The following is a 144179-nucleotide window of genomic DNA, read 5'->3' on the forward strand; positions in this document are numbered from 1 at the left end:
CTGCTGCCTGTGTCTCTTCGCCAGCTTAGGACTGCAGCCATCGAATTACTAACCATCAACTGGGACTCAGAGAGGCCTAACGGCCAGAGCACTATTCTGGAGCTGCTGGCCCGATATTTAAATATTTATTGATGATAATCGGGTGACAGATAGGCATGAGCTGAGCCAGAAAGAAATTCCATCTGCCTTCGCAAGCAAGGTCACGGCAGGATCCTCCCCTCAGGCCATAGAGCCATAGGAAAAAGCCCTCTCTAGAGTGCGATGGTGAAGACGTTAAGTCATAGTTATTTTCTAGTTCGAAATATAAATCCTTCTACATCGCGTTTTATCAGACTATCAAGGAAGAGAGTTTGGAATTCAAATTTCTGCTTTCCTTCATATTCCGTACCATCCTCCTAGTTCCAAATAGTCAAGCACCACCATGCTCCAGGGGTTTGATCAGTCCATAAATCACTGAGATCTAGAATGTAAGATCTGCCACACTCACAAGACATATAGATCAATGGAATAAAGTAAAGGACTCGAAACTAAGCCTGCACAGCTATGGGCAGTTAATTTTTTGTATCAGTGTCAAAGACATACAACGAATAGAAAAGGCTCTTGGACAAATAGTGTCAGAGAGCACAGGAATCCAGATGTAGAAGAATGAAACTAGATCCATATCTCTCACCTTGCACAGAAATCAGTTCGATGGATCGAAGGCTTTAACCTAAGACTTGGAACGCTGAAACTGTTACAGGAAAATATAGGCAGCACACTTCGGCAAGGCACAGGCAAGGAATATCCAAACGGTAATCTGGTAGCACTGAAAATAGTTCCATGGTTAGTGGGAGTATATGAAATTAAAAAGCTTCAACACGGCAAAGGAAATGATTGAGTGAAGAGGTGGCCTACAGAATGCAGAAAAGTCACTGCTTGCTAACCTGCAGATAGAGGACTAATATCTTGGTTATATAAAGAGTTACAAAATGAACACTAAAATCCAAAGCTGCTCATCTCCAAACAGGCTGATGAAATGAGTAGATAGACCGCCAAAGAAGAAATACAGCAGTATTTTTTAAAGTGTTCATTGGGGAAATGCAAATTAAGATTCCTTGAGATTCCAGCTTGTTCTTGTCAAAATGGCCATCAAGAAAACAAACGTCAGCAAATATGGCAAGAAAGTTGGAAAAGAGTGACCCTCATAGGCTCTCTCGTGGTAGGAGTATAAACCGGTACAGTCACTATGGGAAGCAATATGGAGGTTTCTCAAAAACTAGAACTGCTATGGGACGCAGCTACATTACTACAGACGCATATCCCAGACTCTAAGTCCCACCAGAGTGATGTTTGCATGTCCATGACTGCTCTGGTCGCAATACCAAAGACATGGAACCAACCTAGATGTCGACAGATGAACGGATAATGAAAATGTGGTGCATAGACATAGTGGAATTTTATTTAGCCATAAAGAAACTATGATATTTGCAGGAAAATGTATTGAACTGGAAATCTTATTAAGCAAACTGAGCCAGACTCAGAAGGAAAAGTGTTTTCCCTAGTATGCAGAACCTAGATTTAAGTGTCTGTGTGTGTGTGTATGTGTGTGTGTGAGTGAGTGTATGTGTGTGTGAGTGTACATGTGTGTGAGTGTATGTATGTGTACTGTGTGTGTGTGTATGTGTGTGTGAGTGTATGTGTGTGTGAGTGTACATGTGTGTGAGTGTATGTGTGTGAGTGTATGTGTATGTGTGTGTATGTGTGTGTGTATGTATGTATGTGAGTGTGTGTGTATATGTGTGTGTGTGTGTGTATATGTGTGTGTGTGTGTGTGAATGTTGTGGTAGAGTGGGGGGAGTAATAATGAAATATATGTGACATGATAAAGAAGGGGGTTGTATGGGGGTGATGAAAGGGACCTGGAAGTGTCAGGGAGACGGGGAACGTATTAAGGGCAGGGGACAAATTTATAACAAAGTATATATGGAGAGGCCACAGTGAAGCCCATGAGTTTGTATGCTTAACATAAAGGTCATCAATAAGCAAAATACTTAAAAACTAACAAAAGCTATTCTTTCCGGTTATACTGCAGTAACAACCCCACAAACTTAATGAGTGAAACACACAAAGGCTGTGTCAGGTTCTGCAGGCCCATCTCACGCATGGTCAGTCAAAGATTCAGTCGGAGGCAAAAGCCAGTCAGCCCAGTGGGGGGTTGCGGGGGATGGGGAGTGTTGTGCAGACTGTCACATCAGCAACAAAGAGCTCAGGATGGAAACCTACAGTGTTGGTGACTGCCGCTGGGCCAGGCTGAGGAGGTCTGGCTTACAGCTCTCCAGTTCAACCATCTATCATTCCCATTACTTATATTACAAATATTATTACCAGGTTGCCCTAAAGAATAGGATAAATATGTAGATCCAAGCACATAGTAGGAGCTCAGTAAGTGATAGGACTTGGCCTTGTGCTGTGTTAAAACTTCCACAGAAGCTGGGCCTACAAACCAGCCAGGAAGCAGCACCCCTCCCATGGCCTCTGCATCAGCTCCTGCTCCTGGATTCCGGCCCTGCTTGAGTTCTTGTCCTGACTTCCTTTGGTGATGAACTGTGATGTGGAAGCGTAAGTCATGGTGTTTCATCACCGCATGGCAACTGTAGCTAAGGCAGCTGTCTAACATTATTCTACACGCTTCTGAAAGATCATCTCATCTCCTCTGAGCCTCATGTTGTAGGAGAGAGAACCAGGGCGCCACGCGCTCCTCAAGATCCTCCTTCAGATCTCCTATGCATTCAGTGACACTGAGACCAGACTGGGCAGTGCAGAGGGTCCTCCATCTTGCTTTCCAGCTGAAGCCAACCTAGGTGGAGAGCCTAACTAGAATCTTATCTCCCTGATGGAGAATCCCATGGAAAATTACCCAGCGCTATTCTAGGAACAGAAGATCAGGATGGCCTAACTAACTCAGCCTCTGTTGAAACTGTCCTGTGGAAAGCCCTCCCATCCCCCTGCTAATTGCTACCTTAGCTTCTGTCAAAACTGCTCGCTTGTACATGCTTACTTCTGTGAAAACCCCATGGGGCTGTTAAGCAAGAAGTCAGATGCTATTTCTGAATTTTAAACCCCTATGTTCTAGACACCTGGGACCCTGAACACTCGGGCGTGGCCCCACCTGACCAGAATAAAGACTTTCAGTTGGCTATACAATTGCGTCTGAGTGGTCATCGAGAGGCCAAACCTATCCCATCTTGGAACCAGCTTCCATCTTTAAAAAAAAAGAAGACCGAAAACAGCCCGCAGAAGGTCAGAGTTACTCTCTAGCTACTTCCTAGCCACAGTTAATCAAAGATTAGTCCGATCGGTTCGGTTGTGCTTTCAGACCGTTCCTGATTGTGTAAGGTCCTGCTCAGAGCACTCACCCGTGGGCTTACAATGGACAGTTAGATGCTTGCCTGTCTGGACCCCCTCACTTACTTCCTTTTCCGGTCAAGCCTTGTCCAAATGAGAGTTCGGGGCACTTCACCAAACCGTCCGGTGGGTCGGCCGAGAGTAAACCCAAACTCGAGTTTATAATAAAGAGACCCTAATGCGATTGCATCAGAAACAGCTCCTCGGTGGTCTTCTGGTGATCTCCCTGTGTCCGCAGAATCAGAATCGAAGCCAGACTGTTTTATACTAAAGCTCATGTTCTTCACCTCCTCGTTACAATTTTCACATACGTATTTTAAAATAAATCTTAGTGAATGGGAAAAGGCAAGTGGGTAAATGCAATTGGTCCACAGTTTAAGACTGTACTGGAAAGTGTGTGTTCATTTCAGACGATCCTTGCTTGTTCCCACTGGTTTATCTGATGGTGGATGTAAATGTATACACTTTATTGGGGTGAACCAGGGATTAAATACCTTTTGCAGGAAGGAACACCCAGGGAGGGAGGCTCATTGGCTGAAGGCTCAAGGCATCCAGATACCTCATTGGCATGGAGAAGAACTCCCCGAGTTCCTTTATGTGACTGACTGCCCATGGTCCTCTCAGGGGGGTGTCATGGTTACTTGTCAGGTACAGTGGCAGGGAGGGAGTGGCTCCATGCCTACCAGTCACAGATCTCTGAAATTCCCAGGGTCTGAGCTCCTTCAACCTTGATAACATGGTCCTGCATGCCCTACAGAGTCCCATCCATGATCACACTTAGCGTCTCTCTAGCAATAAACAACTGACTCCAGGATATGCGCTTGAGCAAGTAATGATAGGTCAGAAAAACGGGGCCGATTCTGAGCCATCGGCTGTGACCTGATATTTCCTGTATGGGTAAACGACAAACAATGACCTGTCAAAAGTATCCGTTAACGCCATCCCCTTCATCCTGAGCCTCCTTATCTCAACCATGTCAGCCCTTTGACACAAGATACACTCCACACTTCCCAGGTCTGGAAACTCATGGTGACGGCATCTTCTTCTGGGTCAAGGGATGGTTTGGATTAGAATGTTAGGGACACGCCCAGGTAGAAGCAAAAGGCAGGGAAGGGAGACAGCACAGATGGAGCACACACTCACACACACTCACACACACACACCACGGTTTCAGAGGGTGATAGAACTGAACACACTCAGTACCTCTTAATTTAGTAGAGACTGAAAGAAAAGATTGAATTCTTTATGTACGTACTTGTAGGTAGGGCCCAGTAGCCCACACAAACCCCAAGATGTCACAACTATATTATGTCAAACAAATCTCTTTGCAGACACACACAAAAAAAAATTTAATGTATTTCTCTGGGTGCTTTATTTGAATGACCATTGACAGTTACTCAAGGAGGAACCAATAGAAGTTGTGTTCCCCATCCTGGATTCTCAGAAATGTTTGCAATTAAGTGGGAGGGACTTTATTAGGGTAAGCCCATTTCTGACTCCGTGACGTTGGTCGTTTTGTTTTGTATTGTTTTGTTCTGTTTGTTTTTCTCTCACAGGACAACATGAGCTGCAACTTAAAATGACCGTGATCATAAAGAAAGCTCATGGGTGGGCTGGGAAGTGAATGTGATAGGGGCATATGATGTGGAATCCCAAAATAATCAGTACAAATATTATGTTGGGGGAAAATGATCACTTCTTCCGAGCAGAGGGTGTGGGGATGATGGTATCTTTCCAGGGCAGGTTAATGCGTTTGCCCCTTTGTTGTTGCTCTAAGAAACACTTGAAGCTGGAGACTTTATAGAGCAAAGGGGTTTATACAGGACATGGTTTTAAGGGTTGGCAATCCATCAGCCTGGTAAGATCCACACACTATAATGGCAGATGGCATCATGGTGAGAATGGGTATAAAATGAGAGCGACCACTGTGAGAGGAGAAGCCAGAGATCCTAGAAGGGGACCTGGGCTGCTCCTTGATAGTGGCTCAAGAGCTTGTGGGACCGGCTCAGCGCCCCGCTGACACCCCATCACCCGTTTGTCTTGCATTGAGCCCCTCCTTTTAAAGGGTCCAGCTCCTCTCACCTTGACACACTAGAGTGGAAGCTTCTTGTGCATTAGCGTCTAAGAGACAAACTGTAAGCCGTGGCTGTTAGAATTCCACACAGGCCTGTCAGTCAGCAGCTTCATGTGGCGCACCTGCTGCCTATCGCCTCAGCTATGCTTGTAAAGAAAGCAGCAACCAACCTGCTTGGTGAGCGTTGGTATCAGGATCCAGCGTTTGCCTCCAAACCCAGCGGTGATGTCACCCATAAGCGACCGAACCCGCACATCTGTTGCCATGGCAACGGTCCGTACATTCCCAGAGTCCTCCCACCTTTACCTGCAAGCAGTTACATCACAGTTCGAATAAAAAGCAGAACCCTCCCTGACCTTTGCCCCTTCCTTTTGTCCCCATCACACACACTCTCAATAAACCTCTCCCACGTGGAATTGCATCGGCTTGGTGTGGTCTGTCCGGAAGCGAGCCACGATCCTACCACAACATTGGTGCCGAAACCCGGGAACCTCTAGACCCAGCTGTGCCTGCCAGCAGCTGCTACACAACGGTTTCACAGCGGGCACCAGCAGGGACTGTGACCGACTGACCGTCGCTGCATGGCCACATGGACCGTTGCCCTCGGACTGCCTGACAGCGGCTGCCCTGCTTATGTGGGTTCTGACTGCTTCTTGCCACCACCACGCCCAGCACCGTGCTATGTGGATTTTGACCACTGCTGCCTCACCTATCGCGCCTCATCCGCCGGCCACAAGTGCAGCACCCGCCCGCCCCGCAGCCGCAGCTCCGGGCTGCTCTAGGCTGCTCTGGGCCACTCTGCTCCAGGGCTGCGAGCTGCCCTACCACCATGTGCCAGGTGAGGCCCAGTCCATGCTGCCTGATGCAGTCCACCATATGGTGCTAGCTCCTGCCAAGTGGGTCACTTAGTCACACAGGCCCACACCACCCATACAGTTGCACATTTCCTGATACCAGACTGCTAAAATTCTCACACAAACATCGGCAGATTGGTAAGTTTTTTTTCCTCCAGTGGGTGGAGAGGACGCCAACTTCCTAAATAGGGCCTAGGCAGCCTTTATGGGCTAAGGGGTTGGCAGTTCACAGCCACCAGTCCTTATGACCAGCCTCCTAGCTGACATACAGGATAAGACTTCTGCCCCTTGGGTGACTACCGCCTGGAAAGCATCTCTCACCCCTCCCCCTCCGGGCTATTGGCTGCTCAGGAAACCCCAGGTCTGGGTAGAAACTCTTTCTGGTGAGTCAGGAATTCACCTCTAAGAGAATCTAAGTGACCATTTTGTTATTGAAATTGTTCTCCGGACACAGGTATGAATAATTCAATAACTCCCCAATGGGTTGTCTTCGAACATACCTCCAGGTGCCCCACTTGGAAATTTTAAAATCTCCAAAGTTAACACCCGACTTGAGGACATCAAAACTAGTATCCCTCTCAATAAGGATTCAGTACCCATTAGACAGTGACTCCAAATGGCCGCTTAATGGCACACTAGATCCAATTATCTTACGGGATTGTCACACACACTGCCAACGGTCTGGTAAAAGGAAGGAGATTGTCCATGCCCAAGCATTTACCTATCTTCTCTCCAGACCACTCCCCTCCTCCTGTGCCAGCTACAGGTCGCTCCAATTCCCCTGCATTGATTGGCACCCACCTTTATCCCTCCGATCACCTGCTCTAAGGCCACAGCCAAACCCCCAAGTCCCCCAGAGACACCTGACCCAGCATCGTCCTTCCTTTAAGGGAGGTTGCTGGGGTAGATGGCCTTGTCAGAGCACGTGTTCCTTTCATGCCGAGTGAACTTCCTCAAGTAGAAAACAGACTGGGTCCCTATACCTCTAGCTCCTCTGCCTTTATTAAAGAGTTTCAGTCCATTACCCAATCTTATAGCTTGACTTCCCACGATGTACGTACATGTGATCCTTACTGATAATTTACTTCCTGACAAATGCAGGCAAGTCTGGGGACAAGCGAGAACACATGCAGATGAAAATCATCAAACAGATAGAACATATCCAATCGGATCTGAGGCAGGACCTGACCAAGATCCCTGATGGGATTATAATTCCATGGGTGGTATTTTAGCCAGAGATGGGTTCATAACCTGCCTCCTGGCTGGTCTCCACAGTGCAGTCTTAAACGGGGAAAGGGAATAACACTCGAAATGTATATAAGAAATACTCAAGTTAATAAAAAAAAATAAATAAAAAACCAGTAAATTTTGAAAAACTCCAAGAGGTCGTCCAGGACAAACAGGAAAACCCATCTCAAGTTTTAGAACAACACACAAAGGCTTTATTGCAATACACTAATCTGGACCCTGAAATCCCAGAAGGTAAGCAACTTCCGATGACCTATTTCTTTTCCCAGAGCTACCCCGACATAAAAGCCCAACTTAGAAACCTGGAGAAAGGGCTTCCACAGGTAGAAGTTTTGGTGCTGGCCTTCAATGTGTACCATGAGAGAGATGAGAAGTCCAACAGACAAAAATACCATCTGCTGGCAAAGGCTGTCTGGCCAGCCCCAGCCACTGTCCTTCTAAGGCTCAGAGACCACCAGGTTCCTGCTACAAATGTGGCCAATAAGGGCTTGCCCTAACTTCCACAAGCCAAAGGGGCCATGTCCTAGGTGCCATCAGGAGGGACATTGGGCTATTGATGGCCCTCATGCTGCACAGGTCAGAGAGACATCACTCCCAGGTAACCCTCCAGCCAATCTCCTAGTTTTGGCTATGAACGACTGAAAGGACCCGAGTTCCTTTGACCCAACCAACGCCATCACTATCAAGGAGCCCCCAGTAACCATCATGGTATCTGGGCAGCCCATCTCCTTCCTCTTGGACACTGGGGCCACTTACTCGATCCTGACGAGTTTTGGGAACCCACTTCTCCCTCTCACTTTCCTATTGTTGGGGTAGGAGAATCACCTTACCTTCCTCACCAGACCCCACCACTTAGCTGCATTTTTAGGGGTGTACCTCTCACCCATTCCTTTTTGGTAGAGCCAACATGTCCTGTCCCCTTATTGGGAAGGGATCTTCTAGCTAAGTTGGGAATCTCTATTTCCTTTGCTCCCCCCATCGCCTAAACCCAAGCTCGCCAGCAGCCCCTCCATCAGCTGTGCTCGCTCGACCCCACTGGATTAGACAGACATAGGCTTCTCATCCTCCCCCTGCTGTTCGTTTCCATCCAGGGTAGCCCTTACATCTGGAGATTCCAGGTTCAAGAAACCCCCACAGATAACAAACAGTCTTTCCAAATAGGGTCAGGAAACTGCTCCATGGCCGGATGCCAGGAGCCGATCCAAATCTAAATATTATGATCTCTCTACTTGCTTTCTCTTTGGCCAGACAAAAGATGACAAATACGGGGGGCTACCCCTATTGGTCTTGTCAAATATGTATGCTAGGATCAGGGACCAATCACTTCTTCTATCAACAACTCGAGACACTCTTTTTCTACATACAAGACCCATGGACTCCCAGGTGGGAGGCAGGAGTTGTTGGTAAGCTCTACCATGAAAGTCAAGCCAGGTCCCCAAAAAGTACTATCCACATCCCAAGAAAATCTGTCTCAATTGCCCAACCTCTAGATATTGGAAATGTAAGGGAAGTAACAAACACTCCTTCAAAGTCCTTACCTCTTTGATATCCCCCTCATAAACTAACTTGTCATTTTAACTTTTGCTTCAGACCTTGACCTTGGCGTACCAACTCCTTAATGTCACCAGACTTGGTCACTTTAAAGATTGCTGGCTATGTGTACCCCTTAGAACTAGCTCTCAACTGCCACTTACAGCCTCTCCGGGGATACTGCCGAATAACCTTGCCTCACCTTTGTCAGCTGTCCTGACTCGGATGTTGCCGGGACTCCATACCTTTTCTCTATCTCTCTTTTTGGCATGGCAAACTGTTTTAAGACATCCGGGACACATTCTGTAGGATCTCTAAGCTCCCTAGACTGCAATAGAACTACAACCCTTGATACCTCATCTCTGCCACAATGCCCTGCAGTCCAAAATGTGTCAATCCTCTGTGGCACTCAGGTGTATATCATCACCTACCTGCCGGGTGGTCAGGAGTCTGCACGTTGGTGCTCCTTCTCCCTGAACTAAGGGGTAATCCAGGGAAACGAGCCTCTGCCAATCCCAGCTCTAGATATGATAGCTGCCCAATGTAAGAGGGCAGCTCACATCGTGCCACTCTTGGTCACTGCATGGATAGCCATAGATGCTGCTGCTGGAATTGCAGGGATAACTACTCCCATGACCCAACATAATGAGTTCACTTCCCAGCTTCACATTGATTTTTTAAAAAATGCCTGAAACCGGGCTGGGGATTTAGCTCAGCGGTAGAGCGCTTACCTAGGAAGCGCAAGGCCCTGGGTTCGGTCCCCAGCTCCGAAAAAAAGAACAAAAAAAAAAAAAAAAAATGCCTGAAACCATGCTTACCTTCCAGAAACAGATCGATTCTTTGGTAGCTGTGGTGCTTCAGAACCGATGGGGGTTAGATGTCCTGACAGCTAAGGAAGGTGGTCAGGCAAAGAGTGCTGTTTCTACATCAGCCAATCCAGGATAGTGAGAAATCAAATCCAGGAGCTACAGTCAGACATGCAGAATTTCAAGGAACGTGAGGCCACCAATTCTTGGAGTTTTGAAAACCCTATATGCAAGTGGACACTCCCTTTCATAACGCCTTTCCTAGTCATCTTTCTGGCGTTACTATTTGCTCCCTGCCTCATTAATCTTGGTTCTACATTCCTTCAATGACAGATACAAAAAATTTCTAACCAAACTTTTAATCGGTTCCTGTTACAGGATTATCAGCCGCTGTCCACAGAGGAACCTGATACAAATGTCTACCAAGTGGACCCCGATGGTGAAAGTCAGCTATCCTCCAAAACTGACATTACCCCAAGACAGCAGGAAGCAGTCTAAGAGACCCTATTCCCCTTTCACCATCGGCTTGCCCCTCCCCCTGCCTTTTCTTCTGCTTACGATAAGAAAAAGGGAGGTGTGTTGGTATCAGGAGACAGCTTTCACCACCAAACCCATCGGTGACGTCATCCACAGACGACAGGGACCCACGCATCTGTTGCCATGGCAATGGCCATACATTCCCAGGGTCCATTCGGTTTACCTTCCACCTTTACCTTCAAGCGGTATCACAGTTTAAATAGAAGCAGACCCTTCCTGACCTTCACCCCTTCCTCTCCCTTCTTCTTTTTCTCTCTTTTCCCCTTTGTCTCCCCAATAAACCCCTCCCATGTGGAATCGCATTGGCTTAGTGTGGTCTGTCCGGAAGTGAGCCCCGATGCCATGACAACAGTGAGTGGTCTATGGACACCCTGGGACTGTAAATTGAAACCTCAGAGGTATGGAGAACTCCTGGGGGATTTCTAAACTCGGAAGCCCTAGAACAGTTACCACTTTGCTATCAACACCCTTCAAGGCATTCCCTATACCAGAGGAACAAGGAGATACCAGGGAGGTCCTATGGCTTTTAACTGTTACAGATCCTCGCTCAGAAATGATGGAAGAAACGTTTCTCTCTGAGCCCCAGCAGACTTATAGCTTCCACGAAGTCGTCTTCGTGATTCTGAGGTTCGCTGAGCCCTGCACAGAGGCTGTGGTGGCAATGGGTGCTCATTATCCTCACTGAACACATTTCTACATGCCCATTAGAAGCCTCACTTGTCGCTCTCTTCTACGGTGCAACTCTCTCTGATACCAAACAGTGTTGGCAACACCCACGAAAGACCAGAGATCACGACCTAGTCTTTAACAGCACCCTGATCTAGACAATGGCGTCCACATCGCCAGCTATTGCCATAGCTTTTCTCTGTCCTCCAGAGGGCAGGCACTGTGGTGGGGCTTGTAGAGCGCTGCCAAGAGAAGGATGAGAAGGGAAAGGTCAAAAGGATGGAGGACCGGCACCACCCCCATCATTCTAATTTCTCTGTTGACCATACAGGGCTGTGTTGTTCTGCCTGAGGAAGTCAGATTCTCACTTTATTTGTTTGGGTTTTTTTGTTTGTTTGCTTACTTGCTTTTTGAGATGGGGGTCTCTATTGTAGCCCTCACTGTCCTGGAACTCACTCTGTAGATCAGGCTATCCTTGAATTCAGAGACCCACCTCCCTCTCTGCCTCTGGGGAGTGCAGGGATCAAAGGTGTCCACCACCACCAACCAGCCTGAGGTCAGATTCTAAACTAGTTTGACGACCACTGTCCCAGGAGGTGCCTGAAAGTTGGAGGAATCTACTTGTGCTTAGTGTGCCCGAGGACAGAGAAGCAGCTCGCGGACAGAAATGTCTTGAGTGTCCTTTGTGAAGGAATTTCCCTTCTCAGCACTGACCCTTAGTACTCTGTCAGCAACTCTGCCTGGGCGCCTTGACAGAGCAACAGAACCTTTATTCATTAACCTACCTGAAAAAGAAGAGAAATGCTAGAAAGAAGCCAGGGAGTAAAGCGAACATAAAAGCTAGAAAACTATCCAAATTGGGAGACCATAAAAACGGCTGTCTTATTCCTTGCATTCTGGGACTTACCCAACCTCCTCTGAAGGGATGGCCCGGCTATTAAAAGTGCATACAGAATGGAGCAGAGCTGGAGACAGGGGCTAAGGAGATGCTGTGTCTGCATTTAGAAGGCCTGTGGGGACCATCAACCCATAGTCCTGCTGTCTACCAAGACAGAGAAACCAGACCCGGCTGAGTAATCTGTAGTTAATTCTGGACGCGGCTCCCGACAAAACAGCAGGCAGACACCCTGGCACCGAAGATATGACCAAGAAAATGTTGAAGACACGTCTCTGTTTACAACTCTGTGGTCCCCAAAGAACCCTTTAATAAAAAAGCCTTCGATTCCATTGCATCAGTGTGCTTTAACCTTGACTGTCCCTAGAAAGTAAGATGGGACTCTCTCATGTTCATCCATTATGCAAAGAAGTGGTACTCAAGTTGGAGGAAGGGGATTCTCCTTCCAAAAGAATCTAGACTCCAGGACATAAGATCCTTTTCATTCTAGAAGACCCTGTGTGGGGACCACTCTGTCCACAAGGCTCCCAAATCTATCCTCATTCCTTTAGAGACCAGACAAAGGTAGGCAGCCAACAATCCAGAGAGAGAAATTGGCGTTAGAGTTGGCAGTAGATAGAGACAGAGACCCAGAGCTTGGGCACTGGGTCCTTAGAACTCAGCCTGCTTCTGAGAAGCTCTTCCATGTAGAAACTGAGGCTTAAATCTCAGACATCCTGAGATCTCACCCCATTTACCTCCTGCTGTTCCAGTAAGCTCCCCTCAGACTGGGGCTCCTTTGGAGACCCAGCAGAGGTGTTCGCTCAAGGAGATGCTCCAAGCTCTGCTCAGAGGGCCTGGTTCCCACAGGGCTCCTCTGATCTCCAAGCTGTCTGCTTGAGATTTTTTTCAGGTGAATTGTATACTTGGGGTCACTTGCTCTGATCAAAGATCTTCATCTTTCTCTGTTCATTGACTTGTTCCAACGAAGCCTAAGGGACTAAAGTCATGGACTAATCTTCCTTCTTCCCCAAATAAAGCCACTTCCTTAACACAATTGCAAAGAGCTGGAGAGCAGAATCCACACCTTTGTTACAGAGGGCTCTTCTTCATGCTTTCACCATAGCATCTGCAGAAGAACTTAGGGGCATTTTCTAAACTCCAAAAGCACGCACGGGGTTTTCAAGATTCATGAGCTCATAAAATCTTAGGTTATGTCATTGTTGTTCACAAGCCAATTGAAAGGGATCCAAAATATATGCCTCTAGTAACCCCATGGTTTTTCACCATGAGTCTTCTCCATAGCCAGAGGCCAGTAGATGGCCAACTGACTAGCTAAGTGTCACTAGATGTCTCACTCTTGGCGGTCCCCTGAACCAGTAGGTAAGCTCGAAGTTCCAGTTTTCATTTCTGCCTGTTGACAAAAATACTCAGCTGCCTGGAAGTCATCTGTGAAGGATCTTGCAGGAACTTGGCAGTCACATCAGAGCGAAGGAACACATTCAGAGTGATTAGAACGGAAAGTTACGGCCATAACTGTCTAATACACCAATTCGCAGCAGGGATTTGAGATCCTCGGGGACTGAGTCACCGTTTTCGCCTATTAGCATGGAAAAACACAAAGCTTGCCCAAAGGGATGCGGATCCTGTTGACACAATGGCCTGTGGAGACTGAGGGCACGCCTTCCAGTGTGCAGATGAAGGAGGAAAAGGGAAGCTACCAAACCAGCACTGGGGAAGCAGTGAATGAAAGATGGTAGCCTTGTCGCCCGTGGTTTTCTGCTGCTAAGTTCTCCATCACATGCAAACTTGCTGGGAAGATACTGATGATCAAGCTCCATGCAGAGCCATGGGACTCTGCTTCTTAGTCTGATCCAGGAACGAATCATCTTGTCTTCAAGCTGAAAGGTCTTGAGAAGTCTTCAGTAAGGGTTCAGATCAAACCTTGCTCTGGATACTAAAGCCCATGCCAGTGACTCTTCCTCTGGATCCCTCCAGGAGCCAATGCTTCAGGATGTAACATACCAGAGAAAGAAAGGGAAGAGGAGGGGTGGTCGGGAAAGGTAGGGAGTGCCTCACTGTGTTGTCTATTGCCCGGAAAGTCTCAAGGAGACAGATGAAGCTATGTTCTTGGTGAGTACACCGGCTTAGTGACCCAGGTCATCTCTGGCAAGACTGTGGAGAAGAAAGGAGTATGTTTAGACTGTCCATCCAAGAGAAGACTCGAGAGAGAGAATTTATTTACCCATCTTCAGTCTTGTTGACCAATCTGAGTTGCATCAAATGTCCCACTCCCCTACAGATGTCAGGATCCCACACCCTGTAGCATGATGCTCATTCACGTCCAGAAGACGGCAGGAGCGAAGACCCAGAGAGTGAGCCTTCAGGCATCAGCTTCACCTCAGAGCCTTGCCAGAATCAATCTTCATGGCTGAGATAGTGCAAGGCTTGAATCTTGCAGACTGATGAGGGCAAGAGAATGAGAGTCCCCAAGATGTATCAGGTGACTGACAGGATCCTGAGATGTATCAGATGACTGACAGGATCCTGAGATGTATCAGATGACTGACAGGATCCTGAGATGTATCAGATGACTGACAGGATCTGGAGATGTATCAGATGACTGACAGGATCCTGAGATGTTGTATCAGATGACTGACAGGGTCCTGAGATGTTGTATCAGATGACTGACAGGATCCTGAGATGTATCAGATGACTGACAGGATCCTGAGATGTATCAGATGACTGACAGGATCCTGAGATGATGTATCAGATGACTGACAGGATTCTGAGATGATGTATCAGATGACTGACTGGATACTTGACCAAAGGGAAACCATTTCCCCTCCATCCCAGACAGCTTTTGTCCGTGTAGCTGTCTTCAGCTTTTAACCCATCACTAGGATGGACAATATCTGAAAAGTAGGAAGCAAAAGCTCTTGTACATGTGCCTCTCTTAAGTGAGTGATGGTTGCTTTCCTGTTGCGGTGATAAACACTGGCTTAGTAGATGAAGGGATTTGCTTCAGCTTCCAATTCAACCAATAGGCTATTACCGCAGGGACCCTGGACCAGGAGCTCATGGCATCAGATGATCACGGGTCAGCTCAGACTGTTGGGCACAGAGGCTGGATCATGAGGGGAGAAAAGATAAAAAAAAAAAAAAAAAGAGCCACTGTAAACCACCCTCTGTCCTTGCCCCTAACAGAAATCCTGGAGAACAGGGTGAAACTAAAGGGTGAGTCTCACAATCCTAAGAAAACAAACAATCCAATGTGAAGAGAGCCAAGTCCATTCAGATGTTGTCTCCCATGGGCAGAACAGTAATGGTGCCTGCTCATTGGTTTAGGACCCAGACACACACCCAACAAAATACAGCAGCTATTCTGGGATTCCATATTCACAGCCTGTGGTGGTTTGAATAGAAATGGTCCCCATAAACTCACATGTTTGAATGGTTGGCCATAAAGAGTGGCACTATTAGGAGGTGTGGCCTTGTTGGAGAAGTGTGTCGCTAATGGGGCAGGCTTTAGGGTCTAAGAAGCTGGAATCTGACCAGCTTGTCTCAGTCTCCTGCTGCTGCCTACAGATAACGATGTCGAATTCTCAGCTCCCTTTCCAGTACCATGTCTGGCTGCATGCCACCACACTCCTCACCATGATGACAATGGGCTAAACCTCTGAGACTGTAATCCAGACCCGGTCAAATGTTTTCACTTGTAAAGAGTTGCTGTGGTCATGGTGTCTCTCCACAGCAATGAAACCCTAACTAGTAAGAGTTGCTATGGTCATAGTGTCTCTCCACAGCAATGAAACACTAACTAGTAAGAGTTGCTATGGTCATGGTGTCTCTCCACAGCAATGAGACCCTAACTAGTAAGAGTTGCTGTGGTCATGGTGTCTCTCCACAGCAATGAGACCCTAACTAGTAAGAGTTGCTGTGGTCATGGTGTCTCTCCACAGCAATAGTAAGAGTTGCTATGGTCATGGTGTCTCTCCACAGCAGTGAAACCCTAACTAGTAAGAGTTGCTATGGTCATGGTGTCTCTCCACAGCAATGAAACACTAACTAGTAAGAGTTGCTATGGTCATGGCATCTCTCCACAGCAATGAGACCCTAACTAGTAAGAGTTGCTGTGGTCATGGTGTCTCTCCACAGCAATGAGACCCTAACTAGTAAGAGTTGCTGTGGTCATGGTGTCTCTCCACAGCAATGAGACCCTAACTAGTAAGAGTTGCTATGGTCATGGTGTCTCTCCACAGCAATGAGACCCTAACTAGTAAGAGTTGCTGTGGTCATGGTGTCTCTCCACAGCAATGAGACCCTAACTAGTAAGAGTTGCTATGGTCATGGTGTCTCTTCACAGCAATGAGACCCTAACTAAGACACAGCCTCTGGCTCGGACTGCCAAGGTGTATTGTTCGTGCTTCAGTCCTCTGAGTCTAAACCTCACTCAGATGCTCGTTAACTCAGTCTTGTTAAATGGGAGCAAATGCCGATGTACCCATGCCTTCCCCATCCTCTCCACACGCCTCTCTCAGCCTCACTCTGCCTTTCCAGGAAACAGGACCTCGGGGGTAAGATGGATCCAGACCTTCTCACGGTCCTCTGTGATTCCATTCCTTGAGGCCAGCCTGTCCTTGAGGAACTTAAAGGAGACTGTGGTCTTGGGTGTGCTACAGGGAAGGAGAATGCAGGTTCTCCCTCTTGGGGTTCACTCAGACTTACCTGTGGTTTCTATCAGTATCATCAAACCTGGAACTTAACTCTCCGACCACATGATCTTTCCTCTAAAATATCTTCGACATCAAAGCACAAGTTTGTACTCACAGGAAAGCTATGCCTTATGTAGCTGTCCATTCCTTCTGGTTCTACTAGTAATGAAGTCAGCCTTAGACTCCTTCAGGTACATCAAGGGTGGGAACCCAAAGAATAATAGTGTGCACCAAAGCAACATCGCTATCCACAGGGCATCCACAGAACCTCCCATGGAACACCCCTCCCTCGCCCTGTGCTAGATGGAGGTTTGGCAATGAGTAGAAAGCTGGGAAGAGCAAAGAAAGGAAAGTCTGTGCTTTGTAAATTAGTAAGCGTTCAGAACCCAGAGGAAGTTAAAAATGAGTCAACCCTTCCCAGCTATAACAAAGACTGTGCCTCTCCCTTCCAAGGGTAGCTCGAGGAAGCTGAGAGGCCCTGCACTTGGCCAGTCCTCTGTTGCTTTCTCTCATTGTCTTGTGTTGTTTGCTCTAACACAGACGCAAATGAGGCTGCCCATGGGTTACTACTGCTGTAATGAAACACTATGACCAAAAGCAAGTTGGGGAGGAAAGGATTTATTTGGCTTAACATGTCTCGCACCAGAGTCTGTGACTGAAGGGAGCCAAGACAGGAACTCAAGCAGGATTGAAACCGGGAGGTAGGAACTGATGCAGAGGCCACAGAGGGGTGCTGCTTACTGGCTTGCTCCCCATGGTTTGCACAGTCTTCTTTCTTATAGAACCCAGGACCTCCAGCCTAAGGATGGCACCGCCCACAGTGGACTGGGCCTTCCCAGAATCCATTACTAATTAGGATCTCGTAGAGGGTTATGTTCTCAACTGAGGTCCCCTCCTTTCATATGTAGCTGTGTCAAGCGGACTTAGAACTAGAGCTGTTCCTCTTCGGTGACTCTAGACTGAGTAAAATAGATATATAAACCTAACTAGAACAGTTGCTTGGGGAGAAGCAGGGGTTTTCAAGATAAAAATCTGGGGCCACTATGCAAGCCTACTTATGCTAGCCCTGAGGTAAGAGGGGCAACTGAGAGGAAGCTGAGCTCTACAGTTCTGGGAGGCTCAGGCAAGGCTGAGCCACTTCATAAACAAAACCAAACTTTTTAAAAAGCCACTCTTCCCTTGGGCTGAACAGCCTGTTGTGGACTAGATGTCAGTGACCCCCAAATTCTACCCGTACCCCAATGTGATGTGTTGAGAAATGTCTGCTTTGGGCTGGGTATGGTGGCCCACGCCTCTAATCCCAGGGCTTGGGAGGAGAAACGAAATAGAACTCATGAGTCTGAAGCAAACCTGATCCACACAGCAAGTTCCACGACAGCCAGGACTACATAGAAAGAACCTATGTCCAATAACAACGCAAAACAAATTAAAAGCAAAGCAAAAGAGGATGTGTGGGAGGTGGGACGTGAGTTGGTCATGGAAGTTGAACCCTGATCAGTGTGGGATTAGTAACCTGGGAAAGGGGTGAGTGTTCTCTCTTTCTACCACATGGTGAGAAATGGACTGGGAAATCCATCTTCGTGGGTACAAAAAGCAGGCCATCTACAATCCAAAAACAGGCTAGATCTAAGCAAGCCTACCCAAGTCTCAGGCTTCTCACATTTAGCACGGTAGGGAACACACTCCTGGTGCGCATGTCTGTCTACAGAATCGGGTCAACGGTGTTCAAATAGACTAGAAGAGCCACAAGGCTGTAAGTCCCACAGAGGCTGGGGTGGGAGGGGTCACTTGCTCCTGGGGGAGCAGAGCAGTCCCCACAGTGAGAGTTTACTCACAGAAGACCTTTGGCACTGGCCTCGGAAAACCCTTGAAGCGTGGAGGAAACAGACTGTGGCCAACCCCAAGAACAAGAGAGGCAAGAGCCGGCCTGGTGCTAGGAAACAAACAGTGTTTTACCTGCAGGGGGGATGGAGTACCCTGAAGCTATGATCAATCCTGACTCAGAGCTAAGTAGCCACTGACTGGGTAGTTATCACAGGCCTGGAACGCGGCCGGGCATTCTTTCCACCGTGCAGAATGGAAATGAAGACAGATGTGGAATTCTAGAATAATGGAAAGAGAAGGGGGAAGGGGGAAATCACCACGGGAAGAAAAACGGGGGTGAAATGACCTAGAAATACTCCGAGCAGTACACAAAACGTCCAAACGAGCCAAGGGGTCCAGAGGCCCCTCCCCCTTTGAGTCACCACATGGGACTTGGCAACAATGTTGCAGGCTCAGATGGGAATGGAATGGAGTAGAGAGAGCGAGGCACCCACAAGGAAAACAGAAATGGCCACAGGTAGAGTCCCATGGAGAAAGGGGAAATCACAGAATAAAGAAAAAGGCTGCTTGGTGAGCAAAAGTGACAGAGGAAGGGAGGGGTGTGTGTGTGTGTGTGTGTGTGTGTGTCCAAGCACTTGCCGGCCCTGAAAACAAGCCTCTCCTTACCTATGTTAAATTCTCAAGCATCCTTTCAAGAGAAATACAGCCTTTAAATTTGCTTATATGCATTGTCTGTTACCTCCCCCTAGTGACAGAACTGGTGAATGTGTGAGAGGAGCTGGAAGTTAAGGGACCCCAGATGGATGGCAATGGTGACCCTGCTCATGATTGTGGCGGTGGTGGGAAGACTTTCTGTGGTGGGGGGTGCCTCTGTCCATGTGCGTCTGCAGGTAACCTCGCGCATCTAGACAGCTCTGGGGAACAGCACACACTCTCCCAGCCACTCGGCTCATTCTGGTACTGCTTTAGACTCAGGCTTCTTCAGCCTTTTCACATTAAAAGTCAACATCATCTAGAAATTTATACCTGAGAACTGCGTGATCGGGTTACAAGACAAAAATCACAAGCATGGGGCTGGAGAGATAGTTCAATCATTAAGGGGACTTTCTGCTTTACAGAGGTCCCAAGTTTGGTTCCCACTACCCACATCAAATGGCTGCTCCATTTCCAAGGGATCTGCGCCCTCTTCTGGCCTCTAAGGACTATGGTATACATACATTCTCTCTCTCTCTCTCTCTCTCTCTCTCTCTCTCTCTCTCTCTCTCTCTCTCACACACACACACACACACACTCACACACACACACACACACTCATGTTTTTAGGTTACAAGCAATACTTCACAATGTTTGTTTATATATGTTCATTGTGTGGTGTGTGTACTTGCTACTTTTAGTGTGTGCAGAGGTGTGTGTGTGTGTGTGTGTGTGTGTGTGTGTGTGTGTGTTGTTATTTTATATGCATGGGTGTTTTGCCTGTATGTGTGTATCTACACCATGTGAATGCCTGGTGTCCTTGAAAGCCAGAAAAGAACACTGAGTTGCAGAATGTTGTGAGGCAAGAGTGTGGGTGATGGGACTTGAATCCAGATCATCTGGAAGAGCAGCCAGCGCTCTGAACCAGGGCCAGCTCTCCAGCTCCTTGCAATCTGAACCTGATCACTCTCCTAGGCTGGTTAGTGGCTCGAATGAGAATGGCTGCATGGGGTCATCTTTGGAAAGGAGTTCTAAAAGAAATATTTGTTATGAGATTAGGAGGTCTGGCCTTTGAGAGAGGATCTCTCTCTCTCTCTCTCTCTCTCTCTCTCTCTCTCTCTTTCTCTCTCTCTTCCCTCCCCCACCCTTTGTGCTTGTCAACTAAGATGTGAGCCCTCAGCTACTGCTCTAGTGCCATGCCTACGTGGCTGCTGCTGTGTTCTCCACCATGATGTTTATGAACCTTCTGCAATTTTGGGACCCAAATTAATTCTTTCTTTTATGTTTCTTTGGTCAAGATGTCCAATAGATAAGTAATTAAGACAGAAGTTGGTACCAGGGTAGGCTGTTGCCTTGAGAGGCCCAGAAGAAATGTGGAAGACTTAGGACAAAGAGAACAGAAGAATGCTGTAAGCTGGTTTTATGGACCACCCTAGCAGGAGCTTATAGAACAGTAGCGCTAAAAGCAATGTGGCCTAGAGAGTCCAGCTCAGGAGGATTCAGAGGGAAACAATATTAGCAGTCATGGTTGAGACCGTTCCTGTGATATTTTGGCGAAGAACCAGCTGCGGTTTTGCCCTTGTCCTAAGACTCTCCCTGAAGCTCAATTTAGAAGTTTTGGATTAATAATGCCATTGGCAGAAGAAGAGACTTCGAGGCAGCCTAATACTGACCATGTCACATGGTCATGATCGTAACAATAGCAAAGTAAAAGGTAGCTTTTACTTGAACTTCAAGGAATCACTTCCATGGAGGCCTGTCAACGGCTTCTGAGACTGCTGAGAAGCAACTCTTTGCAGCCCAGACCGAAAACCTGATCACTGGAATCCCATGTCCACCCTTGTTGTCACGCCCTTGCTCTCCAGTCACTTTGCCTCTGTAGCCTGGCTTCTGGTGGTGCATTTCTGAGGGAGAGCCTTGGCATTCCGAGAAGTTGGAAATCGACGGATGCCTCCTTCCTGCCGCTCTCCTGGGTCCTCCAAGTTCATCTGCTCATCCGGGAAGCCCAGAGAGCCAGACACAAGCAGGGAAATTTTAACTAGACTGTTTGGGGCAGCAATGCTCATTGAAATAATGGGCGGAATATGGTTTTAAGCATGATGTACTCAGGGTTCCCGGATGGCCCTGGCTCCTGAGGTGAGGTCTGCAGAGTTCTTCCGTTCCGTTCATCCTCGGGCTGGGCTCACAGGGCAGCTGAAGCACTGCTGGACCTGAGACTCAAAAGTGGGCCTAAGGAGGAAGCACTTGAAGACTTGTAAATCAGCCTTCCGATCTCTAAGCACGCTTTCGCAACACTCTTCTGCATCATGAACCAGCGCACACATGTGCACACATGCGCACAGACGGGGGATTTCGGAGCAATGGCGGGCTTGCGAGAACTGCCTGGGAATGGTGGAAAGTCCTTTCCAGAGTCAGCTTCCAAAATGTCCTGGGACTGGACAGGAGAATGAAGCACAAGCAAGCTCTTCCTGAGCAAACACCTCTGACGGAGCCAGCAGCCCCTGAAACGGGTACCGACCAGTCTCTGCTTGCCGGAGGCATCATCAGCCCTGTCTCTTTGAGGTCTCCAGAGATAACAAAAAGAGAACGCAGAAAGGGCAATGAGTAACCGGAGTCACCTCAACGACCTCGTGTCCCCTTATGGAAGAAGCCCTAGCCTTTGCTATCTTTGGGAAAGCTCGAATTCTTTCAGCAGCACACAAGAATGGTCGTTTCCATGGTTTAGTCTAAGGCGGGGCACGGTAGCCACATGTGTGCGGCTGCTGCGTGCAGCTCGGCAGGGACGTCATTATTCCCAAGAGACAAACAGCAGGCTGGATCTGGAGTCTGCTCGGTCAATCTAGACACCCAACCCTAGACTGTAATCACAAACCGAGGGTAACCCCATTGGAAGGAACCTGAGGGATTCTAGAACTTGATAGAACCAGAACCTGAGGACAATGATACCATTCCTACTAGGGGATGGAGTTGAAGACACAGGTTCTAGTGCCCTACTGCCCAGTTGGACCTTGACTGATCATGTAGTGATCTTGGGGGAAGTCATGAATCTCTCTTTTTTGAAAAAAAAAATGTATTTATTTATTATATATGAGTACACTGTAGCTGTCTTCAGACACACCAGAAGAGGGCATCAGATCTCATTACAGATGGTTGTGAGCCACCATGTGGTTGCTGGGAATTGAACTCAGGACCTCTGGAAGTACAGTCAGTGCTCTTAACCACTGAGCCATCTCCCCAGCCCATGAATCTCTCTTAAGCCTGTGGCTTTTCATTTGTACAGTGGGATAGAAAGGGAACCCACTTCATTACTGTAGTATTGGGTCAATGAAAGCTATCTGAACTGGAAACTTAAGGGTTCTTTGGAGAGTCAGTTCTGTCAAATGTTTTTTGCTGGGGCAAACACGTGAAGGACTGTTTTCTTGAAACAGACACGGGTGAAAGGATGTTTTGCTAAAGCAAGCATATAAAAGGACCTGAGAAGAATTCTCCGCTAACGACATGCATGCATTGGTCCACCTTACATTGCCATAGTTGAGCTCCGTTTGTGGTAACTCCACAGAGAGAAATGCACCCAAAACACTTCCGGTGATATGCTGGTGGCTTCTTGTTGCTTCCACCGACGTGGACTGATTGACAGAGCGATAGCAGCTGATGCAAACTCAAATAAGGTTTTGCTCAGACAGACTCACATGCTGAGGCAAGTCCCATAGAGGACATGTGCTATTTAAAGGGAGTATAAAATAGGACTCGAAGGTCTGTGAGAGGGGCTTGCTTGTAGAGAACGCTTTATAACGCTTCTTGGTCTCGAGTCTTTGCTCATCTCCAGTTCATTGAGCGAGGCACAGCAAAGAACTTCTCCTGGCGTCCCTGATGGCCCTGGTCCCTCCTGCTGACTGGGGCCGATCAGCTAGGTCATGCCATGTCTGTTGCCATCCCGACACTACTGAACTGGACTGCCGATATATCCGTGGATTGAGCTGCCACTGCCGACCTGTAAACTGAACTGCTGACTTCCTGACAGAGCAGACAGCATTTGCTCCAAAGAACGATTTCTGATCAGGTCTACTTCCCCGCGTATCCTAATAACCTGTCTTTTCCACTACCTCTGGTGGATGGTGGGCTAGAAGGAAGATTAAAACATTTAAGAACCATTATTAGAAATAGGGTTTAGAAAATGAAAGTCACAGCTACATGCTTTGTAATGGGGTTGACTCTCCTTGCTAGGAACTGAGACTAGCTTTGATGTCATCCCTTTACATCTGCGACATGCAGCTTCTGTCCTGTGTAACGAGTCTCCCCTGTTCCTCCTTCACCGGAGCTGAGAGAAGGAAAGCACCCAAACCGGCCACCAGTCACCAGTGCGACCCATGGTGCACTGCAGGGGCTCTGGTGAACATCTGGCTCTGGCGACCTTATACTCTATGTACAGGAGTGGACGCCCCTCTGTCCACCAAAGCCTGACCTCTTCGACTTGTCCTTTACTTGAATCATTGGGACCACAGTGCAAGGAATACACACTATGTGCTTCAAGGCCACGTTTCTATAAATACAGCCTTCATCTGCACTTTGAGGAGCAGAGAGCTTGCCCGCTTTACCACGGCTGCTGCTGTGCACGCAGTACTCTGCAGGATGCACTATACATTCTCCTACACATGCATGTCTGTAGGGAATGCCATTCCTAGACATATGCACATAGGACATTCATAGATATGCACATATCACACATTGGCTGGTAAGTCCTGAGTCCTGCGGGGTAAGCCAGCAAGCTGGAGACCCAGGAAGAACCAATGTTTCCACTTCAAGAAGGCAGGGACATGGTCAGTGTCCTCATTTGACGCCAGGCAGGAGGAATCCCTTCCTGCTAGAGGAAGCCATCCATTCAAGCCAAAACCCACTCTCGCTGGTGTAGAATGTTAGTGAAAACAGTTGACCAACTTGTCTTCCGTGGACACATCCCGAGCAACGCCCAGAGTAGTATGTGGGCACCAGATATTTCCGCCTCAACTGCAGCAGGCTCTCCCCCTCAGCTCAGGACAGCCATGAGGGTCTGCTCCTAATGACCAGGAAGCTGCTAGACTGAGTCTAAGCTAAGAAAGTCCTTCTGTAAGGCAGCAGCACACGCTGCCCAGATGAACATGAGTGCCATAACCTGTCCACCCCACAAAAGGGAAAGCAAGACTGAGGCAGAACACTTGAGCCTCGGAGGACCTCAGTAAAGGGGAGTTTTGTCACTGCCCCCAGTACCCCTGTAAATGGATTACTCAGGTGTCAGTATTTAAGAGTGGCCTCCTCTCTGCTGTCACCTGCCTGGCCCTGCAGAACCCTTTGCTCTCTTGTGGCTAATGGCCCTCCATCACAACTCCTGCTACCCAGCTGTTGGGCTTCATTAATTGTAGAAATGTACTCGGCACAAGCCTCTTGAGACTTCTGGGCCCCAGAGCGGTGTGCAATTCTTCATATTAAAAATGAATGAACCGGAGTCGTCTTTTCCTCCCCCAAGCCTCCTGGGGCACATTGAAGACTATAATCAAAGCAGGCTAAGCACAAGCCCTGACTAAAGGCAGGCTGCCTCCAATCCCGTTCCTCTTAAGCATATTAAGACTTCCAATCTCATTTTAAATAAAGTCTTTCCTTCCAGGTATGGAGTGGGTGTTGAATATCCTTAAATGACTCTGGCCCCTTCCGTCCAACTGGACTACCCTTCTGCGAATGTTCACCCTCTTCTCCACGCGCTCCATACCTCCTGCCCTAAGTAGGTGTGTGTGTGACGGGAGAGCTGCTAACACACGCTGAACACTTGCTGTGTTCCAGGTAGGCGTGTGATGAGCGCGCTCTCTTGCCGTTCCTCTGCAGAGGAGTCAGAGGAACTCCCACGGCTGAAGAGCCTGCCCCAGTCATAAATTAGCAGATGCCCAAACCTACCTCATTTTCAAGATCTGCCAGCTTTCTCCAGCGTCTCTCCTCCTCTGCCTCATCCACTGTTTCTCTCACCGAAGGCTGGTTCCCCAATTGCTCCAGCTCTCCTGCTGACCTCGCTGCCTGCTTCTTCTCACTCCCCCACACCACCATACTCACCGGCTAACAAAGCATTGTGGAGGTTGCTAGCATGCTTGTCATAGACTTTGGGGGTCATCAAAATGAGGAAGACGGGCCTTGAAAGGTGCTCACAGAATTAGGAAAGTCTGGTGGGCAAACAAACACCAACACTGGATGGAAAGCTGTGTAGAGTACGAGATGGATCGGGACTTTTTAGTGCGCACGCAGGACTGAATGGAGCTGGAAATCACCGTGGTGGTTTAAACTAAATCAATGGCGTTTTGATTTGTGAACCTTTTGTCTGCATCCCCTAATGTCTGCACGTGAGACATTCCTAAGATGGGACATTTTCAACAGCTGCAAAGCTTATTCTTCCTATAGACTTTGGCCCTGTCCTTCATGGACCCAGGATGGATGCTGCGACTCTAGTGGCCCTTCTTTCTTCAAAGCCCTCAGACTGGGACATTCTTCTGTCACTTTTTAAACTGTCTTTGGCCTCAACCCCTGCTTCCTGCATTTAAATCATTCTTGTGATATCATTGCTCGCCCACAGAGAATCCAGAATAGTCTGTCAGTCATTTAAATCCCGCCCACAACTCCACCTCCTCCTCGACATTTCACGGGCTTCAGAGATTAGAAGACGCACATTTCTGGGGCCGTTATTCTGTCTGCTATACTGAAAAGCAGGAAACACTCTCCTACCTCTGCGCTGGCAGGGTTAGGTGAAGAAGTTTACCAAGAGGGTCCCCACCAACCCCTGGGGTGTCTTCCTGGGAGCACCAGTGTATGCACCCCAGGAGGAAGTAGGTGGAAAACACCAGAGAAGGAGCTCCTGGGCCACATCCCTCCACACATTCAGCTGACACGGCTTAGTGTGCAGCTTTGGAGAAAGCTTTAGAAGACCCAGGTTGACTTTTCAACAGACAGCGGAAGGCATACTCAGAGCTAACATGTATAAGGCAGGTAGGACCGTGCTACCAGACAGGCATAGGGACTGGTAAGGCTGGGGGAGCTTAGATCCTGGAAATCTCAAGAAATTTGAGAATAGGTGTCGAGCCACTTCCTATCTATCTCTGTACCTGCTCTGGAACACATAACCACAACACCCAACCGAGAGGAGCACCGGACACCCGGTCACATAGCAACACCTGGAGTGCTTCCCCATGCTCATGAGGCATTTCGGCGCCCTAAGCCTTCAGCCAGTGACCTTCCCTTCCTGGGTATTCCTTCCTCACTAGGAGTCTATAATCCCTGGTTCAACCCCAAATAAAGTGTGTGCATTTACACCCACCACCAACTAAAGCATTATGAACCAGCAAGGATAGCATAGAAGAACTAAACCCTAAAACTCCCAAAGAAGGCTTTCTCTCCTCAAGCCCCTCCAGTATTCTCCCCTCGCTCCCAATCAGACCCTGCTCTATCCTGGGCTCCGCCTCTCTCTCTCCACCTGGCACCCAAACATCCTGAGGGTTCCTGACTCCTTCTTCCAGACGTACAGTGGTTGCACCCGGGTACCCCAAGAGGAGACCGGTAAGCACAGCATTTACCCCAGACCCAACTGTTTCTGGTTCTGGTCAGGTGTCTGATGCCCCAAAGGTAAACACAGGCTGTGTGGACTCTCCACTCTGGACTTTGCCTCCCTCCTCGTAGCCTAGCGGTGTACTGACAGTGGCTGGGCACCCCCTGCAGAGAGGGTGACCACAGTACAACAAACATGCAACAAAATTAGCAGGGAAGGGCCTGGTGTTCGGGGAGTAAGTAGGGACGAGGCTGCTGAGCTCACTGGTCTGAATTTTCAAAACAATTCTGGAGTAGTTACTACAGAGCTGGGGGTGCTAAGGGTGCAGCTGAACAAGCTGCCACACGCAGATGTATCATCTGGTGTTCTAACACTCCAAGCCATATCCAAAAAAGCCTGATGACTCAAAACACTCTGGAGAATGGGTTCCAGGGAGCACCTAATTCACCAAGGACGTTAAGACACTTTCCCCTGGCATTTAAGAGTCTAAAGCAGGGGTTGGGGATTTAGCTCAGTGGTAGGGTGCTTGCCTAGCAAACGCAAGGCCCTGGGTTCGGTCCCCAGCTCCGAAAAAAAACAAAAGAAAAAAAAAAGAAAGAAACCTACAACAGAGATAAAAATTTGCGGGGCCTTGCGTTTGCTAGGCAAGCACCCTACCACTGAGTCTAAACCTTCCTGACGCTGGACCCTTTGATACAGTTTCTCATGTTGTGGTGACCCCCAACCATAAAATTAATTCCATTGCTACTTCACAAGCATATTTTTGCTACTGTTACAAATCATAATGCAAATATCTGATATGCAGGGTGTCTGACGTGCAAACCGTATGGACAGGTTGCTTGAGGGGTTGCGACCCACAGGTTGAGAACCACTACTCTAAGACATCAAGTCCCACTTGATCTCATTCCCCCTAGACCCTATTCCATGCGCACCCACTCAGGCCAACCGCTACCATGCAACACAGGAAAGGAAAGGCATTCATCTTATTCTGGTACACAACTGTTTGAACTTCAAACCCCGATGCTCTCACCTTACAGGCCAGCTTAGGTTTCACTGAATGCTTTTTGGCCTTTAGTCCTTGGGCCAACTCCACAGAGATGGAAATGGCTAAACACAGTCCCTGGCAGCTGAGTTAGCCAAGTGTGTTAGCTGCAACCAAGCATCTGGCCACTGGTCGGGCTCAGAGGAACAATACTGAAAACCTGGCAGTCAGTTCTACAGTGGAGCGGGTTTCCACCATGGGGTGGGTGTTGGAATCTGAAGTAGAGAACGATCCTCGGGAAGAGGGACGAGAAATAACTGGTCATCAGTGGCATGGACTTAGAAGGCAAGAAAACATGAGGAAAGCCTAGTGGTCCAGGTGACTACTTGCCTTAAGCGACAGACACCATCTGTCCCGACAGTGCCCCAAAGGACATGGGGCTCCATTTCGTCTGAGCCACCCTCGCCAAGCAAAGCGAACAGGCCTTCAATCTGCATCTCCCCAAAAGCCTTAACTCCCTTTTCGTGGTCTAACAGAGCCTGAAGCGTTCTGAAACTGGAGGTAGTGAACAAATGCTGACTGGTTTTGGGTGTGCGCACAATAAGCAAAATGAACTTTAGCCCATGTATCATATTATACCTATGCGTAATGGGGCATGTATACGATTAAAGGCAGATGCATTGTTGGAGACGCAGTGAACCATGACTTAGGGAACCCAGGCCTGTCAACAAAATCAGAACACTACCAACATTCTTCCCAATAGATTCTACCAATCTATTCTGAGCCTACAAACAGCAGCAGTGGGCTCATGCACGTCACTGCTCTCAGAGCAAGTGCACCCAGCCTACGTCTCGCCTGCTCCTGTGCTGCTTCCCTGTGCTGCACTTCTTCCAATACGACGTTTAGAATCTGGAAACGGGTCCAGACAGACCATGAGTAACACTACTAACTTCTCTCCCGACTCAGAATCCTGCTCACCCGACCCCGTCCCCGCCCCATGGTCCCCAGCAAGATAAAGATCCTTGAGTGTATAAAGGCACCACAAGGGCACTAGAGCGTACCTGATAAGCACTGCCCTCGAGAGCATACCCTGAGCATTCATTCCATTAGACCCTAGTGCTGAGGTGCACACACTCAATCATACCTAAGTCTTGTGTATAAATGTTCTAGCTTCCTCTGTGACAACCCAGTCTGGAAGGGGAGAAGCTCGACTGAGGAGACAAGTTCATCAGACTGTCTCAGCTATGAACATGTCCACCGTGGCCGGTGCCTCCTCTGGGCAGGTGGCCCTAGCATAGACTAAAAGCCTGACCAAGTCTGTAAGGAGTGCTCATCGCGGTTCCTGCCTCTGCTCCTGTTTGAGTCCACACCCTGAACTCCCTCAGTGATAGGATGTGATGAGGATATGTAGGTGAACACACACACACACACACACACACACACACACACACACACACACACACACACACAAACCCTGGGTGGATAAGCCAATTATAATATACAGTATACACAGAAATATAAAGAACTGGCCTTATTGTTGTTTATTACTGGGCCAAAGGAGCCAGACAAAAGTAGCTGCTTTATCATTCCAATTTATATAAAACTGAGAAAGTTCAGAGTAACCTCAAGTAACACAAAGTGTATCAAGGGCTGCCTGGGAACAAGGAAGGAAAGAGACACAGAAATCTTCCGTGGTTTATGGTTTTGCTCTTTATCTCAGCTATAGTGGTTTCATAGGCACTCAGCAAAATGTATCCAACTGTATACACGTAATACAGACGACTGTTTAACAACAAACTGTAAGGTTTCTGGATGCACTCCCACTAAACTGATGAAAGCAATCCACACACAGTATGTGACGGAACAAACCCAGGGCCTGCCTGTTACTCTCTGTGGAACGTAGAATCACCAGTGCACAGACCATCTGACGGCACCTCGGGGAGCTGAGCACGCACTCTACAAACAGCAAGCTCCATTCCTAGGCGTAGAGCCACTGCCAAATAAAGCAAATGGCAAAGTAACTTACACACAGTCTGGAAGCGTACCCAACACACGGTTACGAGGATGCGCAGTTATCTGGTAACGTGACAACATGCAAGTGGCGTTCAATTTCACGCTCAGGTAGTAGCGGTGGCTGGATCTGAAAAGGGAGCTGGGGTCAGGGGAGTTCACTTTAGCCAGGCAAACATGGTAATAACTCTAATGAGGAGAAAAAGCAGTGTTGCCTCTCAGTTTCTACAGGCTTGAAATATTGTTTTAATAGACTCAAAGACAACAGATTTCTACGCGTCAAAATTTGTAACAAAGTAATCCACAGGAAAACTTAGTCTAAAATGAATTTATTAAAAACAAATTTTATACAAATGTTATCAAAGAACAAATGAAAATTATAAAAATATAAAACAAGATGCATATTTTTAAAAGTGTGGTTGGTTGCCAGATGTCATTAAAACTCCTGGAAAGAAACAGTGTACAAAAGCGGGAACTCTCTAATTTTGGTCTCAGAATTCCTTTAGATCAATATTCAATGTACTAAAATTAAAACTGAGAAAATTTTTGTTAAAACTTTTTTCATACAATATACATGATTGTTTCCCCTCCCCCAGCTCCACCCATCTCAGCACCCACTTAACTCCATGCCCTGTAAAATTAACCAACTAAGTAAACCAAGATCCATCCAAACAACGAACTACTAAACCAAGATACATTCAAACAAAGCTCAAAGCAAAGTAAGACAAATTCTGTAAAACTACCACTGGGTTCACGAAGCCTGCCCCAAAGGGTGGTTTAGATACCCAGGGAGACTCTGCTGGAGAAAGCGTTGTCCTTTGCCAGCAGGTATCAAGTGCAGGTAGCTTCTTGGTTAGGGGTAAGAGCGGGTGTCCACTTCCCCCTGGCAGCACTGCAACCCCATCTGGCTTGAACTTGTGATGCTGCCAGTCCCTGTGAGTTCCCTGTGCGTCGGCCCTGTTGTGTCTGTTACGTTTCCTTGGAGCAGCACATACGTCCACACAGTAAAAACAGCAGACGGTATCTTATGAAAGGAGTTTCGACCTTCAAGACCCCTAGAAATCAAGGGTCAGGAGGATGCCAAGTGGTCTACATGTCATACATGTCTAAACACCAGAGGTAGACAGTCCCTTAGAAATATCAAGAGAAAACGAAAGACAAAGTGGTAACCGTTACAAATACCTACCTCTCCTTTTAGAAGTCACTTTTTCTAGACAACCTTCTGTTTTTCTCTAGCTACAGCTACATACACAGAATCACGGAAACATACGTGTAGATGTGTATATGCTCGTGTCAGTCCTGAGCCAGATGGTTCAGACTCCGCAGAATACTGGCTCTCCTGAGTACCCGAGACTAGGAGACTTATTCTCTGTGCCTCAGTGTCTATATCTACAGTGAAACAGATGATAGAAGCATATTCTTTTCCTACCCCGATATACTCTAGTGAAAAATAAACTGCCCAAGAGCAGTCAATGCTTTTAATGTATTGAGCATATGATAAAGTGTACACACGAGAGTGCTATCTAATAGAACTCTACCAATGAACGTGAAATGGTCTAGTTTTCTAGGGAAACAGAGTCTACCACCAATCTGTTAACAGCCTTCTTTGCCAACACGGTATCGTTTGCTTTGTGGAGCTTCCCTCAATGCCCGCAGCTGCAGTTCAGTAGCAGACAGCACCCGGCTCGGGCCCTGGGGTACAATCAGGACTGTCTGCTCCTTTCATCCCCCACGGCCATCGCTGGGGACCCAGATAATGGGTGTCTGTGTGACTGTACTGCTACTGGCAGCCTTCTCCTGGTGGCCTCTGCTCCTCCCATATACCTTCTTCCAGTAGTGAACCTGGGCAAATCCATCAGAGAGGGACTTATGTTGCATTGTGGTTTCAGTCCATGGTTGGCTGTCTTCACTGCTGAGGCCTGACAGAGTATCATGGTAATGTGAATGTGTGGCAGTGGTTAGCGCTTTATAACACAATCATCCATCGGTAGTGTCACCCATTGGGGACCAGGTCTTCAACACAGACCTAGGGAGGTGGGGAGTTGTGTTTTATATGCATAACATACCATCCAGGAGAGGCCTCACAGTACTGGCCCTGGCTTCAATTCTGTGGGCAGCACAGCCAGCCCTCACTTGTGGACCACTCAAAGACAGCTGACACCTTGTCTTTTACAGTGTCACTAACTTCTGGGAAACTGATGACATTTGAAACAAAAGCAGCCACTTGTGTTCTGTGATTGATACTTTGTAGTCCAGGCTACCTTCTCACTCGTGGTCCTCTTGCCTCTACTTACCAACTGCACAGCTGACAGGTGTATCCCCTAGGCTGCTTCGAAATCAAACAGGTCTCAACTGAAGGGACACAGAGTGAAAGCTTCTGTGATAGAAACATGACTGCTTTGTCCGAGAAATAGCAATAGGGGCTGGCAAGATACCACAATAGTTAAAAGAACTGACTGGTTTTCCTGGAGACCTGGGTCCCAGCATCCACGTGGCAGCTCACAAGTCTGTCAACTCCTCTTCTAGGAGATTCAACACCATCTCTGCCTCTCTGGGCACTATAAGCACGTGGTGCACACACATATATGCAAGTAAATCACTCATGCACATAAAAATAAAATTTAAATTACAAAATACTAGAAGGTACCTTAAAATTCACTGGCACGAGGTACTTGTCATCTAAAGAGAAGTGTTCTCAACACCACACACACACACACACACACACACACACACACACACACACACACACCCCTGCCAACACAGAAGAGACTCTATGTAACCTGTGCTGACACGGGCTCTGAAGAGGGAAACGTAACAGTTGTTATTTGAAACAACAGTAGCAATAGCAGAAATAAAGCAGAGTTCTCCGTGGTGAACAGAACTCAATGTCTGCACCTTGCTGTCACATACACTGTGGTATCTGGCACAGTCATGACCAGTCAGAAAGCAACAGAGGCAGTAAGACTTGTCTTGTTTGGTGACTACAATTAGAAACTGCATTTTAAATGACAGCAGTCTGAAGCACTAGTGAAACCTGTCAAAACTCAATGACAATTTGAGTCGTGTTGAATAAGTGTCCCTTTATTTGCTGATTATAATAGCAACAAAAGTGTTTCCTTGAGTTGATGTCAGAGGCAGTTTCTCCCAAATGTTAAGTAAAGCAGTGTACAACATCAGTATTAAAATGTTAAATTTCACATTGTCTATACCACTTTGATCTTCTGAACAATTTAATTGAGCAAAATAAGGTAAAAGATCACATTTATTTTATCTTTAGGAATGTAAAGGTCTAATTATTCAAACAGTTTTATTATAAAACTAAACTCTGAAGGTGTCTACAGAGTTGGCTTTTTAAAGTGTTTTCTCTTTAAGTCAGTAGTCTAACAAGGATTAGAAAAGACAAAACTGTTCAGTGTCTGACAAAGTAGAAAGGGTAAAACATAAATAAGGCTTTAATTTGGCAAAATATAATACAACGCCTTCTGTTAACTGCTAACGAATAATTTCCCGATTACTTCACTCTGTAAAAGATAAGAAAGCGTCTGTTCAGAACGCAGTAAGGAAGCAACCCACGTGCTGCGTCCCAACACCACCCCACACCCAGCCTGGCACCCAGAGCCACACTGATGGCAGTCAAGTCCCGAGACTCGGGATTCAGAAGGCTTTAGGTAACGACTTTGAAAGGACAACCCTGAGAGCCATTTTTATTAGGTCTTGCTCAGTATAATGCAAACCAAGGGGCAAAGTGAACAGGCTGAAACTTACAAACCCCATCTCTAATAAGAACACACCCGGTCTAGGGGGAGGCAGTCGGCACTCAGTCTCATTACGGTATAAAGCTCTCTGTAAGTAAGCCCTTCTCACAGCACCAAGTTGGCAGACTTGGCATATTCTGTCCAAACCCTCTATGACTGTGCTACTGAATGCAAAGCAGAGCTTCAGCAAGTCATTCATGTTGTTGGCAAACGGCTTTAGCCAGACGTTATGCTACAATAGACAGAGAAACTACACAAGGGAAGAAATAAACACGATGAGAAAATAAGTGAAATAAAAATTGACAACATGAAGGGAAACCAGATTAAGGAAGGATCTGGAGTAAGAAGAGTCAGGCTGAAGCCATGGGAAGAGGAGAAGAATTTCCCTACGAAAGAGAAATCAACGTCATCTGCCAATCTGGGAAGAAAAGTGCCAGAAACATGACTGCCAGAAAACGGGAAACTGAGCTTACAACGGTACAGGCTGCGCGTAGAGCTTCTGGCCTAACAGGAAAGGAGGAAAGGAGCTTACTGCACTCGGCCTGCTGAGAGGAAGTCAGCACTGTTGAGGGCGTGGGTGTAGGTAGACTAAAGGATGGCTGTCCTGAAGAGAAAGCATTCTCAGTACGTAGCTGCCACATCACAAGGGAAGTCTCTCAACCTCTCCACATATATGCCTGACCTACCCCTGCGGCTTCTGTGTGGCTGTCAGTCAGAACTTTGGTACAGCTTCCAAATGGCAGTTTGCCTTGCCCCTTTGTGTCTACAGGGTATCACAATAATTTTGGAGCAAGGAGTCTCAGAAGAAAAACATCTGAAACATTCTTTGCACACTCAAATGTTCTCCCCTTGGCGGTATGATTCAGTCCCACAAAGCATTTTTAACTGCTGCTAAACTTGGGCTTTCCTGCAGTCGTGTAAGCAAAAGAGCTCATAACATGAGCTAGCAATGGACTTATTATTTCTCCTAAACCAAAGCCCTCACTTTGACCATGAAGAAGTAAATTTCTTAGATTATCTACAAAGGAAACTCAAAATAACTTAGGTGTGGTGGCGCCGCCGTGATTCGAGCACAGAGGCCAGGCCTCAACAGTGCCTGAGCACGTCACCTCCAAACAAAAGAAAAAGACTCAGCAAGCCAGCTCTAATCAGCAGGAATTACGGAAATCTGCTCCGGTCTGTAGGTATACAGTAAATACTGCATGTTCTTTCCATGTTACAAAGTTAGGATGGCTTCATTTTCAGTCCAACTTTGATAAAGCAGAGCCAAAAGCAACCGCAGTCATGGCGAGAAGGGAATGTCATGGACACTCACCCTGACGCAGCATCAGAGCCAACCAACAGGCAGCTGCGGGCATCACCACCACAGACCAACCCTGCCACAACCACGCTGCCTCTCCTGTAGGCACAGACCAACCCTGCCACAACCACGCTGCCTCTCCTGTAGTCACCACACTTTGGTTCTTTTCCTCTAAACCAAAAGACTTCACATGTGTGCACGAAAGGAACAAAATGAGAAAGGTCAAAGCTGCCACCCAGAAACTGAGAGGGAACCTTCTCCTGAGTGACAGGCAGATCACGGCACAGTGAGTCGGTCGGGTCTCTGTGCCTCTCCCCGCTGTGTTATTTACAAGGAAGCAGCGTGCTTGGTGTCCGTACCCCACACTGGATCACTTCTCCTTTGTGAGCTGCTGATTCACTTCCTGAAGCAGCTGCTGTAAGTGTGCCACAGTCTGAGTGAGACTCACAGACATCGTCTCTTTCTCAGGAGACCCCTGAAAAGAAGGTGGAGGGGATAACAACTTCAAACACAAAGAGCACATGCAACCAAAAAGGGGAATGACCTAAACATTTATAAAACAAAATTAGCAACAGTAAAAATCACAGACAAAGATGTTTGCTGATTAGTAGCACAAACTAGCTGGCACCAAAGGAAACTATATAGCATAAAATGCTGGCCACAAAGGAACACTCTAGCCTGTGAGCAATGTAAATAATGTGCTTTTTCTGTCAGAAAATAAAACAAATATGTTTAAAACAAAAACAAAGCAAACAACTTGTCCAGCACAGGAAAGCCTGCCTCTGACAGGCCCAGGCACAGGAGCCACACACAGTGCTTACTGGGTGCCTGAGCGTCCCTCTACTCAAGGATAGCCCTACAGGACAGGCGACACTGCCAGTACCCTTAGCTGAAGCAGAGTGACAGCCATACATGAAGTTAGTAAGCAGCAGGGCAGAGTCAAGCATCCAAACTCTAATTCCAAAGCACTAACACACTCACCTCTCCATAAAAACACTACAGTTAATATAGGATCTCACAGAGGACAGTGGGTCTACCAATGACAAGAACGCAGGGTGCTCTGGTGAGAAGGTGACTTTTGGTTAAGAAGACTCTGTATGGAACTGGGTTAGCTCAATGAGACAGCTTGTGCACAAGGCCCTGGATTCTATCCCCAAGTGTGCTCCATTCCCCCAAACATGGAAGCAGTTTGGAGCCAAAGAACATGCATGTTCTTCAAAAAGTTTATAAGGCAACTAGCCTAGAAATTTGAGGTTAAAGGAAATACCCACCATTTCTGGGGAAATATCATTATTCTCAATAACAACCGTGTCTCCAGCAGCTTTTAGTGAAATTTTGGAGTGGATAAAGTTCAGTGACTGTTGAGCCTGTAACAAAAGCATAAGGAGAAGATACATCAAGCACACCAAGGAAATAGCTTAATATGTATTCTGTACAAAGGTAAAGCTCCTCTCAGCGTACGATATAAAACTTGTCACTGAGATGGAAACAACCACATCTCCCACCAACTTATAACAACAGGTATGCACATTTTCAGCAGTTCAAACATGGGAACTGAATAAGGAAATTAAAACTAAAAATAACCACACTGATAAATTTAAGTTTTAGCCTGGACTACAAGTCTCCAAATTCAACCCACAATCTGTTTTTTTTACAGCTCACATCTAAAAATGGGTTTTAAAAGGTTTTTTGCTTTTGTTTATTTCATTTTAATTTTATGTGGATTGGTATTTTGCCTTCATATATGTCTGTGTGAGGATGTTGAATCCCCTGGAACTGGAGTTACACACAGTTGTGAGCTGCCACGTGGGTGCTAGGAATTGAACCCAGGTCCTCTAGAAGAGCATTCACTGTTCTTAGCCGCTGAGCTCTCCTCCAAAGTTCCATGTGTATAACTAATTAATTTTAATATTTTTGAGACAGCCTGGTAGCTCAGACTGGACTTGAACTCATGATGTAGATAGACAAGGCTCCTGCTGCCCAAGTACTTGGATTACACTAGCCAGCACCAATACTTGGCCTCTCATGGTTTTTATTTTTTTATTTTTTATTTTTTTGAATGAGGCATGTGAGCCTATCACATGTGGATCTCTAATCCTAAACTACTCTGGGTTTGTTGACTCCTGATCTGGAACCTTTTTTGAATATAAAGCATATTTAGAGAAAATTAGCAGAAAGCATTTTATGAATGGGTCCCAACATTATGTTTTGTTTTGAAAGGTTTAGTTATTTAGTTTTTATATATGATGAATATATAGCTGTAGCTGTCTTCAGACACACTAGAAGAGGGCATCGGATCCCATTACAGATGGTTGTGAGCCACCATGTGGTTGCTGGGAATTGAACTCAGGACCTCTGGAAGAGCAGTCAGTGCTCTTAACCGCTGAGCCATCTCTCCAGCCCCAAACTTCTGCATGTTTTACAAAGTGTCTTTTTACCTCAGTAAAACACATTTGTGCGCATTTCCAATTCCAATTTTTAGCACCCACATGTAGGTCACAATCATCTACAACTCCAATTACAGGAGACTCTAGAAGTACTCAGTACCCATATGGTACTCAGACATACATGCCAACAAACACACAACACACACATACACATACACCAAATAATTTCAAAGAACTTCCAGAAGTGAAATAAAAAGTAAAAACTTTAACTCCAAATGAGGAAACAAGTCAATGGGCTTTGTTGCCGCCGCTGCTGCTGTTTACCAAGAAAGTGATGATGCAGCCGGCAGCCTCCACATCTAAGGACCCAAAGGACAGGGGCAGCTTCACAGTGTCTACCTAAGCTGTGTGCAGGACATGGGTGGACAGTCTCAGGCCAAGCAGTGACTCACCTTGTGCAAATCATCAGCTACCTTCTTTCTCTCCGTTTGCTCATTTTGAAGTTTTGAATGGGTTTCGTTTAACTGTGTCTTGAGCTGTAGAAATAAAGGAACAGAAGGATTATTTGGTTATGAAGAAAGACTATGAAAGAATGCACTCTTAAGAGCCATGATGCACAGTGGACAGCTAACAGCTGGTCAGAGGGACAGAAAAGCTGGCAGCAGAGGTCCAGCCTGCAGAGCCAAGCCTGAGAGACGCAAGAGAATGAACTAGAACTTAGTGTAGAAAACTTTTAGCCCCAAACCAAAGTCAGACACTAAGAGCCTTTAATAGTTACTGAAACCATTCCAAATTAAAAGGAAAGTAGAAAGATCTCTAACCACCTCTAAAACACTCCCTTAACCTAGAGTTCTTTCACACGACAGTTGCGGGACACGGGTGGCTGAAGCTTAGCCTTGTGTTCTTGGAGAGGACTCTGGTTTGACACTCAGCACCCATATACAGCAGCCTTTAACTCGGGCTCCATGGGATTCAGTGACTTCTTCTGGCTTCGGTAGGTACCAAGACATGAACATGGTGCAAAGACACACACACAGACAAATCACCCATACACATAAGATAATAAATCTAAATTTTTAAAAAGTTACCGCTTTAAGCCAGTGAACAGTTTAAAAATCCAACAAAGAGGGGTTGGGGATCTAGCTCAGTAGGCCCTGGGTTCGGTCCTCAGCTCCGAAAAAAGAAAGAAAAAAAAAAAAATCCAACAAAGTAACTTTGAAAACAGCAATGTAAGGTCACTCTAGCCTAGACTGCACCAGTAGGAAATGTCAAGGGATTACACTGGCTGCTCTTCCAAAGGCTCAATTCCCAGCACCCACACAGCTCACAGCCATTCATTTATAACTCCAATCTCAGAGGATCCAATGTTCTCTTCTGGCTTTGGTGAGCACTAGATACATACATGCATACAAACATAGACATATGTTTTTAAAATATTAAGATAGAATTCTCAACAGCCAAATCGTCAAAAAACAGGCTGTATATGACCCTGGTGTCCATGCACAATACCTCTTACAAGTGTTCCAATTAAATAGAAAGAAAATTATTGACACTGTCTAAAAAGTAATGCCAGGTGTGGTAGCACACACCTTTGATCCCAGCATTTGGGAAGCAGAGGCAGGCGGATCTCGAGTTTAAGGCCAGTGTGATCTACAGAGGGCATTCCAGGACAGCCAGGGCCCCTGTCTAGAGAGAGAGAGAGAGAGAGAGAGAGAGAGAGAGAGAGAGAGAGAGAGAGAGAGAGAATATACATGTTACTGATTTTGCCTCCCAGGCATGGGCATGACTTTCAAAAAAAAAAAAAAAAACTTTTGGAATCTTAAAAAAGTACCAAGAGAATAAATACGCTGAAATCTAAAGTGGAATGAGGAATTCCCAGTTGGTCACTTATTTGGGGAAGTACATTTGCCTAAAGCTTCTGTCTTTTGTACTTAACTAAGAGTGCAGTTCTCTGGCAGAGAGGACCATCTTCTGACACAAGAACACAATTCATTTTATTTTGAAATAAAACAACTATTAAAATCACAAGACAAGAAAGGAAAACAGAAATTGCCACTTAAAACTGTCTTCTGATAGCAGAATGGTAATTAACACAAGACAGCACCAACAAAATGGAGGAGTAACCACCAGCTGACGGGTGTGGCACAAACGTGTCATCTGCTGGGTCAGCTTCTAAGCACCAAACTAAAAAGAAAACTCTCTAGGTAAAACAGAATCTGCTAGCTGCTCAGGAGTGGCACAGGTCTTTAACCCAGCACTTGGGAGGAAGAGGCAAGCTGATCCCTTTGCGTTTGAGGCCAGCCTGGTCTACAGAGGTAGTTCTAGGATAGCCAAGGTTACACAAAGAAACCCTGTCTCAAAAAAAAACAAAACAAAACAAAAAAAAAAAAAACAACAACAACAAAACAAAAACAAAAACAAAAAGAAAGGCAGGAATGGTGGCAGATCTCTCACTTCAAGGTCAGCCTGATCTACAAAGTGACTTCAGGGCAGCCAGGGCTACATAGAGAAATCATGTCTTGAAAAAAGCAAAACAAAATAAACAAAGATTCTTCTAAAACATTCTCTTGGCTTAGAACTGTGGAGTATCACAGACCTAATCAGTGTGATATTCACCAAATACGTGCAGAAAACTAGTCTGATAGTATACTGGAAACGGGTAGAACTAAAACAAAGCATTGGTAAATGCAACAAGAATTGAAAATATAAGGGTATGTATGTGCATATGTACACATACATGTATGTGCACACAATACTCTATTCCTCATATAACTCTAAAACATTCTCAATAATCACTGTCATACAGGGCACCGTGATGCACAGCTGTGCATCTCAAGGCTGTGCAAGCTAATGCAGGAAGACTGCTGCCAGTTCAAGGCTAGCCAGGATCATATGGCCAAGCTGTCTCCAAATACCCCAACCGGGAAGGAAGAGAGGCGGCCTGAGAGAACAAGGGCAGCGGGGACGGGTGTGGAGGAGGGGAAGGGTCAAGATATGTAAATGAAGAAGCTAGGATGAACTCAGTATTATATGCTAACCTAAATGCTTTAAACCGTAAAGTAATAAACATAACTGCTATAATAAGGAGTGCTCAGGAATGAGGAAAAGTAGGCTAAATACGCTCTCCTTGTGCGTGTGTGGGGCTAAGGGAACAACTCTCAGCCGGCAGGATTAGTCTGAAATCAGGAGAAGCACACTTATTCTTCCAGTGTATTTAGATACCTTTTAAAAAAGTCAATGTGATAAAGTGCTCTAAATCCAGGAAGATACAATGGTATATAAGACAGAACGAGTTAACTATCTATCCAACAGGTCCGCATGTCAGCAATCAGCACAAATCCCTAGAAACTACAAACACAGAATTCAAAGAACTTCATGTTAACAAAATTTAGCTGAAACTAAGGCCTGGGGCTATAGTCCTAGTTACTTGGGAGGCTGAGGCAGCTTGAGCTACAAAAACGCAAAGCTACCTTAGGGCAACGAGCAAGACCTTATTCCTAAAGTAAAAGCGAAGGGCTGAGGATGTAATTCAGACAGAAGGTCCCTATGAGGTCCTAGGTTTAATTCCTAGGACAATGGGAAGGAAGGGGGAGGCAGGGAGGGAGGGAGGGAGGGAGGGAGGGAAGGAAGGAGGGAGGGAGGGAGGGAGGAGGGGCAGTCAGTCACTGTGGGTCAGGGTTAGTCACTAAGTGTTAGATTACTGATAATGAACACTGGCTCCCATCTCTAATCCCAGACAAAAGACTGAGAAGAATTACTCTGAGTTTGAGACCAGCCTACCTAAGAGACCTTGTCTCAAAAGAAAATAGAACAGAAATTACTTTTAAAAGTTCTGAAATTTACTCTTAGGAAGACTAGTTAGCTTTGGTTGGGTTATTTCTTGAATGAAGAACACACATCTGTAAGCTTCAACAGCTTCCTCCAGGTTACAAAACTAGAAATCCTAATTAACTAAGAAAATTCAAGACGACAATCTTTACAACTCCTCCAATCAAATTTTGTTTCTTTTCACCAAAAAGTAACATTGTTCAAGAAATTAGGTTGTATAAAAAGCAGAAAACTTTGAAATGGAGTTGGAAGCCAAACATGCCAGCATTAGGAGCTAAGAGGAGAACCATCTTCGGAGACATCAGAAGAGGAGGAGGATTACCGCTAACCTAAGGAAAGGGCCAAGCTAAAGGTGGTTAGCCAGGAAAAGAGGTCTGGTGGAGTCTGCACGTCAGCACACGTGTCTCCAGAGCCTACTTGACACTCAGCGGAGGACAAGCTTCTTACCAAGTTAAGCTCTTCATTCTGTCTTACTGCTTCAGAATATGAATCATCAAGTTTTTTCTGCAATTCAGTCAACAGATCTTTCAGCTGCAATGAAGTTTAAAGTTTAAGGTTGATCTCCATGGATAGCCCACACTTTGCAGCTACTCGGGAGCTCGGCTACAAACAACCTAAGCGGGACGACTTTCATGCCCTGCCTCAACTGAACCGAACTGAGCGGGAAAGCAAGCCTGAAGAACGTGAAATACCTCTCTGACTTCCATCACGTAAGTCGATCGCTCCACTTCGGCCTTCTCAAGCTCTATTTCCAAATGTTCTCGTTCTCTTCTTAGCTGTCAACACAACAAAGGGAGGAAAAGTCATTAAATTTTCCTTCCATGGTTTTTTCCCCATAATAAAATGTTAGGATACTAATGAATTAAAGCTCTTATGAACTCAAACTACTCAAGATAAAAACATATGAGACATAAAAAACAAAGATTTTGAGCAACCCATAAAGCTAAAACTGAGTTCACAGGCTGCAAATCAAACACATACATTCTCCATAGCCTTGTTCTCGTGTCTTAGTCGCTCTAGCTCTTGCTCAGAGGCTGTGAAGGAGGACTGCATCTGAAAGGTGAGACAACATTAACAGAACTGCCGAGGACGCACTGCACCGAGACACGACCTGCAAAGCACGTTACACTCAAGTGAGTGCCTATCTTCTGAATTGTGACGTGGAGTGGTCTACAAATGTTCATCTCTATCCCGGGCCGTAGGTTGGGTATGGAGTTTTTTGGTTTTGCTTTTTAAATTGTTACTTATTTTGAGAGAGAGGCCACAGTGCATCTGGGGTCAGAGGACAGTTTGCAGGAGTCAGGTTGTCAGGCTGTAGCAGGTGCCTTTTGCCAGGCCCGCTTAGAGGTTTCAAGTGTAGCCCATACCAAACTGTCAATTAAAGCTCTTAAGGATGAGTCTCACACGTGACTTCACTTTAATAATGCTCAGAACCTACCCACTGGTGTTGAGCCTATATTAACAGCCAGCTAGAATCACTAAATTTTTGTTCTCCAAAGCTATTAACACAGAACAAGACCAGCAACCTACAGTCTGCCTGCACACATTGATGCAAAAGACCATGACTTTCTTCACGGTATCTGTGAAAACGGCAGGAAGATAAAGACTTCCCAGTAGCACATGGGTATCATGAACAGAAGCCTGGCTGAACTTTTTCTTCAATGCAATATAATATGGGTAGCGAGTTTCACACCCAGGGTTCTTCATCTCATTATAATATGGAGAGCTATCAGGTGCAAAGCACTCTGCCTGCTACACCACCCTCTGGTCACCCAGATGAGTGATTTTCAAATGGGTCAACATCAAAATCACCTAGGACTCCAGATCTGCTGCCCTGCAGCCCGCGTGTAGGACACAGGTGACCTAGGGTGTCGCCTGTGTTCCCAGGGGACAGTGGTGGGCACTCACATGCTCAGCACTGCTGATGTAAGCCCCCACTTAAATACCTGCTGAATAGTCCTCCGAGACTCCTCTGCTTTAACCTTCCATTTGCTTTCTTCCTGTTCCACACTTCGCTGAAGCTTTTGCAAAATCCCTTCCTGCGGACAAAGGCAGACTTGTTCTGAGAATTTTATGATTTTCAATTATTCTGGTGCCAAGATAAATCACACAGGCCAGGAAGAAATAAGTCAATAATTTAAAAATAAAGTCAAAATGTAATTCAAGCCATATCCTACTGTTTCTGCAAGGACGGATTTGTATTTTTCACATTCCAGCTGCAGCAGTGTGTGCATTTCATTAGCTTCTTTCAATCTGTGCTCCAGAACCTGCAAAGGAGGAGATAAAAAGGACAAATAAGAGGGCTGTCTGACACATTCGTTTCAATATCTGATGATGAACGGATTCGATGATATTTAACAGACTATTACATTCCTAAGCAGCACTGCCGTCTGATGGCCTTTTGGTCACATGGTGTCCATTTGTGAAGCTTTTTTTAAGTCCTCACTAAGAAACGCCATCACACGTTACCACAAGGATTTTACTTTCCACACATGGCAACGTGTAAGGCGATCCACAAGTAAACGTTACAATGCTCATGACACATGAGGAAGAAGTCTACTCTCGCCACCTCGGAGTCAAAACAATCAGGGCTCTGCACTCTCTCAGTGGCCAAGGGCCAGAAGGAAGCCAGTTTGCGAGTGCTGCCGATGCTATCTGGGTGCGTCAGCAAGCCAGTGAAACCGGCTATGTATTAAACTTGGTTCACACTGAAAACTTAAGCTAGAAGGAGAGGAAAGTAGTTAAACATTTGGTTTTAGTTCTTCTCACTACCCAACTAACAGTGCACCCTTCTCTCAGCCCAGCATTTCTGAGAACAGCTGCTGCAGTGTCCCAAACCTCAGTTTAAACACACAGTTCGTTTCCTCAACTAACCTTGACCACCTCTGTGTCTGAGGGTCCAGCCATGCATGCTTTTGCCTTCTTTTCAAAGCTACGTAACCATTCACTGTAATTCTGTAGGAGGAAAAAGGTCAAGGTTACTGGTTTCCACAAAAGTCTATTAAAAAAAAAGTCAACATTAAGAGCACCAAACCAGATAATTATAAAAGAAGCCTACATACACTGTCATCATACTTACAGTTTAATAGGCAGATGTTATTGTTACAGACAGAACATAATAGTTTAAAAAACCCACAGAAACCCAAATGATGTGACACGCCGGTGGCTCCAAAGCCGCGGAAGGTACCAGAGAGAACCCCGTTCACACCAACTCCAGTTACAGGGTGAGTTCCAGGCCATCCTGGGCTATATAGGAAGACTATCTCAGGGGGAAGAAGACCAAACAATGTTTTTGACCTAGGCCTGGAAGTGCTAGGATTAAAGACAAAAGCTACCATAGCCAGCAATACATAATTTAATGTACAAAAATTAAATACATATTAGTATCAAAATAAAATGCCTTTTATCCATACCAAAAATATTTGCAACAGAATTTTGGACTCAAAGGCAGCAAGCCAGAGCTCAGAACTCATGTTCTACACCGTGAGAAGTTTTCATGAGCAACAGACGAACACGCTCAATGTGTAAACCACTCAAGATCAAGTCTCAAAAGCTCTTCCAGGTAAAATAGTTCTGAACACAAAGCATTCAATTTAAAAATCCAAAGTCTGACTGTCTGAACATTCTGTTCAGAAGATTTTTAATTCTTTGAAGGTACTCCAAAATCCCTGAAAATACTTTATTAAAAAGTGCACTATAAGCATATTTTACATCTTACTGTGGTAAGGAGCACACATTTATTTAGCACAAAATCGGTTCCTGTTTACAGGCCGAGTGAAGACAACAGTGCATAACTGTCTAAGCCATATCTGAAACCTTACAATAAATTATTATATACTTTTGAAACTGTTAACAAGTGTTTAATATTTTTAAATCAAGTTTCTTCTTACATCTTTGGTTTGATTAATTAAAAACTAACCGTTTATTGACTCTATGGTGTAACATGTCCTGCTTCTGTATCTCAATTGATATTTTACAAGCATCGCATGAGAAGGGAGAGGGATGGAGATCACCCCACACTGCACCTCTTTCAGTGCCATGCTGTAAAGGCCCTGTTTATAGTAAACGAATGGGGCATTCTCACAATGCAAATTTAAACCAGAGCAGTGAACTCTAACTGCTTCCAATACTGGGATTCAACACAAATTAAAACCAGATGAAACCCTTCTCATCTACATCTGCTTTACACATTGGCAACAGCAAGCAATAGAAACTTACGAAAGCCCTTGTATATTTAGTAGTTATGCTAATTCATCCTAATGAGCTTAAGGGTTTTTTTCCCCCTTTTTTCTCTTGTATGTAGTCTTATTAACCTGATATATAGACCAGGATGGCCTACGTCTGCCTCCCTTGTACTTGGTGTATGCCACCATGACTGGCTATATTAAGTAATTCTTTTAAAACTCTAGAATACTAACCTCTAAGTAGCACATGAAAAGCTTAGTGTTTTAAAACACATGAATTGATTTTTAACAAGTATGTGAACAAAACACAAAGAATACTTTCCATGTCTTACATGTTTACAAATTATCACAGAGCCATGAATATTTAGTTATGGAAGGTAAGTAGTAAAGCCACTAAGAATGAATTTAACCAAGCATAGTGGCAGACACCTGTAATCAGGAATTCAAGATCAGCCTAAGCTACAAAATGGCAAGACCATACCCCCAAATAAACAAACAAGTAATAACAAAACAAACAAAACAAGGATGAATTTGTTCCATTAAAAGAAAACTAACTGCTGGTCATTCAGTGCTCTTGGTTCATGAAATATTGTCAAATAAGTCAATCAATGAATAAAACACACAGTAGAAACAAAAAGGCCACAAAAGAAAAAGACAAGAAATATATTAACAGCTCCCCCCTACATCATCTCTCTGTCTAAAACAAGACACTTCAGCCTAGGCAATCGTGGTCATCTACTGTTCAAGCCTATGTAACCTCCCACAGCTACAAGGCAAACAGAAGAGTCCTTCCTCCTTACGTGAATTAACAGTGCGGCACATGGGGCTGGAGAGATGGCTCAGCGGTTAAGAGCACCAACTGCTCTTCCAGAGGTCCTGAGTTCAAATCCCAGCAACCATGTGGTGGCTTACAACCATCTGTAATGAGATCTGGTGCCTTCTTCTGGTGTGTCATATGAGAGCTACAGTGTACTTATATATAATAAATAAATAAATAAGTAAATAAATAAATTTAAAAAAAAACAAAACAGTGGGGCACATGTACGCATAACCTAAACAAAGCAAACAGCCAACCTACTATTCATACCGCACACCAGTAGGGACTTACTCTGCCCCTGCACCCTCACCTGGAGGAAACAGAGCTCCCTGGAGAAAGGGGCAGTTCTATGCTTGACTTTAACTCCATGTAAACTTGAACACCTTGTTACAGCACAAGAGCTACTAAAGGACATCACAGCCAGCCTAAAGCGGATCACTCCACTAATCCAGGCTATACAAGTAGGCAACAGTACCCACCACACCTTCAAATACTGACCCTGGATAAGACAAACCCGAATGCCAATTTATGAGTTATACAAAGGACGGAGGAACACGCTGGCACTACCAGACACTGCAATAGGGCACTTCTAGGCTTCAAATCAGGGAGGGGAAGAGTAGCATGCTGCACACTGGCAGGGACTCAGCAGGCACCATTCACATGTTGGTCTTTGGGTTCTGATTATAAAATACTACCTTATTATTTAATTACCATGAGAACTGTATATGAAAATTAGGGGAATGATTAAATTTGTCTAATAAAGGTATATTTTTTAAATAAAAGAATTATCTTGATCTCTTCTGTTGAAATATTTACAGATAAATGCTCTGATGCTTGAGTTCCTGCAGGGCGATCTAACACAGAGGTTCTCAACCTGTGGGCTGCATTCCTTTGGCAAACGTCTATCTCCAGAAGCATTCATATTACAATTCATAAAGTAGCAAAATTACAGTTATGAAGTAGCAATGGAAACACTGTTATGGTTGGGGGTCACCAGATGAGCAACTGTATTAAAGGAAGGGTCACAGCGCTGGGAAGGCCGAGAGCCACCACTAACAGCATGGGAAGGATAAGAAGGTTGTTCACGTATTAACAAGTATGTGGGATTCACGAGGTGGGTCCTGTGACCACTATTCCAGTGCCTACGTGAGTATATATATACACACACTATTTTACTATGAGTTGAAGAAGGCCTATGCCATCACTTGAGGAATTCAGGCACATCCCTGATCTTCCTGTCCTGGAGTACTTGCTGCTGGTCGGAGCCAGTCGCTCTCCTATCCTACCATGTCCACCTCAGCCAGCTGCACTTTAGCACTTGTGGTGAAGGTTTGATGAAAATCATGATCTTAAAATGTAAAATGATTTAAAGGACAATTGCTAAAAATAAGAAGTAATCACTTAAATCAGTTATTATTGATTTTATTACCCATTCAGAAAAAATTCTTTTCCAAGCTATTCAGTGTGGAAGAAAACAACAGAAGTTTCAGGTTCGGGCAAAAAGGCTTCGAACTAAGTTACTATCAGACTACTCCAAAGCACAGGAGTTATGGAGACACTGAGAAGTTCAGCCAAAGCCAAATTCAGAAACCAAATGCTGCTACCGACAACTTCCTGCATAACTTCAGGGTAAACGATTAAAAGAAGGGCTCATCTTACCGAATGAGAAGGCACAGACACCGCTGGAAACAACCTCTTGAGAAGGTCCTTGGACTCTAACTCAACAGCTTCCACTTGCTGTCGTCTTTCCTAAAGCAAAAGACAGAGGAGATCAAACTTACAACATTAGACAATGTGCAAAGAGGAAAACTTTTTAAAAAAGAGTATGACCTTTAAAGTTCTAGTGGAAGAAAAAGTCAATGTACAAAACATATTTTAATATTGAAAAGTATCAATTTTTCTCATTTTAAGGCATTAAACATACTTCCAAAAATCTCTAGGGCATAAATAGCAAATAATACCTTAGTTAACCAAGCCAAAGCAGTGTCTTTTGCATTTTCTTTGGCACTAGAAAGAGGGATCTGTCTGCCTTTCCAGTAGCATTTCAAACACAAGCCTCCCAGAAGACCTGACTACTGACGAGGCATCTGGGCAAGCCAACTGACGCCCACTGACAGAGAAGGTTTACAGAGAAGCACAGACACCTTCCTAGTCTGCTCTTCGAGGTTAGATCAAACTACTTCTGTTAAACCAAGCAGAAAGGACCAATTGTGAGTGGAAGCAGAATGGGGAGAGAATGGCTGAGACGGGTCACTAAGCTCAATAAGATGACTTCTGACACACAGTGAGCTGGAAAGTGCAGTGATACTAATGCTCAACCTAAAATGGTGATGTTTAGCTCCAACTCTAATTGTAAGTTCAGAAGGATGTTCGTCAAAATGAAGGACACGATGTGACCACATACACACATATCCGCTCAGATCTAATGCTCAAATTATTTTTACGAGGTTTTTTTTTTTTTTTTTAAAGACACCTATAAAATTATACACCAAAACCAAGCCAACACAACCACTCCATTACTACTGGAGTCCAAGAAACAATGAGAGGTAGCAAGTCCCACCTCAGCACTTCCACATGCTCTTGGAAATCTGTGACTGAAATGTGAATTTCAGTAAACTGAAAATGTAAATTTACACAACAGAAATCAGAATTTCATATTCTATGCACACTAAAAGCTGATATATTATTAAAGATTAGTGGCAATATTTTAGAATAGCTGCTTTACTGAAGTATTTTCAATAATTTAGTAAAGTCCACAAACTTGTAGGCAAATTCCCATTGCACTCGAAGGGAAGGGCTATTTCAGAGGTAATCAAGACATCACTGTATCATTTGACTACGGAGACGCAGAGCAAGATACTGTGGGAGAGAGGTATCCTGCAAGCACAGAGGAAGACTCTCTTGTAATCAACAGCCACTCACTAAGCTATTTCATTCTATAAGAAATGTTTTAGCTATAGAATTTTCATTTGACATAATTTGGTTATAAGTAGTAATTTCTATTCAACATCTGAAAAAAGATCTAATTTTTAGAAAGTGGATTATTTCCTTAGAACTATCATTGATGGATTATTTCCTCAGTACCACCAATGATTGTAAAATATCTTTCATGTAAGTCTATCATTACAGTTTCTAACAAGCATTTAGTGTTTTAAAAGTAACTCCAGGCTAGGTAGGGTGGCTCATGCTTTTACCTAACAGTGGTAGAGGCTGGTAGACAGATGCTCTCCTGTTCTAATTAGCTAGTTCCAGGCCATCCAAGGCTACTACATAGTGAGATCCTATCTTGAAAGAAAAAAAAATAAACTAAACTTTCCAGAAGCTGGTATGGTGGAGGTACGCTTGTCATCCCTGGACTCGGGAAGCTGAAGCAAGAGGACCTCAAATGGGCTACACACCGAGACACACACACACTCACACATACACACACCGAGACACACACACACTCACACATACACACACTGAGACACACACACACTCACACATACACACACTGAGACACACATGCAGGCCCACACTCACCACACACACACTGAGACAGAGACAGAGACAGAGAGAGGAAGAGGAGGTGGAGGGGGAGGAGGAGAGGAGAAGGATCTCATTAATTAAAAACTAAACATCTAAAAACAGCACGCTGCCCGGTTTAACTATTTCTAACACCTAAAACACCAACAATGCTTTATGCGGTCACACCCCACCTTGTGGCACTTAGGAAAGCAGTATCACTTTACACCCATGCTATAACGGACTCCCAGTTCTGCTAAGAGAAACCTGGAGTCTATTCCCTGCAGATCGATCGCTAGCTTTAGAAGTCACCATGCATCAATGCCGTGTGTGGGAAAAGCATAAAGCCTTTTCACTTCAAACAGTGGAAAGCCCATACTAGAACTCCCCTTGCTGACAGAGAGGACTGTACAACAGGACCTTTCACAATTAAACAAGACCTGGGCCTCACAGTCTCCGGCATAAATGCCTCTGGCAGTAATAGCTGTCAACTGTCTCAACTTAATGCTTAATGAAATTTAAGTATGAATCTATTGCATTAAAGGAAATGTAACTATACATATAAAATTGGCAAACCATAAAATTGCATCTACTAGGAAAATGTTTCAAATATCCTTAACACTTTTATAATTAAAACATGACAGATTATCTAGGTACACCAACACTTTGAGAATGTGGAAATTAACTGGGGGCACTCACTAACCTGGCCTCATGTTGCACACACATTCAGCTGTCCTAATCTTTAAATCACTCCTCCATTATGACCCTGAAGCACTCAGATACTAGAAGAATGTCCTTGGTTGTTTAAGATAAAGGGGACATACATATCAGATGCATTTCACACAGTCTCATCATCCATTCATATTAATACTCGACATGAAACAGACACAGGAGCAACTGCTGTCCTACAACTTCAAAGTGCGAAGTGAGTCTCTGTCTCCGGGGGAATCCTCCCCACAGCATACTTTGAATGGACCCCTTCTGTACTGTTGAAGATTTTGCTATTTTCCTCCCTTGTCTGAATCTCCCGGAATGATCTGGAAACCCCACTTTACTATGCACCGCAAACACATGCTAGGTTTTTAATTTGTTCCATTGATTTACTCGGATTTCTCTGGTGTGGGAACCTCATCGCAGTTCTAACTACACCAAGAGGCACAGCATGAGACAAGGAAGGACCTGCACACACAGCATGGGGACTCCTGAGATCTTTCCCCTAAAGCTGTGCGCACCAGAGCACCAACAGTGGGGCCATCCCAGCACAGGGTGCCCCAACTCAAGTCTCAGGGAGAAGACGAAAGGCAGATGGTGAGGGCGGTAATGTGGGTGACACGGGGCTGCTGTCTTTAAATGGTTTAGACTGAAGCGACAGGGAAGGCTTCAGTGTGACGGGGCAGCTGAGCCTCTGCGAGGGGCAGTTCTGGGGTCAGTCACGACCTTGGAAGTCTTGGTCACTCTGTCCTGCAGCATTTTTTCAGTTGATGCCAATGCCTCCATCGCTTCCCAGTTTTTCTCCCGAAGGTCCTAATCATTTTTAGAAAGAACGATTTCAGTTTATCCATTATTAAAAGGTTTCTCCTTTAACTTCAATATTTTGCACTGCATTTAAATGCTAGTTATTGCAAAATTATTTCAGTGGGAAAATGTGTATTAGCAAAGAAATAATAATTATGTTTAGAAGTCTGAATGAGGAATAAGAATGTCCGCTTCTCGTGTTTTAGTATGCACACCAACACGCCAGTTCGTCAACAGCTCACTGGGCACACTCACAAAGAAAGCATTCCAGGGAACACACCAACCAGGACTACAGTTACGACTTCAAGTTCAAGCACTAGAGCTAAGGACAGAGCAAACACAGTCCTGCAAACACTTCTCATGGAATATTTAACAACGCCCAACATCAGCCTCACAGGACTTTACTAAGTAACATTTTTCCTGTAACTATTTTAGATAAGAATTAGCACATTTCTAATCTCTAGGAAGATTAGAACCTAGCCCTGTGTTCTCTGTATCTGGTACAGTCACACACCAGCAATCCAACACAAGTGAACCAGGCAGGTGTCTGCAGCAACGGAGACAGAGAAACCATAACACGTTCTCGTTAAGAAAAAACTGGGGCCATTTAAAAGTGAGCCTTGAAAAAAAGCTCCTCCTTAGCAAATACAAACGAAGACAGGATGCTGTGATTCATCTTCAGTTAAGAATCCTAACATAAACAAAAATTAAAAGCCAATGATTACCCTTTATTGCCAATTTAGATGCCAGATACTGTAGTTAACACTACACGAATACTCATTAATCCTTGCAATACTTTGTGAGATTTTTATTCCCACTTTATAGATAGGAAACCACAGCTCGAAGTTAAGAAATCTGGCCAAACGTATGCATGGGCTGAAGCTGCACCCTGCCGGCCTCCACTGTCCTGGCTCTTTACACAGACTTGAAATGAAGACCCACAGAGCTGCCGCCGCCATCGACGCCGCTGCAGACATAGCCACCACCACTGCAGCTGTGCTGAGTGACCTAAACTATATTACTGTGCCCTCCTCACCTCAGAATCTAAGCAAACAAAGTTAGTTACAATGTTAGAACTGTATTGGAAAGTTCATACCAAATTCCGTGGCTAAGTAATGCTATTAGTAATTCATACTGCACAACACACACAGAGCAGTTCACATACCAGATTTTCATAAATTCAGGGTGCAGGAAAATGCCAACATGTTAGTTAGCAATTTAACACAAACGTTAAAAGATTTAAATTACATTGAAAAATACATATCTATTTATTACCAATATTCTATCATTAAATAACATTTTGATTTGTAGACAAATCAAACAAAAGACAAGCATACTTTTGTGTGAAAACACTTCCCTCACAAGAATACTTGGACTCTTCTAGTTACTACTGTCTTTTGGTAAGAGAGATCTTCTGAGAAGCTGCATCTACTCTTTGTCTGCTTGGTGAGGATTTACAGTCATGACTGTAGATAATGGCTGACTTAAAGAGTCAGTCATTCCCAACTTAGTATAAATCTATTCCAGTTGTAAGACCACCAGCAGACTTAATTACCAATAGAAAGGGGTAGTTTATAGAAGGCTTTGCAAGCTTGGTCACAAAGACTGAAATGAATGTTTCTTTTAGTCTATCAGAAACACACACACACACACACACACACACAAATTAGCCCTGTTTAATAAAAAAGAAATGTCTTCGTTTTTAAATAGCAGTACTGACTTATTTTTCTAAACAGGTTTTAACATGAAGTCAATCGTATTTTTATTTCAGAAAACCTTTAAAAGCTCCATTCTGCTAATTTTCATTATAAGAACTATCTTTTTGCTACCAAAGCTGCGTTATAATAAAACGTTTATACTAGTACTGCCCCCAGATGCAAAGAGACCAAAAGTGCTCGCACAAAGCTCAGGAGACCTAAAGTGGACGTAGACACAAAGACGACCCTGCCCATCTTCAGCACCAACACTCTAATGGGACGTCTGGGGCTCCGCAGTGGCTTACATTGTTTTTCTTCCTTTGATGTTCAACAGCATTCTTCAAAGACTCTAACTCATTGCAGAGATCAGTTATTTCTTTGTCTTTTTCTGAAATTCTAAATCAGAATGTGAATATATTTTAGGTAAACAGCATCTAAAATAAACAGTAACATAACTTACATATTAGGTAAATAGTAATACCATTCAGATACCTACATATCATTTTTAAAACAAAATAAAAACAGCAGGTGATAGTTTAAAATGTAATTATCGATCAGCTACTGTTTGCCATAGAAGAGCCCATCCTATAAATTCTTAATTTCAAAGGCAATTTTTCAGGCTAGCTCCTGTGGGCAGGGTTTTGCCTCTATCGTGCCTAAGGTCCTGCTTTCACTTCTAAGCACATGAAGCCTACACATGGCTCCTACAATACCAGCACTTGGATAGTGAGGTTATCACTCAAGGCTATCCTCACTACAGTGACCTCAAAGCCAGCCTGGGTTACGTAACTGTCTAAAAGGGATTGGGGGTGAGTTCAATACAAAGACGGTCTTTACAAGCATTTATTTTAAGGCAATTAAATTAGTTATGACTATTTGGTTCATTAAACCATCAGCATTATATTAAAGTGACCACCTGGTATTCACTTGTTTTTATCCAATCTTAGAATTCATGGCTTTGGTTTCTCTTTGTTTTTTCCTTGTCCTATCTAATGCCTTAGTTATTTCCCAGAAATGCAGAAAGAAAAGGCAAAATTTCAAAATTCATTTGTGTTATACTTGAGTAGAATGTCCAGTCACAAACAGCGTTCTTAAGACTGTATACAAAAAACTGCCCAACAGGCAATCTGGTCCTTGAGCTTCAATGTTATCTGTCATATTTTGGAAATGAAGTGCTTCCTCACAGTGATTTGTGTGGTGGTGGTAGTGGTGCTGTCTTGAAATCGGTCGGAGAGCGCCCATATGGAAAATAACATTACTAGGGGAGGCCACTGGAGGGCTCTCATTCCCAGCCCAGATCCCCCAGGTGGCTTTCCTAACACCCTCTTCTCCCTGTTACAGTCCTGAGTTGGTAAAGCTAAGGACTGCCAAGCATCTTGTCAAGGGAATAGGTATAGTTAAGACAGTTATCCTACAGTGTGAAGATGCAAACTGGGGCTGGAGTGATAGCTCCTGGGTACGAGCGCGGGCTGCTCTAGCAGACAACACAACCTGAGTTCCCAGCACCCAGGTCAGGCCAAGTACAACCCCTTCTACTCCACTTTCAGGGAACACAATATACTCTTCTGACTCAAAGGCAGGCACTGTATGCATATGGTGCACACACAGACAAAGCAGGCAAACATACATACACATAAACAAAAATAAAATAAAACCCACGTATACACAAAACAGGGTAACAAGACAAAAGTAGGACCTCTATGGTCTCTGAAGCAACTGTCAGCTTATTATAGAAAATGTTTGCATTCTTACTTCACACAGCCAAACTCAACTCAGCTGAAACAGCAAACACCCTAGCCTACTAGATGGCCAACTTACAAACAAGCCGAGGTGCAAGAACACTTAGACTCCTGTCATCTATGATGTACTTAACACAGTCGGCATTTACTATTTTGAAACAAACTATAAGCAGAAATGATTTTTAATTTGTAGCCTCTTAGAAAAATAAGAGGCCAACAAGAAGAAAATATTTCAGTTTCTTAAAAGATTTAAAATCTCTAAAGGAGAACCACAACAGCAAGTTTTCACAAAAACGCAGCCACGGGACAGGCGAGGCTGCAGCACAGATCCTGAGAGGGAGGAGAGCAAGCACAGGGCTGGGGCTGCGCTGGCCTAAGTGAGGCCTCGGAAGTCAGCTCCACCCCTTGCCTTTCGAGGAGGAAAGCAAGCCCCAGCCGTGCAACAGGCTGCACACTGGCTGGCAGCCCAGAGCACACAGACACGCCTGCTGTGTCTGCACGAGCACGTGTGAGCACATGGCATTACTGTCTGAAGGGTAATTCAGTATTTAACTCCTTATAACAGCAAACTGGAATCAATGAATTACTTACACTGTTTGCAATTCTTCCTGAGAGGGAAAAGATGCCTATTAAAAGAGTTAAATATTAGTTCACAATAAAGGTTTCTAGAACATAAAAAAATTAAATTCTTCTTGGAATTAATCAACACCAAAGTTAAAAATATCATATACTTCATTATGTCATCACGCCTGACTTTAATAAAAATATATAATTTATAGTGTGTAATGAATAGTAAATCCAATTTTCACTGCCCCTCTATAAAGTCTTTACTTAGTAAGAACTTACAAATTGTACTGTTTAGCATCAAGATGCTTCTTATACTGACTTCTAAAACTATAAAAATAAAATCAACAAATAAATTAAGAGCTGATTTTCTCACGTCCAACCAAAACAGTGTTTTTTTTTTATAATATGCAAAAGCATACAGCTTTCATATATAGGATGTATACTATGGTGACTTAGGCGAACTCTAACTACCAGGAGCTGTTTGCCAACAGGGAGCCTTGATTGTTTCTCAAAATCCACTCTGGTCTACCCATACATGTTCACAAAAATGTCGAGCTAGGGCTTGAGACTTTGCTCAATGATAATACACTTGCCTAGAATACACAAGGTCCCTGGGTTCAATCTCCAAAATGCAAAAACGTGTATATCATATATACATGTCTTCTTAAACATGATATTAATGCTAGCACATCACTTATAGTACCTTATATTTCCTATATACTAGTTTCTTTCCAATTATTGATGTGTAAGGATAGAAGAAAGGCTGTTGACCTAGATTTAAACAGACCTCTACAAGACATTAGCTGACTTCCTAAGAAAAGCATTATGTAAGACAGGGAGAGCATATGCAAGCACACTAGCATGTGTGTGTCTAACGGAGCTGGAACACTGATCAAGGCACAGCCCACCATGTGTATAACAAAGCTGTAAAACTAATCAAAGTACCCATGCAAACATATGTCTGTTACAACAGAGCTGGAACACTGATAGAGTACATATGCACACATGTGTATATTATAATGAAGCTGGAACATCTATTGGCGTATACATGCAACCGCATGTACACTGTAACAGAGCTGAAACATTGATCAGGGCACATGTGTTCATAATGAAGCTGAAACACTGATCAGAGTACACACACTCTGTGTGTGTGTGTGTGTAAAGCAGAGCTGTAATTGATCAGAGCACACAGGCACACACACACACACACACACACACACACACACACACACACACACACACACATATAATGGAGCTGGAACTTAATCGGAAAACAAACCACACAAATGTGTATATAATAGAACCAGAACACTGATCAGAACACACATGCACACACACAATGTATAGAATAGAGCTGAAACATTAGTCAGAGCACACATACACATGTGATTATTATAGTGGAGCTGGAGAACTGACCAGAGCACACACTTGCCCATGTGCACAGAGAGTAGAACCACAACACTGATCAAAGTACACACATGTTATAAGCAAGCTGGAACACTACTTGCACTATTTTATAAATTACACATTATTCTATCTTACACATTCCATAATAAATTATTTTATAAGAAATTCGTTTAACAAAAGAACCACTGTTTTCTTTCCGGGAACATGTAAGCATGACGAGCAGATGTACAGTAAAAGGCAGACACACGGAAGAACACCTACCTGTTGGTGGTTCTGATGATTGAGCTGCTCCACTTGGGACTTGAATAATTTATTTTCATCTTGTACTTCCTATTTAAACAAAAATTAAACATGAATACTGAGACCGAGATAGGCATTTTTTTTTGCATTTTTATGCATTTTTAAATATCATTCAGTCTAGAAATATTCCACAGTAGTAACAATTTTAAAGGCTGGATTAAGCCACATTAAGCCATATATGAGAGTAGTTGTGTTCAGGTCCAGTCTTGACAGGTATGTGTTGGGAGAATGAACTGACGACACGTGTGTCTATGCAGAGTGGCATGCAGCTGGCAGGAAAGGGCTTCACACCGCAGCATCTGTGCAGCCTCCTCTCATCAGTAATGTAACAGGCTCCAGAGAGGTGCAGCCACACTGAGACGTCTGCTCCCACTAGTGACTGAACACCCTCAGGGGCAGGGCAGTGTGGCACTGACAGACAATTTAGGAACAGCTACCCTCCTTACCTAAGGTTAGGAGGCTACTCTCACAACCCTGAGGTGAATTACATATGAACTAAAACTATGTAAGAATTGTACTTAAAAAGAAAAAATTATTATGATCACAAAATAAGTATTCTTTACTCCTTGCTTATATCTGAGTAGAAAGCTGATGGGATGCAAAGGAAGTCAAACTTCACATAATTACATAAAACAGTCTTGTAAATTAGGTTTTAAAAAAGTCATCCCAGAAGAAAAACTGTAGAACAAAGTTAGAAGAGCAATTAACGTACAAATGACTTAAACACACTAAGAACCCTCCTCTTCCCTCAGCCTAAAGCAACAGAAAACAAGCCTTTTCCGAGATGACATCACGTGAGCACCTTAGCCAGTGTTGGGCGAGAAGGGGAAACAGGCCTGTGGGCAAGAATGTAAGGAAGGAAGAACACTCTCAAGGAGCAGGTCAGCATGGCCCAGCAAAGCTAACGGTAAATGTACCCCAGGGAGAAAGGGAGTGTGACACAGCCACTGCCACCCTAGAGTTTGTCGCCATGAGGCGGGAGCCAGGCTGCTTGAAGGTGCTGCATGTGGCTACAATCTGCTGCCCTTCAGGTCAACGTCCTGTGAGTGCTTTGAGTAGTAACTACATGACATGTAAGATCTGAGCTTCTCTTTGACCTGTTAATAGCTCAGAAAACAAAGCAAACTCGTATAAACCATTAACAAAAAATTTAACTTCTAGGAAAGTGTAAGACAAATAGTATTCAAAATACATATGTAAAGACAGCCACTGAGAGGATATTTCAGAACTGAAGAACTAAATACACTAGGCAACTTTACAGCTGGAATTGCTTATATAATACAACAAGGCCCACTAAAGGTAGCTGGGCACGGTGCCTCACGCCTTTAATTCCAACATTCAAGCTCAGAAGCAGTAGAACTGCAAGTCTGAGCTTAGGCTGGGTTCAAGGTCAGGCTGAGCTAACATAACTAGACACAGTCTCAAAAAACCTCAAAACCATAAGCTACTACTGTAGATAAAGGGTAGAGCACTGAGTACACGAGGCCTTGGATTCTTAGGATTTGATCAGCACAAAACAAACCTTAGAAAGTAGAGAACAGCACATTTATAACACTGGAACTTTCTGAGTGCTTTCTCAAAAGACAGAACCGGTCTACCTAGCACACACCTTTGATAACAAGTGCACGGCCCACAAAAAAGGGTCATGGTACACGGTTTCCAGGAGTTAAAACATTTCTAAAACAACCAAAGAAAATAATTCCTGCAATAATTAATTTTTAGTAGTCACTTACCTTTAACAGCTCTGCTTTCTTAGAAAGGTCACTCTTTGTGTCCTTTAATATAGCTTCTATTCTCTTAATTTCATTGTCCTTTTCTTTCAATCTAGAATTTTTACAAAGACCTTACTTTACTAAAGTACATGAAAAAGAAAAAAAAACCATACTCTGATATTATTCCTAATAAAGAGACATCACAAACAATGCCTATCAGCTATTTCTTCTTATATTCTATCAACTTATAATTGGTTTTAAAAGACAGAATTTCTCACAGGGCAGTGGTGGTGGCCTTTAATCCCAGGCCAGCCAAGGCTAGACAGTGAGACCCTGTGGTTAAAAAGAAAATGACAAGATAGGCAGCACTCTGACTGCAGGGCCACCTCTCCCCAGCCCCTAAGGGGCAGTTCTCCAAACAAAGTATCAATCAGTAACAAACATGCTGTCAAGAAAAACTTTCCCAGGGGTGGGGTGGGGGTTTATGGACGGGAAACCTGGAAAGGGGAAAACATTTGAAATGTAAATTTTAAAAATCCAATAAAAATAATGTTAAAAAAGAAAACCTTTCCTTGAGCCAGCAATGTAACTCATCAGGTGAGCAGCAGCACTCGCCACCAGGCCTGACAACCTTAATTCAATCTGTAGGCCAGCAAGGCTGGAGCAAACCGACGCCCACAAACTGTCCTGCAGCCTACACACACACACACACACACACACACACACACACACACACACACAGTGCCTCAAACACTCACACATACACAGGCAAAAAATGTGTCTCAGAAACTTGGGTTTCCCATCTTTACTTTGTGTAGTTTAAGAAAAAAAGTCAATGTTTGCTGATTGTGGTTTGGATGTGCTTGGCTGAAGAAGTGGCACTGTCAGGAGGTGTGGCCTTGTTGGAGTGTCACTGTGGGGACGAGCTCTGAGTCCCTCCTACTAGCTGCCTGAGAAACAGACAGACCTCTCCTGGAGGCTTCAGATCACCATGCAGAATTCTCATTCTCTTCTCCAGCACCATGTCTGCCTGGACGCTGCCAGGCTCCTGCTGTAAGGTCAATGAACTGACCCTCTGACCTGTCAGCCAGCCCCAAATAAATGCCTCCCCTCATAAGAGCTGCCCTTGGCCATGGTGTCTTCTCTCAGCAACAGGAACTCAGACACTGATCATGGTGGCTTATACCTGTACTCCCAGTGGTTGGGAGGAGGAGGTATAGGTTCAGGGTTAGTGTGAGGCCAGCCTGAGAGGAACCTAGTAAGTTCTTAGCCAGCCTGGGCAACAAAATGAGACTCTTTTAAAAAAAGGCTTTTGCAGAATTAAAAGCATACTGCTGTAGTGAGTGCCTGAGAAAACAGGCCTCTGTGGTGCTAACTGGTGATGTTCTTATCACTCAGCACAGAACTAACCTGATGAGATCCATGTTTTCTTTAAGCAAGTATAATTATACTATGTCCATGACTTGTTATGGCTGTGATTATCCCTGATTATATGGAAGTCAACTGATTTCCTCTTTATAGTAATTGAATAATTTGAAAAAAAGTCTGTATTTGCAGAAAAACTACTGGAGGAAATGGGCAAGTCTTTACATGTTCTAAAACATCGAAAGTGAAGGGGTCTCTGCTTTATCACACAACAAACAGAAATTTCTCTTGTTTGTCTCTCCACTATAACTAATACTTAGCCATGAAGTCAACGGCCTTTAGAGACCCATATAAGTGAATGGTCAGCACATTCTGACACACTTCATCAAAATGCTAGTAAAAATATACTTACACATTTTCGAGTTCTTCAAATCGTGGTGTCGAACACACCTAACAAACAGATTCACGTTTTTAATGTTAGCATTAAAACACATCAGGAATTATAAACACGGAGAGCCACCCAACCAGAAAATAAAAATATAGTTGGGCGGGAAATTTAAGACTAGGTTGCTTATTAAAAAAAATGAAATTCTTTCCCTTTTTGTCTTTGCCTGGTTTTTTGAAACAGGAGCTCATGATGTAGCTTAGACAGGCCTCAGGCCCACAGGGATCCTTTTACTTCAGCATCCCGAAATGAAAGCGTTTTCCTCATCGAACCTAACTATTAAAGTGTCTTTTGAAGAAGCACAGATAAACAGTTAAACAGAAGCCTGCAGTCACCTGACAGAGGAGGGAAAAGGAAGTGTGTGTGCTACTAGCCGGACAACCAGCCATTAGACACGGTTAGACAGTGATAAAGTTTACTTGAACACCATAACTACACCATGGCACAACAGAGACACAGACCTCCTTACTTCCTAGAGCACCACACAGAATGGCGACGGCTTAAAAAGCGCTCTGCCATCTGTTTACACTGGCCAACCACGCTGCGCTACCTCCTGAACCAACACAAGCCTTCAAAGACTCGATTCCTTCCTCAGTCTCCTAAGAAGAACAGGTGTAGACTGGACTCGGAGATCAGAGCTGCTTCCCCGAGTTGTGAGGTCTCACCTGTGTGCACTTCTCTCTCCCTGTCAGGTCTTCTAACGCAGCCTTCATGCTGTCCACCTGTTCCTCCTTGCCTCTTAGTCTGACAAGACAGAAACATTTCACATGATTATAAAGAGCAAAGTGCTGAAGACCTGACATATCTCAAGAGTTCTCTTACAGCCTAAGTCCACTGGACCACTGCAGAAGTAAGTACTTCTACACGTCATCTTAATAGAAAGGCAAACAAGATTTGAGACAGCGATTAAAGTCACCTATCACTGAACAGACACTGACTAAATTCCTGTAGCTCTACCCTATGCCGTCCCTTCTAGGCAGCATCAGTGACTCACAGCTCAGGGAAACGGCTTAGGTGTCAAACGCACAGCAGGTTTCACACGTCGTTAATAAGCAAGAAGCAACATGTCCAACTACAGCAGACTAAGAAATAAATCAAACAATGGTAGTTCTCACGCCCTCTCCTTCCCATGAAACAAACAAAAGTACCCTAGCAGTTGTCAAAATATAATGAGAACCAAAAGGACTTTTTAAAAACCTAAAATCTTTTGAAACAACTTGGTATTTTCCAGAGCACTGAAATTAAATATAAAAAAGCCATAATTTTCATTCAATTTAACTTGTAGGGAAGAGATATTTCTAGGAACATGAAGCAAATGTCACTCACAGGTTCTGCAGCTCCTGGACTTGAGAAGTTACGGACAACTGAAAGACAAAGTACAGAGGAAGCAGTTCACTAGCCTCCCTTAACCGCATCGAGCTTTAGAGTGTGCACGTTCCAAAACATGAAAGCCCAAGCTGAACTGTTCGTGCCAAAGTGAGATGTGTTTGCATTTCACCTCCTCTCTTTCCAGTGACAGTAAAAATAACAAGGAAGGGTCGAGGCTGGGAAGATGGTCTCCATAAGGTGGTATTTCTACAGGTGAGAACAGGAGGCTTCATTCAGTAACACCTGCACTACAGTGGTCTAATGTCTTCCTTAATTTCCTGTTTATGTATGTATCTACTTATGATGTTGTATGTCTTAAACGTGTGTGTGCACATGTGCATGCAAATGTGCAGAGGCCAGAGGTTAATATTGTGGATCTAGACTCTTCCATTGTTCCTCACCTTATGTGTGTTAGGAGACAAGGCCTCACTGAACCTGAAGCCCTCTGACCTGGCTGACCTGGCTGGCCAGTGAGGCCCTGAGCCCATCCCGTGTCTCCTCCCTCCCTGCTCAGGTTCCAGCTGCCTGCTGCCAGCTCTGCCCTTCACACAGGAACTGGGCATCTGAATCCCAGTCCTCATGCTGGCACAGTGGGCACTCGCCCTGTTGAGCCCTCGCCTCAGCGCTCAGTAAGTCAGAGGCGATCTAGCATTTGTCCCGCTCCCTCTCAGCCTTGTTTCACAGGTCAGCTCTTTGAGGAGCCTCTTCTGAGGTATCAGTCACTGAGCACACTAGCTCCAACCCACAGGGCTTTGATGAGGGCTGCAATCTTAATCCAATGGATGAACAAATCGTCTCTCCCATTTAAATGAAAACTTGTCAGACTAAATCTCATAAAACCCATCTACCGAATAAATCTGTCTACTTCTAAGATCTCCAAGGAAACTTATTTTTTCTGCAGTCAGAGAATGAATACACTCTGTAACAACACATTCTGATCCATGCAGCTTGTGTTCTGTGTTCTGCATTTTTTAAACTGACTAAAATCAACATTAATAAAGAAAACTTTTTCTAGATAGGGGCTTAGTAAAAGGTTTTAAAACAAATATAAACAAATATACTTGTAGCAAACTACTAAAGAATTATTTTCTAAATAACAAGGGAAACAAGATTTTTAAGGCGCTCACAAATAACATATACACGAACACATCTGTCATGCTGTGGCTCTGGGATTTTACCTGGTGAGCTTTTTCAAGCTGGGCATTTCCTATTTCTTCTTTTAGAATCTCTATTTCCTGTTTCAAAGCCTTGACAATGATAAAACAGACAAGATTGGACAATGGAAAACACACTGAGTCGACAAAGAATACAACATACAAACACATGAAATCAAATGGTTTAACTCAAGCTGATGAACAGAAAGGCCAGACAGTGTTCCCTCCCCTAATACCTGAACAGTCTTCTCTTTATTAGCAACTTTGAGAAGTTCGACTTCTAGGAGCTCTTCCACAGACTTGATCTGTCCATCTTTCTCATGGATCCTTAAATAAAGAAATCAAGTGTTAACCTGACAAGAAATCGCTGAGATCCACGAACTGAGCATAAAGATAGCACACATCATGGATGTAAAGTGAGACGGTGACTCAACTTCAGACAAAAGCAGAGAAATACCCAAAGCTCCTGCTCCAAGCAAATTTAATGAGCAACTACTAAGTCTATACATACGAGGAGTGCGGTGCACGTCAAAAGCACACAGCCAATCTACAATTGAACCATGAATACCAACACTAGGAGAAACTGAGTTCCATTCAATAACTGGATTACAGAATTCTAAGCTTACTATACAAGATGGTGTCAAAGCTGACGGGTACTTCAAGGGGAATACACATGCAGGAAACTGATCTCTGTGCAACATGAACTCATCTGTAATAGCTTCTACTAAACACAAAATTAACACTCTGATGTCACATAAAAATAGAATCAATTATGAAAATGGATTTTTAAAAAGATAAAGATAAAAATCTTTGAATTTGGGAAGCACAACTAATCTCCCTTAGTCCACTGATGGATGTTCAACTGACCCCAGTGTGGTACACACTAATATCTCGGCACTCAGGAAGGGGAGGACGGAGCGTCAGGACGTAAGACGCAGTCCCAGTACTCAGGAAAACCCTGGGAAGACGGCATTAGAAGGAAAGGGAGGGAGAGGAGGAGGAAGTGGGAAGAAGTAGAGAGAAATAATGTGTGTAAGTTCTAGAGAGACAGACAGACGGATGGATGGATGGGGTATAATGTATGTCAACTCTCCGAAATAAATGGTACACTCCACTAATTATACTAAGAAAACAAGCCAAAATAAAAACCTAATTTATAACAATGTTATCACTTACACTTTCTTAAGATCTTCAATTAAAGACACAAAAGGAACCTAGAAACACAAAAAAAAAAATGTACTATTTGTTACTTTTTAAAATTGTGTGACAGAAATAGAAATGCATAATCCCAAGTTTGTTAGGATAAAAATCAAAAATGAAAAGGTAAACCCAGAAATTCTTTCTAGATATTTTTTTAAAAGAGATTTATTTTATGTATGTGAGTACACTGTAACTGTCTTCAGACACATCAGAAGAGGGCATTGGATCCGATCACAGATGGTTTTAAGCCACCATGTGGTTACTGGGAATTAAACTCAGGACCTCTGGGAGAGCAGCCAGTGCTCTTTTAACCAGTGAGCCATCTCTCCAGCCCCCTCTAGATTTCATTAGTGTCATAATGGTGAAAAGGAATAGCATTTTGAAAGTAAGCAGGTGAGACTACCTGTAAGTCCAGGCAATAATCATTAGACAAATGTTCAAGTTATTTAATTATTAATTCTAACCAGGGGAGAAATTACTTCTAAGGAATTGCTTCATTTCACGTAGCCTTTTTTTGCCATTGAGACTCAATTTGTATGTGTAGTCAAAACCTTTCATTACTGTATTTTTAAACAAGAAAGAATGGCCAGCATGGCGCTATGCAAGCCTGATGGCCTGACTGAGTTCAATCCTATGTAACTTTGGAAGTAGAAGGCAGAGTCATTCCTAAGTTGTCCTGTGTCATCTACAGGTCAGTCCATGGTACATGTGGACCTCATTCATCCTACACACAGCAACAACAGTAATAAATGTTTAGAACTTAAAAAAAGAACATTGGGCTGAAGAGAAGGCTCAGGAGCTGAAATCACTCGCTACTCTTTCAGAGGACCCAGGTGCAGTACCCAGCAAGCCACATCGCAACTCACAACCATCTTCAAATTCCAGACCCAGGGAATTTGATGCCCTCTTCCGGCCTCTGTGGGCAACGTATGTATACATGATACACAGGCATATATGCAGGAAAACATTCATACACATAACATATAAGTAAGTTTAAGTAGATAAAGAAAAACAAAAAGAATGAAATTTTATTTGGAGTAGTTCACAGAATGCCAAACCTAGCATGCAAATAGTTTTGAACTGAATGCTACTCAAGTCAGTAATCATTCATTGATTAAAAGGTTAATTGAAAATTCAGCCTTGAAAAAGAAACACCTTGGATGCCAGCGCCTCCCACTGTGAGAAGAACCGGGTAGGGTAGGATCAACACATACGCTACCTGATCCATCTGCTTAGCCTTTAACTCTTGAACTTCCTTCGTCAGAGTTGAGTTTTCCGTTCTTATGGCCTTTTTTCAAAAACATAGAAGCACAACACACTTTTATTCTTGAAGCACTAGCTAGTTCAAATTAAGCTAGCCCACTCTTCCTCCTCTGCCCCTCTCCCTATAACCTTTATAACTAGTCAATCATTTTGTAACTCAATTATCACTAGACATTTCAACAGAAATGCTGACATCCTGAAAGACAGTCTGTCGTTTGTCGGTTAAGCCACAACAGTTATAAATTCAATTACAACTCTTAATTTACTTTCCCAAAGGCGGTGTTACTTCAGAAAAGGCGGGCAGTGAGGATCACTGCTTACAATCTGAACATGGTTCCAGGAGGAAGAGGCATGCTACCAACTATGACAGTATCTACCTGACTGCGGCGGTGAACACTATAATCATCCTCACAGCTCCAATTTCCAAAGGACTATCATTTAAATCAAACGAAAACCATATAACTTAGACACGAGCACCCAGCTGTGGAAACAAGCCCCTGAAGCCTTTCCAGACTGACAGAGGAAGCACAAAGGCACAATGGACAAAATGCCTTACGTTCAGCTCCTCCTCCCTGGTGGCCACCTGAATGAGTCCAGTTTCTAGTAACTCTTCCACAGTCCTTAACTTCTCATCTTTTTCTTGAATGCTGTAATTATAAATTTAAAGCATACATATGAACGACTTGGTCAAGGTAAATATCATTGCTAAGTATTTTACACCGATCAAGCCCTCTGTCCCCCATTCATTATGAAACTTTAACTCTAGAAAGCTTTCTCAGGATCTCAATCATGGAGTTAGAGTGAACTCAACAGTAAGTAAAGTCTGCACAGGTAATGTGTGGGCTGACTGCAGCCTGAACAAGTCAGTCACTGTCAAATGACACCCACAAACAGTCCATAGGGTAACCCCGGCTGACCCACAGCCCACCAGGCTCTTGTCTAGCAGAAAGTACCAATAGTACTTTAAGAACCCAGATTACTACCCCTACCAATTCTGTTACCAAATTTGAGGGGAATGAATCACCAAAATATAAAAAATTAAACTCTTACCACTTTTTCATTTGTTCCACCACATCCTTATTAGGCTAAAAACAAAAACATCAAGAAATGTTTAACTCTACCAAGTTTGCATAAGATAAAAATTAGTTTAGAAAAAGAACTCTGTGGAAAGAGGTTAGGATTCTAAATAGCCTCAAATTTTAGTCCTTACTTGAGAGAACTGCTTAAGTTTAATTTTTTTTATTCAAAAGAGAGCAAAAAGAACATCAACATACAAGAAACAAGAGGAAAACGGCACCAGCAAAACTGACTCACTCGTGCTGCAACTCTGAATTTAAGTCACCTACAAGACTCGGTAGTCACCTAGAAGACGGGAAAGTTTCTTCAAAAATACAAATTTTACAACTTTAAGGCATGAAGTCACGGGCTGGAGAGATGGTTCAATGGTTAAAGAGCATTTACTGCTCTTCCAGAGGTCCTGAGTTCAATTCCCAGCAACCACATGGTGGCTCAAAACCATCTGTAATGGGACCTGACGCCCTCTTCTGGTGTGTCTGAAGATAGCTACAGTGTGCTCATATACATAAAATAAATTACTAAAAAAAAAAAAAAAAAAAAAAAAAAAAAAAAACAGCAACCTTGACCTCCTAAAAAAAAAAATCCTAAAATAAATAAATAAATCTTTAAAAAAAAAAAAAAGCATCAAGTCACAAAAGGCCTTATCCTTTTTTCAATTGATTTTCTCCTACACTGAAGTCCAATATAAAGATTTATTTATTTATTATATATGAGTACATTGTAGCATGGTGAACCCATACCAACAACGCATGCACGCAAATGCATGCATGCACACTCAGAGAAACACGAGCACACTCACACACGCATGCACACACACACACACACACACACACACACACGCACCCGCACACACCCTCTCCCTCCCTCCCTCTCTCACATACACACACAGATACAAACTCATATACACTCTCCATCTCTCTCACACACACACCCCTATATAAATTAATGTTTTTAAAAATAAAATGAAATAGATTCAGATTTTCTCTTCAAATGCAGGCATATCCATATCCAGAGCCAAAAAAGTTAAAAACATTGAAATTGTTCTTCTTTAGAAGACCCTTATGCTTTAGACATTTGTTTTACCCACATAGAGCTAACTCTAAATTTGTTTTAGTTTATGTATTGAAATCTCTGGTAGTTAATACATAAAAACTGCATGCTATTTCTCCAGGTTAAGGATTAATAGACAAAGAAAAACTACCACACTTTATTAATCTAGTCCACCAAGGTACATGTCTGGAGAAAACATTTTTTTTTTTTTTTTGGTTCTTTTTTTTCGGAGCTGGGGACCGAACCCAGGGCCTTGCGCTTCCTAGGCAAGCGCTCTACCACTGAGCTAAATCCCCAACCCCGAAAAAACATTTTTAACAGTAAAAATTAATAACGCTGGGCTGGAGAGATGGCTCAGTGGTTAAGAGCACTGACTGCTCTTCCAGAGGTCCTAAGTTCAATTCCCAGCACCCACATGGTGGCTCACAACCATCTGAAATGGGATCTGATGCCCTCTTCTGGTGTGTCTGAAGACAGTGACAGTGTACTCACATACATGAAATAAGTAAATAAATCTTAAAATAATAAATAAAAATACCGCCATCAAAACTGTTGCTAAAGGCTACAACAAACACTCGAGTTTCAAAGATGGTCACTTGAACTTGGGTTCCAATAGCTTTTGGAGTGCTTTATCATTCGTAGTCTATATTGCAACAAAGGAGAATATTTACATTTTCTCCATGCTAGTTTACACACATACAAAGTAATAAAAATTACACAGAGTATTGTATTTCACAGAAGGGAAGGGGAAACAAGCTGACAAACTAAAGTTAACAAGTACTTCAAACAACAGCTCTTTACACCAATAATATACTTGTTGAATTGTGAATTTTAAAACCAAGAATGAAAGCATCTCTGAAGGATGTGCTATCATTTCCAACAAGGTCTCTAAAACTTACTGAGGAAAACAAGCAGTTTGTATTCTAACGGAGCATGCAACAGCAAAAATTATACACTGCCTTGTTCTAAAAATTCCTACATTGGTTTACTTATTTGTTGAGAGAGCATGTGTGATTTTGTATGTGCGAGTGGTGGTCCTCTCCTTCTATTACGTGGTTCCCAGAAATCACTCTCAGGAGGATTGGTAGGAAATAACTTCACCTGCAGAGCCATCTGGCCAGTCAGCTTTCTAACAGCGTGACTTGAAAGAGTCATATGAGAAAAATGTAAAGGCAACCCTGTGGTAGCACCAGGGAAAAGACACGACTAGATGTGGCTTACGAAGAAGTGCCAGTCAGGGCTGCTATAGCTTTACTGGCTTGCAAGGGTGAGTGAGTGCGTGAGTGAGAGGGTGAGCGAGCGTGCGTGTGTGCATGTGTGCGTGTGTGCGTATGCATATGTAATCATTATCATATATACGTACAATTAGAATATAGATATATATTCTTTGAAAATTATTTAGATGTAGGCTATGTGCAAAGCACTAGACTAAGCAATATATCCAAGTTTTGTTCAAATCTGAGAAATCCTTAAATAAAATCGTGGTGAGACTGAGGAGGAGGAGTTTGAAACCAACTTTGAGGCACACCTAAGTTTCAAACCATTCTTCTTTTCAAAAACCATATTGCCTGTAAGGGTAAGGTTCCAAAAACAGGTGGGTTTTTTTTTTTTCCCTTTTCCTTGTTTTCTACAAAATGCTAATGAGAAGATTAACACCTGCCTCTTCTCAGAGATGCAAAACTTTGAAGCATAAAGTGGACGGGGTGGTTAGAAGACACACCTAACTTTAAGCACACTCTCTCAAGCGGCTCAGACCCTCTCGCACTTGGGTTGTTTCCACACTAGCGAGAAACCTCACCTGCTGAGAGACAACGGCCTGCAGCTTCTGAACTTCTAGCTGTAACGCCTTATTCTGGTCATTCAGAATCTGGAAGAAAGAATCCCAAGTCACTACTTGCTAAGAAAGAAAAAGGCAATAATGAAATCATTTGAATGGATTTTTGAACAAGCAAGCCCGCACTGTTGCTTTAGGTGTTCATAAAAGACTGAAGGGTTCCATGGACATAGACATCCAGAGCTCACTGGACAGAGAGTAGCTCTGCAGCAACAGTGAAGACAGCAATATCATCTACAGATGTAAAATACTGAAAAATGCCAAGGAGGCTGGAGAGATGGCTCAGAGGTTAAGAGCACTGGCTGCTCTTCCAGAGGTCCTGAGTTCAATTCCCAGCAACCACATGGTGGCTCACAACCATCTGTAATGGGATCTGATGCCCTTTTCTGCTGTGTCTGAAGACAGCTACAGTGCACTTATATACATAAATAAATCTTAAAAAAAATAAAATAGGGCTGGAGAGATGGCTCAGCGGTTAAGAGCACCGACTGCACTTCCAGAGGTCCTGAGTTCAAATCCCAGCAACCACATGGTGGCTCACGACCATCTGTCATGGGATCTGATGTCCTCTTCTGGTGTGTCTGAAGACAGCTACAGTGTACTTGTCATATAAATAAAATAAATAAATAAAATCTAAAAAAAAAAAAATAATAATAAAATAAAAACAAAAAAATAAAAAATGCCAAGGAATGCTAGGGCAAAATCAATTTCAAAAATTTAAGATTAAATAAAGTACATTTAGGCAAAAAGTCTAAGAAAAATTCACTATTCACCTTAGACACCATATAATAAACTAAGGAAATATTATTTCCAAATGACTATATTAAAACAACCCAGCACATTGAGCCTCGCTGTAATTAAGCTTATGGCGTTGTTCTGGGCAAGCGGAGCTCATGCTCACACACCTTAAGTTCTTCCACTCTGCTGGCAACTTCGCGCTGCAGCTGCTCTTCAAGCAGTCTTATCTTATCATCCTTCACATGGACACTAGGAGAAGAGGAGGCTCCATTAACACTACTTCACATTCAATCTTCTGGGCTGTATGCACAAGCCTCAGTTGGAGTCTCACTGCACATGAACACACATGCACGCGTGTCTGTCTGCAGAGAATACATCACTCACCTCTTCTGCATCTTCTCCACCTCGTGGGCTGCAGCAGCCTGGACTCAGAATAAAAGGAGACTCTTATCATCTTAGGAAGCCATCCACGCTACTCCCTTCCTCATAAAAGCTTGTATTTCCTACGTCTGGATTAAAGCTGTAACAGACTCTATGGTATTCTGTGTTTTATTGTCCATTAGTTTTAACTTCTCAGAGGCCAATTTTCTCTAACAAAGGTTTTCCCTTTACACATTAAAATCCGAGCGGGTAACAGTCTCTACATCTCAGAAATGACCCAGGCACTGTACCATACATTAACTCCAACAGGAATCAGTGACATCTAAGTCTGTACATACGCCCTCGGTAACAACCCACAGCCAAACATAAGTAACCAGTATAGACGGTATTTATATACAGAAAACGGGGCTCACACAGTCAGAAACAAAAACAAAGGCAAAAAACAAAACAAAACAAAACAAAAAATAAAAACAAGAAAGCACATCAAACTTCAGAGATAGATAAGCAAAAGTGACATTTACCTGCTCCTTAGCCAGGGCCTGCAATTTCTGCACTTCAGCCTTTAATAAGAAATTTACATTCTGTACATCCTAGAGCAAGGGAAAAAAAGTACAAGGGATTAAAAATATTTCATAAAATACAAACTGAACTTACGGCAAGGTATCTGTTCTGCTTAAGAGTTAAGTGACGGTCTCAAATAATGCACTTCGTAAAGAAAAAAGTAATCAAATTTCTGTTACTTGGCACACTTCTGAAGTTGTTATGGAATGCATTATGAGTAGACCTTCTGGGTTTGTCCTTTTTAGAGCTGAAGAAGTATCCTTTACAGTTCAGAAAAAAGAAAGCACTTTCCATAGTTCTACAGTGTTGCTCTTCCTTCAAACAAATACACACCGACTATAATCTTTAGGGTAACTAACTGAGTCCCATAAAATACTACAGCAAGCGGTAGGACATACTGTACCTTAAGTTCCTGCTCCTTGCTTGCTAAGTGATCCTGTTCGCTTGCTAATGAGTCTTCAGTCTGCTTTAGCTGTTTGTCCTTTTCTGCAATCCTTCAAGAAAAGACATTTGTGCTTTTAATAAGCATTTACAAACAACAGGATTTAAGTATCCTACATGGACAGGACCATCTTAACTGAATAAGTTTCTCGTATGACGGTACTTTCTCTCTAGAGACACTATTTAGTCTAACAGTATACTAGTAACTGTCATAAAGCATGAGCCCCAGAGAGAGAGAGAGAGAGAGAGAGAGAGAGAGAGAGAGAGAGGGAGAGAGAGAGAACAACTTGCAAAGTTTGCTCCCTCCTTCCAGTGTGTGAAAGCAGGAAGCGTTTGGTCCATCAGGCTTGACAAAGAGCCTTTCTTTCCTACTAAAGCATTTTTACAGCCCAAAATATCCCCTATTTTATGCTCCACCTGTACTCTGGAGGCAAAGGCAGAAAGATAACCACAAAATCAAGGCCAGTCTAGGCTACAGACTAAGGCCTCAAATCATAGATACACAGATGAATAGACAGACAGACAGATCAATTATTTGAAACTTAAGTCAAAGAAGCTAATTTACATTGAAAAGTCTAGTATCAAAACCAGATTAGAGGTCATCTGCACACAACTGACCATATCTGTACAGTTTGAAACTATGCAAATGAGCGCATGCATATGAGCATACGGCCTACTGCCACAGGCTAGATACAGAAGAGCATGGTACAAAGCAGGCTCAAGCACTACTTTCTTTCCATCCACGACTCTGAAAACACAACTGCCTCTTCTACATAATTCCCAACGTCCCAAATGGAGGAAAGTTAGACAGCTCTTTCATAATAACAAAAACAAAGTGAAACATTCGGGACTAAACAGACATAGGCTAGAAGAAAAGAGCAAAATAGAATTTAGTTAGGGTAACTTTCCAAACAGGTGAGAGTATGACATTAATTGTGTATTGTATCAAACAGGTATCGTTAGTGGTTATCAGTTACAAGAGAAGTGTGGAGTAGCAAGCTTACACTTTATGTAATTCTTCTGCCAGAACTGAAGCAGAGGTCTGAGAAAGAAAAACATTATCAACATAAGAGCATTTGAGAACAAGCTTAAAAGCTGTACAATAATCACAGCAGAGCTTCACAAAGAGAGGGACACTGACATATATAAAGTTGTTAAAGACAGTCTGGCCTGTGGTGAGGGGCTACCGCTCTGAAAACATGTCTGTCTGAGCACCAACAGCCACTACTAAGGAATTCCACATGACATCGCAGAATAATGACAAGCAACAAGTACATAAGGGGCAGAGCCAGCCACAAAGGCCGTCTCTACCCCGTGCATCTCCTCCTCAGCAAACCTGTCTGAAAGGATCCCTTCATGATCAGACCATGAGGAGAACGCCGGTGCTGTCTTTCCACTGTCAAGTTCTCAGCTAATAAAGACTGGTAACTCACAAACACACAGCTCCATTTTGCTGAATTAGATGGTTCTCCCCCCAGCTAGTTTTACAGTATCATCTCTACAAAAAACCATTATGCACAAAGCTTTGGGAGTTTGCACACTATAATTCACATTTAAAGTCAAAAATCACTTTTTACGTAAGAGCCAAATTCGGAATATGTGTAAGCACTGGGGGGAATGAGCACATGAGTGCAGTGACCAGGAGGCCATTCAACTCCCTGGAGCTGGTGTTACAGGCAGTTGTGAATGGCCTGGTACAGGTGCTGGGAACTAAACTCTGGTTCTCTGGACGGGCAGCAGGCACACGTAACTACTGAGCCATCTCTGCAGTTGAGAGTCAAATGTCTAGTACTTGTTGCTATGAATGATTTTTACGATTTTTAACGTTCAACTGAAATTGAAATTTACAGTATATGTATTTATGTAAACCTTCACATTTTTCTGAATGTTCTATTGTTTTTATTCTAAAGCCTATCAATCAATCAATCAAAGAAAGGAGCAGTGGAATCAAATGACAGGTCTTAGCATACTATCTTTTTAAACTCTGCAATGTTTGCCATTACCTAAACTGAATTCTACATTTCAAGCTGAATCTTCTGTGAATACAACCTGTGCACATGTGGGATTCCTGAACAAAGTCCATTTTCTGTGACAGAGCATCAATCCCGCCATCAGCCCTACCTACACACTTACACTGGCTATCCGACTGGTTTGTGACAGAGCTCAGAACGTTTGCCCAGGACTGCGTATTCTCACCTACCCCTCCTCATTACACCGGTTTGGGGTTCTTAGTGCTGCCCAAGTATTATCTATACTATTTAGTGTTTGAAACTTTGGACCACTGCAAACTGATTCATTGACTCGCCCCCCAACTACTGAAAAGTTTGGCACTACAGCTGAGTTCAGGAAACTGTTTAAAAGGCTGGAAAGTTCTGACTAATGTAACCAGTTAGAAAGCACCATTACCTGAGCTGCTATCTGGGAATGGAATTGTTGAATCTGAGCTTTCAAAGCCTCATTTTGTTCCAAAATATCCTTTCATCAATAGGAAAAAAAGAAAGAACAAAGATGCCATTAATAAATATCCAAGAATACATGAACACAAAGATTTACGTAGTCTTGATATCTTTAAATTATCTTTATTTAAAGCAGCTAAGCATTCTTCTCTGAGTTCATCTACAAGGCAGACGTTGAGGCTGTTTTACCGTCCCTGATCTTATCACACGAAGTCCTAAGGAAGTGGGTGAGTCGTCTTTAACACATGCTCAAAGATTAAATATTATTATTTACCACCATTAAGAATTAGGACATATGGTCTGGAGAGATGGCTCAGTGGTTAAGAGCACTGACTGTTCTTCCAGAGGTCCTGAGTTCAAATCCCAGCAACCACATGGTGGCTCACAACCATCTGTAATGGGATCTGATGCCCTCTTCTGGTGTGTCTGAAGACAGCTATAGTTTACTCGTATACATTAAATAAATTAATTAAAAAAAATAATTAGGACATACCACACTTACCCTAATTTCTTTTTCTTAATGATTTGAACACGGAAATAGAAATTTATTCAAAGTATTTAGACATAAGTTTTGGATTTTTCTTTAATTGTAATTTTTGAATTAAATTAAGATTAGACCACTTCCCCCCAACCTCTCCAACAGCTCATCTCCATCCCTCTCTAGTTCTTGGCTTTAGTTACTATTGTAGCACATGTAACACACAGATACCTGTACTTGGATCTGCATGGACTCCTCTTGGCTCGCCCGCTTCTGCTCTGACTCCATTAACTGCATTAGCCTTTGCTCCAACTGCTGCTTGGACACCAAGGTGTCCGTGAGCTTACTATGCAGGCTCTGGACTTCATTCTCTTTGGCCACAAATTTACTCTGTAAGTCTGTAGTAGACAAAAATACTGTACTTACAAAATGCCTCTTCCTTCCTCTACCCGATGCACCCTCAATGCATGTGCTGCCCTCTCTGGAACACTGGCACTGATCCGTTGTCCCCTTCTGCATTCTCAGTGGCTCATCCTCTCTGTACAGCGCCCACCACCTGTCTGATTCCTCTTGCCGTAAGAGCGAGACTCTGGACCAGAGTCTGTAATGTCTCTGTATGTCCAGAGCTGGGCCCAGGACGTAGCACAATACTGCCTATTCAACAAGCATGGTTCTACCACTTCCTGAGAGCACTCTTTGTTTCCCTAAAGATACCCTAATAATTATGCTAACAAATTCCATGAAAATTCCTTGAACTCTGCTACAAGAGAGATGCCAAGAAATCTATTTTCTAAAAGCCGACATTTAAAATAGCATAGTAATAATAATAATTTGAAATGAAGGATAATTTTTTTGTTTCCTTTCTTCCTATAGGTAAACACACACACACACATACACACACGCACGCACGCACACACGCAAGTAATGAGAAAAAGTTTATTTATTAACTCAAATCACAATAAATGAAGACAACGTGTTTAAAGACAACCATGACAACCATTAATTAAGTAGAAAAGAGGAAGGGACCCTGGGTTTGGTCCTCAGCTCCAAAAAAAAAAAAAAAGAAAAGAGGAAGGGAAACCTAAATCAAAAGGTTAGTGACAGGAGAATCATCACCCTGTCCCAAACCATGAGCAAGTCATAGGTCAGAGGGAACCTCCTACCACAGACAGAAATGTGTAGCTGGGCATGTGTCGTAATATGTCCTTACCTTAATAAAGGCAAGTGCTCACATTTATAAGATAATACAACTCAGGAAGAACTACTATAAACTAAGCATGTAATAATGGACGTATCTGGGACTAGAACTCACAGAAGCAAAGCATCTATTCCCAACAGTTAAAATTAAAACATCAAGTCATGCGATCAAAATCCTTGAGGAGAAATCATTTCTGACTTACAGCTCGCCTCCAGGTAAACCAATACTGCATGGTAAAAACCTTTTCAGAACTTAAAGCCTCCGTCCACAAATGCACTTCTAGGCATCCTCCTATGCGACCAGCAGAGCAGAACAAAGCGTTCTCGTCCAGTGTAGGAGAGAAGGTGGCAGTGACACAGAGCAAACAGGGCAGTGGGGGTGAGCCTTAGGACGAGAGAGCAACAAGCACTAGAGCATGAAGGCCACACCTCCAGGGGGCCATGAGGAAAGTCACCAAATCCCTGCCTCCAGCATTTAAGACGTTCAGGGGCCGTGGAATAAAAAATGTTTAACATTAGGCAAAAATTTTTAAATAAAACAGCATCAAGTAAGGGAAAATCCAGTGGGAATCGGCTTCAGGAACTAAACAGCACACATAACGGATGAATTTAACATGCATCCTGGTCGCGATGACAGAAAGTGAGCACTGATGGAATGGAAGCACATTTACAACATTTTAGAACACTGAGATACGGAGGAGAAACCAGATAACTCTTTACTTTCTGTAACACAAAGTCAGTTTCTACCAAAAGGAAGCAATTCTTTACTATAGCCAACATCAGAATCAACCTGATGTCTATCAACAGATATGAGAATGTGGTACCTACGAAGTGTGTGTGCACACGTGCATGTGCGTGCATGCGTGTGTGAATAATGGAGTATATTACCCAGCTCTAAAGAAAAATGCAAGGCTGGAGAGATGGCTCTGCGGTTAAGAGCACTGGCTGCTCTCCCAGAGGTCCTGAGTTCAATTCCCAGCAACCATATGGTGGCTCACAACCATCTGCAATGGGATCTGATGCCCTCTTCTGGTGTCTGAAGACAGCTACAGGGTACTCACATACATTAAATAAATAAATAAATAAATAAATAAATAAATAAATAAATAAATAAATAAATCTATCTTAAAAAAGAAAAATGCGATCACAACATTAAATCCCAGCATTCTGGAGACAGAGGCAGGGGGAATCTCTATGAGTTGGAGGATGCCCTGGTCTACAGGGCAAGTTCCAGGACAGCCAAACTACACAGAGAAACCCTGTCTAGGAAAACAAAACTATAAAACAGGGAGAAAGAGAGGGAGCAGGAAAGAGAAAAATGGAAAAAAAAATAATTTAATGAAGTCCAAATCTCAGAAAGAAATAAACCGTGTATTTATTCTCTCACAGAGACTCCAGACAATACTGCGTGCATACATGTAAAATACTGAGGCTCTAAAAAGGCATGATCCGTTAGAGCACACTATGAGGTAACCCACTAAGAGTAAATAAAGGTACAGGAGTGCAGTTAGAGGATGGAAAGATCGCCTAGCAGTTAGAACACTGGAAGACACAGGGTTGGTTCCCAGTACCCGCATGGAAGCTCACAGCCTTCGGTAACTCCAGTTATGGGGGAATCCCATACCTCCTTCTGACTTCTTGGGGCACATATGCACACAATGCACATACACACATGCATACAAAATACTCATATACATAAGACGAAAGAAATAAACCTAAAACAACAGTTAAATAGTGCCATCTTACTTTCTACAGCTATTTGGTTTATTCTGATAGCCTTCTAGCAAGATTCCTGTATTCCAGTCATAATAACATATAAAATGTTGCATATTTAAACAAGTTAAAGAACCTTAGCATAAATACCACGTTTATAAAAAAAACAGAAGCCGTAAAGTATCCTGCGTTTATTTTGGTGTTGACCAAAAGGGATGACCAGAGGAAACCCAAGAGCTACCCATAGGATAAACGCTTATTCATCTACATGGAGTCACACTCAAGTTTAGAAAGATGTTCTGGCTAGAGTTTATGTCAAATCTAACACAAGGTTGGGTCATCTTAATCGAGAAGCTGCTTCCACAAGGCTACAAGTACCAACAAGACCAAAGGTCAGCTACAGGGGAAACAGGGTCACAGCCATGCTCTCATGGGCCCGTTAGATGCTAATTTCCTGTAGTACCACTACGGACAAAGCCACAAGATTGCTTATTTTATACTATCTAACAAATGCTGAAGAAATAACATAATCTAAAAGGACAAAAATGTATTTTCCCTTGGCTCTGCTGAATGCCAACTAATCTGTCCCCTCAGACAGCAGAGAGAGGCTGTGTCCATCTGTACAAACGCTTCCTCTACCTTGCTGTGCGGCCTCATGCTCTGCCGTTCTCTTCCTGATGTAACTCTGCACTTCTTCCCAACGCCTCTCGGCTTCTTGTAGTTGAACCTTGATATTTAAAAAGAAAGGGAAAAAAAAAACAATCAACCCCGACAAGACTCCAGCTGTAAAAAGAGAGCCATTTCTTTGTTGGCCACACCTATCTATCTTCTTCTCCGACAGCTCGGGAACTCAGCTCTACAGACTGTTAGAGCACGAAGGACGGCTGCCCCTATTCTTATCTGACCCACTAAGCTATCAGCCATTTTTCATCAACCATTCTTGAGTCCCTAAGCTATTAAGAGACAAGACAGTATCTATTGCTAAATCTCAGTGAGCACCTAAAATTTTACCTATTTTAAAATAAAAATATTGTAAAACACTAAGATTATTCATTGTGATGCCACTTATCACACTCATTCATTCGTGTCAGCAATAAATCCCCCAGAAACCCCAGTATTAAAGGAACAACACTGACATCAATTTCACAAAGTATTGAGCAAAACTTGAAAAAGAAAAAGAAAGAAAAAACGAGTTACATTTTCTATAGGCAATTATAAAACTGTCTGGAACTGGCATCAAGGTAAACTCTGTATGAGTGTGGATGGGGGTAACAGTGAGGCTGCATATAACCTCTATAAATTGAACTATGCATTTTTAGAAAATCTTCCTCAGAAAAGGGAGGAACAGGTAGCTATCATCCCATCAACATGTAAGTTCCCAAGTTCATGAAAATGAGAGTGACTCTGCTCCGCTTCGGGCAGCCTGAGAACCTACATGTCTAACAGTAAGCATCTCAGCCGTCTCTGTTCGCCAAGGGTTCCAGGGGAAGCTGCTGGAGTGACACTTGAGGGAGGTGTGGGGGAGGCGTGGGGGAGGCACGGGGGAGGCGTGGCGCCCATGCTGAGGAGGGATCGAGTTGACTTGACTGAGTTATCGAGAATAAAAGTAATGCTAGATTCCTTCCTAAAATTACTTTTGCCTTACACGGGTAGGTATGTATAAAAAAATACACACACAATAATTCTACCCTTCCTTGTCAATCACTTGGCTTCGTTTTTCTTCTCTCAGTCTGTAGCTCCAAATCCAGGCCTACATACAATCAATGCTTTGATCAAGGCACAACTTTGAGAACACAGAGCCCTTAGACTGTGGATCTGATGAAACTTCACACTAGATTCTCAGACCAACCCCCACACTGTTATGTCATGGAAGTGGGCATCATCATATTTACAAAGTGGTACGGGGGGCAGGCAGGCAGGAGGCTCACCTTCAACTGGGCGGCGGCTTGTTCCGCGTTCTTCTTCTGGACGCCCTCTTGCTGCAGCTTGCCTGTCTTCTCGTTCAGCTCGCTCACCAGCCTCCCACAGTCTTGGCGCAGCTTATTCAGCTCGGCGGACTGCCTGCAACAGTGACAAGATTAGGGGTCTGCACGCACAGAGAGCTCACGAGCACAACATATCCTGTGTTAAATATGCTAGAAACCCCACTTACAGGCAAACGTAAAGGAGCACGACTAAGTAGTAATATTGTTGTTCCCAAGAGGACTCTAAAAATCCAAATGATCGCAAGCTCTAAAAACTACTGCAGGGCTGAGAGGCTGCCTAAGTGGAAAGGGGGATACAAGCTCAGAAACCTAAGTACCACCCCAAATTCCATGGTGGCAGGAGGGACCCCGGGCTGTAGCCTCCATATACACTCCACAGAACAAAACAGGAAAATACACTGTGGCAAATACATGACATTAATAAAATAATTTTAAATCTGAAAATCACTATAAAATATCAAGAAAAAAAATAGCTAACCAAATACTCAGCAGTATGAACAGATAGATGTTGCTGCCATTAAACTGATTTAAAAAACCTCCTAATATGGATGCCAGAGAGAAAGTTCATCAGCTAAGAGCATTTGTTGCTTTTGCAAAAGGCCCATGTTCAGTCCTATTACCCACATGTGACTCATAACCATCCTAATTCTAGTTCTAAAGAATCCGACACCTTTTGGCCCCCATAGACCCCAGGCATCCCTGTGGTACACAGGCATGAAAGGCAAAATACTCCAGACACATAAAATAAATCTTTACAAAAAAACAACACCCTCCGAATACCAACACCATTGTAACTGGACTTGGCCTGTTGTCCAGAGGAAGAGAGCATTTTTATTCTAATGAGGAAGCTTTTACTTCATTATTGCAAATAATAACCAGTGCTTATTTGTCAAGGCTACTAGCGTCCTCGTGAACCACCCAGGCTCCACTTTTAGGCTCAAGACCATCCTTTTTAGCATCAGCATGGCAGCTGCTGTGAGAATAATGAGATCTAAGAAGAGCGAGGCTGGAGGAGGGCAGCTTCAGCGTGTGTGTGCTACTTCACTGGCAACGCATGCCAAGGGGCTTTGCAGTCTGCACTACTCAGAGTTCAGAGGATCTAGGTCCTGAAGAGTAACTCAAGATTAGCAGCAGATGGAGGAAGTCAAAGTTCAGCCAATCACTAAGCAACGCCTCCTTAGGACAGAGGCAAACGCTGTGTCACTAGTTGACAAGGCGGCATCTGGACACATACTTGCTCTCCAGCTGGTTTGTGGTGTTACTGACAGCATCTCTCAGGATACCGTTTTCCTGCTTCAAATGAGCTATCTCTGCCTCCATTTGTTCCCGAACTTGCTCAAACTGTTTTAAAAATATAAAAGATTTATTAGGAAGCAAAGATCAGCAAAGCCACCTTTAAGAGAAATTGCACTCTAATAAAGCATTACAAAAATGAAATACAACCCTTCTTTTCAGGTCACTATCAAAGAGACTTAAAGAACAAACGCTCGGAGCCCACCAGACATCGCTAACACGCCTCTGAGGTGAGATGCCAAACGCACCGAGCTGCAGAACTGAGGAGTCGGGTGGTGCTTACACCCAGTGCAGAGGCAGAACATGGCAGTGTCACAGTCACAACACTTTTAAGGCTTTAAGTTGGATAAGGTGGCCCATACCTCTAATCCTAGCACATGGGAGGCAGAAACAGGTAGAGTCTATGAGTTTTAAGGCTGGCCTGCTTTACATAGCAAGTTACAGACCACCCAGGACAACAAATGGAGACCCCATTCCCCTAAAAGTTTTAGCTATCCAAAGTTTAAACATTATAAATATGCATAAACATTTATAAAGCTATAAATTAAGCATAACTAACAGACACCATAAAATCTACTTGAAAATCACTCATGACCCTGGGTTGTTTTACCGTGCTAAGTAACATAAAATGAGATAAAATAGACCATCCGAGCCACTCTCTTCTTTACACACATCTGCCTGTCGTGTGCTATATGTGCTGTGTGAGCATGCATGCGTGTGCGTGTGTTCAGAGGAAACATTAAATTAGTTCTCTCTCCACCATCTGAGTCCCAAGAATTGAACTCGTCATCAATCAGGCTTGGCAACAAGCTCACCGAACCATATGGCTGGTTCCGCCATTTTCATGTGTACAAGGTTCAAGGGAATTAAACATATCCATTCTGCTATTCGACCATCATTACCATTCATAGTCGTGAATATACAGTTAGCCACTGTATGTCAATGGCTCAACCTGCCATTAACATTAAACGTTAAACAAATGCACATGATTCCTCTCACTCTCCAAGACTCCGAACACACCTTCATCTGCATCTGCTGAGTTTCTTGGTAACTGACATGCATTTTATTTTGAAATATGTTATGTTCCTTTTCCAGAGTTCCAATCCGTTCTTTCATCCTTGCCATAACCACGCTGCTTCTTTCCTTCTCTGTCATCATTTCCTAGAATAGTAACCCAGGAAAGAAGTATATGAAGACCGAGCTATGACTCCAAAGCAGACAACGTTCCAACAGGAGCGCAGCAGGAATGCTCGTCAGGGCTTTGTACAAAGCAAAGTCAAAGGGTAAAGCGAAGAAGCCGAGAGCTCCCGCAGACCCTGCTCTCCACACGGTGTCTCATTTACAAACACTGACCAGACTGTTTCTATCTTAAATACGCTTTTCAATTCAATCATTATAAAGGCTGTGAGCCTAAAATAAATCCTACATGCTAATGCGATTATAAGAAAAAACATTTTAAGCCAAAACAGTGATTATTTCTTACTCTTCTTTTGAATTCAGTGAAAAGACCAGAGGAGGTGTTAGAATAGGAACCAAAGACAGGCCTGTCTTTTAGAGGAAGAGACACAGTATGTCTACAGCAGAGAAGAAGTTCAGAAATGGCTAAGTTAGAAAGCAAAGCTTTATCTTTCTAATTCAAATCTTAAAAGATACAAACTCCTGGAATAAATACTATCCAAGCAAGCAATTTTGGTTACCTGATGGTATGAATACATCCCTGCTTTAAGAAACGTAACAAAACTGAAGTTTTTACATAATTTATGAAATTATTTATATACTTACATTTCATATTTTATATGTACATTTGAAAGCTGTTATACTGGTATACAAGACACTGAACAGTTAATTTTAAAGAGTTATACTAAATGTATTTTTACAGAAGTGCCATACTAAAGCCACTTACGTTGGCAACCATCTACAATCCCAGCATTGGAGGTACAGTTAGGGGGTCATTCTCAGCTGTAGCCAGCTTTAGACCAGCCTGGGAAACCTAAGACTCTACCAAAACTACAGGAAAAAGCACCGCACTTCATTTAACTCCATATAAACTATGGTTAAACAGTGAATCTTATTTTGAGATAGTCAGATTTACTTTTTCTGCAGCTACTTAACTTAGTTACCAAGTACACACATCCCCAGCATGCAGCACAGTGATACGTGGGTTGAAGCAACCAAGAGCCACTGAAGGGTATGCTCACAGCAAAACATCAAAAGGTGACTTAACCTATCGTTTTAAACTTCAAAAAACAGCATTAAATGATGTTCACATCAAAATATATTAAAGTTAATTACAAGGAAGCAGCTTATAGCTTATCTGTGCTTGCACCGACTTTTCTTACTAGTCAAGCTCACAGAAGACTTACACTGAGAGCCACGCATCCCTGGGGGTACTGATGAGATCACACACACACTTGTCTACATGACTCTACTAACAGGGGAAACACATCCTCTCCAGAGTTCCACGTCTATTCTCCCAGCTGACACAGATATTTTTACAAAGGTTTGTTTGGGGTTAGATTTTTACCCCTCAGACTAAAATGTCTAAGGTTTAAAAGAAGCAGAATTTAAAATTATAAATATTCATTATAAAACTTTTCAAACATAATGAAAGCTTCACATGAGTCACATAATTGGACGCTATGCTTCTCAGAAGAACAGATCCACATCGCATCCATTTAAAACAAATTCTTGTTTTCTGAGTACAATGGTTTTGCTATTCTGGTTAGAATACTAAATATTTTTACTTTTTGTTATATCATGAATGATTACAAGTCTTTCATATGAAAATCCTAAAAGAAAGTTTTTATTCTATATAAACTTATTCTATAAAAAAGTTAAACTAGGGTGCACGGTGCTTAAGCCTGTCACTGCTCCTGCCTCAGGAAGCGCGTCCCCGAACCTAAGACTGTCTTCACCTGCGTCAACTGCTTACAGCGCTCCTTCGTGGCAGCAGCATCTTCCTTCGTGGCAGTGAGCAGCCTCTCCTTCTCCTGAAGCTGATGCAGAAGGCCACTCAATTCTCCTTTATTCGACTACAATTGAGAAATCAGGACGCAATGAGAACGTTAAAATGACTCACTGAACTGTGAGCATGAAACAGCTACTATAAAGAGCCCGTGGGTCAACAGGAAGTGCCACGTCTAAGATAAGATGACGGCCACCGCTAGTCAAATAGCATCAGCTAAGGCGCTCTACAGTAAACATTCTAAATCAGTAGGGTACACAGCAGCGACTTTACAAAGTAGTATAGCATTAACACTTAAAAGCCCAAAAGTCAAAATGTCCCCCTTACTTTTCCAAAGGATTAAGAGACTGAAATCACATGACCTCTCACCAAGAAGCAGGTATGTGTAATCTCAAAGCACAGGACAGGGAAAGCCAATAGTGGCAATCAAACATGGTGCTCAACAACTGTCACAGCACACGAGTGCCACCAGTGCCAGTTCTGTAAGGTCAGCAAGCACGATTCCCAAATGAACAAACAAAACACAACCACAACGCCCCATTTGCCGTGAGAAACAAATGCAGTTTCAGGCAAGAACTTCGTTAGAAGACAGACAGTCTTACAGGCTGTATGAAGGAAGGTAAAGACACTGCATCAGCCTTACTGTACTAAGAACACAGAAGCAGGGCTTGGGGGAGGGAGGCCCAAATGGAACAGAGGCCTCACTGCCTGAACAGCCAGCCCAGAATGACACTGGACAGATTCACCACTACCCACCCCACACAAAGACTGCAGGGAAGGCTCAGAAGAGCGAGGCTCCGTGCTGGCTCCGTCAGGACAACTCCCTGCCCCTCCCCCCATCCTCTGTGTATGGCAGCATTTCTATGTGCCCTACAACTCCTGCGACTCCTGCTGCCTCCATACTCTGTGGGTTCAAGGTGGCCCAGGCCTTGGCTGTCCCACTATCCCTCTTTAAACTTTTTGGCCACAGTTGTGTTTGAGTTTTCAAAAAGTCTCATAAAAACTTTACTTCCCAGGTTTTGTCAGATTAAAATCCTGAATTCTTGACTTTAGACTTGAATGACAGTTTAGTGAGGTTAACATTATTCCCTTTCCTTCAATTATTTGTTTACTGTTCTCCACATAAACAGAGCCTGAACTTCACATTCTTGTCATACAGTTTGATCAAACTGTGCTCTCACAATACAAGCAGTGTTGCTCTGCTGGCTCTCTCCCCGCTGCCTCACGGCGGTTAGAGGGACTGAACTCTACACACTGCAGCGCACACAGCGCACCTCTGCAGTCATCCTTGTCAAGTGAATTACTACATTTTCTATAATGTCCCTGAAAGACCTGAAATTCCTGTGCCAGGCAAACATTAGCTCCCCTTCACCTGTCTTTATTACCTTTTACACCTTAGTCCTTTAAAAGAATAGAATGTCTAAGGGAAGAAAGAGTTAATTTTACTCATTTACTTAATGCCACTGTGTCCTTTTCTGCTTGGTTACAACTAGACCATTAGACAATGTTACTTTTATTTCCACTTGGAGTTTCACCAGCCCTAAATCAAATGCTACCCTAATACCTACTTAACTTTTTCCTAGGCCCTACCTTAACTAAAAAGCAGTCCTCAAGGCTTCCCAAGTGCCTCCATCTCTAACTGTCCCCGAGAGTCAACAGCAGCATCCTCAGTAAGAACATGGGTGCTTACAACAGATGTTTCAATCTGAAGGACAACAGCTAGGTATAGAATTACCTCAAGCCACTCCTGTGCTACAAACTTTTCCAAAACACCACAGTAACTAAATACTCTTTAGAGACACTCACCTACCTACACTAAAGTGAATCAAAGAACAAACTCCAATCAAGAACGCCAGGAAACTAGGCAGTGGGCACACACCTTCAATCCCAGCACTCAGGCAGAGGCAAGCGAGTTCTGTGACTGAGGCCAGCTTGGTCTACAGATTGAGTTCCCATACAGCCAGGGCTACACGGAGAAACCCTGTCTCAAAAAAGCAATTTAAAACGCAGCAAAAACACCAAGAAAGTTCATTGCAACAGAGCAATCTAAGTTATAGCTAAAGTTAAAGGCATCTGCTGATTGCCTTAAAAACCTCACTTTTACAACCACAGTCTAGCGAGCATACAGCAATGTAAAATGTCAGACTTGCTGACCATACTGTTAACATGCTCAGACGTATGGACAGGCTTTGAGTGCTGTGACAAGAAAAAGTCCATAGTTTCTGACAAAACAACTCTAAAATAATTAGTTATCAAGTAAGGCACACTTGATACTGGCAAAGAGGTGAAAGAGGAGACTTGTGCTAGAAGAACCAGAAAAGAGCAAGTTTTAGTAAAATGCAGTGAAGGTTAAGAAAGATGTCACTAAACAAAGCTACAAAGGGAAAAATACTGAAGAGAATTCTAGGCTCCATGCAGAGAAAAGCACTAACGGTCCTAACAGTGAGTGGATAACTGATCTATATCTCGATGATCACCTCCCAGGCACAGAAAGCCGATGAGTAGGCTAAGGAAAACCCACACCAGAGGCCTACAGGGACAGGTGATAACCAGATAAAACCCAACTGTGCTATCACACACCTTAGTAGGTACAAGAGGACAGCATGTACAAATGTGTGCACCATAACTGAAAATACAGAAATTGAGCCAGCCATCTACACCGACTGACTACCAGATACCCGGCCATTGAGCCAGCCATCTACACTGACTGACTACCAGATACCTGACCGTCTCTCACACAAGCTAGCACTTACGAAGTTGGCCCTTGTCTCTATGACAAAGGACATGCAACGGGAATGTAGTAAACCTGAACCGTAAAAACATTAGCTGCATGGGATTCATTTTTGAGGCTATTTATTTTACAGGCTTTTGATTTTGTTGGTTTTGGGGTTTGGGTGGGTTTTTTTTATTTTTGTCAGACATGGCAGAGGGGAGTTATCCATAAAGAGTGATAGGGATGGGGTCGGGGTGGTCAACCTAAGATACTATTTCTCAGGATAGCCATCAACCTTGGGTTTTTTGAGGCAGGGTTTCTTTGTTCTGAAGCTCACTAATTCAGCTGGGCTGGCTAGCTAGCAGACTAGTGAGTACCACAAATCCTCCCTAGGGCTCTTCTGCCTCTATCTCCCCAGCACTGAGACTACAGGCGCATGTCATCGCACCCAGTGTTTTACATGAGTGTCTGGAGATCAGAAACAAGAGGACTAACCACTAAATGATGGTGGCAAGCCATGTACCCAGTGGCCAGTTCTAGGGATCAAAATCAGACTCTTGGGTTTGTGTATCAAGAACTGTATGGACTAAAGTTATCTCCCCAGCCAAAAACCATGTATCCTTGCAAAGAACATTACACACAAAGAGAAACTCTAACCCTAAACAAAAGGTCCTAGGGCCCTTCCAATGTGCAAGTTTCAATTACAAAGTCTGCACTACCTGCTGTGTACCTAGAAATCATCTGCTGTTCCTTCATCTAGACTGTCAGCTAAAGCAAAGCACGCTCCAACTCAGTCAGGAGCCAATGACTGCAGAACTCATTCTGCCCACCTTGAACAATTGGCAGCAGATGACTCAAAGAATGCTTGTCTAAACGAGTTCATAAATTAGCATAAATATATATGAAGTAATTTCTAAAGCATTCCAGAACATTTAGATGTGGGTATAAGGGTATGAAGAACAGGAATGTAAATGAACTACTTCAGCGTGCCTCACTTGGTAAACTTCTAGAAACTGGTCACAACTGCTTACCTTCTTCAAAGCCTCTCTTATCACTCCAGACTTTTCCTTCAGCAGGTCTACAACACAGAGAGCCTCATCTTCAGAAAACATCATCGTCTTCAAGGACAGAAGGAAATTTTTAAATTTCACTTCGGCATTTTCTTAATTGTAAACAAAAGGAGGGCAAAGTTAGCATTAGAGACACAAGCAATAATTTGAACAAACGTAAACATAAAAAAAAAAAAAATCCCTGACCCATAAAGTCAATAAGCACAAGAAAACAGACTTTAAGTCAAGTAACAATAGCTACTTTAGTCAAGAGAAAAAAAAATAATGCTTATTGTCTATACCATGGAAAAATTACATTAGCTAAAAGTTTTCCAGGCAGCAGGATACTAAACTACTACTACACTCTTATGGTTTATTCTTTTGACTTGTTTGTTTGGAAGCGGAGTACACATGTCAGATGATAACTTGTCTGAGATGGTTCGCTCCTGCCATGAGTGCCAAGACTTGAACCCACGTCACCCAGCTTGGCACCAAGCACCCTCACCCCTACAGCATCTCACTAGTCCTCGAAGCATTTAGAAGATGCTGCACCTGCACCAGGTGTAGTCATGATATCCTCAGCTAACTTTATTATCCTGACTGAGTAAACAAACTCCACACATGAGAAGTCAGTCTCGGGGAACTATAACAACACACCAGGCTTCCAAACAGATCGAACTCATGAAGCAGTTGTGATGTTAAACACTGTATACATGGGGTTGGGGATTTAGCTCAGTGGTAGAGCACTTGCCTAGCAAGCGCAAGGCCCTGGGTTCGGTCCCCAGCTCCGGGAAAAAAAAACAAAAAAACAAAAAAACACTGTATTCATAACACATCTCTTAGTTCCCTACTCTCATCCTCTAGGGATCCCTAGAGAAACTCCCTTTCTTCAAGAACTTCTCCCACACCCAAAGCAGCCAGCCTAAGCCTTTTTTACATGTCAGCGGCACTACATGTTTTAAAAGATAATCTTGGGCACATGGAGAATGAAAACTCTGCCTTTTCTACTCAGTTCTTTAAGATACTTTAGGCTCATTGGTGTTTGTCTGCATGAGTATCTGTGTGAGATAGCAGAGGCCTTAGAACCAGAGCCACGGACAGCTGGGAATGACCTGGTAGGGGCTGGGAAATGAACTTGGATCCTCTAAAAGAACAGCCCATGCTCGTAGAGAATGAGTCATCTCTGTAACCCCTTACTCATGTTGACATAAACTTAAAATTGCTCTTCAATATACATAACGACAGTATCTCTTTATGTAGCCCCAGTTAGTATTGAGCTTAGAGCTCTTTCTCACGATCCAGAGTGTTACAAGTACAGGAATGTGCCCAGCTAAAACAGTCTATCATAGGGGCTATGGATCACTAGTTAAAAGCACTGGCTACTCTTCCAAAGGACCAAGGTTCAATTCCCAATACCCACATGCAGGCTCAAGGTCATCTGTAACTCCAGTTACTGGAGATCACATACCCTCTTTCTGGCAATTACAAATGTCTACATCACAGTCTATCACTGAAAGAAGTCAGGAGAAAAGCTGCTTACTGGCTTTGTCCCTATGGTTGTTCAGCCTTTCCTTTTTTGGTTTTTTTTGTTTGTTTGTTTTTTGTTTTTTAAAGATGTATTATATAGAAGTACACTGTAGCACTGTAGCTGTCTTCAGACACACCAGAGAGGGCATCAGATCCCATTACAGATGGTCGTGAGCCACCATGTGGTTGCTGGGAATTGAACTCAGGACCTCTGGAAGAGCAGTCAGTGCTCTTAACCACTGAGCCATCTCTCTAGCCCTCAGCCTGCTTTCTTAAATAACACAGCATTATTTGGCCAGGATGTTGCTGCCCACAGAAGGCTGGGCCTGCCTGCCTCTATCTCAGGAAGGCTCCCCATAAGCCAACTGAGACTAGCCTAGCGGCAGTGTCTCTACAGGACACATCAACTCCTCTGCTCTTATGAAACACTAGTTTAAGAACAGAAAATGATGAATGGTATTTTCCTATTTCCATCCCTCAGCAAGTAGGCACCAAAATAGTTTATCTTGTGACTGTATTCTTAGAATGTCTGGTTTTTGTAAATGCTGTTTCAGTTGTCTACGTTAGGTTTCGGGGGCAGAAAGGGGTTGTTTTTGGTTTTTTTGGTTTAAGATTATGACAAAACTTTCAATCATTTCTGAATGTACTTTTATTATTTTGTACTACATATTTATATGAAACAACATTTTCAGCTCAGAAGACTTTAAAAAATCAAAATTATCAACCAACTCAGAAAAAGATAAGGATGTTCCGTAATACCAAATACTTAACATTTAATTCTTTGGTTTTTTTTAAAGATTTATTTATTTATTATATATGAGTACACTGTAGCTGTCTTCAGACACACCAGAGGAGGGCATCAGATCCCATTACAGATGGTTGTAAGCCACCATGTGGTTGCTGGGATTTGAACTCAGGACCTCTGGAAGAGTGGACCACTCAATCACTCTTAGAGCAGACTCTTAGACCACTGAACCATCTCTCCAGCCAACATTTAGTTCTTTAAGTAAAAATAAACAAGCCTGGGCTGAAGAAATGGTTCAGCAATTAAGAGCAGTGGCTCCTCTATGAGAGGATCAGGGTTCAGTTCCTAGCAACATCATAGCAGTTCACAATTGTCTGTTAACTCCAGAGGATCTGAAATCCTCACCCAGACACACATGTAGACAAAACATCAAAGCACATAAAATTAAAACTAAATAAATCATTAAAAAAATTTAAAAAATAAACAAGCCCACTCATCTCATTAGGATAAAAATTTTCTTGTAACTTTTAACTAACAAATGGTAAAATTATATGCACACCAAAGAATTGTTTTGAAACAAATTCCTTTATTAAAAATGTTTTCTGGTCATACCAATTTTATAAACCTAGGATTGCATAAAAATTTCTCAAGCACGGGCTGGAGAGATGGCTCAGTGGTTAAGAGCACTGACTGCTCTTCCAGAGGTCCTGAGTTCAATTCCCAGCAACCACATGGTGGCTCACAACCATCTATAATGAGATCTGATGCCCTCTTCTGGTGTGTCTGAAGACAGCTTCAGTGTACTTATATATAATAAATAAATAAATAAATCTTTAAAAAAAATTCCTCGGGGGGTGGGGGATTTAGCTCAGGGGTAGAGGGCTTGCCTAGGAAGCGCAAGGCCCTGGGTTCGGCCCCCAGCTCCAAAAAAAAAAACCAAAAAAAAAAAAAAAAAAAAAAATTCCTCGAGCAAAATATGGTCAAGTGTTTAAAAGTTAAGAAGCCCTGGACTAGAGAACTACATAAGTCTTTTACCTCAAGGATTTTCGTTGATTTTTCCAATACATTGATCTTATGAGAAAATGTACATCAGGCCAAGACTCAATATTTTATAACAATGCAGATCAGGAACATTTTGCAAACTACCTTTGTCAGTGTCAATCTTCAGCTTTTTTGTTCCCGATTTCTGGATTCCTTCTACTTGGTCAGGTTTAATCATATCCGTAACTCCTCTCTTATCCGTCATGAGACTTGAGTCAGCATTATCCACCGAAGGGACAGAAGCAGTGGCATGAGTGAGGGGCTCGTCCCCCAAGACTGCAACTTAAGAACATAATTACTGAGTTGTTAAAACAAAGTAATTAAACAATATACAGGCACACTTACATTTAATTACAAATGCAGTGAGCCTAAAATTTCTTATTAGCTCAATTTAGTTTCAAGTTCCCACTTCACATTTAACATGATTTCTAAAGTATCAGCTTAATATTCTGAAATCATTTAAGTCATCTTAAATGGGTAGGGCATCGTCTCTAACAGTAACTGTTAAGAATTCTACCTAAGTCTTGTAAATCTTTCTGAGGTTGTCTTCTGTTCTGAGAAGAAATGTCACTGTGCACCCCAGGATGACCTGAACACGGGATCATCATGCCTCAGCCTTCAAAAAGATGAACTGTGATGCAACACCAAGCCATGTCTCTGTCTGAACAGAAGCAAACCTCGTAAGTGGCACTGGACTCACTATGCGACCAGGGTGACTCTAAATTCTGACGACCCAGGCGCACACCTCCATGTCTGTTTCGGGAGTGCTGGGATTAAACCCACAGCTTCCTGTGCACTTTGCAGCATTTTAAATTCAGTTTCTTTCTATGCTAACTACAAATTCTGTCATTTTTGCTCGCAATAGTTTCTCCTGCCAACAAACAATGCCTTTAATTTCTACAGCACAGTTTAGGATGCTTAGCAAGAACACAGGCAGGGCTGGATGTGGTGGGACACGCTGTTAATCTCAGCACTCAGGAGGCACAGACAGATGGACCTCTAAGTTTGAGGCCAGCTTGGTCTACAGAGTAAGTTCAGGAAAACCAAGGTTATACTGTCCCTGTCTTCAAGAAAAGAAAAAACATGGAGGGAACCCTACAGGTTTTGCTCCCAGTTTTGTGTTTTCTCCCAATGTGAGAAACTCTGCTAAGAATCTGAACAAAGAAATACGTTGTTTGGAGTTAACAGGTGTCTATACTGAGATGGAAACCTTACTACATTCCTTTGCAATCATCCTTTCAGACATGAGCATGCAGCCCAGTGGTAAAGCATTTACCTAGCATGCAAGAGGCCCTGGCTTTGATCTTATGAAGCCTTTCCCATAAGGAGTTTTATATTAATAAACCCTATGTCTTCTTAAAGTTGGTGACATTTAATTGTATCAAATATATGCAGATAATACCGTCTCATGACTTGTCTGATACATCATAATTTTAATGTAAACAAAATGTCATCATTTCTCTTTCCAAATTTAGTTTTCTAGCCACTGGGTGATATGACAGCCCAGCACTATTTGTAAAAACATTGCTGTCTAATCTCCATCAACTTATAATCAAGCTTTCCCTGGAAAATTCTGAAATATATCAGACTGTTTTGTCACTTTTAACTGGATGCCTGCCATCAACACATGCAAATGTTATATAGGGAAAAATAAGAAATGCAGGGTAATGCAGATCTAACATATGTGAATTATTTTCAATTGATATTCTAAAAGCATGACTATTACATGCATTCTCTCATTTTTAAAAAGTAACTTAAAAGTAGAAGCACAACTATAAAGAGGAGGAAAGAGACCAGGGGACAAGGACAGACTTTAGACATTGGGAAGGATAACCAAAGGGACAGAGAGATGTCTAGACAGATGTCTACATATAGGTATATGGAACGTCACAGTGAACATGTCACGTTAAGGCCATCCCTGGTCTGGCGATGCAGTTCAGTTGGGAGGGTGCTCATCTGGCAGGCGAAAAGCCCTGGGTTCAAACCTCAGCACCGCACCAAATCTGAACCATCAAGGCTTGGTGACTCACACCTGTACAGAGCACTGGGGAGCCAGAGGCAGGACAATCACAAGTTCAAAGTCATCCTCAAATACAGGGTGAGTTAGAAGACAGCCCGAGCACCATAAGACAAAACACCAAAATAAATCACTTTTAAATAAAAACTATTAGTGTGTCCAAATAACAGGTTAGTAATTGTAATAAAAAATAAATGTCTGAAAAAATGTAAGTGTAAATATTTGGGGAATACTTGAATTCTATATAGCTTATACAAGCTTATTTTTCAAAACTATAAATATTTACAACTATTCTAGCCTTTTAAAATTACAGATTTAAACACAGCACATCTATCAGAGCAACGCAACTGTAGGGTCGCAGAGAATTCTAGCCGTGCATTAGCATCCCAGGTCACAGTGCACACAAGGGAGAAGTGAAGGAGCACGTGGGGTTCCAGAGCTGCTGGCCACTCGCCCTATAATCAGCATTCAGAAAACACATGGCTACACAGCTCACCGCTTTCTGTCCTTTGCTTCTTTGACAAGCCTTTCTTCTTTCCTGGTCCGCCTTCTTGTTTAGTTTCTTGATGGAAAAGTAATCCGTCTTGCTTTTGTGAGGGTGCCATCACCATTTCCACCTTTTTATCTTGTTCATCTTTATGAAATATAAGTGGGGGAGGTCATCACAGCAAACAATGAGCACACCAGAAAAGAAATTAATAATTTCTAAAATGCTTTGCCACAAAATGTTTAGTCTTATATTTAATCTGTCACTACAAACATCTCATCCCAGCTTTCTTTCTTACTCTACAGTACCAAATCTATAATGTACGTGGCCCTGTTCTCTCCTTTCAGAGCCCTTCCCAGCCCACAGTATGGTTACCTATTGTTTTTAAAGATAAAAGCCTTCCCTACTGGTGCAATTCCCACATTCCAGATCCACTCCTTTCTACAGACCACCAATTGCAGCCTATTTTTATCTTGCCCACCCCAATAAAGGATTAACTCAAAATTGGCCCAAATTTTACTGCAATAAAAAACTTTTTTCCAACTGGGCATGACAGCACTGGAGGCAGGGGCAGGCGACTTCTGTGAATACAAGGCCATCATGGTCTAGAAGGCAAGTTCCCGGCCAGTCTGGGCTCCAATGGGAAAACAGTCTCAAAAGAACAATGGTGACAAGAGAACACCTGGCTTCCATGCCCCCTTACACTCCTCTGGAGTTTCCTTTGTGGGCTGCTTTTCCTTACACCAGGTGCTGGCATTAATGAAGGTGGTTATTCTAAGGTTGTTTTTATGAGGAATTTAGAAATGGCCATAATTTAACAGGGAAGAATTAGCTAGATTGATTTGTACGCCCATGATCTCATTTGGTAACTAAGCTAAAGTCATATCTTTACTTTGGTATAGAACTTATTTGTTACGAAATCTTTAAAGTACAAGGCTTAGACCCAGTCCTGGTAACTACGATTATAAACTGTTTTTAGATGATTAGCAATTCAAGAGCCAGATAGCAAACTCATGGTTCTGAGTAATTAGAAGGGTGTTTTTGAGATAGTTCAAAGCCTAACAGTTAAGAAACGCTTTGTGTAGATAGATAATAGAAGTCCACAGAATATGACACTTGTGGACATTTCTTTATTAAAGATGACTGACTAGAGACCTGTCTGCTCCCGACAGCACCCCTTCTTGGATTCTAAGAAAAAAGTGAACTTCAATGGAGTTGCTCCAACTGTGGCGAGACAGCCACTGGGCAAGAATTGCCGCAATTCATCTACAGACAAATACTGTCCAGAAAGGGACACATTATGCAGAATGGCCGACTAAATGATCTTTGCCAGAATTATCAGCCGTTCAAAATTCTGCATTACAAAGTCTGTCAGATGATCCTGGGCCAGAAGGCTGAAGACTGATGCACGGACGTTTTGAGGAGTGAGGGACTGTCAGGTGATCAGCGGTCCCTATAAATTGGCTGAGTTTTAGAAGCTATGTTTTGTGCTTCTCGCTTCTCATAATTTCAGGTATTATTAGTCAATCTCAGATTTCTGACAGAGTTGAAGACTAATTTAGTCTCATAGCCTACCCAAGCTAATTAACTTTGAGAAAACAGTCATTTAGATGATTTTCAAATGGTAACAGTTGTGCACAGCTTACATTTGAGAGAAAAGGTTTTTTGTTTTTTTTTAAACAGAAAGGATGATGTGTAAGATGATGTCATTATGCAGCAAGGCAGGCCCAAGATAAGGGGAAGCCTATGGCTGGATGAGAAGGAAGGGTAGGCAGAGAAAACATCTAGGAAGGAGGGAGGAGAGGAGAGACTCAACATGGAGTCTACGGAGGAAGATGGTGCAGATTTAGGTGAACTAGATTGGTTTTATCTTGTCTAGGTGGGCGGTTTATATCTTTATCAATTGGCGGTGAATTTACTGTGTGATGAATTGTGGCTTGATGTAAATCTAACTGCTGAATCACAGTCCCTTGGGAGTCAACCTCCCACATGGCTATGAGGCTGGTCCTGCCATCTTAACTTGTGCACCTCTCTGCCTTCTTCCTCTTCACACTACCACACTCTGCCCTGATTAACTCTGGGACACTGGCTAAACAGCCTTTCTGCCTCCATGGAAATGCCCCATGGAATCTGGTCTCATAAATTCTCCCCAAGAACTCTTTCTAAGATGAAAATCTAATCAGAGGCTGGAGAGATGGCTCAGTAGGCATGAGCACTTTTTGCCCTCGCAGAGAACCTGGGTTCTGTTCCCAGGCTCACAATCAGTCACAAACTGTAACTCCAGTTCCAGGAAACCTGACACCCTCTTCTAGCTCTGAGTGGTATACAAACAGACATGTAGCCAAATATTCATATTCATAGACACATAAAGTAAAGATAAATCCTTAATATATATAATTTGTAAAATAAAAATACATATATTATACATAAAAATCAAATGCAAGCATCACCATTCCTCTACAGTATACCAGATAGATAGATAGGTAGGTAGATAGGTAGACAGACAGACAGACAGGACAGACCGATGAGCCTGACTGTATTAACCTGACTAAAATCTCCAATAGTAACTAATCTAAGTCCCATTTCCTACAGTGGCTCACACAAACCATCATGACCTTTTCATCTTTGTCCACTACACTCTTAATACTCTGGAGTATTAAGACTTAACACACCTCCCCTGGGCCCTACCGAGTAGCTTTCTGTCCACACAGGGTGAGACCAGTATTTACTTAGTAAAGCGTCTCAGCCCTAAAGACAGCTCAGCACAGCCTCCTCTGTAAACCCTTCATCCACAAATTCCATCATGCTTTGGCTTCTGCATTTATATTACTTCTTCCATTTTATCACGAGCCACACGTTCTCCTTCCTAGCACATGCAGTGTTCACTATTACTTCTCTGGAAGCATATGCAGTCATAGCTGCAAGCAAGCCTTCTAGGTCCAATGTTATCCTTAACACGGTAAATAAGGAGACACAGGCCCTTCATACAATGCCCACTCTCTGCAGCTCTACATAGCACTTGTCATTTCTCAGAAACTTCCCACTGTACACTTGTCCTCCAACATCCATGAGGGAAAGGGGTTCTAGAAAGTACAAGAGCCTGAGACTGCTCAACTCCCTTACAGAAAATGACACTGTATCAATATAACCCACTTACTTCTCCTGTATGCTTTAAACACCTCTAGATTAAATTTAATGTATGTAAATAGTTGTACTGTACTGTATACAAAATGACAATTTTAACTGTCCATATTGAAAACATTCTTTCATATACTTTCAGACACAATTATTTTTCAAGTATTTTCTCTCCAATATTTACATATACATATGTGTATGTACCTATATACATGGGTGCATACACACACACACACACACACACACACACACACACACACACATATATACATGTACAACTAGCCAGCACTTTACCAAGCTTTAAAATTAATGCCTGATACTGCATGCTCCAAGTGACCTCTGAAGTCCTGAGACCCAGATCAGGTGACCTTTTTCTACGATCATGACCTGTTATGCTAAGTTTCTACAGCTGCTATCTCATCTCAGAAGGCCCAGTGCTTCCAGACGTGTAAATGTTTGAAAACTGAATCAAAAGTAAGGAACAATGTTTCACCCTTTCAACTCCTATCACAGTGATTACGAAGTGTTTATTAATATGTCACTGTCATTAACCACAAGCCCTTAAGCTACCAATGTCAGGTTTATAAAATTCCAGCAAATCTTTTATATAGTTATAGATGAAATTTAAAGTGTTTCTTTCTGGTAATTTTTATCAGCAATTCAGGCTAATGAAAGCAAACAGTGAGGTGAACAATCTGTCAGAGTCACTACATATAATCATGCAATGAGTTAAAAAGATCATATACCGCTTCCATTTTTAGACTTCTTCTGCCCTGCTTTCTTCTTCAAGGCAGCTGCTTCGGGGGGTGGGGCCGGCTGTTCTGTAACTAGGACGGGTTCTACTTTTTTGCCTGGAATCTTTGATGCATCACTTTCTTTGATGATATGTTCTTCGAGTGAAGGTTTTTGTTTCTTTTCCTTCTTCTTTCGTTCCCTGACACTGCTGGAAGTTTCTGCCACACTCAATGGAGCAGGTACAAACTGTTCTTCCTCAACAGGTGAGGCATCAGATAATTTAAAATCCTGAGGCACATGCTCAGAATCAGATTCATGAAGGGTCCCATTCTGGATTTCTTTCTTTTTATTCTTCTTCTTTTCTGCCTTCTTTTTATCTGCTTTCGTAGAAATCAACTTTTGTTCTCTTTTTTGTTTTGCAAGAACGTCATCATATAATGTTTCTTTCATGAAAAGCCAGAAGAAAAGGAAAATGACAGTAATAACTACTGAAGGGATAAGGACAACGAAATACGTGGACTCGTGCAGCTCCATAGTCTCCTCTTAATATGAACGTAGGCAGAATCTATGTAGGGGAGGCAACAAAGACAAACAGTCAATTCTATAAATAAATAAGTTGCTAGCACCCTGCTCTAACACCCTGCTCTAGCACTTCAAATCTAATCCTATCTTACTCATAACACAAAACAAGTTAGCTGTTAAAACATGGCTGTCACCTACACCTGAACTATACTATACCAGGTAAACGGGTAGTTAGTGACAAGTGCAGCATATCCTTCCCTTCTTACAAACATGACGAGACCCTAAAAGGGGGAGGGGGCCTTCTCCACTACCCACCCTTTTTTTTGGCAGGTAAGAGGTGAAACATAGTCATGATAAGTACTGCTAGGAGCTGAACCCAGAACATCCCATCGTGCTCTACCATAGACCACCTACAACTCAGTTTTGGTGCTTGGTTTTTTTTGTTTTGTTTTTTTTTTTTTTTTAAAGATTTCTTTATTTTATGTATGTGAGTACACTGTCACTCTCTTCAGACACACCAAAAGAGGGACTCAGATCCCATTACAGATGGTTGTTAAGCCACCATGTGGTTGCTGGGAATTGAACTTAGGACCTCTGGAAGAGCAGCCAGTGCTCTTAACTGCTGAGCCATCTCTCCAGCCCCCTGGTGCTTGTTTTAATACTTAGTTCCCCCTTTAAGTATATAGTGCTAATATATACTACTTACTACATGTGAAAATAAAGATGTATTAGCAATTACCAACACACTTTTGTCATTAAAAGTTACAAACTTTTAGATTCAGTGGTGGTGTACACCTTTAATCCCAGCACTTAGGAGGCAGAGGCAGAGGCAGGTGGAGCTGAGTTCAAGGCCAGCCTGGTCTACACTGTAAGTTCCAAGATAGCCAAGGCTTCACAGAGAAACCCTGTCTCAAAAATAAAATAAAATGTGCCACCCTTTTAGAGGTGGTTAACACAACTGCTAGCAGCTTTATTCCTTCCTTGAATAAGCAGCCTGAAAAAAAATGTAATGGGATACAGCAAGAATATGGAAATAAGTTTAAAAAAAAAAAAACCCACTATGATTTGACACAGCGTTTGACATTACAACACGAAATAGACGCTTTTCATAAATCCTGATGCTCACGCATGAGGCGACTCACACGCACTGTTATCTGTCTTCTACAAGGCTCTGCCTCAGCAGCAGCCCCCAAAATCTACAATCTGTGGTGACCCAGTGGCTGCTGGAAGGTACAGTCTGATTACCTGGCGGCAGCTGCCTCAAATACCACATGCCTCAAGTCCAGAGTGTCTACAAAAGTTAAAGGAAAAGTGATCTGGGAGTTGAGATTAAAAAAATATATATATGTGTGTGTATATATATTATATGTGTATATATACATATATTTTTATATATATATACACACGTATATTCTACATAGCAGTTTATAATTTTACATTACCTCCCATATGTTGTGGAAAAAGGACAACACGTGTAACAGATATAAATTATAACCTATGACATACTTAAAGCAAACTGAAACAAGTAAATTAATTTGTGTACTTCTGAAAAGATGTATTCGTGTGTGTGTGTGTGTGTGTGGGTGGGTGGGTGTGTGTGTGGGTGAATGGGTGGGTGGGTGTGTGTACACACACTGAAATACAGGTGTCCTCGATGGTCAGAAGCATCACATTTCCCAGAGGAGGACTACAGGTCCGCCTGTAATATGGAGATCAAACTTGAGTCCTCTCCAAGAGCAAACACGTGCCTAACCACTGAACCACCTCCCCAGTCCCAACTTTTGCACATTTAATGAATAAAAAACTGAAAAATATCTAAACTTTCTAATTAACAGTCTTGAGATAATTTTTAAAAAAGCCAAATTCTGAGGCTTAGGATGGATCTATTGGTAGGCCCAGCAGGCAGGCAGGAAGCCTTGGGGTTTGATCTCCAGCACTCCATAAAAACCAGGCCTGGTAATACAAACCCATAATCCCACCACTGTGGAGATGGAGCCTGGAGCACCTTCCCCTCAGGTACCCCAGCCGCACAGTGAACTGAACAGCAGCCCGTCACACACGGTCTTTATAAATACGTCACTGTTAAAGGGGGTGGTCTAGGAATGTACGCAGTGGGCAGAGTGCTTCGTTGGCCTACCACACACGATTCCCAACAACTCATGAACGGGTACAGCAGCACACGACTCTACAACCCCAGCACTCAAGTGGAGGCAGGACAGTAACAAGTTCACAACCACCCTCACCAGTCAGACGAAAGCACGAGGCCTATCTCAACAGAAGAGAAAACCAAAGCAAGAATCCACCTAAATGTGGAACCACTGTTCTTACAGTTATTTTAAAATTCACTTTAGCAGAAGGATTTTAACACACTTGCAAAGTTTACAAGATGAAATAAAGGGACCTAGGACAGTGTGGTGGCGCAAACCTGCAATCCCGGCATTTGGGAGGCTGAGGAAGAAGGATCAAGAGGTGAAACCCCAGGGCTGGAGAGATGGCTCAACGGTTAAGAGCAACTGCTCTTCCAGAGGTCCTGAGTTCAAATCCCAGCAACCACATGGTGGCTCACAGCCATCTGTAAAGGAATCTGATGCCCTCTTCTGGTGTGTCTGAAGACAGCGACTTCAGTGTACTCATATAAACAAATAAATCTTAAAAAAAAAAAGACTCTTAAAAAAAAAAAAGTGAAACCCATCCTGGACTATGTAAGATTCTATCTCTGAATGAATAAGTGTGTGTGTGTGTGTGTGTGTGTGTGTGTGTGTGTGTGTAATAAAAGAGCTATTCATAGTTGTGTTAATTGCCAAGCCAAACGGAATATGACTATATATGCTAATCATAGACAGCTTTAAGCTTATTAAAATCTACTCTGTCTTTCGATTAATTTATAGCTCATTTTAAATCACAGAGCATTCTTAATTCAAGTTATACCAGCAATGGCCTACATCTAAAATTGAAATAGAATCTGAAAACAAAATAGTTCAACAGACACAAGATTAATCTTTGTGACTAAAATTAACTTTTCCATAAGCAATTTACTAAGGTACAATTTCACCAGTTCAAGGGGGAAACAAAACACGTGCTAACTCAGCAGTTCTCAGCTAGTTGGGTGGGGTCAACCAACCCCTCACAGGGGTCGCCGAGGACCACCAGAAACAGATATTTACACTTCATAACAGTAGCCAAACTACAGTTATGAAGCAGCGATGAAAATAATTCATGGTTGGGACGCATCACAACATGAGAACTCTATGAAAGGGTAAAGGGTCTCAACACTAGGAAGGTGAGGACCCAGTGAACGTTTAGAACTGACCTTGTCTGATACCTCATCTAATCTGTATGTCAATTAAACACAATTAAACACAATCCGTTCTGTCTACCCAAGTTAGCTACTGGTCAAGTGAAATGCTTTTAAAGTTCAGTGTTTTGTCTTTGTTCTTAAGTATCCAGGACACTGGAGTCAGGAGAAAAATAAAGTTGGTACCCATTTCAAAGTTTTGCCTCAGGAAAACAAGCTGTACGTAGCAGCAGACACTGACGCTAAAGAACAAGCTGTACCTGAACACCTACACACAATGACGTCTAGATCCTTCCTCTGTGACCACACTAACCAAGGTCACCCAAACAGAAATGAAAGGCAACCAGTGCTCAAGGCTAAGAAACCCAACACAGACCAGAGGTCTGAAACTGTCCCTGGGGATCTGCTCCGGTTCTCCTCAGTTTCTATGTCTGTCTGTAGATCTCACAGACGTGAAGGAATGGTGCTGTCTTCCACTGAATTTTCGTGGTTGTGGTGGTTGAAATAGCACTGTTAGGAGGTGTGGCCTTACTGGAGGAAGTGTGTTACTATGTAGACGGGCTCTGAGGGTTCCTAGTGCTCAAGCTCCCCCCAGTGTGAAAGAGAGAGCCCTCTCCTGGCTGCCTTCAGATCAAGAAACTCTGCTCTTTCTCCAGCACCACATCTGTCCATCTACTGCAGTGTATGCCATGATTCCATGCACTTCCTGCCACGATGATGATGGACTGAACCTCTCAAACCTTTAAGTTGGCCTCAATTAAACATTGTCCCTTATAAGAGTTGCCTTAGTCATGGTGTGTCGTGATGTTTCTTCACAATGGGAACCAAAACTAAGATAATGGGGTTCCGCCAAAACTTCAACTTCCTTTTGCTTGTACTCGACATGGATCTCGCTGTGTATGTAGAGGGCCCTAATCACAACTTTAAGACACAGAGCAGCACCACATAAAAGCTGAAGACATAAAATGCTCAGCATCGAGGCCAACTCAGACTTAACTACTAAGTACTCAGGGTTCCTTATTTGACAGTTCTTGCCTGCATAGGTTTCCATCCCTACACCAGTTTAAACTGGGCATTCTAATACAAATGCAAAGCAAGCTTGGGTTACATAAGACTACCTAAAAATAAATAAAAAACTAAATGCTATGACTTTTATACTTAAATTCTGTTCTAAAGTCAAAAATCCTAATTTTGTATGATTAATAAATTCAGTTACTAGAAATAACGAGAGAGCACAGTGAGAACCACTTGCCTTAAGACGTTAAGCTTTGGGGTTGGGGATTTAGCTCAGTGGTAGAGCGCTGCCTAGGAAGCGCAAGGCCCTGGGTTCGATCCCCAGCTCGAAAAAAAAGAACCAAAAAAAAAAAAAAAAGACGTTAAGCTTTGACTTTAAAAAGGTTACAAAATGTTCAGTTTCATTTTGGTTACAGGTAAATAAGTATTTAATAAATAAGAATATATTTTACCCACTGATATACCTAAAATTCACATTGTATCTATAGGCAACAGTTATACATGAAGGGGGAAAGCTGGGAATAAGGGGCTGAGAACAAAATAAAAGGGAGAAAAGTAGAGAAGAAAAGGATCCTAGCCCATAATGGTAAGGAGGATTGAGACAAAGTTAACGCGGCTGTAGTTGACAAAAATCCCATCTTTACATTTTTCTTTTTTTCTTTTTTGCAGGGGTCATGCTAATCTTCTCTGTATCGTTCCAATTTTAGTATATGTGCTGCCGAAGCAAGCACTCTTTACATTTTTCTAAGTCCACTGTATGCAGTGCAGTATGTCTGTCAAATTGGTAACAGAAAGACTATTAGAGGGTTCAGTCTGGGCTTGAACTTGGCAAAAGTGACCTACGTCCCCTTATTAGGCATGGATTATCAATTATCTTAATTATCTTAGTCTAATGTGAGTGCTGCCAGTGAGGGTAAACGATCAGGAGTGCAGTGTGCACAGGGTCACAAGCAGTCAAGCCTAGACTATGCACATCCCTCAAAAATGTATCAAATGCACTGACTAGATCTTTACTACAAAAAAAGTATTCCACTTTTGTTTACAAATAATTCCCAGATTGTCTCAAGGAGCACACATCTTTGCACAAAAACCTTGCTCTAAGTAGGACCAAAGCCTTGAACCCTGCAGTACATCTGAGAACAGCACAGAGGACAGTCATCGATGGTGGAGCGTGCTCTGGCATGTGTGATTGCCACAAAGAAGCCACAAAAAGAAAAAAGTGGAAAAATAAGATTCAAACGCTGGATCAACACACTCATCTATGTTATACTTATAAAACTAAGAATAATAAAAATTGTCTGCCCATAGCTGGAGAGAAGGCTCAGCCATTAAGAACACTGGCTGCTCTTCCAGAAAACGTCGGTTCAATTCCCAGCAACCACATGGCAGCTCACAACTGTGTGTAACTCCAGTTCCAGAGGATCCGGCACCCTCACAGAGACATACAAGAAGCAGAACATCAATGCACACAACAATAGATAATCTTTTCTAAAGGAAAGTCTAGGGCTTTGCTGTGAAAAAAGAAAAATCACAGGTTCAGAAGGGATCCATCATTTCTGGTAACAGAATGATAGCATTCGAAAACCTGCTTGCCCACATATGGAAGGAAGCTGAAGAGCTCTCATCATATACTACTGAAGTTCAAATAAATGAATGAAGTTTGAATCTGTCTTCTTACTGGGATGCTCACTTGTTCCTGCGTCTATTAGCATTTACACTTCTCTCACTCACACACAAACCTTTGTTTGTACTTCACTTAATAAAATCTTATCAGCTGACTGATTTAAAAGATCAGCTGGAAGCCAGGCAATCGTACTGAATGCCTTTTTTATGTATAGGAATGCTCTGCTATTCCTACACGTGTGCTTCATGCACACCAGAAGAGGGCATCGGATCCCATTACAGATGGCTGTGAGCCACCATGTGGGCTCTGTGAACTGAACTCAGGACCTCTGGAAGAGCAGCCAGTGCTCTTACCCAGTGAGCCATGTCTCCAGCCCAGGACAAATACCTTTAATGGCAGGGCAGGAGGCAGATGAATCCCCATTTCAAGGCCAGCCTGGTCTATAGAACAAGTTCCAGGACAGCCAGGGAAACCTTGGAGACAGAGAAACCTTGTCTTGAAAAAACAAAAGAGCAATTGGGGAAAAAATTATCAAAACGCAAGACTAAACAAACTAAAAGTGGTCAAGCCCAGCCCTGGGAGGTGATCATGTGTGCTGTGAGGAGGCAGGCTGAGCAAGCCATGAGGAACAGGCGGGAAGCCACTCCTCCACGACCTCTGCATCTGTCCCCTGCTCCAGTTCCTGCCTCAAGTTCTGCTGACTTCCTTGAGAGGTGGAACTGCAGAGTGGCAAAGACCTGGGGCAGTCTCACTCTCTCAGCACCTCTGACTCCTCCCGCACTTCTCTACCACCGCCACCCCACTTCAGTCAGCGGCCACCGTCAGCCTGAATTCTTCCGGATGCCTCGCGATGTTCTCGCCCTCCTGTCTATGAAAACTCTCAACCAAACCTAGGCGAGGTCATATCTTCATTTTCATTCAAACATAAACCCTTTTCTCCCCACATTGAGTTTGATCATGGTATTTTACAACAGCAATAGAAACCCTTATAAGACAGATACTAACAAAAGGCAGTCAATATAAAAAAGTGACTGAATAAATATGAATTAGTATTTCCACAAAATAAAAATAAAAAGTATGGTGGTGGTGGTTCAGGCCTTTAATCCTAGCACTTGGGAGGCAGAGGCAGATAACCTCTGTGAATTAGTGGCTAGCCTGGTCTACAGAGCAAGTTCTAGACTACCAGGGCTACACAGACAAAATCTATCTCAAGGAAAGAAGGGAGGAGGGAGGGATGAAAGGGGGAGACAGAGAGGAAGGGAGGGAGGGAAATAATAAAAAGCAATCAAAAATTCACAACTAATAAATGGTTCAAATAGGTTCAAGGGCAAAGGGACATGCCTAGAACACCCACCCCAGGAGGGCTGATGCAGGTGCTGATGCGGCCAGCCTGGGCAGAAAGTGAGTTCCTGTGTATCTCAGAGGACATCCTTACCTTCAGTTAGAGGAGAGACTCAAACAATACAGGCACAAGTACTAGAGTGCAGCCACTTAGAAGATAAGGTGATTCTGCAAACTAAAGGAGCACAAGATAACAACTTTATATTTCCCAAGATTCCATAAATGAAAAACACCACTACACACACACACACACACACAGAGAGAGAGAGAGAGAGAGAGAGAGAGAGAGAGAGAGAGAGAGAGGGAGAGGGAGAGGGAGAGAGAGAGAGAACGTAAATTTTTCTTTTTTAATTAAAAAACCGAAACCAGCTGTGCAGTTCAAGACCAGCCTGAGCAACCTGTCTCGCAATTGTGTAGCGCTAAAAGTCCCATATCCACAAAGCTGAATGGGAAGGGGAAGTTTCAAATAAATTCATACAAAGAGTTCCACTTTCAGAGGAAGCGTACAAAAGGAACAAAACAAAACAAACAAAACAAACGGCTTAAGAACAAAGTATCCGCGCAAGCCTGAAAGCCGAGAGAATGAATATCCGAGGAAGCTCAGGCGGTCAGAAATGCCAGGGCGAAGCAGCAAGGCTACATTAAAGCTCAGCTCCTACCATTCTCCTCCTCTCCAAGCTGTCAGTGAAGGCCTGCAGTTAAGGATGGGGAGATAAAGAACTTCCATAAACCTCAGTGTTACCAAGGCCTAAAACCTGTGGGTCTCCTTGCAGCCTCCAGAGAATCACTGCTTACGCCTGGTTCCTGGGTAAGAGTAAGGAACTGTCCCACATTCTCCAGAGAGCATGTAGCATATGAATGTGTGTCCTGATAGACAATGTTCCCATTGAATCTCAGAAAACTACTGAAATTGCAAATGCACTCCATCAAAAGCTTAGTGGCAGCTTGCAGTCGCTGGATTCAAACACCAGTACCCCCTTGGAAAAAAGAAAGAAAATGGTAAAAGAGAAAAAGAAAGGAAATGTGGGCAAGTAGCCTCCCTTCTCCTCAGCAGTGGAGACTGCAGCCCTAGGCCTACTGTGAACAGTGCTCACGATGTGCTACCTTGAGCAACCCTGAGTCACTGGCATTCCCTCTTCTGCAAGGAGCTAAGTGTAGGAAAATGAAACCCAGACCTTTCCAAGGACTGGAAAATTCCAGGGTTTTGTGTTTTCTACTACCAGCATTTCATTCTACTTTACAGAAACCAGAAACCAATATCAGAAGTGACAGATAATGCTTTTAGAATATAATCTATGGAAGGAAAATCAGAAAGCCCCTATTCTAAGAAAACTGGTTAGTCTAAATAAAAAGACACATACATGGATTAATGTTAAATGCCTTAAGTACAAATACTGAATGTGCATGTTTTGTCTTTGGTTAATTTGGGTTTTGGCTTTTTTGAAAGACAGTTGCATTATGTAGCTCTGGCTGTCCTGGAACTCACTATGTAAACTAGACTAACCTTGAACTCAGAGATCCACCTGCCTCTTCTCTCCTCTCAGACCCCTTGAGTTGCTGGGATGAAAGGCAGATTTCACTAAGACTGACTAAGATGCATATGTGTTTTAAGTCCTTTGTTTTCTTTTCCTTTTTTTTTTTTTTAAGATTTATTTATTTGTTATATGTAAGTACACTGTAGCTGTCTTCAGACCCACCAGAAGAGAGCATCTGATCCTATTACAGATGGTTGTGAGCCACCATGTGGTTGCTGGGATTTGAACTCAGGACCTCTGGAAGAGCAGTCAGTGCTCTTAACCACTGAGCCATCTCTCCAGCCCCAAGTCCTTTGTTTTAAGTAACTGTTTTAAAGTAACTTTTTAAATTAACCAGTGGTCTTAAATAAACAGAGTGAGTAACTCAGTCTCCACCCCAGTACATTATTCCCTCTACCAAAAGGTTTCCAGAGGCTCCCTGCCACTCTCTTCTGTTCTCTGGAAGTTCCTAGCAAAGGAACAAACTAAAAGCTACATGTATCCAGAATGCAGTATCCACAAAGAAAAGGAACTGCAAAACAGGCTTAATTCATTTGACAACGTCTTATTTAGCACCTATTATGAACCAGACAATGCCTTAAACGCATAGGTTAAACAAAGAAAAATCAAGTTGTCATGGCATACATTGATAATCCCATACTGGGAGGAAGGTTGCAAATTCAGGACATGGGGGTCAAGCCTCAATGTTGGGGGATGGGTAAATGATATGCATAGTCATGGAGCATGACTTTTTAGAGTTGAGCATTACATATGCATGTCCTGGGAATGTTATATTTCCAATCAGAATCTCTACCAAAATTACTCTTTTTAACTGAAAGTTTGTCTTAATTCTTCAAGTGTAAAAGCAATTAAAAGCCCATGGGAGTCAGGTGCACTGCTCAAGGGGCAGGGGCAGAAGCGCAGGTCAGAGCTTTGCAGTCAGCCCCTCTTCTTTTTAGTAACAAAGTGTTTATCAATTTATCTTATAAACTTTAACTTTAAATTTTTCAAATAAAAAGATCAAATGGCAAAATTAACCAGAGCCAAAGTCTATATAACTTAAACTTCTATAGTTGGTATTGACATTTTAAAATGTTAGTTGTGAGTTTCACATTAAATTTTACCCTCTCAGTATCAAATATATTTTATGCACTTATCCACCATCAAAAACAAAACAAAACAAAAAATCTATGACAGAATTAGAACAAGCAATTGGTCTTACGGCCTCAATCATGCGTTATAACCAAAACTCATGTCGCACCTGCACCCAGTCCTTCCTTGCCCGTCTATTTAGCCTCTCTTGTTCTCTCTTCATGCTATGCTGTACCTGCATAGACACTAGTTTACATCTATACAGTACAATTGTTTGGACTCCACTTATGAGAGAGAACATTCAGCTTACTCCTCCCTGAGATAGAGGGACCTTGATTACCAGCATAAATTCCAAGTTTGTCCATTTTTCTGCAAATTTTTTGACATCATTTTTCTTTAGAGCTGAATGGTATTGTCCTTTATAGAGACCTAATTTTCACTGTGCCCTAATCCACTGATGGACAACTAGGTCAATTCAAGTTCTTTGCTATAGTGAATGAACTTGGGGTTACAGATAGTCTCTATGGGAGAGACTGGACCCTTTCTTTTATAGGGGGAAAGGGAGACAGTTTAAAGGCTAAAGCTCACAACCCTTTTGATTTTTATTTTGGTCTGACGGTCAGAGATCCACCTGCCTCTGCCTCAGGAGTGACTGAAGACACCACCATGACCAACAGCATTTTTAACTGAAAAGGCTTAAAAAGCAATTTAACACTGTCATCCAGTTGACAAACCCTTGTAATTACTTGCCCTTCTAGACTTTAGAGATGGCTTAAGTTACTCAAATTCTTTGGTTCATGGCACCAAAGTTTCCCCCTTAAGTTTCTATTTATAGGAAACATATAGTTCATAGTCTTAAACAAATTTCCCTAGCCACACGTAAATCCTCTCTTTTTCATCAGAACACACCAGACTCTGTTCCCTCGTTCTGAAGCAGCAATGATATGGGATGCAGTCCATTTATACATGAGCGGTCATTGTGACTTCTAGACAGTTACTTCTGGTTGCTAGGGATAGCCTGGATTTGCCTTCAGAGGGCGTTAAAGCCACACACCTAAGAAGTTACTCTCAAACACCTGAACATTCTGTAAAGCTCTCTCTCCACCTCCACCTCCTGCATTTCCATAGTACACATGAGGTCAGATCCCTCAGCCAAACTCTCCTAGAACCACTGTTTACTATTTTTTACAAATTATTGAAAAATCTTTTTAATTAAAAATCTGCCCTAAAAAAATAGACATACAAATAAAAATACATAATTGAGGGCTAGAGGTGTCAAAAGTATATATGGGATTCTCAAGATTCTTGGTTTATCCCAGTGTGCCCCTCCCTGGATAAACAATACATCCTCCAAAGAGTTCATGTAAAAGTCCAGCTAAAAATCGACTGACAGTCGATCTTAACATGGGTCCTTTAGAAGTTAGCTTCAGAATTAGCCTTTGTTAGGTCTTTATAAAAAAATAAAAATAAATAAAAAGATTAAAACCTACAAACTAGCAAGCCTGTAAACTGCTCAGGGTTGGGGGTTTTGTGTGGATTTTGATTTTGTTTGTTTAGGGGGAAACTATATCAAGAGAAAGAGACTGCTAATACTTAGAGAGGTCATAAAAATATACCAATGCATTAAAACAAGCCAATGGCTTTTCATAATGCTGACAATGAATCAAGAAAGGGTTATATACTAGGTATCCTTTAGGATACTAAAGTGTTTAATAAATACACTTGAGGAATTTTCCAGATATATTTGAGTGTGTGTCTCAGTAATGTACAACACCTTATTCTCTAATGTACCTGATAATTGAGACATAAGTCTACTGAGGGCTACAAAATTGAGAGACGTTTCTGACTCGGGGTTGGCATGGGAAAGGAACCTACATAATTAAGCCCAGCTATTTCGTCTAAGGCCTCTAGAAGAAAGATGGAATGGGGAAGAGGCTTGTTTATCAAGCAATATATCAGATAGGAAAGTCTACCGCGGGACATACAGAATACAGGTCAGCCTGAGTGCTCCAGGGCAGCTCCTGGAAAGATTATCTCAGGTCTCATCACCAAATGCTTTTACTGGAGCCACTGCTGCCATTGCTTGCGGGTAAGGGGAAAGAAAAGACAAGTGCAACCTAATTGAGGCAGAAGGTCAAATCACGCCTAAGTCACCTGCTACACAAGCGAATGTCTGGTTCACCTTTGAGGGGCTCCTCTTTACCTGGGTGTGGAGAGGAAATTTCTCAAAACACTCCAAAACTTTGAACTGTTCAGCCGCAGCTTTTGAAGCTGTGCGTATTCACATAGATGCTTAAGAATCCATATCTGGCAGAAGCCACGCTGTTAGAATCCCGGTTTCCTCCTAGAAGGACCCGAAGACACTAAACAGCGCACTTTTTAACCTAAACCGAGATGCAGCGGGACAAAGAAAGGGACGCAGCTCCTCCTTGCTCCGGTCTCGAAGGCCGAATTCGGCTTCCTTACCCCGAACGCGGCTAGATCCGGGACGTCCCAAATTCCATTGTTGGGCAACAAGGCGGACACACCCCTGGGAGAGAGGGAGAACTTCGCCGAATTCCCCCTAACTCTACAACCTGGTGGTGGGAGGGGCCGCGCTCCGGGACAAGCGAGGGGCGAGCCGCTCCAGCACCGCTCACATGGGGCCCACCCCGGGCCCAGGGCGCCCGAGGCGTGGCGCTCCCTCCGGTCACCCTCTTCAGAGCCTTAATCCGCCCGCCTGCCCCGGGGCCTGCGAGCCGGGCTAAAAATAGGTTCCTCGGTCACCCCGAAGCCCGGTCGGGCCGACCTCGCCCTCAGAGGAGACGACCCAAGAGCTCGGGCCACTCGCGGAGCTGGGGTCGGACCTGACGGCCGTGGGGAAATCGCCCAGCCGGAACCCTGGAGCCGGAACCTCCTCAGAGCGAGCCAGCGGCGGCGCGGCCTGGGCGGACGCTACACACTGCGACCCCCGGGCGGAGGCCTACCCGGCGAGCGCTCTCCCAACCCCTCGCCCCAGCGCACCGGAGTCCCCGGCCCTGCTCCTCACCCTGCGCAGCCGGGAACCAGGCCGGGACGACGCAGCGACGCGAGCTCTACCTCCGGGTCAGCGTGCTACAAGGCCCCGCCGCAGTAGCTCAGGTGCCGTCGCACCGCCCCGCAGGAAACGGGAGGCTTCGGGGCGGGGCGGCTCCGCACGTCCGGGCGTCGCGGCCAAAGGGACGCGGAGACCGGCCCCTTAAAGGGACAGGTCGGCGCAGCCGGCGGCCTCGAGATGCCCCGCGCTGTCCTGCAGAGACGCCACCCCTCAGCCCGGAAGTCCCTGAGGAATCCCTTCAGCCCTACTCTGCCTCTCCTAGTCAGCCTTGGTCTCACGTGACCCTCGCACAAAAGTACCACTTGGCCCCCGACACGGTTTAACCCTACTCCAAGTTGCAAGATATTGTGAGGCTGCAGTGCTGGTTGGCTGCTGGCCATTCCTTAGGCAAGGAAGGGTAAATAACTAGAAACTGCAGCGCTACGAGGGGTTGACCAGAATCCCTGCGTCTCTCTGCTCTTTGTTGTGAGGATGGAAGCTTTTTCTCCAGTGTTGCTTTTTAGTGGTGTTTTTTTTTTTTTATTAATCTGTCAGATAACACCAGTCACTGCCCAGAACATATCTACAACATACTCTAAGCTCTCCTCAAAAGTTACCAAATGACTGACACGCTTCTGAAGTGTGGGGTACAGATGTAGAATCAGACTCACCATTACCCAGAGGCCATCCTTAAGGCTTTGAGCATCAAATAAGTCTCAACATTAACAGAGAATGTCATTCTCTGGTTACAAGAGCGCTGCGCATCTATGAGTGTTCAAATGATTTCTGCCCAAGCTTTCCAGAGCTCTTCCAAAGCAGAAATGAAAACTGAAACCTATGTAGCACACCCTGATGAGGTGTTGAGAATTCCACCAGTGTCCAGTCACCACTTTCTCTATGGCGACATTCTCTCAGATTTTAATCCAAGGAGCTCGCTCTTTTTCCTTCTCCTAAGTATTACTCAGCACTCAGTAGCTCCAAGGCCAGCAAAACACTATTTCTGAGCTATTGTCTCCTGAGACTGTGAGTGCCAGAAGGTTTGGCTTTGTTGGGAAGAGTGACTATTAGTGGCTTAATACAAAGTGGAACTGTATCATTTCTGTAATGGCATTTAAAGTTTCTTGAATAGCTTACAAACAACTCTGTAATTGCGCCCCCCCCCCCCCCACAAAAAAAGTTTCCAGTTAGAATTACTTTTTTTCTATCCGACTTTAGAAAAGGACACCATCATTTCCACACAAATGATACTTAGGTTCGTTTGTAAGTTAGACAGCAGCACGGGTCTTTAGGGAAACATTATCCAAATGTCTTCCTTCTTATAGTCAGTACAGAAGTATAAAAGCACCAGCCACTTCTATTCTGCATGAACTTTGACTTTTCAAAGGGGGAGCAGCTGGATGCTTCATCCTTTATTAACTTTCTAATTGCTCACATCAAAACAAAAAGATTTACTAGAAATGTTGCACATGGCAAGCCCTATTGGGATTTAAGACCAACCCTTAAGTTTTGAAGTATAGTAAAATGTAACATAATTAACTATAGTTAACACATGTAATTAACCTAAGCTATAATTAACTATGATGGCTGCTCACTACCCACCGATGTTGCTGAAACCCACAACTAACTTGCTAAAAGGGATTAGCACTCAGCATCTGAGTTAGCTCTTAAAACAATCAAAAATTAAACCTTATTGAAAACTATAAGGTATAATGTGGCTACCTAAAGACTATTTCTCCCCTCCCCCCCCATTTGACAAAAGCATGGTTTACCGCTTTTAGCATGTAGCAATTTCCTTCCTTCTGGATTTTGGAAAAGATTTAAAGACATGCAATGAATTGAAAGATAAAGAGAAGTCTGTTCCTGTTTTGCCCATGTAGGCTTCCCAGACTCGGGGAGTTCTATAGAGATCTGAGTAACCTATGAGTAAGAAAGAGATTATATCTAACTCAGCCAGTTCAGGGAAGCCAGAGGTAGGCATAGAAGTAAAGCTGCTCACAGAACTGGGAGGGAGGATGTCGGGCCTGCCTTCATCTGAATAAGAGTAAGAAGGTTGTCAGAAACTCCAGCTGCAGATCTTCAAGTAACCCGCTCTGAAACAGAGGAGCTGGTGCACAGATGGGGGCTTGTGTTGTACCCTTTCTTCTTAGGTAATCTTCTCAAGAATGTGGAATGTGAAGGCTTTTATAACAAAGAAGGTCACAGCCGTTTGCCACTCCTATGTCCCTATTGAATCTGGGAGGACTCTCAGATGTGACAGAATTAACATTATGCCAAGTTTGGGGCCCACATCGTTCCACTCTCTTGGAGCCACTGATCTTAGAGCTCTAAGTTGCCTCTTAAGAAGTCCCACCCCTGCAGCTATGGTGGCACAAGCCCTTTAATCCCAGTTCCTAGGAGGCAGAGGCATGTGGATCTCCGAGGCCAGTCTGGCCTACAGAGAAAGTTCCAGGACTAAGGAGAGGAAACCAAAAACAAAAGAAACAAGGAAACTCCCCTCCATTGCTGAGAACCTGGAGACTAGATGTCGAGGAAAAGACTCAACTGGACCCCTAGTCTTTCAAGTAGCTTGCCCCTCCAAGATGCCATTGTCGAATGCACCTTCCATTCACCAGCGTTGGTTCAACAGTTTTAAGAGCTACCTTTTGGAAACGTCTATATATTGTTTGGGGAATGCCACACTTCTAAGAAAAAAATGAGGAGAGTCCAAGCTTTATTGCAAGTTGCTATTCTGTGAAGGCTATAAAATGATTTTTCTGGATGACAAGCCCCATGTCACAGAGCTCTGACTGGCAGCCCTCTGGCATCCTAAGGGGCCTTCCTTCATTCTATCAGTAACACTCCCCTGGCTCTCTTGTTCATATGCTCAGGCTGTCAGCGCTCCCTGCAGCTCTCTGCTCTCATTCTCTCTCTCTAGCTCTCTTTGGCTCTCAGTTGTGTGAGAAGTACCCACTGATAGGTCATTTCTCCGCCAGTGAAATGGGCCAATTCAACCAGATTAGATTAGATTAAAGGCAGGTTTATTGAGAAGCTACTCTCCAGTGAGTCCACTGGCCCCAAGAATTGAGGGAAGTCGCCATGGGGAGGGGTGGGAGAGAGGAAAGATAGAGAAAAGGAGTACATGAGGATCGAGAAGCAGAGAGGAGGGAGAGAGGAAGGAGGGAGGGAGAGAGACAGAGACAGAAGGCACACAATACTTCAGGGTTGGGACAGGGCTTACCAGGTAGGGACTGGAAGATGCTTGGAGAACCTGGAGGCCAGGTCTGCTTTGATATGTAAAATATGCACCTCCGTACCTTGTCCCCCAGTGTCTGAAACTAAATATCCACTAGTGTGTTCTCATTACCCATTTGATACCAGTCCCATGGCAATTTGCTTCTGTACCCACAGCAGGGGTTCTGCAGCACTCCTTAGCAAAGTGACCAGTGACATTCCCAGCAACAAAGCACCTTAGAATCACTTGGTGGAACCTCTCTGTCATGTGACACCACTGATTGTTTCTTGAAAAGCTCTTCATGCTTTGACCTGTCACGTGACTTTTCTGAAATACAAGACAGCATAGCTTCTGAGATGGGAACCCACTTCCCAGCAGAAAGACTCATGCTATAGCTAAGGCCTGAAGTATTTACCAGAAGTAGCTAACACGAGGGATGGAGTGACGGGAAATGGCTGTTAGAGACCCATTTCTGGTGATTGAGCAGGAGAGATCATGGCTTGCAGCACTGAAATTTTGCTCTACAGGAGCAAGATAAGCTCCAGAGCTGCCAATTGCAGTCAGAGAATGCAAGAGACACAGACCCCTGAAGTCACTACAGGTGCAGGAGCGAGAGAGTGAGAGAGAGAGAGAGAAAGACACCCAGGGAATGTAAGGTGGAGTTTAATGGCACTTGAAGCCAGAAAGAGGCTTTCTGGGTTGTTAAACATGCTTCTTGTATCCCCTCTGCTTAAACAGCAATATGTACATAAGAATTGTAATGTCTCCGACCACATTACAAGGAGTCCAAGACAGATAAAAGCTTATTCCAATGAGATCTGTGGCCTTTATGTAATACCGTAGCTGGCTAGCTGATGCTCGCACAGGAAGGCACAGTTCTAGAGCAGAGGTAGTGACTGTGGCTGCCAGCATGTCTCAAGGGGTTTCATGGCTGGCTTGGGCATTTCTACAAATCAGTTCTGTTTTTTTGTTTTTGTGGGATTCACTACATAACCCCCAATTGCAATCCAGTGTGTTGGCCCCCAAGTGCTGCTGTACAAGTGTGTACCACACTTTTTAAATAACATTAATACATATTCATGAATTTTATATTAAAGTTTGATTTTCACCTCAACAGAGCTACTTATTTATATTACTCTATGCACACGGCTTCTGTTCTCCCACTCCGGAGTACCACGTACAGATGTGCACTGACCTCTGTTCTCCCACTCCGGAGTGCCACGTACAGATATGCACTGGCTTCTGTTCTCCCACTCCGGAGTGCCACGTACAGATGTGCACTGGCTTCTGTTCTCCCACTCCGGAATGCCACGTACAGATGTGCCCTGGCCTCTGTTCTCCCACTCTGGAGTACCATACAGATGTGCACTGGCTTCTGTTCTCCCACTCTGGAGTACCATACAAATGTGCCCTGGCTTCTGTTCTCCCACTCTGGAGTACCATACAGATGTGCACTGGCCTCTGTTCTCCCTCTCTGGAGTGCCACGTGCAGATGTGCACTGGCCTCTGTTCTCCCACTCTGGAGTGCCACGTGCAGATGTGCACTGGCCTCTGTTCTCCCACTCTGGAGTGCCACGTGCAGATGTGCACTGGCCTCTGTTCTCCCACTCTGGAGTGCCACGTGCAGATGTGCACTGGCTTCTGTTCTCCCACTCTGGAGTGCCACGTGCAGATGTGCACTGGCCTCTGTTCTCCCACTCTGGAGTGCCACGTGCAGATGTGCACTGGCTTCTGTTCTCCCACTCAGGAGTGCCACGTGCAGATGTGCACTGGCTTCTGTTCTCCCACTCCGGAGTGCCACGTGCAGATGTGCACTGGCTTCTGTTCTCCCACTCCGGAGTGCCACGTGCAGATGTGCACTGGCTTCTGTTCTCCCACTCTGGAGTGCCACGTGCAGATGTGCACTGGCCTCTGTTCTCCCACTCTGGAGTGCCACGTGCAGATGTGCACTGGCCTCTGTTCTCCCACTCTGGAGTGCCACGTGCAGATGTGCACTGGCCTCTGTTCTCCCACTCTGGAGTGCCACGTGCAGATGTGCACTGGCCTCTGTTCTCCCACTCTGGAGTGCCACGTGCAGATGTGCACTGGCCTCTGTTCTCCCACTCCGGAGTGCCACGTGCAGATGTGCCCTGGCCTCTGTTCTCCCACTCTGGAGTGCCACGTGCAGATGTGCACTGGCCTCTGTTCTCCCACTCTGGAGTGCCACGTGCAGATGTGCACTGGCTTCTGTTCTCCCACTCTGGAGTGCCACGTACAGATGTGCACTGGCCTCTGTTCTCCCACTCTGGAGTGCCACGTGCAGATGTGCACTGGCCTCTGTTCTCCCACTCTGGAGTGCCACGTGCAGATGTGCACTGGCCTCTGTTCTCCCACTCTGCCAGTGCCACGGCTGTGCTCCCAGCCGGATGATGTGCACTGGCCTCTGTTCTCCCACTCTGGAGTGCCACGTGCAGATGTGCCCTGGCCTCTGTTCTCCCACTCTGGAGTGCCACGTGCAGATGTGCACTGGCTTCTGTTCTCCCACTCAGGAGTGCCCACGTGCAGATGTGCACTGGCTTCTGTTCTCCCACTCCGAGTGCCACGTGCAGATGTGCACTGGCTTCTGTGCTCCCACTCTGGAGTGCCACGTGCAGATGTGCACTGGCTTCTGTTCTCCCACTCCGGAGTGCCACGTGCAGATGTGCACTGGCTTCTGTTCTCCCACTCTGGAGTGCCACGTGCAGATGTGCACTGGCCTCTGTTCTCCCACTCTGGAGTGCCACGTGCAGATGTGCCCTGGCCTCTGTTCTCCCACTCTGGAGTGCCACGTGCAGATGTGCACTGGCTTCTGTTCTCCCACTCCGGAGTGCCACGTACAGATGTGCCCTGGCCTCTGTTCTCCCACTCTGGAGTACCATACAGATGTGCACTGGCTTCTGTTCTCCCACTCTGGAGTACCATACAGATGTGCCCTGGCTTCTGTTCTCCCACTCTGGAGTACCATACAGATGTGCACTGGCCTCTGTTCTCCCACTCCGGAGTGCCACGTGCAGATGTGCACTGGCTTCTGTTCTCCCACTCTGGAGTGCCACGTGCAGATGTGCACTGGCCTCTGTTCTCCCACTCTGGAGTGCCACGTGCAGATGTGCACTGGCCTCTGTTCTCCCACTCTGGAGTGCCACGTGCAGATGTGCACTGGCCTCTGTTCTCCCACTCTGGAGTGCCACGTGCAGATGTGCACTGGCCTCTGTTCTCCCACTCTGGAGTGCCACGTGCAGATGTGCACTGGCCTCTGTTCTCCCACTCTGGAGTGCCACGTGCAGATGTGCACTGGCCTCTGTTCTCCCACTCTGGAGTGCCACGTGCAGATGTGCACTGGCCTCTGTTCTCCCACTCTGGAGTGCCACGTGCAGATGTGCACTGGCCTCTGTTCTCCCACTCTGGAGTGCCACGTGCAGATGTGCACTGGCTTCTGTTCTCCCACTCTGGAGTGCCACGTGCAGATGTGCACTGGCTTCTGTTCTCCCACTCTGGAGTGCCACGTGCAGATGTGCACTGGCTTCTGTTCTCCCACTCTGGAGTGCCACGTACAGATGTGCACTGGCCTCTGTTCTCCCACTCTGGAGTGCCACGTGCAGATGTGCACTGGCCTCTGTTCTCCCACTCCGGAGTGCCACGTGCAGATGTGCACTGGCCTCTGTTCTCCCACTCCGGAGTGCCACGTGCAGATGTGCACTGGCCTCTGTTCTCCCACTCCGGAGTGCCACGTGCAGATGTGCACTGGCCTCTGTTCTCCCACTCCGGAGTGCCACGTACAGATGTGCACTGGCCTCTGTTCTCCCACTCCGGAGTGCCACGTGCAGATGTGCCCTGGCCTCTGTTCTCCCACTCTGGAGTGCCACGTACAGATGTGCTCTGGCCTCTGTTCTCCCACTCTGGAGTGCCATACGGATGTGCACTGGCTTCTGTTCTCCCACTCCGGAGTACCAATTACAGATGTGCACTGGCTTCTGTTCTCCCACTCCGAGTGCCACGTGCAGATGTGCACTGGCTTCTGTTCTCCCACTCTGGAGTGCCACGTACAGATGTGCACGGGCCTCTGTTCTCCCACTCCGGAGTGCCACGTGCAGATGTGCCCTGGCCTCTGTTCTCCCACTCTGGAGTGCCACGTACAGATGTGCACTGGCTTCTGTTCTCCCACTCTGGAGTGCCACGTGCAGATGTGCACTGGCTTCTGTTCTCCCACTCTGGAGTGCCACGTGCAGATGTGCACTGGCCTCTGTTCTCCCACTCCGGAGTGCCACGTGCAGATGTGCACTGGCCTCTGTTCTCCCACTCTGGAGTACCATACAAATGTGCCCTGGCTTCTGTTCTCCCACTCCGGAGTGCCACGTGACAGATGTGCACTGGCTTGTTCTCCCCACTCCGGAGTGCCACGACAGATGTGCACTGGCTTCTGTTCTCCCACTCCGGAATGCCACATACAGATGTGCCCTGGCCTCTGTTCTCCCACTCTGGAGTACCATACAGATGTGCACTGGCTTCTGTTCTCCCACTCTGGAGTACCATACAGATGTGCCCTGGCTTCTGTTCTCCCACTCTGGAATACCATACAGATGTGCACTGGCCTCTGTTCTCCCTCTCTGGAGTGCCACGTGCAGATGTGCACTGGCCTCTGTTCTCCCACTCTGGAGTGCCACGTGCAGATGTGCACTGGTCTCTGTTCTCCCACTCTGGAGTGCCACGTGCAGATGTGCACTGGCCTCTGTTCTCCCACTCTGGAGTGCCACGTGCAGATGTGCACTGGCTTCTGTTCTCCCACTCTGGAGTGCCACGTGCAGATGTGCACTGGCCTCTGTTCTCCCACTCTGGAGTGCCACGTGCAGATGTGCACTGGCTTCTGTTCTCCCACTCTGGAGTGCCACGTGCAGATGTGCACTGGCTTCTGTTCTCCCACTCCGGAGTGCCACGTGCAGATGTGCACTGGCTTCTGTTCTCCCACTCCGGAGTGCCACGTGCAGATGTGCACTGGCTTCTGTTCTCCCACTCCGGAGTGCCACGTGCAGATGTGCACTGGCTTCTGTTCTTCCACTCTGGAGTGCCACGTGCAGATGTGCACTGGCTTCTGTTCTCCCACTCTGGAGTGCCACGTGCAGATGAGCACTGGCCTCTGTTCTCCCACTCTGGAGTGCCACGTGCAGATGTGCACTGGCCTCTGTTCTCCCACTCTGGAGTGCCACGTGCAGATGTGCACTGGCCTCTGTTCTCCCACTCTGGAGTGCCACGTGCAGATGTGCACTGGCCTCTGTCCTCCCACTCCGGAGTGCCACGTGCAGATGTGCACTGGCCTCTGTTCTCCCACTCTGGAGTGCCACGTACAGATGTGCACTGGCCTCTGTTCTCCCACTCCGGAGTGCCACGTGCAGATGTGCCCTGGCCTCTGTTCTCCCACTCTGGAGTGCCACGTACAGATGTGCTCTGGCTTCTGTTCTCCCACTCTGGAGTGCCATACGGATGTGCACTGGCTTCTGTTCTCCCACTCCGGAGTACCACGACAGATGTGCACTGGCTTGTTCTCCCACTCTGGAGTGCCACGTGCAGATGTGCACTGGCTTCTGTTCTCCCGCTCTGGCGTGCCACGTGCAGATGTGCCCTGGCCTCTGTTCTCCCACTCTGGAGTGCCACGTACAGATGTGCACTGGCTTCTGTTCTCCCACTCTGGAGTACCACGTACAGATGTGCACTGGCTTCTGTTCTCCCACTCCGGAGTGCCACGTGCAGATGTGCACTGGCTTCTGTTCTCCCACTCTGGAGTGCCACGTGCAGATGTGCACTGCCTCTGTTCTCCCACTCTGGAGTGCCACGTACAGATGTGCACTGGCCTCTGTTCTCCCACTCTGGAGTGCCACCAGATACTGGCCTCTGTTCTCCCACTCTGATGTGCCCTGGCTTCTGTTCTCCCACTCCGGAGTGCCACGTACAGATGTGCACTGGCTTGTTCTCCCACTCCAGTGCCACGTACAGATGTGCACTGGCTTGTTCTCCCACTCCAGTGCCACGACAGATGTGCCCTGGCCTCTGTTCTCCCACTCTGAGTACCATACAGATGTGCACTGGCTTCTGTTCTCCCACTCTGGAGTACCATACAAATGTGCCCTGGCTTCTGTTCTCCCACTCTGGAGTACCATACAGATGTGCACTGGCCTCTGTTCTCCCACTCTGGAGTGCCACGTGCAGATGTGCACTGGCTTCTGTTCTCCCACTCTGGAGTGCCACGTGCAGATGTGCACTGGCCTCTGTTCTCCCACTCTGGAGTGCCACGTGCAGATGTGCACTGGCCTCTGTTCTCCCACTCTGGAGTGCCACGTGCAGATGTGCACTGGCCTCTGTTCTCCCACTCTGGAGTGCCACGTGCAGATGTGCACTGGCCTCTGTTCTCCCACTCCGGAGTGCCACGTGCAGATGTGCACTGGCCTCTGTTCTCCCACTCCGGAGTGCCACGTGCAGATGTGCACTGGCCTCTGTTCTCCCACTCTGGAGTGCCACGTGCAGATGTGCACTGGCCTCTGTCCTCCCACTCCGGAGTGCCACGTGCAGATGTGCACTGGCCTCTGTTCTCCCACTCCGGAGTGCCACGTACAGATGTGCACTGGCCTCTGTTCTCCCACTCCGGAGTGCCACGTGCAGATGTGCCCTGGCCTCTGTTCTCCCACTCTGGAGTGCCACGTACAGATGTGCTCTGGCTTCTGTTCTCCCACTCTGGAGTGCCATACGGATGTGCACTGGCTTCTGTTCTCCCACTCCGGAGTACCACGTACAGATGTGCACTGGCTTCTGTTCTCCCACTCCGGAGTGCCACGTGCAGATGTGCACTGGCTTCTGTTCTCCCACTCTGGAGTGCCACGTACAGATGTGCACGGGCCTCTGTTCTCCCACTCCGGAGTGCCACGTGCAGATGTGCCCTGGCCTCTGTTCTCCCACTCTGGAGTGCCACGTGCAGATGTGCACTGGCTTCTGTTCTCCCACTCTGGAGTACCACGTACAGATGTGCACTGGCTTCTGTTCTCCCACTCTGGAGTGCCACGTGCAGATGTGCACTGGCTTCTGTTCTCCCACTCTGGAGTGCCACGTGCAGATGTGCACTGGCCTCTGTTCTCCCACTCCGGAGTGCCACGTGCAGATGTGCACTGGCCTCTGTTCTCCCACTCTGGAGTACCATACAAATGTGCCCTGGCTTCTGTTCTCCCACTCCGGAGTGCCACGTACAGATGTGCACTGGCTTCTGTTCTCCCACTCCGGAGTGCCACGTACAGATGTGCACTGGCTTCTGTTCTCCCACTCCGGAGTGCCACGTACAGATGTGCCCTGGCCTCTGTTCTCCCACTCTGGAGTACCATACAGATGTGCACTGGCTTCTGTTCTCCCACTCTGGAGTACCATACAGATGTGCCCTGGCTTCTGTTCTCCCACTCTGGAATACCATACAGATGTGCACTGGCCTCTGTTCTCCCTCTCTGGAGTGCCACGTGCAGATGTGCACTGGCCTCTGTTCTCCCACTCTGGAGTGCCACGTGCAGATGTGCACTGGTCTCTGTTCTCCCACTCTGGAGTGCCACGTGCAGATGTGCACTGGCCTCTGTTCTCCCACTCTGGAGTGCCACGTGCAGATGTGCACTGGCTTCTGTTCTCCCACTCTGGAGTGCCACGTGCAGATGTGCACTGGCCTCTGTTCTCCCACTCTGGAGTGCCACGTGCAGATGTGCACTGGCTTCTGTTCTCCCACTCAGGAGTGCCACGTGCAGATGTGCACTGGCTTCTGTTCTCCCACTCCGGAGTGCCACGTGCAGATGTGCACTGGCTTCTGTTCTCCCACTCCGGAGTGCCACGTGCAGATGTGCACTGGCTTCTGTTCTCCCACTCAGGAGTGCCACGTGCAGTGCAGATGTGCACTGGCTTCTGTTCTCCCACTCTGGAGTGCCACGTGCAGATGTGCACTGGCCTCTGTTCTCCCACTCTGGAGTGCCACGTGCAGATGTGCACTGGCCTCTGTTCTCCCACTCTGGAGTGCCACGTGCAGATGTGCACTGGCTTCTGTTCTCCCACTCTGGAGTGCCACGTGCAGATGTGCACTGGCCTCTGTCCTCCCACTCCGGAGTGCCACGTGCAGATGTGCACTGGCCTCTGTTCTCCCACTCTGGAGTGCCACGTACAGATGTGCACTGGCCTCTGTTCTCCCACTCTGGAGTGCCACATACAGATGTGCCCTGGCCTCTGTTCTCCCACTCTGGAGTGCCACGTACAGATGTGCTCTGGCTTCTGTTCTCCCACTCTGGAGTGCCATACAGATGTGCACTGGCTTCTGTTCTCCCACTCCGGAGTACCACGTACAGATGTGCACTGGCTTCTGTTCTCCCACTCTGGAGTGCCACGTGCAGATGTGCACTGGCTTCTGTTCTCCCACTCTGGAGTGCCACGTACAGATGTGCACTGGCCTCTGTTCTCCCACTCCGGAGTGCCACGTGCAGATGTGCCCTGGCCTCTGTTCTCCCACTCTGGAGTGCCACGTACAGATGTGCACTGGCTTCTGTTCTCCCACTCTGGAGTACCACGACAGATGTGCACTGGCTTCTGTTCTCCCGCTCCGGAGTGCCACGTGCAGATGTGCGCTGGCTTCTGTTCTCCCACTCTGGAGTGCCACGTGCAGATGTGCACTGCCTCTGTTCTCCCACTCTGGAGTGCCACGTACAGATGTGCACTGGCCTCTGTTCTCCCACTCTGGAGTGCCACGTGCAGATGTGCACTGGCCTCTGTTCTCCCACTCTGGAGTACCATACAAATGTGCCCTGGCTTCTGTTCTCCCCCTCGGGAGTGCCGTACAGATGTGCACTGGCTTCTGTTCTCCCACTCCGGAGTACCACGTACAGATGTGCACTGGTCTCTGTTCTCCCTCTCGGGAGTACCATACAGATGTGCACTGGCTTCTGTTCTCCCACTCTGGAGTACCATACAAATGTGCCCTGGCTTCTGTTCTCCCACTCTGGAGTACCATACAGATGTGCACTGGCCTCTGTTCTCCCACTCTGGAGTGCCACGTGCAGATGTGCACTGGCTTCTGTTCTCCCACTCTGGAGTGCCACGTGCAGATGTGCACTGGCTTCTGTTCTCCCACTCTGGAGTGCCACGTGCAGATGTGCACTGGCCTCTGTTCTCCCACTCTGGAGTGCCACGTGCAGATGTGCACTGGCCTCTGTTCTCCCACTCTGGAGTGCCACGTGCAGATGTGCACTGGCCTCTGTTCTCCCACTCTGGAGTGCCACGTGCAGATGTGCACTGGCTTCTGTTCTCCCACTCTGGAGTGCCACGTGCAGATGTGCACTGGCCTCTGTTCTCCCACTCTGGAGTGCCACGTGCAGATGTGCACTGGCCTCTGTTCTCCCACTCTGGAGTGCCACGTGCAGATGTGCACTGGCCTCTGTTCTCCCACTCTGGAGTGCCACGTGCAGATGAGCACTGGCCTCTGTTCTCCCACTCTGGAGTGCCACGTGCAGATGTGCACTGGCTTCTGTTCTCCCACTCTGGAGTGCCACGTGCAGATGTGCACTGGCTTCTGTTCTCCCACTCCGGAGTGCCACGTGCAGATGTGCACTGGCCTCTGTTCTCCCACTCTGGAGTGCCACGTGCAGATGTGCACTGGCTTCTGTTCTCCCACTCTGGAGTGCCACGTGCAGATGTGCACTGGCTTCTGTTCTCCCACTCCGGAGTGCCACGTGCAGATGTGCACTGGCTTCTGTTCTCCCACTCCGGAGTGCCACGTGCAGATGTGCACTGGCTTCTGTTCTCCCACTCTGGAGTGCCACGTGCAGATGTGCACTGGCTTCTGTTCTCCCACTCTGGAGTGCCACGTGCAGATGAGCACTGGCCTCTGTTCTCCCACTCTGGAGTGCCACGTGCAGATGTGCACTGGCTTCTGTTCTCCCACTCTGGAGTGCCACGTGCAGATGTGCACTGGCCTCTGTTCTCCCACTCTGGAGTGCCACGTACAGATGTGCACTGGCTTCTGTTCTCCCACTCTGGAGTACCACGTGCAGATGTGCACTGGCTTCTGTTCTCCCAGGCTAGAATACCACTGCTGTTTGCCCCCTCACACAATTTCCACTGTTTAAGTTCTATGTATCTGTTCTTCAGAAAATAATGGTAGATAAATCAGACAGAGACAACATACTGGCCACCCTGCATCCCACAAGCAAAAAACATTAAATACTTAAAATGAAGCATAAACTATGCCTTTAGGGGGAAAAAACACAGGAAAGTATGTTCAAAAAAAAGTTTGTTTTGTTTTGTTTTGTTTCTGAAACGGAGTTTCTCTGTATAGCCTTGGTTGTCCTAGAACTCATTCTATATACCAGGCTGGCCTCGAACTCATAAATCTGCCTGCCTCTGCCTTCCAAGTCCTAGGATTAAAGGTGTGCACCACCACCACATATATGTTCAAAATCATAGAATAGCCAAACATTTAGCTATTAACAGTAAGAAGCAAAATAATTTAAGTACAAGATAAAATATTGAAAATCATACTTCATTAAAGTTAAGAATGTCTTCTTTTTCCTGAGCAGTGGTGTCAAAGACTGTCTAACCTGGACAAGAAAAAGTAACTCTGGTTCTGGTGATAGATGATCTGAGTTCGTATACAAAATTCCCATTGGGTCATAAAAACTGTGAGGAATGACACATGGATTGGATTCAACAGACTTACAGGACACAGTGTCAACACACAAAAGTCACTGTTTCTGTACACCAGCTATATACAACCCAGAACAAAGAGGCTTTATTTGTAATAACATAATAAAATATTTAGAAGTAAATTTAAGAGACTTTGCACTGAACACTACAAAACACTTCCTTTAAAAGTTAACTTTTGGGCTGGAGAGATGGCTCAGCGGTTAAGAGCACTGACTGCTCTTCCAGGGGTCCTGAGTTCAATTCCCAGCAACCACATGGTGGCTCACAGCCATCTGTAGGGAGATCCGATGCCCTCTTCTGGTGTGTCTGATGACAGCTACAGTGTACTTATATATAATAAATGAATAAATCTTTAAAAAAAATTAACTTTTGTTTGGTTTGGTTTTCTGAAGTAGGGTCTCACTATTTAAACCAGGCTAGTTTTGAACTCACAGAGATTTGTGTCTGAGTGCTGGAATTAAACTTGTATACCACTACTTTGGATGCTGGGGAGAAATCTCTTACTCATCTCTACATCGTACTTGATCCTGGAACACCGACTAGGGGAAGTCAGGGAATAGAGGACAGACGCACAGACACAGTTAAGGAAAGCTGGGATGAGGTGGTGCATTGTGAGGGAGTTACATCTACTACTTCCTTAGTCAGCCTGTGTGTAGGTACAGCTGGGGGAGGGGGTATAGGGGCAGGAGGGTGGCTCAGTCTTTGAAGGAGGAGACTGCAGACCAGCAGTCTTAGGTTGTGAGCACCTTGAAGGAGGAAACTGCCATCGCTAGTTTTTATTTTATTTTATTTTATTTTATTTTATTTTATTTATGAGTGAGTGGGTCTTGGACCTCAGAGGAAAGCCTTGCTATCCCTCTGAGCCTCGCCCGGGGAAGGATTAGGGAAGGGCTTGCCACTCCTACAGGGCTGAGACCTGGTCTTTGCTGTGTCTGCGCCTGTGTCAATAATACATAATCAGAACTCTGCTCCCCCAGGGTTCCCTCCCCCCCATACAGTCGGGGCTGCGATGGAACTCAGCAATACAGTGCTTGCCACATGCAGAAGGCCCTTGGATCAATCTGCGGCACCAGAGAAAAACAAAACAAAACCCTGTGATCTTAAAACAGCAATACTTTCAATGTGAATTATGGAGGAGCCACAAACATTCAAATCGGGGCAAATCCACCATAAAGTTAACTCAAAATTAATCAAAGTGAGCCTATCAAAATCCTTATGGCCCTTTTCTCTCCAGATGTGAAAGGCCAATCCTAAACTTTGTATGGAGTTCAAGGGGCCTCCAGTCAAACAATCTTTTTAAAAAGATCAAAGTCAGACGACTGACATGTTCAATTTTTAAACCCACTACAAAGTTTCAGCAGTCGAGACAGGAGTATGATCCTGGTGAAACAACGGATCAGTGGGGTAGCGTTGAAAGTCCATCTATACTTTAACACGTGTCATTGGGGAAAGATGTGCCTCTTCAGTAAAAAACGCTGGAATAACTAGATACCCACATACAAGAAAATAGATTCTGACCTTTACCTACACTGCTGTCATATGTATTTGTACACACACCACTATTACAAAATGTCTGAATCTGGGAAATTCACAATTAAAAGAAACGCCTCGGAGTCCAGGGTCCCGGTTCAAGAGGTCAGGTTAGTTAGGGTTTCCATTGCCAGGAAGAGATACCATGCCCATGTAACTCTCTTTTGTTGTTGTTGTTGTTGTTGTTGTTGTTTTAAAGATTTATGAGTTGTAGCTGTCTTCAGACACACCAGAAAAGGGCATCAGATCCCATTACAGATGTTTGTGAGTCACCATGTGGTTGCTGGGAATTGAACTCAGGACCTCTGGAAGAGCAGCCAGTGCTCTTAACCACTGAGCCCTCTCTCTAGCCACCCATTTAACTCTTATAAGACATTTCATTGGGGCTGGCTTACAATTAAGAGGTTTAGTCCTCTGTCAGCAACCCCCAACCCAAGAGTTAACTCAAAATATACCAAAGACCTGAGTATAACAGGTCAAGCCTGTTGTAGGAGGTACTTAATCCCAATACTGGCTTTCTACCTGGCCTTTGACCATTTTGTTCCCAGATAAAACACACACATAACGTTTATATTTATGATAAGCCTAATCAACACAAGAGCTGGGCAGATATCTGTCCTCTATGCTATTATGTCTATTTCCCAGCCAATAATCCCATTATATAACCTCCCCTGTTTTGTCTGATCTGCTCTGAACTCCAATTAGCCAGCCTACGTGGCCATTATATTAAGATTCCTACCCCATGGGGGCTTTCTCCTCTCTCAGCCTTCCTTTCCTTTTTCCTCATGGTTCTCCTCTGACTCCCAAGTCCAAGAACCCTAACCCCTGCCTATGTCTCTTCTTCCCAGCTATTGGCTGTTGGCACCTCTATTCACCAATCAGGGATGACTTGGTGGGGGGAGGGAAGTAGGACATAGCCTCTCCTGGGTCTACATGCAGTCTCTGGGAGCAACAAGTATTTAGCATAGCAAAAGACCAAACCTCAACACAAGCTATCCAGTTCTTAGAAGAAAACATGGAGGCCAGTCTCTATAATCTCATATTTCGCAGTGATTCCTCAGACATAAGGTACAAGCAACAAAAGAAGAATTAAGCTGGACATGGCAGCTCCTTCCTGTAATCCCAGCCCCTGGGAGACCCAGGCAAGGAATGAAGGATTCAGAGCCAGTCAGGTAGCTCAGTGAGTAAAAGCCTGATACCCTCAGTTCAACACCCCACAGGGGAAGGAGAGAACAGAGTTCCAAATATTATCCTCTGATCTCCACACACAGGCCACGGCACGTGAGTGTCTACTTTGAGCTCTCTCTCCTCTCTCTCTCTCTCTCTGTATCTCTTCTTTCTCTGCCCCTCTGTTTCTGTCTCTGTCTCTCTCTCTCTCTCTCTCTCTCTCTCTCTCTCTCTCTCTCTCTCTCTGTATCTCTTCTTTCTCTGCCCCTCTGTTTCTGTCTCTCTCTCTCTCTCTCTCTCTCTCTCTCTCTCTCTCTCACACACACACACACACTAATATATTTTTATACACACATTAGTGTTTTGCCTACATGTGTGCCCGTGTGAGAGTGTCAGTCCCCCCACCCCACCCCAAACAGGAGTTAAAGACAGCTGTAAGTGGCCATGTGGGTTCTCTGGAAGAGGAGCTGGTACTGTTAACCAGCCACTTTTCAGTCTCACAAAACAGCATTTTTAAAAACTGTTCAAAATCATGTTTGGCTACACAGTGAGTTCAAGATTTGTCTGAGCTATAGAAGATGCTGTCTGAAGAAAGGAAAGAGATGGGGAAGTAAGGAAAGGAAGGGAAGAAGGAAAGAAGGAAGGAAGAGAGGGAGGGAGGGAGGGAGGGAAGGAGAGAAGAAAGGAAGGAAGACAGGTTAATTGAACCCTAAAACGAAGCCACACTTCCTAATAATACCACTCCCTATGGGCCTATGCAGGCCATTTTTATTCAAACCATCACAGGTGGTTTACTGATTTAGTCAGTTTATTAAAATAACTGACTTAGGCATCTGCAATGGACCTCCCCTCCTGGCTCAGTACTAACAGACACGGTCTGCTTCATGGTCTCAGGACTGGTCAGTCTGAATTTTAAAGATCACATAGTGGTGACTCACAGAATTCGAATTACCCTTACCAGAAGCAATGGGAAATCCTGGAGAAGGATTGTGCCGACTTGATCAGAGGCAAAGGAAAAGAGTCTAAAAGTGAAAGGACCAGTTAACAGACATACCAAGATACCGAGAATTACAAGGAAAGCACCCTACGGTGTTTCCAGACGAGAGTCCACCAGTAACTGAATGACTGAGCAGTCCTGAGACCATGAAGCAGATTACTTCTATCAGTGCTGAGCCAAGCATGGAGGTCCAAGTTACTGCTGCTGGTGCCTAAGTCAGTTAATTGACTTAATCGGTAAAAACAAACACCTAAACTTAAAGGTACTGTGCATGAAGACCTACTATCAAGCAGCGGGACAATATGAAATGTGAAAATCAAAGCCTCAGCGAATTTCCACTTCATATCCATTAAGATAGTTATTATTAATAAGAAAAAAAAATGCAGGCAATCCCCACAAGGATGTAAAGAATTTGGTGTGCGTCTCCATTTCTCCCGGGATTGTAAACTGGTAACAGCTACCATGAAAAGTAGGGGAGAGGCTATACAAGAGATAAACATAGGTTACTATGTAATCTAGTCATTTTGCTTTTTAGGCTGAAAAGAACTGAAAGCTGAGATTCAAAAGAAATTGGATAGCAATCTTCACAGCAGCCTTATTCGTAAGAGCAGGGGAGATAGAGGTAGACCAGATGTCTCCTTTCCTGATGGAGTCAATACAGTGTGTCCACTAACTGGAAAAGTGTTCAGCTATAAACAAGAATGACATTCTGAATCAGGTTGCAGCATAGAGAAACCTTAAATATTTTGATTGCAAAGCCAGACACAAAAGCTGATATGCTGCATAACAGCACCTATGTGGAATGTTCAGAACTGACAGATACACAGACACAAAAGCAGGTAAGTAGGCAAGCCTTCTGAGGAGGCCTGGAAGCCGGAGGGGTAGCAAAAATGGAATGCAGAGCAGTTGCTCCTTAGGTATGAGTTTCCACTTAGGTTGAAAGTTCTGGAATAGTAGAGATGGCTCCATAGTACTATGAATAATCTGAATTGTGTACCTCAAAGGGTCAGAATGGCCAGAGTTGTATATATTTTTCTACAATAAAAAATGGTTTAAAAAAAATGGGCTGGAGAGATGGCTCAGCAGTTAAGAGCACTGACTGCTCTTCCAGAGGTCCTGAGTTCAATTCCAGCAACCACATGGTGGCTCACAACCATCTGTAATGGGATCCGATGCCCTCTTCTGCTGTGTCTGAAGACAGGAATGGTGTACTCATATATAATAAATAAATTTTAAAAATATGCTAAGTGAAAGGCCAGATACAAAAGAAGCATACTATAAGATTCCATTTCTAAGTTAGAGAGATGGCTCTGTGGTTAAGAGCACTGACTGCTCTTCCAGAGGTTGTGAGTTCAAAACCCAGCAACCACATGGTGGCTCACAACCATCTGTAATGAGATCTGATGCCCTTTTCTGGTGTGTCTGAAGACAGCTACAGTGTACTTATATATAATAAATAAATAGATTTTTTTTTTTTTTTTTTTTTTTTTTTTTTCCGGAGCTGGGGACCGAACCCAGGGCCTTGCGCTTGCTAGGCAAGTGCTCTACCACTGAGCTAAATCCCCAACCCCAATAAATAGATTTTTTAAAAGGTTCCATTTCCTAATTGTTGGACAATGTTGGGGTAGTCACCAGCTTTCTCATATGTGGAAAGGAAGGGGGAGAGAAGCGTAATATTCAGGGTTCTCTCTCTCTCTCTCTCTCTCTCTCTCTCTGTGTGTGTGTGTGTGTGTGTGTGTGTGTGTGTGTGTACCATGGTGCTCATGGTGAGGTCAGACGACTCTTTTGGGGGCTTGGTCTTCTTTCTTGCTCTGTTCTTCCCTTCTGCCTTGACTTGGATCCTCAGACTGTGTGGCAAGTGCCCTACCCACAAGCCACCTCACCAGTCTCATACTCAGCGCTATTGCGAAGACTAAAGTGAAGGCAAGAATGTAGGGCTTGGTGCAGCTGCTGTCTCCAAGCAGTCGATATCCAGTATCAGTGCTCTAGTGCTTTAAAGCTTTCATTTTAAGGAAGGTTCCCAGAGCAGAACCTGTTTTAATGGAACAAGTACATTAAATGCCAACTATGTGCTTTTTGGTGTTGCATGATGCTCCAGGGGAATCCCAGCAACTAAGATGACTTCTATGAGGAAGGGTGTGTCCAAAGCCTTCACATGGTTTTAGGGTCATAAAATCAACCTCAGGAATTACATTCCTCTTTCCAGTAAACGTGAAACAAAATATAAGGCATCTGAAGAACTACTGGGATGGACTGAAGTCTCTGGCCAAGGGAAAAGTAGTCCAGAGTAACCCAGGCAGAGGCTGTTACCTCACCTTCCCAAGGGCAGAAAGGGGCTAAGAGTATCCTCTGTCATGGCCAGGAAGAGGGGAAACGTGCCCCCTCTATGACTGAGTCTTTGAACTCTTTGGATGTAGGATTTTTTGATGAGTCATTTATGTCTCTCTTCCTAAAGAGTTTTACTAGGCCAACTCTGATAGTTTTTCCATCTGCAATTCTAGGATTCTATAAATTTTGAAGCCCATGGTAAATCATCTAAGAGCCAATAGTATCTAACAGAAAAAAAAGAAATTAAAACTCTTGTGCCTGGCTCTAAAACTGCTTTTGCCAATGAGAGGATGTTGTGACCTGAATCACAATGTTGTTTTGGGGGTTGACTTTATGAAAATCCTCAGAAACTTTGAAATTTCCATAACATTCTTTCCCTTGACTTTGAACATCCATTTGAAGTCCCTTTTATAACCTGGAACTAATGGAATCTAGCCATGAAGTGTCTTCCACGTGTGATTTTGAGGAATCACAGTCATACCCAGACAATATGGAAATGAATATCCTCCTGACCATTCAGGATCCAGAGTTCTATGTCCACTGGCGTCTCTCCTGACCCTGTGAGCCCAGAGCTCTGACAAGAACCAGCTACAGACACTTGACTGTGAGGTGTGTCCCAGGGGGGAAGTCCATGCAGTTCTGTGTGTGCTCACTTCAGGACACTCGAGAGCTGCCTCGTCAAGAAATTCAGCAGAGCCATTTGTTCTCAGATCAGCTCTCGTGTGCCCCTTAGGGCTCAGCGTACAGCCTCCTCTACCACTTCCTCCCAATTTCCACCAGAAGTCTCTCACAGCCTGACCCTGGGCTTTCAACCTTAGAGGATTGTGCTCTATCATATCGAAAAGTGCACTCGACTCGTTTCAGCCATGTTCCCAGGAGTTTGAGTGCGGTTAGAAAGATTAAAGAACAGTTTGTGTTGGGGTTTGCGGCTTTGGTCATAGCGTGCCTTTCTGCCTCTCAAGCTGCCCACTTCAATTAAAATTAATCAGCGCCTCCCAGGCCGTACGGAGAGCGGCTTGTCCTCCATCCATCACTGCCCGGCTTATCTAGTTCCGGGTCAGTATTTCCTGATTACGGTCTGTGGCCCCGTCTTGCTGCCAGCTGTTGCTCCCGGCCATTCATCACGCAACAATTTTTGCTGTTAGCAAAATGACGTTGGCACATGACCAGTCTTGCCAAGTGTCCCAGAGAGGAATGCCAATGGGGCTGCTTGCATGCCAGGCTGCTGCCCAGGCTTCATAAGCGACCTTAAGTGTCATGCGTGAAGGCTGGTGGTAAAAATAATCTGTGCTGAAGTTACATGCAGTACTCAAGTGGGCTCTTTCTCTGGGAAGTAGGAGGAATCTTCGATTCCTAATGGGAGCCGCGGTGTGACGATCCAGAGTCACAGGCCAGGAGCTGCTGCAAACTTGAGAAATTACTGTAGCTTTGATCAGCTTTTAAATCTGTAAGTCATTGAGGACTGTTTGAGTTTAAAAGTCAAGCAATTAAAATGCCTACTGTTTCTCTGCTCTCTGTTTACTATGCTTGGGCCGAACCCTCTGGTCATTTATTCATTCTTCAATCAATATTTACTGAGTGTTCCAGGCACTGTAGACAGGGATCTATTTTCTTTACAGTAAGTCATTTAGAAACCCCTTTGCCCTCAGGGCTGGGTTGCTATGGAAACCTATTGGCAACCTTCCCTCCCCCCATCCCCCCGCCCCCAGAAAAGAACCCATGGACCTGTGTATGGTCCCTAGACAGTATTTTTGACATCTTTCTCCCAGGGTGGCCTAGAAAAGAACCGAGATGTAGGAGACGCCCTGTCACGTGACCAGAGGTTTGCCTTCTCCTCCAATCCCCGTTTCCCTGATGCTTAGTTTTGAGTACTCCAGGGGAAGAGAGGAGGTTAGAAGGAGGAGGGAAAGGAAGCCAGAAAGAAAAGTATAGTGACCTAGTCATGGCCGAGCTTCACTTTCTAGTCAATGTGGCAAAATGAAGGTTCAAAATAGAATTGAATTGACTTCGAGAAAAATGACTAGGGTAAGACATGTAAAAATACTGATTGATTGACAGTTTTTGACTTGTAACTGTATCAGTTTCTGGGTTCCACCTACAAACCGAGCAATGTTCCTTGCTATCCCCTATCCCAACTCACAGGAGAAAAAAGAAATCACAATTGTCTCATTTTCCTTGGATGTCTTATTGTCTTAGAAAAGATCACTCAAGAAATCATCAAAGAAAAGAAAACTCTTCATCCAGAGAATCTAACTTTTAAATTAGAAATGTGAAAAATATAGACGTATCAGGAGATTTGTTTGGTAAGAGGGAGGGAGGGGGTTGGGGATTTAGCTCAGGGGTAGAGGGCTTGCCTAACCCTGGGTTCGGGCCCCAACTCAAAAAAAAAAAAAAAAAAAAAAAAAAAAAAAAAAAGAGGGAGGGAGAGATTATAAACGTAACAAAACCAGGAAGGGATGGGGCATGCCTTTAATCCCAGCATTTAGGAGGCAGAGGCTGGAGGGTCTCTGTGAGTTCAAGGCCAGCTGGTCTACATAGTGAGTTCCAGGACAGGTAGGGCTAAACAGAGAAACCCCATCCCACAAAAACAAAAATCAGTAACAACAAACAAAAGGAAAAAGGAAAGATGTAACAAGGGGGCATATGAAAAATACATGTATTTATTAAATTTGTGAAATAATAAATCAATCAAAATTTGAAAAGCGAGGGGTTGGGGATTTAGCTCAGTGGTAGAGCGCTTGCCTAGCAAGCGCAAGGCCCTGGGTTCGGTCCCCAGCTCCGGAAAAAAAAAAAAAAAATTTGAAAAGCGAAAATGAACCCTGGCTACTTCTGAGGCAGGATTTATGTGTCAGAGCAGGGACACACCAGAAGGCTACTTTATATAAGCTCCCAATTAAGATGCATTGCTCTTATCCATTTTCTACGTAGATCTTACTAATACTCCTTCACAAAATATGTTTATTTAAAACCCCACAGGGGCTGGAGAGATGACTCAGCGGTTAAGAGTACTGATTGTTCTTCCATAGGTCCTGAATTCAATTCCCAGCAACCACATGGTGGCTCACAACTATCTGTCATGGGATCTGATGCCCTCTTCTGGTGTGTCTGAAGAGAGCAACAGTGTATTCATCTAACTAAAATAAATAAATCTTAAAAAAACAAAAACAAAAACAAATATTTGGGGTCTCTAGAATGTGCCAAGGGTCAAAGTAAATGATAGACTATATATTCCATTAAATTTTCCTTTTTGGGCTGGAGAGATGTTTCAGCGGTTAAGAACACTGCTCTTCCAGAGGTCCTAAGTTCAATTCCCAGAAACCACATGGTGGCTCACAACCATCTGTAATGAGATCTGATGCCCTCCTCTGGTGTGTCTGAGGACAGCTACAGTGTACTTATATATAATAAATAAATATAATCTTTAAATTTTTTTCTTTTTGTAGATTTTTTGGCATATCTTCATCTATTTGGATCCAGAGCATTAAATACAGTATCCCCTGCTCCCCCCAACACTCCCATCCCCACCCCCACCCCCAGCTCCACCCCTGGACAGGGTTTCTCTGTTTGGCCCCAGCTCTCTCAGAACTTGTAGGCCAGGCTGGCCTCAAACTCAGAAATCTGTCTACTTCTACCTCCCAAGTGCTGAAATGAAAGGCATGTGTCACTATGCCCAGTTTTATACATTTTAAAATATATATATTTCTGCTTTGTTTGCATGTGGGTCTATACACCACATATACACCTGGCATCCCCAGAGGCCAGCAGAGGACATGGGATCCTCTGGAACTGAAGCTTTCCATGGTTGTGATCTACCATGTGGGTGCTCAAATTCCAATCTGAGTCCTCTGGAAGAGCACTTAGTGCTCTCAACTGCTGACCCATCTTTCCAGCTCCTTAGATTGTACATTCTTAAAGGGTGATGCTCTATGAAACCAGGAGTATAGATATTCCCTCTAAAATGTCAAATGTAAATTGCAGAGTTTTAAAACAAGATATGTTCTAGCAAATTCTCCACCTGGGATTTTTCAATATAGGTGAGCATTTATGGGCAAGGCTGGTCGTCAGGCCCTTACCATGGATGATTCAAGAAAATTATTTTCCAGAGATGGGCAGAGAAGAAGACAAGTCAGTACCCAGGGCTTCTGCCAACAGCAACAGAGTGGTCACAACCCTTCCTTTGGTGCAAAAGAAAAGTATTTCACGGTCTTAGTGTGAGGCCCAGTGGTGGAACGCTTAAGTAGTGATGTGACGCCTGGATTCCATCTTTAGTATAGACAAAAAAACCATGACAGGACAAGAGCTGGTTCTGAGAACTAGGAAAAGAAGACTTTGCTGAGGAGGTCACCTTGAGAACAGGACCATGGCCTGTAAGGCTCAAAGTGAGTCTTAACTACTGGGAGATCCCCCAAACGAGACATGGGAATGGAGTTCGATGCAAACGCAAGAGGTTTATTTTCCAGCTCATTGGGGTCGACCTTCAATCAACCCCTCATGGCGAGTGACTAGAAGGTGACCCCAAATGGCTATAACAAGCAGTTTTTATACTTTTTAGGGGTATAGGTTACATCAGCAAGGTTACAGTTTAAACTTATTGGCCTTTGAAATTACTGTCTAGCAAGCATATGACATGCATTCAAACTCTATCTGGGACCAGAGGGTCAGGTGACTATCAGTACATTCTGCAGTTTTTCAAGAATGTCCCTGCTCCTCCCAAGAACTGTGAGTGGAGAATGGAACTTGGCCTAGCCTTTGCCCGAGGTGGGAAGCTGGTACTTGACCTAATCTTGACCTGAGGCAGTGGTTGTAAAGCTGGCCAAAACCCCTAGGGTCCTTCACAGGAACCTCATAACCTATCTACTTTCTACCAGGCCAAGCTTCTTAATAGCTCTTACACTTCAGTAAGAATTAAGGTCCTTCAGCCAACATTGAGAGATCTAATGAGGGCAGAGGGACTAGAACTTTGGCCTGATCCCAGTCCTTCTCTGTCACCTGCTGCCTGGGACCAACCAGAAGCCAGGGGTCAAAACAAAACAAAACAACAACAAAAAAGATGAACATGATTCTGGTCCCCAAGGAATAGAGATGAGGGTACATTGTGGATATTCGAGAGTCAATAATTGCTTTTAAAAGATGTTTATTGCAGTACTATTTATAAAACCATAATATCGGAGTGAACTTAAAAGTCCCAAACCACGGTGAAATTTTAATAATGTAAAGAATTCGGGCTGGAGAGATGGCTCAGCGGTTAGGAGCACCCGACTGCTCTTCCAGAGGTCATGAGTTCAATTCCCAGCAACCACATGGTGGCTCACAACCATCTGTAATGAGATCCGATGCCCTCTTCTGGTGCATCTGAAGACAGCTACAGTGTACTTGTATATAATAAATAAATAAATCTTTAAAAAAAAAAAAAGAATTCAACATACGTGAGTCCAGTGAAATGCTGTGCAGCCATTGCAAACAATGACGCAGGAAAGCTCACAAAATCTGCATGAATCCACTTCTCTGTCTTTTAAAAAGTATGTATGCATAGATATGTGGTCTGCCTACAAGGGAGGGGGAGACAGACACATAGAATATAATCATTTTATATCTAATATAATAATATTAAATGTAACATTTAAAAAATTATTATAAAAGTAAACGACAAAACCCAGAGAGCTTTTTTTTTTTTTTTTTTTTTTGGTTCTTTTTTTTGAGCTGGGGACTGAACCCAGGGCCTTATGCTTCCCTAGGTAAGCGCTCTACCACTGAGCTAAATCCCCAGCCCCCAGAGAGCTCTTAAGTAAGAAGAGTGCTGAGGAGTTTTCAGACTGGCAGGTAGCTGGAATGGCCACAGTCTCCTCACGTCTGATGAAGAAGAGCCAGGGAAGAACGTTGCAGGGTATTTCATCACAGCGTGACCCCAGTGCATGTGCTGGTGAGGAGGGTGTGGCTCCCAGGACCTTACCCTGCGTGGCTGTGGGAACCTGCCTTCAGGCTGCTGTGCAGGATCTCCCTGCAGTCAGCGTGCTTTGGAAGCCAATGGAGCCCGGCTGACTAGTCAGGGTGCTGTGGAAGCAGCTGGTGGCAGGAACCTGCAAAGGCACGCCATAGGAAACCCTGCTGCCGACAGCGTCATGCCAGAGCTCTAGTCTGCCAAGAGAAACACCAGGGCCCAGCTCCAGTTTTGAAGAGGTAGAAATGAAATTGGGTACAGAAAGGCAATGAATTATTGATAAATGATCTATATCTAATGTCTCGAGCACGGTCTAGGAATATTCGTGTATGGTTTTAGAAAGTGGTATTTTCTTACTCTGGCATTAGTTTGCAGCATAATTGCTATGCTAACGTTTTTACATGATTAAAGCCATTACGAGCTGACATCTTGATTGTCAAACATTACATATGCAGCTTATTGGACTTGGCTCATTACTTATTTCTTTCTGTTAAAACCTCTTCCTTTTTACCATTATGAACAGTGTTGTGGCGAGCATCTTTAAATAATTCTTTCTTTCTTTCTTTTTTTAAAGATTTATTTATTTATTTATTTATATGTAAGTACACTATAGCTGTCTTCAGACACACCAGAAGAGGGCATCAGATCCCATTACAGATGGTTGTGAGCCACCATGTGGTTGCTGGGAATTGAACTCAGGACCTCTGGAAGAGCAGTCGGTGCTCTTAACCTCAGAGCCATATTTCCAGCCCCCTTCTTTCCTTTTTCTAAAGTTTTTTTTTTAATTTATTCAATGTATATCTGCATGTACACCTCTTTTTTTTTTTTTTTTTTTTCTTTTTTTCAGAGCAGGCTGGCCTCAAACTCATTAGCCTCCCAAGTGCTGGGATTAAATGCATGCACCACCATGCTCAGCTTAAATAATCATTTTCTCATACTAAATTACAGGATATTGGATTGCTGGATCGATGGTTCTGTTAAATTGTTAAGGCTACATGCTTTGTGAATTATTTAGTAGCTTTATGTTCCTAAGAAAAACATTTGACACGCCCACCCTTGTACCCCCACCTCCACATCAACACGTACAATCTGGTGCACACACACACACAAACGTATTTTTGCTTTGTGCACTTTCAACAGTGCAGGAAAACTGAACAATGCACTTAAAAATGCATGTACTGTGGGCTTCTGATCTGGTGTCCGAGTTAAACAAGGTCAGGTGTTATAACGCTTTCAGGAAGAATTTCTCTGAAAGGCAGGTAGCTGGGCCAGGAAACTGCCTACAAAAGCTACTATCTGCCCATAGCAGCTCTTCTCTAAAACAGCATGTAGGATTTGGGGATTGGTGAGCTCTTCTGTTTTCAGAACAGTTTTAGGCTTACAGAAAATTTATGTCAGAGTCCAGACTTCGCATGTTCCTCCTGTCCCCACATCCACAACCTTCCTCACCAGCATCTATATGCACTTCCTAGTGCCTTTCTTAAAGCTCCCTACCTGGCTTTGGATTCTAAGCTGTTTAAAAAAGAGAACAGTGACCTGAACGTGGGTAAACATGTACGCGTTTACTCCCTCTGCTCCGGCATCCTCAGGATGTGAGCCTCTGCTTCAAATTCCTATTGTCCTGACTTCCCTGCAGTGACGGGCTTTAACCTGCAACGGAACATCAGAATAAAGCTTTTCTCCCCTAATTAGTTTTTGTCGGGCATTGTTTTACCACAGCAATAGCAAATCAAATTAAGACAGGATGAAATTCCTTGGTGAGATGGCTAAGACCTAAGGTAAGAAACAAACGCACCTACAAAGAAGAAACAAAGACATCCTGGCTACCCTCGCTATCACAAAGTACTCCAGTTGAAATAGCGTGGGAGATCAGGGATTAGACCAGCCTTAAACTGCATCAGAGGAGGATGTGTGCCGGGGAGAAAGCAGCACGAGGCAGACCATAGGACCTGACATCATCTGTGATTTCAAGTGCCCCTCTCGGGTCCCGAATTGTCTCCCTCTCTGCACTTCTAAGCAAATGCACTGTTACTGTTATTATTTTTGAAAAGACTCTTGACTTTTCAAATGTTGTCACCAGTTAAGACTAAGGAAAAGCAGGGCTAGGGAGCTTGCTCCAGGGAGGAAGCATTTCCACACAAACGTGAGGGCCGGAGCTCAGGCCTCCAGCACCTGCATAGAGCGGGCAAGCAGCCTGCCAATAATCCCAGTGCTCAGGAAATGGAGAGAGGGGGTCCTTGAGGTAAGCTAGCTAAGGCTTGCCCATTGGCAAGCTCCAGGTTCAGTAAACAGACCTGTGCTCCGTAAATAAAGTGGAGAGCAATTGAGGAAGATACTTATGTTCATCAGGGCTTTCTAGAGTAGTAGAACACACACACACACACACACATTGCATACAATACCATTTTATAAATATGTAGAACATATATAATAAGCATTATATAGTTCTTCCTTCAATGTCTTTTATGTAGGCCTGCCAGCAGAAGGTGTGGTCCAGATAAAAGAGCTCAAATGATCTTGATCAAAGGAGATCATCCTCCCTGAAAGATTCAGATAAGAAGCAGGTCTTCCCACTTAAAGTATTAATCAAGAAAAAACTCCTCACGGGTGTGGCCAGCCATCTGGGTTTTCAGATGTATTCAAGATGACCACCAAGAGTCATCAAGATGTTCAACCTCTGCCCTCCACACGCACATGCATACCCACACGCACACGTGCCCACATGCATGTGGAGATGTGTAAAGGAACGCCATACAGGTACACACATTTAAAGGAGAAGAAAAATAATATGGCACATGCCCAGCTAATGAAGGAGACCCAGTCTACCAGAAAAAGAAAAATGACCGTAGGCCCGTGCATAGCAACGTTGTGGAACACAGGTTGAGTTTGCTCAAGGCTTTGGGTTTGATCCCTCAGAACTACACACACACACACACACACACACACACACACACACACACACAAAGACAAAAGGGTGCTCTTTACCTTGTGAAGTCCCTAGAAGAAGAGCAAGATATTTGTTTACATTGTGAACCTCGAGACCGGGAACTGGAAAAACCTTTTCTTGCTGTGGTGTGGCTCAGGCCTAGCACTCAACTTTAACCCAAGAGCTTTCTGTAACGAGGATTAAATGAAGTCAACCCTAGGTCAAGAGGCGGAGCAAGCAACCAGTGGACAGGGAGTGAGCAGAAGAAAACCCAGGACAGAGACAGGAGAGGTTTTTGAGTTGAAGGATACTTAAGACAGCATGGAGAAGGAGAGGAGCTTTTTCCCTCTAGGACTCCAATGGAGTAAGAAGATCATTTGGGTACTTTCTTCGCCTCTGTGAGCTAACAAGCTTTTACCACAGCATCTGGCTCCTGAGTCTTATTTGGTAAAATCAAATGGCTGGGATTTTTATCTTCGGCTTTTTTTTTTTTTTTTTCGGAGCTGAGGACCGAACCCAGGGCCTTGCACTTGCTAGGCAAGCGCTCTACCACTGAGCTAAATCCCCAACCCCTGTGATTGGGGAATCTTTGGTTCCGTTCATAACCATTTATTGTGCACCTCTGTGTGGGAGCTAACATCCTTCCGACATTAGATAAAAGCATTAAAATGTCCAGACCCCCAGCTCCCAGTATATCAAGGGCAAGGAATGTCATCACATAGCATCAGAGACCTATCACAGAGGCTTTCCTGATTGGTGTGACCATCTGCTTGAGGTATTTTTAAAGTGCCTTGGTTTATGACCTTGTTTTAGTAGGATAACACCTCATGAAATGTTACCACATCGGTGATAGAATTTGGGCCAAGCTAGACCTACGTTCTCAGGGCCATAGTACTTGTTAAGGTACATCGTGTGAAGCTGTGTCTCTGTATATTCGATTGTTAATTCTATACTGGCAGAGAGCTAGATGCTGGCAGGACCTTGATATTGTTACTTTTATGGGCCATCACCGGTCTCATATTTTGTAAATATTTGTTGTCCTTCACCTGCCTAAGACAATCTAGAACTGTACCTGATTGGCTGTAATGAAGATCCAAGGACCAATAGTTGGGCAGGAAATGGAGGGTAGATCTTTGGGCAGCGAGAGGGACGCTGGGAGAAAAGGCAGACACGGGAGATTTGCAAGGGACACGGAGGCGAACCTGAGGGAAACGGAGAAGCAGAGAGGCAGAGCCGGCCACGTGACGGCACGCCATGCCAGGATTAGTCGGGTTAAGTTTAGAGCAGTCAGAAGAACGTCCAGCAAAAGGCCTAAGCTTTAAAATATTAAAAGCCTCTGTGTCGTTTTTAATATTGCTGGCAAGTCTTAGAAAGCTCCATTATAGGAGCGCTTAGGCTTCAGAGTAGACTACTTCTGACTGCCTTCGAGGGGAGAGCTAAGCTCTTTGTCAGCAACCTTCACTTACCTGGAGTGCATCCTCTGGGGGTGCTGATCTAAGTCTTCTCTCTGAATAATTGCTCTAGTGTTTCTTGCAAAGTGGTTCTCTGAGTGTCACCTTCCACCCTCCTTTCTTAAAAATTATTTATTTTTACTTACATGAGTACACTGTAGCTGTCTTCAGACACACCAGGAGAGGGCATCAGATCTCATTACAGATGGTTGTGAGCCACCATGTGTGGTTGCTGGGAATTGAACTCAGAACCTCTGGAAGAATGGTCAGTACTCTTAACCACTGAGCTATCATCTCTCTAGCCCCTCTACCCACCGTTTAAGGCATAACCACACTAAATAGTTCTGGCTTTCCTGAAACTCACTATATAGGCCAGGCTGGCCTTGAACTCATAGAGATCTGCTTGCCCCTACCTCATAAGTGCAGGGGGATTGAGGCATGCACAATGACAATTGGCTGCACTTCCCTTCTTGGTGTCCTCTGAGCTTCCTAGGTCTGTGGTTTGTGGTTTTGATATTAATTTGGAGTTACTACTACTATTAACCCTTCTTCCCTCCTCCCTTCTGATATTTCCATTGTGCGTCTGTCCTGTCTTCTGTCGTTGTCTGTCCCACAGCTGTTATTCTTCTCCCCTTTCTGAGTCTTTTTTTCCTCTCTATTCTTTCCGTTTTACAAGTTTCTGATGTGTGTCCATGTATGCGTGTGCAAATGTGCGCGAGTGCATGTATGTGTTTGCAAGGGTGTGTGTGTGTGTGTGTAATGATGGTGTGTGGGTGGAGACTAGAGGTCCTTTTTGGGTCCACTTTATCCATTGAGCCGGGGCATCTCATTGAGCCTGGAGCTCTCTGGTTTGGCCGGATTGCCGACCAGTAAGCTTCAGGCTCTACCTGTCTCTGCCCCTAAGCACAAGGTTACAGGTGCATACCACTTGGGACGAGGCCGGGGATACAAATCCAAGACCCCATGCTTGCACAGCAGACACATTTCACTCACTGAGCCACCTCCCCAGCCTCAATTTTACAAACTTTTACTGTCTTAGCCTCAATCTCAGAAACTCTTCCTCTGCATTTCCCACCAGTGAAACCAGTGAGCCCATAAGAGACAGTTTTCACTTCTGTGACCACAGGGGTTTTTTTCCCCCTCTTCCGTGGTCCATTTTTATTCTCTTAGAGTTTCCATCTCTTTAAATACATTCGTCATCTGTTCTTGCAAGATGTCTACATTTACCATTAAAGTCCTTAGCATATTAATCATAGTTTTAAAAATTCCTAGGTTCATAATTCCAACATTCTTGCCATTCTCTGACCCCTGGTTCAGACTTATTCTGCCTTCAAACCGCGCTTCTTTGGGTGTGGCTTATAAGCCTTCGTAGACAGGTGAACCTGACCTGGCAAGGACCTGCTAAACACAGGCCATTAGTGACGTAATGGGGCAGGGACGGGAATGCTCCAAGGTCCAAGAGGTTTCCTGTTAATCTGTGCCCTTAGACGGTGACGTTTACCTGTCTTTTCATTTTTTCCCCTTTTTTATAGGGCAGGGGTACGGCTGGGTGGTTCACCCAGGAAAGCCGGACTCGAGGGTCTCCTGAAGGAGGCTGCGCTTAGAAGAAATCCTCTGACACACTCCTTTCCCTGTGATTGCTGTCAAGGTTCCTGGAGGAGAGGTCCTACGGAGCTGTCTCTGTGACTGCTGTTCCCCAACATTAGGTCTCAAAGATCTCACCCTGAACATCTGTTAGCTCACCCATCCCCCATTTGCTGCCCGGGGCTTGCTTCCTCACGGTCTGCCCTGGTGAGCTGATTCTGGCACGTCTGGCTGGCTGGCTTTCCCGTGTCGAAGATAGCTCTGCTTTACAACCTCATTCTCTAAGTGGATCTAAGACGAGGTGTTGGGTTTTCATTTGGTCAGGTAGAACAGAGCAGTGGCTTCGAAGTTCCTTACTTGCCAGACAAAAACCCAGAAGCCCTAAGGTTGACGTCTGGTCTAGGCTCCGCCCCACGGTTACCTAGCAACAGCCTTATCACATAAAAGGGGCTGCTTGCCCCCTCCTCCCTCTCTTCTCTTCTTCTCTTGCTCCCTCACCCTCTTCCCCGGATCTCCCCATTTCCCTACCCCCTCCCTCTCTCAGAGGGAAGGGACGCCTCAGCATGGGACCACAGAGGCACTCCCTTCCCCCATACCATACCGGCTTTTAAAATTGTGTTTGTTACCTCCTGACTACAAGATAACTGGTGCCACCTCGAACATCACCTCCACGGACGTGGCAGGAAGAGGAGAGGGAAGCAATACCTGCCTGTTTCTTTGTTAGGAAAACAGAAAGTCTTACTCAGGTCGGCTTGATCTGGTCCGGGCTTGTGTGCCTCGGCTATTCTGAACTGAGAGGAACAAGCCTGAGCGTGAGAATGAGAGGGAGGAGAGGGTGGAGCAAGCGGCAGGCTTTGGCAATCCAACATGACTGGGAGATATTTGAAAAAAAATGTCATTATTCTTCCTACACAGACAAGACTCAGGTTTCCTCTAAGCCTGTGAGCTTAAGGCAACTCAGCTGGCCCTTGAGTGGTCAGAAAGACGTGTGTGTGTGTGTGTGTGTGTGTGTGTGTGTGTGTGTGTGTGTGTGTGTGTGTGTGTGTGTGTGTTGGGGTGGAAGTGGTGGAGTCCTAGGCCCTTTCCTCCTTTTGTTTGGTACAAGGTCTCCTGTTGGAACTTTGCCAAGGAGGTAAGGCTCAATGTCCCTCTAAGTCTCCACCCACTCCCGTACATAACCCTGGACAGCGTTACAGGCGAGCATTGTGGTGTCTGACTCTTTACGTGGATTCTGGGGAGCCGAACTCATGTCCTCTCATTTAGAAGGCAAACACTTTACCAATTAAGCTATCCTTTTGCTTTAAAAAAAAATTTTTAAGACAATTTTTTCATTATTATTTCTATGTGTATGTGTTTTGCCTGCATGTGTATTTATCTGTGCACCATGTCCATTTCTGGTACCTCGGAGGACAAAAGAGGGCATTGGATCCCCAGGAACTGGAGTTAGACAGTTGTGAACTGTCAGATAAGTGCTGAGAATCAATCAACGTTGTGTCTTCTGGAAGAACGACCACCCCCAAAAGACAATTTTTAACGATATAATTAAAATTTTCCACAGGATAAATCAGGATTATTTTAAGTCCTCTTCTCCAATATTTCCCTCTTTGCAAACCTTTTAATTATCTCTGATTCTCCTATATGAACTCCATGGCCACTAAGTGGTTTTTCTCTGGCAACCCTTCCAGGCCCCTAGAGTCCTCATTAAATTCTCACCGATCACTGTTCCTCCCTTACTGTAAGAGGTAAATAAAGGCTTTCTTCAATCAGTAATTAGACTCCTGTCTGCCTGATGGCAAAGTGAACTTCTTCAAGGTCAAGGCCTTGCCTTACCTGCTTAACACTGACCTAGACTCTCACATAATGTTTGTTCAATGAACAGATAAGTGTATACCCTTTCCAATCACCACCACAACACTTGAAGATATGGGTTATAGTATATTTATGCACCAAGGAGCATCAGAAAACAGAACCCACTCAGAATCCCCACCCCCACC

At 44.4% G+C, this 144179-nt stretch overlaps 1 protein-coding gene and 1 non-coding gene across 9 annotated transcripts; both read right to left on the reverse strand.

Moving 5' to 3' along the window:
• Positions 1–32816: 32816 nt before the first annotated feature.
• On the reverse strand, positions 32817–97454 carry Ktn1 (kinectin 1). 8 transcript variants are annotated; one of them, XM_032918251.1, is made up of 42 exons: positions 96889–97454; positions 93017–93154; positions 90609–90785; positions 87173–87303; positions 83379–83495; positions 81484–81624; positions 80405–80511; positions 79114–79246; positions 77825–77912; positions 74507–74673; positions 73748–73816; positions 72346–72383; positions 71304–71394; positions 70861–70929; positions 70343–70380; positions 70126–70207; positions 69185–69253; positions 66310–66344; positions 65816–65906; positions 65216–65284; positions 63973–64010; positions 63033–63123; positions 62821–62889; positions 61601–61638; positions 60940–61018; positions 60242–60279; positions 58486–58576; positions 56714–56782; positions 55070–55104; positions 53045–53135; positions 50965–51051; positions 47683–47772; positions 43897–43977; positions 43200–43289; positions 42969–43061; positions 42004–42075; positions 41715–41798; positions 41470–41553; positions 37647–37730; positions 36079–36174; positions 35167–35282; positions 32817–33273 (listed from the first exon to the last, which is right to left on the reverse strand). In XM_032918251.1, exons 1-41 carry the CDS (start codon positions 97409–97411, stop codon positions 35178–35180), a joined length of 3978 nt encoding a protein of 1325 aa, XP_032774142.1. In that variant the 5' UTR covers positions 97412–97454; the 3' UTR covers positions 32817–33273; positions 35167–35177. The 8 variants fall into 8 exon arrangements, with proteins under 8 accessions (XP_032774142.1, XP_032774143.1, XP_032774145.1 ...); XM_032918252.1 differs by lacking the exons at positions 35167–35282; positions 50965–51051; XM_032918254.1 differs by lacking the exons at positions 35167–35282; positions 41470–41553; positions 62821–62889.
• Positions 97455–102335: 4881 nt separating this feature from the next.
• On the reverse strand, positions 102336–102439 carry LOC116914179. The gene has a single exon (XR_004389722.1). It is a non-coding gene; the product is annotated as a U6 spliceosomal RNA (small nuclear RNA).
• Between the last annotated feature and the right edge of the window lie 41740 nt (positions 102440–144179).

Source organism: Rattus rattus, chromosome 12 (genome assembly GCF_011064425.1).
Source record: "Rattus rattus isolate New Zealand chromosome 12, Rrattus_CSIRO_v1, whole genome shotgun sequence".
Taxonomy (NCBI): Eukaryota; Metazoa; Chordata; class Mammalia; order Rodentia; family Muridae; genus Rattus; species Rattus rattus.

Coding starts and splice junctions, on each gene's coding strand:
- Ktn1 (XM_032918251.1), bottom strand. CDS start 97,411: ATGGAGCTGCACGAGTCCACGTATTTCGTTGTCCTTATCCCTTCAGTA. Junction 66,345..69,184: donor AGGCCGTTGTCTCTCAGCAG/GTGAGGTTTCTC, acceptor TTTTGTTTTTAG/CCTAATAAGGATGTGGTGGA. Junction 43,062..43,199: donor AATCCGTCCTTGCAGAAACA/GTAGGATATGGC, acceptor CTTTGTCCGCAG/GAAGGGATTTTGCAAAAGCT.